This window comes from Castor canadensis, chromosome 2, assembly GCF_047511655.1.
Source record: "Castor canadensis chromosome 2, mCasCan1.hap1v2, whole genome shotgun sequence".
Lineage (NCBI taxonomy): Eukaryota > Metazoa > Chordata > Mammalia > Rodentia > Castoridae > Castor > Castor canadensis.
Window position 1 is genome coordinate 30,381,335 of NC_133387.1, and position 144,179 is coordinate 30,525,513.

A 144,179-nucleotide genomic window follows, 5' to 3' on the forward strand; every position below is an offset into this window, starting at 1 on the left:
TGAACCCAGAACCTCACATTTGCTAGGCAGGCATTCTATATGACATGAGCCACAGCTCCAATTTGTTTTGCTTTTGTGTTATTTTTTTCAGATAGGGTCTTGGTTTTTGCCTGGGCTGGCCTCTGAGGGCAATCCTACCCATCTTCCTACCTATGGCCTCTCAGTTTAGAGAGATGACAGGCAACGCCGCCACGCCTGACTCGGTAGGCTCTCTCTAACTTTTGCGTGGGTTGGCCTCTACCTCCTTTCCCACACGCTGGTTGTTGGTATTAGAGCCGTTAGCCACCGCGCAGATGGAATGTGCCCTTTCAAAAGTGTAGAAAGGTCTCTTGGAGAGAGAGCTCAGCAACGGGTCACTTTGGGATCCAGTTTACAACCCTGGCCTCTGGTTCCTCCTTGGAGCAGCGGACAGGTGCCTGGCGGGAGGAGGTGGAGCCAGGCCCGTTGCTAGGATACGGTCAACAACAGTGCAACCATCAAGAACCGATGCTGCTTGCAAGAACTGAAGAAACAGCTCGGTCCGGAGTAGCTGCTTTTTTAGGTAGGAGGATAGGTTCTGGCTGCCCTCTCCTGGCCGCCAGGAATGCGCCTCCTTGATTTTAAACACCTTGTAAAACATCTCATCCTTCCTGGCTTCTTTTCTAGCTCCTCCTCTCTGATTTGGGATTCGGAAGTTACCGCTGTCAAGCTAGGAGGTGTGTATCACCTCAGTCGCCCTGGCTTATCCCTGTAACGCCATAGAAGAGACGTGCTTGTACCCAGATCTGTAGTCAGCAAACGAATCCTTCTGTGGCGACCATTTTCAATCTTTAGTAAACTCAGGGCCTCCAGACTTTTTTCTCCAGGCAGGCTCTTGCCCTCCCCTCATGGTCTTCCGCCTCTTCACAAACTTAAAAAAATTCAACAGGCCTGTTTGGTAGAAGGCAAAAATGAAGCTCTGTTTATAACTTACTCTAGTCTTTTGATGTTTCAAGTTTTAAACGGTAAAAAAGGAAAACATGCATAATATATGAAAACGGGGAGTTTTTTTGGTATGTAATCATAACAGGGACTGCTTTTTTATTTTTAAACAATAAGATTAAAACATTTGAAAGGATAATACATTAATCATTTAAAGTTCGAACGATGAAAAAGAACAAACTATGAAAATCTTTCTTCTACCCAATCCCCTCCCCACCACCAGCTCACCTTTCAGAGGTGTCCTATGCATATACAAATATGAGGTTGTACCTGTGATATTGTACATACTGCTCTTTGCTTTGATTTTATAGTTAACACTGTATATCTTTTTTTTTTTTTAGAATGGACAGTTTTAATAATTTAGTCATTACTGAAGTTTCCTTATAGCACAGGCTCATACATCAAAGGCAACCTTCCTCTTGTTATTTTGCTCTGGCTTGGCACATCTGGACAGTAGAGGGGTTGTAATTTCTTTTTTTTCCTTTTTCTTTTATTATTCATATGTGCATACAAGGCTTGGATCATTTCTCCCCCCTGCCCCCACCCCCTCCCTTACCACCCACTCTGCCCCCTCCCTCTCCATCCCCCTCAATACCCAGCAGAAACTATTTTGCCCTTATTTCTAATTTTGTTGTAGAGAGAGTATAAGCAATAATAGGAAGGAACAAGGGTTTTTGCTGGTTGAGATAAGGATAGCTATACAGGGCATTGACTCACATTGATTTCCTGTGCGTGGGTGTTACCTTCTAGGTTAATTCTTTTTGATCTCACCTTTTCTCTAGTACCTGTTCCCCTTTTCCTATTGGCCTCAGTTGCTTTTAAGGTATCTGCTTTAGTTTCTCTGCGTTAAGGGCAACAAATGCTAGCTAGTTTTTTAGGTGTCTTACCTATCCTCACCCCTCCCTTGTGTGCTCTCGCTTTTATCATGTGCTCATAGTCCAATCCCCTTGTTGTGTTTGCCCTTGATCTAATGTCCACATATGAGGGAGAACATACGATTTTTGGTCTTTTGAGCCAGGCTAACCTCACTCAGAATGATGTTCTCCAATTCCATCCATTTACCAGCGAATGATAACATTTCGTTCTTCTTCATGGCTGCATAAAATTCCATTGTGTATAGATACCACATTTTCTTAATCCATTCATCAACACTGTATATCTTGGGATCATTTTCTATCCATATTTGTAAACCTGCCTCATTTTTTTATGTATTTATGTTTCATTGTGACAAAGAGTTTCTAAGCATATCATGAAATTTGGAAACTCACAAGCGTAGATAAATTTTGCTATCTACTAATGTAAAACTTCAATATAATGAAGGACAATATAATATCAAATGCATAATGGCAAATGTAATTGCAGCACACAATAGAAGGATGTTTAATTAAGACTCATAATACAATATAAGGATATAAGAAAATGTCCTGGGTTTGTAACATGGTGCTGCTGTTTTAGAAAGCAATTGATGGAATTTATCAGAATTAAGATCTGAATGCCATTTGATTTATTCTTTCTAATTATAGGAACAAAGTAGACTCATATGTGTAGACAGAGGTGTATGTACAGCACATTCGTTTACTATTTTTAATAATAAGAAGCTGAAGACAGCTTAAATGTCTATCAATGAGGCAACAGCTGAATATAATGTATATTAACCCGGTGATGAAATTAGAATTAATCTGTTGAGAAAATGAGGTAGAATCATGTTTTATATAGAAATAAATGTTAAGGAATGTTAGGGTGTATTAAGTAAAAAAAAGTTGTTAAAGTTTAAGGCATTAAAGTTCAAATATACTCAGAAATATCATGGATAGGTAACCCAAAGATATGTGATGCAAGCATAAAGAAACAGACACAAACATTATCTAACTTCATTCTAGATAATTTCTGGAAAGATAAAACTGTTAACATTGCTTAATTTTAAGAAATAAAATCAGGGTCTGAAACCAATAAGAGGATATTTTTACTTTTTATTTTATCCTTTTTTGTTATATTAGGTTTATTATTTTTTCTTATAAGCACATATTGTTCTCTTAACATGATATAATAAGCAATAAAATTTTTACACATTAATTTTAAAAAGCTTTAAAATTGTTATAGTTAAGATGATGTTGCTACCTGTTAAGGCTAGAATTTTACAATATTTTACATTGTAATATATACTTTGTCATTTATATTTAATATCTGCTGCAGTGAGCATTTATATATATTTATGTATACAAGTGGAGTGTTAATATAGGTAAGGAGTATCAGGAACCAGTATAATTAGCTGCTTATCCTAGATAAGTAAGAAAAAAATCCCGTTGAATATTTTCTGCTTAATTTTAAATCATTTTCATGTTTCTCACTTAAAATCCAACAATCTCTGATTGTAAAATTATCATTTAATTTCTGTTACTGACCATCACTAAGGTACCATGAGGCATCCTTAAAACTTAGTTTGCTTGTCTAGGGGATGATTAGTAGTTCCTAGTTCTTTCCTTAATCACTAGCACCCCTTTTCTGTTTTTCCTTGGTCCCCAAGGACTCCCATGCTGAAATGCAGTACATTGTAGGGCTTAACTGCATGAATCCAGGTTTCCTGCATTTGTATCCCAGTCATACTGACCAAATTACTTCATCTCTCTGTGCTAATTTCTTTATCTGTAAAATGAACACAATAACACAACAACTATGTATGAAGTTCAAACAATTCAGTACAATGTTATATTGCTAATATGCTTTATTTTGAAAGTATTTTTTCTACTGAGAAAAATGATAATTATCTAATACCTCTGAGGCAGCATTAGTAATTATCACTAGCCATTTTGGAAATTTTAGAAATCGTTTATTAGTAGTTAGCTAGAGTTTATTAAGTGCTCATAGTGTGTCAGGAACTGTTTGCTAAGTACCTTATATACATTTCATTTAATTCTTAAAAAACCCTTAGTGTTAAAACTATTAATTTCCTATTTCACAAGGAAGGCAAATGAGGTTTAGAGAGGTTAAGACACCTCTGTATTTCAAAGTCGCATAGTAAGTATCAGGAATTATGAGGAGTTTGGTATTTTGATCTATTTGCAAGTGAAAGTTTTCCTGTCACCATTTCTTCAGTGCTGGATCAAAGACAAAAGACTTGTGGCAAAAGAAGTAGCCAGTGATTCACGTTTGTACCAATTTCCTGTGTCCCCGCAATCCTGCCAAGGTCACATGGTGAATAGTGAATATGTTAGTCTGTTTTCTATTACTATAATGAAATACCTGCTGTTGAGTAACTTAGAAAGAAGAGGTTTATTTAGCTCACAGTTTTGAAGACTGAAAGACCAAACAGCAGGGTGCCAGTCTTTCAAGGGCACTTCTGGCTGTGTCACCTCATGTCAGGGGCATCTATAATGGCAGGAGCATGTGAAGGTAGGGACAATCACTTCATCAGACCAGGCCAGAGCATGGGAAGGACTCTTTTCTAATAACTGACTGCCTCTGAGAACTAGTGCAGAGTCCCTTAGAGAGCTATTTTAATACCTGCTAAGGATAACACCTCACTGACCTCCCACTAGGCTCCACTTCTTAAAGGTCTCAGCATTGCCACACTGAGGACCAAGCTCCCAATGCTGGCCCCTTGGGGGACACACTCAGACCACATTCAGACCACAGCAGTGAGCCTACATAGAGACAACTCATGTGATTTTACCACTTTTATAATAAACCAAAAGAAACCTAATTGTTTAGGGAAGATACTATCTCAACATTCATAGGTTCATGTTGCAAATACAGCCCCAGAAATGAGCTGTGTAAACAATGGTCATGCTCTTGCATCTTTGTCATATCCAGCAAGAACATGTTGGGACACTCGTGGCCCATGACAGATCACTTCTCTTAATGGGAAGAAGTTGCTAAGCTGGGATTCAAACACAGGCAGCCTGGCTCCAGAGCAAAGCCCACTTTAGGAAAGCAAAACTGAGATCACTCTACTGGATGTATCCATGTTCTTCCCATTTTCTGACTCATAAAATCATGAGTTTCTTAATTTTTGGTTGAATAGTTCTTATTACTGCTAATTATTATAAAACAATTGCTAGCTACCCTCTCTAAAAACAACAAACAGCTCAAATACTTAATGTAATATTTAGATCACTTATCCATATCATTAATTAAGGACCTCTGTGAACCTTAGGCACCACCATACATCAAAAAACAACACATGTTACTAAGACTTGTGATCAGTACCGTATTCCTTAAGAGTAGATATCTTGCATGGAAAGTAACAATCTTTAAATAACAATATTTAAGTAACAATCTTTTAAATCTTTTCATTTAAAAGCTCACCTAGGGGAGAGGTGAATATCAGCATCACAAACCACAGCAACTAAGAAATAGAGGCAGTTGCATTGACAAAAGGAGGTGGAGGGGTGTTGATTTATCCAGTAGCCATCAAAGGAACTGCCTTGCGTTTTGTGGGTGTTATTTGCATTGATGTGACATGTCTCATGGGTTTATACTTCATCTGTGTGTAGACTTCTGACTATTCTGTTTCCATTTCCAGGCCAGATTCTTCTCAGAACGCTAAACTACAACCCCTACATTGACTTTCCACAGGCATCTCACGTTCAGTGTGATCTAACTTCCACCAATACCCTAAACCTGCTTTATTTGAAGTCTTCATTTCTGTAAATGGAACTCTATCCTTCCAGTTGCTCAGTCTAAAAATATTAGCTGCATCCTTGATTCCTCCTTTTATCTCATATTCTATAGCAAGTTCATTACCAAAAGTCTCTTCATTTCTATTTTGCAAATGTATCCTGAATCTGATCACTTCTTGTCATCATCTCTCCACTATCTCTCTGGTCCATTTTGCCTCATGTCTGGGTTGCTATAACAGATTCTAACAGACTCCTAATTATCTGTCAGATTTTGCTCCCCATAATCTCCTTTGCTTCCCCTAATCTTTTTGACAACCCAGCAGACTGAGAGAGTCTGCTTAACTGTCGGTAAATCATTGTTTCCTCCCTCAAAACCTTCTAGAGTTCCTCAGAGTCAAAGCCAGTCTTCAAAGTGGTCTTCCAGGCCCTGTGTAGTCCAGTGCTCATCCTCCTCTCTGACTTCAAGTTCTACTATTCTTCTCCCAGCTCACTTCTCTCCAGCCACACAAGATGAATTAACTATTGCTTACTATTTTCTTTTAATTTTTTCCCACTTGTCCTCATGCCTTGCTTTTCTTTTTTTTCTCAGTTTAGCCTCTTGTTCAAATTTCATCTTTCCATTGAGGCATTCTTTCTCCATCACATTTGCTTAAGTAAAACCCCTGCAGTCTGCTCTGACATACCCTTCCTAGACGTGTGATATCTTTTAGCCACTTTCTTTACTTTATTATTTTCCTAGCATTTATCTGTATCTGACCCAGCATATGGGTTTTATTGATTTAGTGGTTTCTTCCTTTCTAGAATGTAAGTTTGATCACTGCAGGGATTTTTTTTTAAATCTGTTTGTTTACTTTTGTGTCCCTAGACACAGTAATGAATAGGTGTCCAACAAAAATTTGTTGAAAAAAAATGAATGAATTCAGCTTGTGGCCAAAGTTTTTTTTTTTTTTTTTTTTTTTTTAAGGTGGTAGCACTGGTGGAGAGAGTGGGCCAATACATCCTATTTTTTAATTTCTGAGTTTTTCTTTAATAGTGGAAATTCATATCAATTTTGATATTTCAACTTGAAAAGGAAGTATATAAATGATAAAATTTTGTCACTGTCTTTAAATATTCATAACTCATTTCCTTCACCTTTAAATGGTCTTCAATAACAATTATAACAAGCACTTTCCTTTTGTTCCTAATATTAATGAGACTACTTCTAGTGTTTAATTAAATATGATATTTTTGTAAGTTTACACCCTTAGTCAAAAAAAGGAACTTTGGTTTTTAGCTCATTTAAAAAAATCAGGAATATGCATTGATTATTGGCATATGTGTGGACAGTGTTTTCCTCCTCTTACTCAATTAATTAATTGTTTGCTACATTTACCTATTCATATATCAAAGTTAGGAGTTTTTGAGTACATACTAAGTATCAGGCCTGTTTCTGGATATAGAAGAGCAGCATTGGTAAGGCAGAAAATATTTCTCCTCTCATGAAACCATTATTCTACTAGGGAATGATGTGCATGAATAAGCTTTGACTTTCAATAAAAAAGATCTATAAAAGGAACAATTTGGGAGTGAGTAGGGTGTGATTAGCCAGTCTCCCAAGAGAAGTTGCATTTGAACAGAGACATGGAAGTTTAGAAGGAGTTAGTTATACAGATTTGTAGCGATCTTTTGACACTGAAAATAGAAAAGACAAAATCCCTAAGGTGGAAATCAACTTACACATAGTAAGACCGGGGATGGCTACAGATAAAGTCAGAAAGGTAGGCAGAGGCAAGGTCCTAAATGACCTTGAAGACCATGTGAAGTAGTCTAGCTTTGATTCTGGAAAGCATTTCATTCTAAAGGTATTTAAGTGTGAGGGGGCATGCTCTGATATACTTAAAAAAATATTTCCATGGTGCCTGGGATGTAGCTCAGTGGTAAAACTCATGAGAGGCTCTGGGTTTAATTCCTAGCACTGTAAAAAATGGCAATGGATTTTTGTTTGGGGTAGGAGTTTCATGAATAGAATGAAAGCGACCAACTAAGAGGCAGTTGTAGTAGTATTGCTGAAATACGAGAGGATGATGGAGACAAGCAGACTAAGATGAAGTTTTCCAAGTCAGTAATGACTGGGCTTTTTGATTGACTGAGTAATGGGTGAGAGAAAGGAAAGAATTAAGGATGACTTCATAGTAAACCTTACTTGGTTGGACATAAATTATTCATGAAATTTATTGTCTCAAGCATAGTGAGATCTACTGTGCAGCCTTGGTTCAATTGCTTTCCCCTTAAGTTAGATAAAGAGATAACTTCCTCTTCAGGTGACTAGTCAGGGAGTGCTTTTAAGTGTTGAAAGACATTCAGTGAGAACTTACCTGCACTGGGTAGAATGGAACATGAAAAATATCCAGAGCATATAGGAACAAGCATGGCTCCTGCTGACTGTGTGAGAGGCACTGAAGTTGCTCCTCTGAAACTGATATCTTTATTGGATAACAATGAGAATAACCACAAGATGCTGGCTGACATTCTTCTTCGATGACAATTCTTCATGGTTTCTTGCATTTCTGCTTGAGAGGTACTGACAGGTTTGTTCTAGACGGTCTTTGCAAGGGTTTTTGTATGGTGAATTGCCTTGGAAGATAGAGGTAGTGTCTTCTTCTACAAAAGAGATCAAATTTTTCTATTCTACTACAATAACCACAATATCTTCCTCTGGGGCAAAGCTTGGTCAAATTTCTTTTTTCTTTTTTTACTTGTGGTGCTGGTGGTTATACTTAGGGCCTTGAACATACTAGGCAAGTGCAGAAATTTTCACTTTCCTTTTCCTATGTGGATGTCTTTTATTTCTTTTTCTTGTGTAATTGCTTTCATCTGAACTTCCAAGACTGTGTTGGATGGAAGAGTGGGCATCTTTGACTTGCTCCTGATCCTAGTGGAAAAGCTTTCCGATTTTCAGTGTTGAGTATCTTAGCTACGGGTTTTTCATATATGGCCTTTATTGTGTTGAGATACATTCCTGCTATACCTAATATTCTTCACAGAATATTGCTCTCATAATTCTTGTTTTGAGGTTCTTGTTTATATTATTTTTAATTTCTGTGTTTTCTAATTAAAAATTCATCAATGTGTTTAACTTGATGCCTGTTATTCGTAAGATAATCAACATCTAAGAAAATAACGAGCAACATTATATTACCAGAGGAATGGGTTCCCTCAGATTTTGTTTACAGGCAAAAATCACAGGTATTTGAGATCCACAAGCACAGAAAACATTTCAAGGTATTTAACAGCAAGGAGTCTTACAGGTGAAAGTTTTAGCAAGGATTTATTTTAGTATAAAAGTATAAAGTAGGTAGAAGTCATGGAGGGAGAAACATTTTCTGCTTCCCAGGCAGGCAATGGGAGTAAAGACTAAAAATGATGATTCTTATCTATAATCTTTGTACTTTCTGAGCTGGGGAATACACATTTTCATGTTGTCTAGTAGTTCCTAAACTGTGGATCTGGACGCCCAAGATGGGTGCTGTTTATTATTTTAAAACATGGAGATGGGATTTAGGCAACCTAAAACACAGGGATGACAGATATTTTAGGACTTCCTTTTGCTAGGCTGGCCTTTCATCTTTCTGTTGTTCCTCAATATATTCAAGGAAACTTGCGGCTTCTTAATTTTTCAGAGGGAGGCAGATGCAAATAGTACCTTTATGTCTTCCTGTTCTTGTAACTTAACGTCTAAAAGGAGATGTGAGGGGGGCTAGCTCTCTGGCTTTTCAGTTTTTACTCCTCATTTCAATGTCTGAGTGTGGTCCTTTCAGTAGTTATTAAAAATAATATAATTTTCCTTTCTCTTTATCTATCCTGCCTCAGTTGTATACTATGAAAATCACTTTATATCAACAACAAAGTTGATACTTGGGGCAGAAACTCTCGTATATATAGTAAATGCATTCATTTTTCTTAATTAAGGAAAATGTCTGATCAAGATGACCAGTTTGACTCATCAGAAGAAAGTGATGATGCTTATAACACCGTCAATGTTCCAGCTCCTTCAGAACAAGAGTCAGATACAATAACCGATGAGCATGAATCTGAGCTAGATCAGTTCAGTGAGAGCCATGAAACACTTGAGCAAAGTGAGTGCAGCACATCAAGATCAGAATCAAATGATGAAGAACAACTCACAGAAGAAGTTGTGTTCCCTGAAGAAGCTGAAGAAGTCTTACAGACTCTGGAACATGGTAAAATGCAGCATGCAGGGAAGCCAGAGGAGCACATTCCAAGTGATGGCAATCTGGTATTTCTGGATAAAATTAAGTCTATAAAGGAGTCTTTGCAAACATCAACAAGAGAGAGTTTGGCAACAGGTATTACCTAGAGAAGATAGGGTATTTCATTTCCTTGTGACAAAGAATAGTTGCTTTTTCTTGTTTGTATAGTGAAGATTTATTTTAAATATCTGATACTTTCTCTTATCAACCAAACTGCCATAGTTATACCCCTTGAATCTCTTTACTTGGTGTGAGAGCTTTCCTTCTGCAATATCTATTCTTCCTCAATAAATGAACGTCGTTACATTTGAAATTCATATTTGTTTATATTTTCAAATAAAGTAGGTTTTAAAAGTATTTAGGCACCTTGGAAAATGGTGGACAAATTCTTGAGTATAATTGGAATTCTTTCACCTGCCGATTTAGAATTAATTGTTGTACATAGCTAGTGAGAGGTGGGATAGGAACTTGAATCCAGAGTTCCTAGTTTCATATTCAGTGTTCATTTCACCTGTCACATTGTTTTTACATATTTCTATAGTCTGCTTAATGTTAAACATATTTATCCTTGGGAAAAAATCATTATTGTCTTTCATTATTGGTGAGTTTTAAAGATATGCACAGAACAATGTTGATGGCACATAGGAGTTACAATTAAATTCTTGATGTCAGGAGGGACAGCAATTAAGGTGGTTACATAGAAAACCATTAACTCACTGCTTTTTTTTTGTACTTGCCCATGAGTTTTGAAAGTTTCCATTTATAGGGTGAAGAACATATGCCATAAAGGGGAATGCTATAGGGGGTGAATTTATGTATGATATATTTGGTACATGGTAAGAACCAGTGTAAATGACACAATGTACTCCCACCTAGCACAACAATAAAGGAAAAAAATTTAAAAATCATTTAACAATAATAATAACAGTAGCTTAATTTGTAGCATTTCAAGTAGTTTACTATGTGTGTGGTATGCCCACACAAATAAAGAATGGAAAGGAAGAAGGAGAGAAAAGCTATTATATCTGACAGAACCAAGTGCTGCTCAATTTCATAATTCAATGCAAATTTGGGTTCCATGTTTGGATATTTTTCTAATTCCCTAATATTGTAACTTATAATGAACACATGGTAATTTTTAAAAAATGTTGTTTTGTTCCTGTACATTCTGAACTTCACAAATCTCTTAGCCTACCCCCCGTTTCTCAAAACCTACAAAGTCAGTATTATGAAAGTTTTTAAATAGACTAATCACATCTTTTTGTACCCATGAAACAATTAAAATAGCTTATTGATGATTTACTGTCTAACATCTGAATTTATTCCTTTTGTATATATAGACTCATAAAAACTTTTAACAAGCTTAAAGAACCTTAATATTACTAATGCAAAATTAAAATTTGTCATGGGATTAATCATAAATGTCTCATATGGCTTTATGAAAATGTCATGTCCAGCATCTAGAAATATACAAAAATTTTTGGTTTATAATATGTATCCTTTACTCCATCTTTATTAGTATATGCTCTCTTTAATATTTACGGTCTATAAATGTAAAAGAGAAAAATTTACTCCATATTAATTAGTTTTAAATGCTATATTTCCTTCCTATAATTTTGAACAGACAATCATTTGATGGTGCTAGTTTTTATAATTAACATGTAAACATCACATTTTGGTTTCTTATTTTGTAGAGCAGAGTCAGCTACACAATGTGAAAAGTATTTAATAGTGGGGAGTTAGTCATATCATGCCCATTTTTCTGAAAATTATTTATAGTGCATTTCTGAGTTCTGAGGTACCCTTTCTATCTCAAAGTCGCCCTTTCCTGTATTTATTACACAAAAATGCTTGGTTTTCTGAAATGTTTCTATTCTTACATCTGAATAAATATATGCCAGACATTAAATGTTAATAAACAAATTATGAAAATATGAATTAACTTTCAAGACAAGGGTTTGTGACTCACTGTTGATTAGTTCTCTTTCTATGTCACTGGGGTGCGGTGGAGTGTATACTCCATATGATTAAAAGTTGGCTCATAATTCTGCATCTTTTTGTGGAGTGTACATCGCTGACCTTTGTATTTGACTATGATTTTATTTCTTTTCTGTTTTTTATTAACAGTGAAAGTTGTACTTATTCCTGTGGGCCAGGAAATTATCATTTCTTTTAAAGTTGATACCATGTTTAGACACCTCAAGGATCATTTTTCAAGCTTATTAGGTATCCCATCTCATGCACTGCAAATGATACATGCAGGTAAGTTTGAAGGCTAATAAATTTAATGAGACTTCTTTAGTTTTAGCAATTAAGTAATCTAGATTTTTGATTTCTTAAACTAAATATCTTGATATTTACCATTTCAGCATAATATTGTGTTTATGCAGTCATTCATTTAACATATTTTTATTGAAGACCTATTTTGTTCTAGATTGCTAAAAGTAAAGATACAAAGAAACATGAAACAAGATTCCTATTCTCAAGTTGTTTATAGACTAGTAAGGAAGAATCATATGCAATAGTTACCACATTGGTATGCAAATACTTTAGTGGAAATATGTACAAAAAAGAGTGAGGAGATTCTAGAAAGTTTCAGTTAATAAAAATATTTACATGTGCTAAGTCCAAAGAGGAGGGAAACCTGGAACTTTTTGGAAGTTATAAGAAGTTTCAAATGGTTAGAAGAAGATGAGAGTTAAAAACTAGATGGTGAAGGAGAATGTGTAGAACAAGAAGACTGGCCAGCACTGGCAGCTCACACCTGTAGTTCCAGCTATTAGATCGTGGATGAAGACTAGACAAGAAAAAAAAAGTGCGAGACCCTATCTAAGTGCTGGGGGCTGAGCACTGGGCACTGTAATGCAGAGGATCATGGTTGTAAGCCAGTCCACTCAAAAAATTCATAAGACCTCATCTCAAGCAATACCCCGAGGCCTGTCATCCCTGTGAGAGCAGGAAGTGTAAAGTAGAATGATTGTGGTCTAGGCCAGCTCAGGAGAAAAATAAGATGCTATCTCTAGAATAATCAGAACAAAAAGTGCTTTAGGTGTGGCTCAAGTGGTAGAGCACTGCCCAAATAAGTGTGAGGCCCTGAGTTCAAACCCCAGTACCAAAAATCATAGACTGAAAATGGTTTTTGAGTGTTCTATACATTAAGTTTATTTATGTTTTGAAGAGCCTCACTGATATTATATAGCTTTTTGTCATGATCAAATAAAGTCTCTGCACCTGTGATAGTCAGCCAGGCTAACATAGATGTACATGTGTGTGTATAGAAATCCTAATACTTTAAAGTTTTGGAAGTGACTTATAAAGATGTTACATAAGTTTCCAGAGAAAAGCAATTCAGTTTCAAAATGACTTTTAAAAAATCAATGATAATAAATGTACTAATTACTGATTAAAGCTTGATAGGGAAAACAAGACAAAAATGTAAATAATGATTAGTAATATAATTATAATGATCATGATGGTTAATTTATTGAGTCTTTTCTATGTGTTAGTACTTCTACAAAATATTTTTGTTCATCTAATCATTTAATCCATACAACAATCCTCTGAGGTAGGTGTTATTGTTATAATTATTATTATCTCTTTTTTTTTGAAAGAAGGAATCTAAAACTCTGGGAATTTCTGTAAATTCACATGTCTGATTGGAGTCTGCAATGAGGGAATGACTGTATGACTCTAAAGAGGGAATTTGAAACTGTTGGACATTAACTCAAAGGTGCAGTTCAAAATTGGAGAAGAGAGAGCACTTTTAGCCTGGGATAACTGCCCAGTGGTACTTCAGATCTCTCTCTCCTTTGTACTTCTTGACCTTTCTTCTTTACAAGTAGTAGGTATAACACTGGGTAACGTGTTCATGTCAGCAGTAATAACAGAAGAGCAGATTCTACACCAATGTCTTGCAAGACTGGTGCTTTCTTCCAGTACTGCAATTGAAGTTCATGTTTGGTTGGGACTATGCCTACTCTAGAAATAAATAGAGGAATGAAAAGAGCTCTGTTAACCTGTATTTGTTTTCTGTGGATGCTGTAAAATTAATTGCAAACTTAGTGACTTAAAACAGCACGTATATTTTTCTTAGCGTCTGGAGGCCAACATCCTAAATCAGTTTTACTGGGGTGAAGCTTAAGTATCAGTAGGGCTGTTCTCCCTTTACAGCCTCTAGGGAAATAGACTTCCTTGCCTTTCCAGTGTCTAGAATTGTATTCCTAGCATTCATTGGTTACTTGACTCTCTTCCCATCCTCAAGCCACTAAGTACGTGATCAAACTTGTTTTGTCATATTACTTTTCCCTCTGGATCAAATCTCCTCCTTTCTTCCTCTAATAGGGATATATGGTTACATGTAGGGCCCAGCCAGAGAGTCCAGGGTGATCTCTCCATTTAAAAATCCTTAATCAAATTGCAGTCACTTTTGCTGTGTAAGGTTAAGATTATACTCATACTGGCAGATTAGGATGTAGAACTATTTGGGGGCCATTATTCAACCCATTGCAAAGCCTATATGACATTCATGTTAATTTTTCTAATTTAAGAATTTAGGTTGTGAAATTGAAACTCAAAGATCTTAGGATGTGCTTTCTTGTGCATAGTCAAAATAGATTAGTTGTGTCTAATATATTTCTAAGAACAAGTATGGCTTTTGCTGTGTACAAATTCCTAATTGTAATTGAGGAAGATCATACATTTGAAGACTGATATATATTCCATCAATAAAGTAGCCAGTATCATTATTGCCTTTTCATATTTCTTAAAATAGAGAAAAAAGTAATTTGTTAAATATACCAATGGGTGGGTGAAGCAGTGAAAGGAGAGTAGAAATTAAAGTTATACTACAAAATAATAAAGTGATATATAGTTACCTCCACTTGGCATTCATTACTTAAATGAGTTTCTGAGTATGGAAAGAGAGAGAAAAGAGGAGCTTTGGAATTCTGAGCCTGTGCTTTTCTACACTGGAGAATATAATGGGTATTAAAATAATCATGCTTCACCTGATACGCATATGTCCTGTGTTACATACAATACATTGTGGGTTTTTTACACTTTAGTTTTGATTTTAGAGACAGGGTCTCACTATTAACCCTGGCTGGTGTTGAACTCACAAGGCTACATATACCTTCCTGCCTGCACATTGTGTGTGTGTGTTTTAAATAGAGTGAATATTTAGTATATTATTCTGCTCATACTGCAGAATGGTTTTATTTTTTAATTATTTATAGTTTTATGATTATTATGTATTTATATTTCTGTAGAATCAAGAGTTGTACCTGTATAATGCCACTATGACTCTATTGTGGAATTTTTGTTTTTTTAGTGATACCTATTTATGGGATACAGTGTGATAATTTGATAAATGAATGCACTGTATGATGACTGAATCAGGTAGTTAGCATTCTATATACTTAAACATTGAAAACTTGATTAATATGTAATCATTGCACAAATTTATAAGGTACAAAGTGATATTTCAGCACAGTATGTAATGTGTACTAATCAAATCAGGGTAATTAATATGTCCATCTTCTTATCATTACTTTGTGTTTGGAAACTTTGAACTGCTCTTTGCTAGTTATCCATAAAATATATAGTAAGTTATTGTGAACTATAGCCACTCTGCTATGGAATTTTCTGTACTAACTTTACAGCAAGAGGTACAAAGCACTAATATTATATGCAGTAATTTAACAATATGTGTTCCTATAACACCTTCAATATTTCCCATCCCCTCAAAATGAGTATTCTTCTAGAGACTATGGTTCATTGTGGGGACTGTAGTTAATAACAGTATGTTGTATGTTTGTTCTCCTCATAAGAAGTATGTGAGGTAATGTATATGTTAATTATTTTGATGTAGCTGCTTCACGTGCACATATGCCAAAATACCACATGTGCAACCTAAATATGTACAATTTTATTTCTTAAATAAAAACAACAACAAAAAATAGTCATTTCTTTGTCATAAAACACCTTAAAAATTTCATTTTTAGGAACAATTCTTAAAAATAATGAGACTCTAATACAGCATGGAGTTATGCCTCAGGGAGTTGTACAAGTGGAACTGTTTTCTGCATATCCAGATCTACATCCAATCAAAAGAATAGATGGATTAAGTGATGCCCCTCAAGTCATAAATGTCACCATACAAACTGGTGCGTTATTTTAGTCTTTTAGCTAAAGTATTTTAGTGTCCTTTTGTAGTTGAACTTTGGTTCAGTCTTGGTTTTTATCTCCTTAGGCATCAATAAGTACCAGGATGTTGCTGTTGAGATTATAAAATCTGACTTTCACAAGCCATTTCTTGGTGGATTTAGACATAAAATAACTGGAACAGAATATCACAATGCTGGAACACAAACTGTACCTAAAAAGATTCCTGAAAAATCCAATGCATTTTGTAGGGATACACAGGTAATGTTTGAATTTTTCCATTTCGGTTTTGAAGTTATATAATAAAAATTGTTGTTTTACTTATGACTCTTTCAAATTAGATTCTTCCAACTAATTATATAGAAAATAGGATAATAAAAGAATATGCTCTTCACTTACAGAATTGTGCATATAGTGAGTGCTTATTTTAATTTTTTATATTTTTATTTTAGACAGTTTTACAGAGGAAAAAATTCCAACAGACTTCAAATACAACATCCACACAAATGACTAAAATTGGTGTGTATGTATCAAACATGACTGATAAACTGATAGAACCAGGAATATATTTTACAGCAGAAGAATACCATGCTCAAAGATTAAAGGCGGTAAGATAGCTTTTATTGGGAATACATGATAAGAATTAAACATATAACTAAATTGTTCTCTGTGTGTCTGTGTTTTCCTAAGGTGTTCTAGCTTGAGAAAGAACCTGTTGAGTGTGAGTGACCTTTCATTGGTATTGAACACAGTCTTTACTTCCAATATCACTCTACCTAAGAAATCAGAATCCTAAATGCTCTAACCCTTCTCTTTTCTGACTCATGTGTTGTGTTTGCCCTTTCCCCTTCTCAAAATAGAATAATGTAGGTAACTTTCCAGACTAATCAAAATCAAACAGGACATTAAAGTCTATTTTCTTTGATACTATTATAACCACTCTACCTCTTTATTTTATTGTTTGCATGAGTATCTTTGTCATCCTGTTACTTTCAACTCATTTGATCTCTTATAGACTGCATCTTTTCGCTATGAGTAAAAGTGACCTGAAAATAGTGACTTAAATAAAATGTTTTCTCTTTCAAGTGCAACAGGGAATTTAGTTAGGCTGTTGTTGTACCCAAATCTGCCCAAGACTTTGAGAGATGAGCTTGGAATACAAAAAATGTTAAGTCTATTGATTCCTTACCCTGAATTCAGGAGACTGCACACCAAGATAATCTTGGAACCAAATTTAAGCCTGGCTTTATCAGTGACAGTTATTCTGGTTTGATGAATTTTTACATTTTTAGTCTAAACTAATTTTCACCAAACAAGTGGAAAGATGGAGTTATTAAAGAATTGTGGGGAAAAGTGAAGCTCAGGTGAAATTTAAGTGAAGTAGTCTCTTAGAAGTCTCAATGCACAACAGGCTGTGTGTAAATGGCCCAACATCAAGTCCTGGACTGTGAAGTGTACCAGGCTCCTATTCCTTTGGGAACAAAGTTGAGAAGGTTGCAGAATGTCGTCTCTTTTTCTGAAGCTCTCTGAAGTTGGACACCTTGATTGTAAATCAAGGCTACTTCTCTCTGTCAAAGTAACTTGGATCCTCTAGGCAAGAATGGGATGTTTCATTTTCACTGATCTAATTTCAAACAGTGAAGTTTCTGACAGTTTGTGATTTTAGAGAGCAAAGTTTTTCAGTGAATAAGAAAATAGCAATCCCTCCAAAAAAGAGATTGCTATGATATTTTATAGCTTCAGAGAATCTATGGGAGAAATATTGTTTCTTGTTAACTTTGTGCCTGGCTTGATTAGAGCCAGTTATCCCAGACTGATTTTTTTTCAGTTTCTTAGTCCAAGCTAATTTTTTCTTTCTTACTATACTTGGTTTGGATGGTGGTTCTATGATATAATTGTACCTTTCCACTTTATTAATTTCATCATGAGCTTGTTACTGTATGATGATAAAACAGTTGACTAACATGCATCATGTTTGCATTCTGAGAAGGAAGAAGGGAAAAGTCAAGGGAGCATGCAACATTCAAAGGTTTTCCTTGAAAACCTTGCCCAATGACTTCCATTTATATCTTATTGGCCTGAACTGTATCATATATTCCTACAAGAGCATGTGATAAGTGCATTTTTAAAGAAGAACGTTGTTCCTCAAGATAGTTGAGAGATTTACTTAGTAAGAGAAAGTACAGGAGATGGAATATTAGGTAGAGAAGTAAAACTCTCTGCACCACTTTCCAAACTCCAATAAAATTATATTAAAGACATAAAAAATTATAAACATACAGTGATAAAGAATATATGAGACAAGAGTAAATGTCAGCCGATGTTTTTGAAGTTGTAAAGCAGATGGAGAAGTGTTAACTTGACTTACTAGAGCAGAGAGAGTGTAAACCTAAATTTCTGCCGTGGAAGATGGCATCAAGATCCACAGAGATTTGCCCCATACAATCTTGGAAAGTGAGTTGGAGGTTCTGCGGGAGGTGGAAATGAGAAGTGAGCTATAAACGGAGTAGTGTGACTACTGATACTTTGAACTCATTCTGGCCATCTCATCTTGTTTTTATTTATTAATCATTCTTGCTGATTGTTTATCTTTTATTAGATTTTCCTTCTTTTTATTGGTTTGATTAAACTTGTCATTTTTTGGTTCTTTCATAGCTTAGAAGTAGGTGGTTTATCTGTATATTACTAATATTTGCTCATGAAACTTTTAAATTCACCTAATTTTCATACTAAATGCATATATAATCAGGATCTTTTCTCTATGAGTAAGTAAAGGACCTTAGTAGACTTTCCTTCATATCCTTCCTTTCCTCCCTCACTCCTTCTATTCAGTGAACATTTGGTCAGGAATTATAATTATATGTAATTTACTATATAATTACAATTTTAGATCATTTTTTTGTATGTTTCAGTTGGTATATATAAAATATATTTAGCTTTATGAATTTTTGCTCACTACTTTAATTTCCCCCTTGAGCTTATTATTCTTGCTGGACCACATTCTCTAAATTATTCTTTCAGATTATGCATAGAAAATGAACCATCAAAATCCTCATTGATAAACTTTATCATGGGTTTTAGTTTGAGTGAGTTTAGAAAGCTAGAGTCAAACTTATTTTCCCTTTATAACTTTGAATCTCTATTTGACTATAAGTTGGATATAAATCTGACCCTCATTGCTTTGTTTCTTCTTTCTAGAAAACTTTAGGGTTTTCACTTTATCTCTGGTGTTTTATAATAGTGTGATACATTTGAGGCTTGGTAATGGATCATTTCTATCTAACAGCTTATGTATGACTTTAGGAAATGTTCTGCTTTGTTTTGAGTAATTTCTGTACTCAACTTTCTTTATTCCATCTGGAACTTGTATGAAACATATTTCAGAAAGTCTGGATTTATCTTTCATGTCCTTCATTTTCCTTCATTCTGTCCAATTTTTATGACCTTTTCTTCTGTATTGTAAAATATTTTACCCACCTACATTTTTGCTTAATAATTCCTTCTTTGGCTCTGTACATTTTGCAGATCATATCAATTATAACAACTAGTTAACTACAACTATTCATTTTCCCCTTCTTCCATTGTTGTAAAGCTTTACCTGGACAGATAATGGCATTGCCTCCTGTGTAAATCAGGTAGGCCGTACAACTAAGATAAAGACAAGGAGATTGAAGGGTTATCATGTGAGGCACTTCCAAGCATTTATCCTAAAGGGTTCTTTGTTCCTTTATTGCTTTTTACAGGCTGGAGGCTAATGAACAGTTGATCAGACAAGCGGGACATACAAATAGGGAGAAATTTGTCAACTATGGCGGGACTCTTCTGCCAGCCCTAACTGCTTGTTAGTCTCTGGATTATTATGTTTGTGTGAGGGGATTTTTGTGTTCTGTGTTCTTTAACTTCTATATTCTTTGGTTTCTTTAATAAATTTAACAAGTTTAATAACACCCAAGCTAATTCATACTCTATGTATTTAAAAAATGAAAAATGAAAAATGTTGACAGTCTTTGGTTGGTTTTTTATATTGATTGTTTTATACTGATAGCCTTTCCTTTTTGCTCTAAAAATGTTAACCACATATAGTCTTGTCTTGTTTTTTGTTTTGTTGTACTTTAGTGAAGTGATTCTAAAACTTTAACCTCAGTACCACCTGAGTTTCTGATTCGGTAGCTTTGGAGTAGGGACTGAGAATTTGCATTACTGGTAATTTTCTAGATGATATTGATATCATATGGTCTGGATGCTACTCTTTGAGACCTACTATTCTAGTTATTTATTCCAAAGAAGTAGAAGTTACTTTTATTAGGTAAGGGACCTTTTATTTTGATGACTCTTCTCAAGTGTTTGGTTATTCTTGGGTGAGTCCTCACAGAAAATTTGAGATTCTTGGTATGGGATGTGCAAACAGCATTGTTTACCTGTCTAATCCCTGTGGCTTTAGGGTAGGCTTGATTCTGGGAAGGAGCTAGTTTTCTGGATAGTGAGCTTCTATTCATCCTGATGTCCCACTAACACTCTTGCCTCAGGACAAACACTTCTGATGCCCCTTTGGCATTTTTCAAGCTGTTACCTGGTTAGTTTCCTGCCTGCTTAGATCATCCCCCTTTTTGGGCTTGCAGCAATCCTAGAGGTATGTCTGTTTTCTTGCTTGCCTCTCCAGTACAGGATTAGGTTACAGATTCCTCTTTCTGCAACTTAGTCCATTTGCTTCTTTTCTTGAAGGGATTTTTCAAAGTTTCTAATGCTTTAGGGGTCCTTTCAGTGTGATCCAGTGTCTTTATCAATTTCTGTTTTACATATTTTTTTTTCTGTAACTCTCTGGTGTTAGGATGAGGGAAAGGAATATGTCAGCATATGTTCTGTCCTCAGTTTCCTTGCAACCTGTCTATATTTTATGTATGAGTTTGGTAAAATAAAAATTTCAACCTTTTAGCTATATCATAGAGTTTTTGAGGGTCTACTATTATGATATGCTGGCAACTATGTTTGTATTTCATGTATTTGAATGCTTAAGTTTTCCTTTTATCTACCCTGCCTTTGGTGGTCTTCACACATAACTACCTACTATGTGTTTAAGAAATGTGATTTTATTTCAAATATCTGCTTAAGCTAGTGGCAATTAATATAAATTGGAGATAACTAAGAGTCTGAACACTTGCAATAATTATTGACTTGCACCAGGCTTCAATGGAGCACTTTCTATGCATACTATTATTGTCACTATTTGTACAGAGAAGGAGGCTAAAGTACAAAGATGGAGGTAAATTAACCCAAATCAGACAACTAGTCAGAGGGAAGATTCAAACTAAGTTTTACTCCAGAGTCCATGCTTTTAAGCAGAGTCCTGACAGCCTCCTATGGAAGTGTATTTGCTAGATTTCAAAATCGAAGAGCAGTGACACACATCATCTATATTTCTTATGTGTAAGAATATCTGGCACAGAACTAAAGCTAGACTCAGTATTGTTTTGTTGTTGTTGAATCGGGATTGAAATAGTGATTGTTTTCTTTATTGACTGATCAACAAGCTGATATGCTTTTTATTTCCTTTCCATTTAATCATAGACAATAGTAATACAGACTTACTATAGACAATGGCATGCTAAAGTCTACGTAGAGAGTTTAAGAAGACAGAAAAAGTTGAGGTTGGAGTGGGAAGCAGAGGAAGAAAGAAGGAAGATCAGAGAAAAAGAAGAATGGATACAATTGGACTATTATCGGAGGCATAATCCTAAAACAAATGAAGACTTTGAACTTCTTTACAATGCACTAGAACGTAAGTTTAACATAGGCTTTGAATAAGATAATAATTTAAAAAATTTTTGTTAATAAGAAAAAGTTTCACTGAAGACAAAGGTAAGACTTTATTATTTTAAGATGTCTTAGGAATCTGAGTTAGAAAATTTACAAAGATGAATAATATCTTACATTTAAGATGGAAATTAAGGCCGGAGTGAAATTAGGCATACTTTATACTAACAATTAATAAGTGTGCACATGGCTGTGTGAATTATTCAGCTTTAATGTATTTGATCCTTATCCATGTGAGATATAGAGAAAAGTTCTGTCTCATCTGTCTCTCTGATGCTTTTGACAATTTATAAACACAGAGTGGAGTTATTTAATCTCTCAATCTGGCATCTTGTCTGATTATGCTCTTTAGAGGAGTGTCATGTAATACCTTTTTAATCCCCCTCTAATAATAATAATATATAATTTATACCTTATTTCTTCTGGAGTATGTCACTGAGATTAAAACTTTCATTTACTTGAACAAGCCAAGAACTCTTCTTTATTCAGGACAATGGAAATGGCATCTGCCTCTTAGAACTCTTTCCTTGTTTCTCATCTCCAATCTCAGGATGAATGTCACCTACTCAAAGGCTTTTTTAATGAGTGATGATAAAATTTGTATAGCCTGTTTTCATCCAATGGTCCTAACTGCACCCAAGCTTTTCCCTTATATCTTCATGATTTGCAGTAATACATCTTTTGTTTAGCATGTATTTTCACCATTGGATTGCAAGCTCCATGAGGGAATAAGTAACTTACTTTTTGACAACCCCTCTTTTCCTGTGCTTAGTCACATACCCAATCAGTACTGATAAAATAAATGAATGAAGGAAGGAAGGAAGGAAAGAAGGAAGGAAGGAAACCTAGGAAAGCAGTAATGCAACTGTTTCTAGCTTCTGCCTTTTCAGCAGTACCTGTTGAAGTGCAAATGCCTGAACAGAGGAGTTATTTAATATCTTAGATGTCTGAGAGTAGAGAAATTGGGCTCTTGTTAAGATAGAGAATTTAAAAAATTAAAAATAGTTTCAATTTTTTCAGTTGAATAGGGTCTTTTTTATCCAAGGAAATAAGTCTCTGACTTCTCTATGATTTACATTAATTTTAAACACTTTTAAGATATAACTTTGTTTCTTTGCATACTACTTTTTGTGGCTGTTATGTGTTCTATTACTCAGGTCATAATTCTCTCTAATCTGATACATTTTTAGGTGTCATATTGTCAGCCCAATTAAATAGCTGTGAGATTAGGTATGCTACTTACTGGCGATTAAGCATTCAGTCTAGCAAACACTGCTAAGAAATTTATCTCTGGGAGCATTCAACACTGAATGGCTGTAGAAATGTTTACAACTTCATGCAGCGGTATTTGAGGTAACTTTAAGCCTTCTTTTATCTATTTACGGTTTCTCCTTCCATCTAGTCATGAACTTCTGGGAATACTGTTTGCTTCACTTTAAACTTCACTTTCATGTCAGATGATAGCAATAGTTAATTCTTAAATCAGTAGTTCAATAGAGAGCATTGTTAGCGAGGTGTCTATGGTAAAAGTTTTGTGGACAAGGATGAAACTAACATCTTTTACAGCAGAACTCTATGAAAATAATATTCCAAATTCATATATAAATTAATTAAGCATTGTCATTGTTATTTTTGTTTGGTTAATAGATGATGGTGCAAAATAATAGAAAGTGTTAAGTGAAGTTCTTCCTTTTCTTCTTAGTTACTTCTAAGCCTCAGTCTCTTCATGGATAAAAAGGACTCAATAATTTCAGGCACATTCAGTTCAGAAGGTTTAATAAAGTGAAAAATCAAAAATATGACATTTATGAAAGCATGACATTTATGAAAATAATATATATATATATATTGCACACACACACATATATATGATTACTATTATATGGTAAATAATTTTATACAGAATTTCTATGTTAAAGGAGAATGCACATATTTTATGTAAATCTGTACATGATTTGTCTGGAGAAAAACAAAAACAAATGAAATTTCTCACCTAAGAAATATCTATTTTTCCAAATACTAAAATTATAAATTAAAACTCTTAGGATAATAATTTTAAGCTCTGTTTTGTTGCAGTCAAAATCTGGTTCATAAGCTCAATGATTTACATTGCTTTTCTGTTTAATATAGCTTTCTTCATTTCACATTGCTAACTCCAGTCCTTGAAATTTCTTCCCTCTTGTGGCAGACAGTGACAATTGCATAATTTAAACAATTAATAATAGGAAACAACTTTGCCTGTCCTTCAGTAGTAACAGCAAAATGCAGTGGGTAGAGTGCTTCATGCCTATAATCCTATCACTCAGGAGGCCAAAGCAGGAGAACTGTTAGTTTGAGGCCAGCCTGGGCTACATAGCAAGACCATGTCTCAAAACAAAACAAAACAAAAAAACCCCCAAAACAAGTCAATTTAAGATATAAATGTAACTGCTTTTGGTATATCAAAGGTAAGACTATTTCCAACCAATGCTTGATTTTATGTCATTTTTTTCCATGACAATATATTCTTTCACTAATCTGAATTATCATGAGGGCCCAGAGTTGAAGAAGACAGGTGCCAAGTGTATAATATTCTAAAGAAAACTTGAAGTAAATGGGATAGTTTAGCTTATTTTAAAACTTTATATAAGTAGAATTATTCAGAATTAATTTTTGTGTCTGACTTTTAAAGTTCCATATTACATCATCAGACTCATCTGTATTATTGTGTGCAGTTCAGTTGTTCATTCTTGTTTGTGTAGAGCATGCCATTCCATAAATGTGCCACAATTTATTTATTTATCCATTTTATTGTGGATTTTTCCATCCCTTCCCAATTTGGTGAATACAATTACATTTATTTTTAGTGTAAATGTGGAAGTAGAATTTCTAGTTCATAGGATATCCATATTTTCTGCCTTCATGGACTGCAGGAAATTATGAAAGTTTTAATTGCCCCATCATCCTGTCCAAAATTGGGCACTTCTGTCTTTTTTTTTGTAGTCTTTCTGGAGGGTTTGTACTAGTAACAGCCTGCCTTATTTTGGACTGTGGGTCCAGTAGGTGATCGGCATTTCAGAGTCAGTGTGAGACAATCTGTGTCACATATAAAGATTTTTTTATGGGAAAAGAGGTGGGAACTATTCCTTGGCCCATAGACTGCTCAGCAAAATTAAAGATATAACAAAGGTAAGGAGGGAGAATTTGAAGGGGTTAGTAGTGTTTTCTTTGGAAGGAGTCATTCCTATGCTTTAGGTCAAAAGGGTTGTACTACTCACTAGCTACGTGCCCAATGAGAGAAGCTTCAAGGCAGCCCTCCTGGGGAGTTTTGAAATATGTTCCTTTTGTTCAAGGAACCTGGAAGACTGGTGCCTAAATATTTCCTAGCGTGGTAGATTAGGGTCTGGCCCTAACCTAGGTAACTGAAGATCTAGAAGAGCGCCTACAGATGTCTTTCACACTGGAGAGTGTTGCTGCGCTAAGATTTACAACAGCAGTCCCAGAATTTTTTGAGCAGAGATATGCATTTGCCTTCCATCAAATCAGGACTGTACTGTATAGAAAACAAGAGAGAGTGAGCAAGCAACAAGGTGAGAGTCTCTTGGATCCTGTTTAATAGGCCCAACTGGAGAAATAATGAGATTTTTTTTTTTTTTGGGAGCAAGCTTAAAGTGAAAGTTGGATTCTCCATAAGCAGCTACTGCAGTGCAGATGTCTCTATCTGGGTGAGGGATTACAGGAGGTAAGGGGTGAGTTTAAAAGCTCCAGGAGAGTCAGCATAAATCACCTGACAGACCTGAGAATGAGACTACTCAGCCAAGTAAGACCATTAAATTTTGGGAGAAACAAACATTCACACACAGAAATCAAAAAATTAGTTGACTGTATTTGTATGGATTTATTTCTTGACTCTGTGTTCTACTCCACTGATACCGCTCTTTCACCAATATCACAGTCTTGATCATGTATCTTTATACTAAATCTTGAAATTAAATAATGTGAGTCTTCACATATTGTATTCTTTTGGCTATTCTAGTTTTTCTGTTTGTTTGTTTTTACATTTACATTTTAGAATCAGCTTTTGATTTTTTTTTTAAACCTTGCTGATTCCATTGAATGGAACTGTGAGGAATGTATAAATTAGGGGGAATTGACCTCTTAACAATATCAAGGCTCCCAACCTATGAACATGCTATACTTTTCCAGTTATTTCAGTCTTGTTTTTTTCTTCCACTGGTGTCTTGTGTTTTCCACCTATAAATTCTGCACACTAAGTGTCTTATTGATTATGGTACTGTTTTAAGTAGTGGTGTTTTTCATTTCAAAACTGAATTGATGCTAGGCATGGTGGTGCATGACTGCTATCCTAGCTACTGAGGAAGCAGAGACAGGAGGGTTGTGGTTTGAAGCCAGCCAAGGAAAAATGTCAGAAGATCCTATCACAAAAACAAGCAGTATGGTGGAATATGCCTGTGGTCACAGCTACTAGATAGGCAAAGGTAGGAGGATCATGGTTCAAGGTTAACCTGGGCAAAGATAGCACAAGACCCTCTCTGAAAAACAAACTGAAAACAAAACGACAGGAACATTGTTCGAATGGTAGAGTGCTTATAAATTTAATTCTCAGGACAGCAAAAAAAAAAAGTTTATTCCAATATATAAGGAATACAATTGACTTCTATATTGATCTTTTACCCATAGACTTTGCTAAACTCTCCTTTACAGTCCAGGAATTAATTTTAGATGCATTGTTATTTTTTATATAGACAATTAGAAATTATGTCATCCATGAGTAAAGACAGTTTTATTTCTTCCTTTCTTATATGTTTGCCTTTTTTTTTAAAAAAAGTTTCCCTTGTTGAACTAACTACCTAGGACTTCCAATATAAAGTTGAGTAGGAAATGGAAAGAAAGCATATGTTTGCCTTGGTTTCAATCTTAGAAGATCCAAGAAACCCCAATAGTTGGTTACGATGGTACATGCCTATCACCACAGCTCTGAAGGAAGCTGTTCTAGGCTAAAATTGTGTTTTCCCCAAAGTTGAAGTAGTAACCCTCTGTACCTCAGAATGTGACTAGATTTGGAGATATGGCTTTTAAAGAGGTAATTAAGAAAACATTAGGCAATATCGGTAGGACTTAATCTAGTAGGGATTCTTGTCCTTTTAAGAAGAGGAGTTAAGTTAGCACACAGATATGTATAGAGGGAGGATCATATGAAAGCACCAGAAGAAGAGAGCCGTAAGAAGACAGGCCTCAGAAGAAACCAACCCTGACAACACTTTGATCAGCTCTGGCCTCCAGAGCTGTAAGGGAATACATTTCTGTTGTTAAAACCACCCAATCTGTGGTGTTTTGTTATGACAGCCTTAGAAAACAAAAACAGCATCTCAATATTTTGTTTGTTTTTATTATTATACCGAGGCAGCATATGTTTTATGAAAGCAAAGATTCTCTTGTTATTCTTACATAACATTTTCTCTGTGTAGTTCTGGGAACTGTCAGATCAGATATAAAATCAGTTTTGCTCAGCTGTTTCTACACTGTGACTTTATATTCCTTATTAGTAGAGGGACATGGTGTTTTCTATTGACATGTCCATCATCTCTTAGTGTAGAATTACTGTCTTCATCTAATGAAGAGTTTTATTTTTAATTAGATTGATCGGGTTTTTCTTTTTAAATGCCATGTTAATAGTCTAATGGAAATGGATATATAGATATAAGTGTATCTGAACACATGCTTTTATATGCATTTCCATATTTGCCCAGGATATAAGTATTTTTTGTAGAAAAGTAGTATATTACTTTTTGAAGTTTCCACAATGGCTTAAATAATAGCTCAGTGGCCTAAATTTATTACAGGTTCCAAAGGTTTCTGTGTAAAACTGGGAAATAAAATAGGCTTACTAATACCATTCAATTTTATTTGCTTTTGTGAACATCTATATAATCCTGTGAGATAAATATTCCCAGCTATTACTTCAACAAGCAAGTGATTTTTTTCTTTATTTGTAAATTGCTTTTTGGTATATGGATTCTGTCACATTTCTTAAAGTTCTTTTGTTTAGTAAAGTTGTTTTTAAATAACAAACTCATCAATCAGATCTTCTGGACTTTCACAAAATAATTTAGCTCTTAAATTACCATCCTTTTGCTAAACATAATTTAGCTTTTAAATTTACAAATCCTCTTGCCGGACAGATCAAGCTGTACAGTGTTTGAATAATACATTTCTAATAAAGGACAGAGTAGATTCTTATAAAGAACATGACTGGTAGATCCTTGACCTGATCAGGATGATTTCAAGTTGAGATTTGAGAGAACAAAGAAATACCTTTATAAAAGTGGGAAATCAGAAATACCATGAAAGTTAAGTGGTTAGAAAAGGAGGGCCAAAATCAACACTATGCGTTTAAATATTTATTTTCCAATTTTTAAGGACCATTTTTAGAGTAAACCTGAAATTTTAATAGAAAACAAGTTAGAAGTTTTCTAACTATATACATTTATATACATGTCATATATTCAGAAATATCCCTGCAACTTGGTGAGAAAGTAATCATGTCTAGAATATAACTGAACAACTGCATGTATTTGAAACAGATCCAATAGAACAAGGGACGTAGTCTCATGTCGCAAGAAGAGACTTATCTAAAGGAAGCCTTTAAACTTAAGAGTGGAAAAGCTTGGGCTTTTGGGTGATGCTAAGTGAAAAGAGAAGCAGCAATTCCATTCTTGTTCTGTCCAGTTAGGGGAGAGGCAAGGTAACATGTTATTTCCTTCAGGAAGGGACTATGTCATTCTCATTTCTGTATGCACCATACAAAAATACAAGGTGTGTTTTGCATGCATCTTATAGAGTTCCTTTCACATAATAATTGCTCACAAATTGTTGAATGTGTTGAGCTGACAAAGCGATAGGGTTTTGGCAGGTATAATACCCATATCAGAGAAACGACTATTTAAAAATGAAAGAAAAATAGGTTTGATTCTATGGTCAGAATAACAGTTCATGAGACTGTAAAACTGACAATATAATAATAAGTTATCTCCATGTTGAGGGAAAGATTTATATGATCAGTTAAGAAAATGTGGCCCTCTACTAGCAAGCCAACTAAGTCTATGCTGTCTATGACCCAAAATGATGGCATAGTTTTTGATTGAAGGGATTGCAGTGGATCAGAGTGTGGACTGCAGAGCTACACTGTCCAATCTTGAATCCTGGCTCCACCACTTACTAGCTGTGTGGCTTCTCTTTTCTCCTTAATTTCCTTTTCTCTATGGTGGGGAACATACATTATTGGCTTAACAGGAGATTAAATGAGTTCATATGCATGAGGCACTTAGAACAGAGTCTGGCACACAGTAAGCAGCATGACATTTGTTGTTATTTTGTTGTATTGAATAATTAGAAAAGAGAAGGTTAGGAATTGGGGAGAAGACAGGAAATATAAGGTGATAGTGCAGTTAAAAAAAGATTTTTTTTCTAGTGTAGTCATAAATAAAGAGGGAGTTAGGCAAATCATACCCTAAAACCATGGTACCTGGGTCTATCAGAAGAGAAGAGAGTGAAACTTTTGTAAAGAGGCCAGAGCATGCAGTATATTCTGATTTGGTATAGTATGATCCTGTTTCTGGAAGGGAGGGTTTTTTGAAAGAAGATAAAGCTGTGTAAACCTCTATGAATGGAAGACAAGCCTGATGCCCGTGGAGAGAAATCTGTGAGAATCCTGCCACAGAAGTGCTAGACCAGAGGATACTCTACAGATTCAACATTAAGGTTGCTGCATGTGAGGGACATAACAGAAAAGGAGAAATGTAACATGTGGCACTATGTATTTTCAGGAATACCTCTGAAAATCCCCAAGCATAGAATTAACTGAAACATGATAAATGTCAAAGACTGAAGTAACTTTTTGGAATATTTGTTCAGAACTAAGAACACTAGGCCACAGTTGCGACCACTGTTTTGCTTTCATGTTTTATGGAGAGCTTGTCAAAATGTGGCATAAATGATGAGTCCAGATGTATATCCCAGGGAACTAGAGTTGTTATCAAAACCACTCCCAGAATCTTTTGACAGCCATGGAGAATGGGAGAGGTGTCGAGAAGACATAACTCTGCAGAAAAGCCTGGTGGTAGACTGTTGAAAACATTGCAGCTTTCCTGAGTCCTACCTCTTCACAGGTGACTGGAATTTGAGGATTATTTATGTGAAATTCCTCCAACTGTACCTTACTGCAATTTTTGTTGCATTTCATTCATTTTGGTCTGTAGTATGTTTTATTCCCACTTGTTTTTGCTTCTTCTTTGATTAAAATGTTATTTTGAGAATATATCTTAGATTTCTAAACAGTCACGAGTATTTTTTGTTGAAATTTTTATTGTTAGTTCAAGTTTAGTGGTATTGTGTTAAAAATGCAGTTATATATATAATTAATTAATTAATTATTTTTTTGGTGGTACTGGGGTTTTGAGCTCAGGGCCTTGCACCTTCAAGTGTTCTACCACTTAAGTTACAGCTCCAGACTTTTTTACTTTTAGGGTACTTTTCAGATAGGAACCTACTTTTTGCGTGGACCAGGCTAGAACAGTGGTCTTCCTACCTACAGCATACTGGGTAACTGGAATGACAGGAGTGTACCAGTTTATTGGTTGAGATGGCATCAAACTTTTTGACCTGGCTGATATTGAACTGTGATCCCCTAATCTCCACATCCTGAGTAACTGGGATTATAGATGTGGCCACTATGTAATATTCAGTTTGCAATGTTTCTGATTTGAGAAATTTGTGTGTTCTTTCATTCCTGCTTCTACAATATGATGAAGTATACAATTGCCTCTTAGACCTTAGAAAAAAGGTTAGGCTGGGCATGGTGGCATACCTTCCCCTGTAATCTTAACACTCAAAAGCTAGAGGCAGGAGAGTCATCAGTTTGGGTCTGGCCAAGTCTGCATAGCAAGTTCCAGGATAACCTGGACAGTGAAACGCTATTTCGAGCTTGATGTATATCAATTAACTTAAGTTTGTTCATATATTGTTTAAATATTTTTATGCTTTCAATATTTTTTACTTGACTCACAGATGAACTCATTTTTAATTTTTTCTCTGTTTCTACATTATAAAATATAATTCCTACATTTGTGTTGTTAGAAGTTCTTTTAATGTAGATTGATGATACGTGACTTCCTATATATACATGGTAGACCAGAAAATTATCATTTCCCTTGAGGAAAGAATTTTGAGTTCTTCCTCTGTGTTTTATATATTAGTGTTACTGCTTCTGTTTTTTGTTTGTTTGTTTGTTTGTTTGCTTTTGTTCATGTTTGCCAGCCTTCTGTGTTTCACCTTTAGTGTCATTTTAAGCGTGTCCCCTGAAAACATTATGTCATTGGATTTTTTTTTTCTTCAGGCTGCTTTTACAATATTTTTTCTTTATCTTTTTTTTCTTTTATTATTCATATGTGCATACAAGGCTTGGGTCATTTCTCCCCCCTGCCCCCACCCCCTCCCTTACCACCCACTCCACCTCCTCCCTCTCCCCCCCACCCCCTCAATACCCAGCAGAAACTATTTTGCCCTTATTTCTAATTTTGTTGTAGAGAGAGTATAAGCAATAATAGGAAGGAACAAGGGTTTTTGCTTGTTGAGATAAGGATAGCTATACAGGGAGTTGACTCACATTAATTTCCTATGCGTGTGTGTTACCTTCTAGGTTAATTCTTTTTGATCTAACCTTTTCTCTAGTACCTGTTCCCCTTTTCCTATTGGCCTCAGTTGCTTTAAGGTATCTGCTTTTAGTTTCTCTGCGTTAAGGGCAACAAATGCTAGCTAATTTTTTAGGTGTCTTACCTATCCTCACCCCTCCCTTGTGTGCTCTCGCTTTTATCATGTGCTCATAGTCCAATCCCCTTGTTGTGTTTGCCCTTGATCTAATGTCCACATATGAGGGAGAACATATGATTTTTGGTCTTTTGGGCCAGGCTAACCTCACTCAGAATGATGTTCTCCAATTCCATCCATTTACCAGCGGATGATAACATTTCGTTCTTCTTCATGGCTGCATAGAATTCCATTGTGTATAGATACCACATTTTCTTAATCCATTCATCAGTGGTGGGGCATCTTGGCTGTTTCCATAACTTGGCTATTGTGAATAGTGCCTCAATAAACATGGGTGTGCAGGTGCCTCTGAAGTAACCTGTGTCACAGTCTTTTGGGTATATCCCCAAGAGTGGTATTGCTGGATCAAATGGTAGATCAATGTCTAGCTTTTTAAGTAGCCTCCAAATTTTTTTCCAGAGTGGTTGTACTAGTTTACATTCCCACCAACAGTGTAAGAGGGTTCCTTTTTCCCGCATCCTCGCCAACACCTGTTGTTGGTGGTGTTGCTAATGATGGCTATTCTAACAGGGGTGAGGTGGAATCTTAGCGTGGTTTTAATTTGCATTTCCTTTATTGCTAGAGATGGTGAGCATTTTTTCATGTGTTTTTTGGCCATTTGAATTTCTTCTTTTGAGAAAGTTCTATTTAGTTCACTTGCCCATTTCTTTATTGGTTCATTAGTTTTGGGAGAATTTAGTTTTTTAAGTTCCCTGTATATTCTGGTTATCAGTCCTTTGTCTGATGTATAGTTGGCAAATATTTTCTCCCACTCTGTGGGTGTTCTCTTCAGTTTAGAGTATGTCATTGGATTTTTACAAAATTTTTTGATTTTATTTTCAACAAAAAACACAATATAATCAATGCATTTTTAAAAGCACAACTATTGTGGGTTACGTTGTTTCCCATCTTGTTTATTCTTTGTTAAAAATATTTTTCTGTACATACCATTATACTTATTACTATTTTCTGCAGTGAGGAATTATCCTTAAAGTTTTTCAAAGATTTTCTATTTTTCTTTTTCTTTCTTTCTCCTTTTTTTTTTGTGGCACTGTTTCTTGAACTCAGGACCTTGTGCTTGCTAGGCAGGTACTCTACCACTTGAGCCATGGACCTAGTCTTCAAAGACTTTCTTGAGGATGGTAATTGGCTTAATAGTCTTCAGTAGTCACTAATTGCCTTAATTAGTCTTTTCTCTAGCTCTCAGTCACTTCAGTTGAGATTTATCATCTTCTGCTACAATGTCCACTTTCTGAGGTGATGATGATTTGGCAGGTAGCATTTGTGCACCTGTTTTACAATGTCTTCCATTTCTTCAGTAGCACAGACTATTTGTCTTTTAGAAATTCCTCAAGGTTTTGACATAGGGTTCAATTCCTTTCTAACTGCTTCAAGTCTTGCTCTTCTCTCTCCTTTCATATTTCTTATACCATTTCAGTCAGGACATTGTAGAAGGAGGGCAGAGGCTGTACAGAAGCCTCTATCTTGACAGAAAGTTGATGTGCTGCATTTTAAGAGTACTGTGAAAAAACCAGAGGAGTTTGACCTAGATGGGGAGGAAAGATGTCAAATGATGTATAATTTAAGAATTGAAAGTGTTTATGTCTGAAGAAGAGAAAACAAACAAGATTTGACATAAGTGAGCTATCTTCACATGCTCAAATGGATACTATGTGGCCCAAGAAATTGACTGTAAGATAGTGCCAAGACCAAGGCAAGCAAGTTGCTGACAACTTCTTTTTTTTTTTTCATTTTTCTTTTATTATTCATATGTGCATACAAGGCTTGGTTCATTTCTCCCCCCTGCCCCCACCCCCTCCCTTACCACCCACTCCACCCCTTCCCGCTCCCCCCACTCAATACCCAGCAGAAACTATTTTGCCCTTATCTCTAATTTTGTTGTAGAGAGAGTATAAGCAATAATAGGAAGGAACAAGGGGTTTTGCTGGTTGAGATAAGGATAGCTATACAGGGCATTGACTCACATTGATTTCCTGTGTGTGTGTGTTACCTTCTAGGTTAATTCTTTTTGATCTCACCTTTTCTCTAGTTCCTGGTCCCCTTTTCCTATTGGCCTCAGCTGCTTTAAGGTATCTGCTTTAGTTTCTCTGCATTAAGGGCAACAAATGCTAGCTAGTTTTTTAGGTGTCTTACCTATCCTCACCCCTCCCTTGTGTGCTCTCGCTTTTATCATGTGCTCATAGTCCAATCCCCTTGTTGTGTTTGCCCTTGATCTAATGTCCACATATGAGGGAGAACATACGATTTTTGGTCTTTTGGGCCAGGCTAACCTCACTCAGAATGATGTTCTCCAATTCCATCCATTTACCAGCAAATGATAACATTTCGTTCTTCTTCATGGCTGCATAGAATTCCATTGTGTATAGATACCACATTTTCTTAATCCATTCGTCAGTGCTGGGGCATCTTGGCTGTTTCCATAACTTGGCTATTGTGAATAGTGCCGCAATAAACATGGATGTGCAGGTGCCTCTGGAGTAACAGTCTTTTGGGTATATCCCCAAGAGTGGTATTGCTGGGTCAAATGGTAGATCGTCCAGCTTTTTAAGTAGCCTCCAAATTTTTTTCCAGAGTGGTTGTACTAGTCTACATTCCCACCAACAGTGTAAGAGGGTTCCTTTTTCCCCGCATCCTCGCCAACACCTGTTGTTGGTGGTGTTGCTGATGATGGCTATTCTAACAGGGGTGAGGTGGAATCTTAGCGTGGTTTTAATTTGCATTTCCTTTATTGCTAGAGATGGTGAGCATTTTTTCATGTGTTTTTTGGCCATTTGAATTTCTTCTTTTGAGAAAGTTCTGTTTAGTTCACATGCCCATTTCTTTATTGGTTCATTAGTTTTGGGAGAATTTAGTTTTTTAAGTTCCCTGTATATTCTGGTTATTAGTCCTTTGTCTGATGTATAATTGGCAAATATTTTCTCCCACTCTGTGGGTGTTCTCTTCAGTTTAGAGACCATTTCTTTTGATGTACAGAAGCTTTTTAGTTTTATGAGGTCCCATTTATCTATGCTATCTCTTAGTTGCTGTGCTGCTGGGGTTTCATTGAGAAAGTTCTTACCTCTACCTACTAACTCCAGAGTATTTCCTACTCTTTCTTGTATCAACTTAAGAGTTTGGGGTCTGATATTAAGATCCTTGATCCATTTTGAGTTAATCTTGGTATAGGGTGATATACATGGATCTAGTTTCAGTTTTTTGCAGACTGCTAACCAGTTTTCCCAGCAGTTTTTGTTGAAGAGGCTGCTATTTCTCCATCGTATATTTTTAGCTCCTTTGTCAAAGATAAGTTGCTCATAGTTGTGTGGCTTCATATCTGGATCCTCTATTCTGTTCCACTGGTCTTCATGTCTGTTTTTGTGCCAGTACCATGCTGTTTTTATTGTTATTGCTTTGTAATATAGTTTGAAGTCAGGTATTGTGATACCTCCTGCATTGTTCTTTTGACTGAGTATTGCCTTGGCTATTCGTGGCCTCTTGTGTTTCCATATAAATTTCACAGTAGATTTTTCAATCTCTTTAATGAATGTCATTGGAATTTTGATGGGAATTGCATTAAATATGTAGATTACTTTGGGGAGTATCGACATTTTTACTATGTTGATTCTACCAATCCATGAGCATGGGAGATCTCTCCACTTTCTATAGTCTTCCTCAATCTCTTTCTTCAGAAGTATATAGTTTTCCTTGTAGAGGTCTTTCACATCTTTTGTTAGGTTTACACCTAGGTATTTGATTTTTTTTGAGGCTATTGTAAATGGAATTGTTTTCATACATTCTTTTTCAGTTTGCTCATTGTTAGTGTATAGAAATGCTAATGATTTTTCTATGTTGATTTTATATCCTGCTACCTTGCTATAGCTATTGATGATGTCTAGAAGCTTCTGAGTAGAGTTTTTTGGGTCTTTAAGGTATAGGATCATGTCGTCTGCAAATAGGGATATTTTGACAGTTTCTTTACCTATTTGTATTCCTTTTATTCCTTCTTCTTGCCTAATTGCTCTGGCTAGGAATTCCAGTACTATGTTGAATAGGAGTGGAGATAGTGGGCATCCTTGTCTGGTTCCTGATTTTAGAGGGAACGGTTTTAATTTTTCTCCGTTAAGTATAATGCTGGCTGTAGGTTTGTCATATATAGCTTTTATAATGTTGAGGAACTTTCCTTCTATTCCTAGTTTTCTTAGAGCTTTTATCATGAAATGATGTTGGATCTTATCAAAGGCTTTTTCTGCATCTATTGAGATGATCAAGTGGTTTTTGTCTTTGCTTCTGTTAATGTGGTTTATTACGTTTATTGATTTTCGTATGTTGAACCACCCCTGCATCCCTGGGATGAAGCCTACCTGGTCGTGGTGAATAATCTTTTTGATGTGTTGCTGAATTCGGTTTGCCATTATTTTGTTGAGGATTTTTGCGTCAATGTTCATTAGGGAGATTGGCCTATAGTTCTCCTTTTTGGAGGTGTCTTTGCCTGGTTTTGGGATAAGTGTAATACTGGCTTCATAAAATGTGTTTGGCAGTTTTCCTTCCCTTTCTATTTCATGGAACAGTTTAAGGAGGGTTGGTATCAGTTCTTCTTTAAAGGTCTGATAGAATTCAGCAGAGAATCCATCAGGTCCTGGACTTTTCTTTTTGGGGAGACTCTTGATTGCTGCTTCAATTTCATTTTGTGTTATAGGTCTATTCAGGTGATTAATTTCCTCTTGGTTCAGTTTTGGATGATCATATGTATCTAGAAATCTGTCCATTTCTTTTAGATTTTCAAATTTATTTGAATATAGGTTCTCAAAGTAGTCTCTGATGATTTCCTGGACTTCCATGGTGTTTGTTGTTATCTCCCCTTTTGCATTCCTGATTCTACTAATTTGGGTTTTTTCTCTCCTCATTTTAGTCAGGTTTGCCAGGGGTCTATCGATCTTGTTTATTTTTTCAAAGAACCAACTTTTTGTTTCCTTAATTCTTTGTATGGTTTTTTTGGTTTCTATTTCGTTGATTTCAGCTCTTATTTTTATTATTTCTCTCCTTCTATTTGTTTTGGGATTTGCTTGTTCTTGTTTTTCTAGGAGTTTGAGATGTATCATTAGGTCATTGATTTGGGATCTTTCAATCTTTTTAATATATGCACTCATGGCTATAAACTTTCCTCTCAAGACTGCCTTAGCTGTGTCCCGTAGGTTCCGGTAGGTTGTGTTTTCATTTTCATTGACTTCTTAGGAACTTTTTAATTTCCTCTTTTATTGCATTGATGATCCATTCTTCATTAAGTAATGAGTTATTTAGTTTTCAGCTGTTTGCATGTTTTTTGTCTTTACTTTTGTTGTTGAGTTCCACTTTTACTGCATTGCGGTCAGATAGTATGCATGGTATTATTTCTATTTTCTTATATTTGCTGAGGCTTGCTTTGTGCCCTAGGATATGATCTATTTTGGAGAAGGTTCCATGGGCTGCTGAGAAGAATGTATATTGTGTAGAGGTTGGATGAAATGTTCTGTAGACATCTACTAGGTCCACTTGATCTATTGCATATTTTAGATCTTGGATTTCTTTATTGAGTTTTTGTTTGGATGACCTATCTATTGATGATAATGGAGTGTTAAAGTCTCCCACAACCACTGTGTTGGCGTTTATATATGCTTTTAGGTCTTTCAGGGTATGTTTGATGAAATTGGGTGCATTGACATTGGGTGTGTACAGATTGATGATTATTATTTCCTTTTGGTCTATTTCCCCTTTTATTAGTATGGAATGTCCTTCTTTATCTCGTTTGATCAATGTAGGTTTGAAGTCTACTTTGTCAGAGATAAGTATTGCTACTCCTGCTTGTTTTCGGGGGCCATTGGCTTGGTAAATCTTCTTCCAGCCTTTCATCCTAAGCATATGCTTATTTCTGTCGGTGAGATGAGTCTCCTGTAAGCAACAAATTGTTGGATCTTCTTTTTTAATCCATTTTGTCAAACGGTGTCTTTTGATGGGTGAATTAAGTCCATTAACATTAAGCGTTAGTACTGATAGGTATGTGGTGATTCCTGCCATTTAGTTATCTTAGTTGTTTGAAGGTTTGATTGTGTGTACCTAACTTGATGTTACTCTCTACTGTCTTGCTTTTTCTTATCCTGTGGTTTGGTGCTGCCTGCCTTTTCATGGTTAAGTTGGGTGTCACTTTCTGTGTGCAGGATCCCTTGCAGAATCTTTTGTAATGGTGGCTTTGTGGTCACATATTGTTTTAGTTTCTGCTTATCCTGGAAGACTTTTATTGCTCCATCTATTTTGAATGATAGCTTTGCTGGGTAGAGTATCCTGGGGTTGAAGTTATTTTCATTCAGTGCCCGGAAGATCTCACCCCACGCTCTTCTTGCTTTTAATGTTTCTGTTGAGAAGTCTGCTGTGATTTTGATGGGTTTACCTTTGTATGTTACTTGTTTTTTCTCTCTTATAGCCTTCAATATTCTTTCCTTAGTTTCTGAACTTGTTGTTTTAATGATGATATGTCGTGGAGTAGTTCTATTTTGATCTGGTCTGTTTGGTGTCCTGGAGGCCTCTTGCATTTGTATGGGAATATCTTTCTCTAGATTTGGGAAATTTTCCATTATTATTTTGTTGAATATATTACACATTCACTTCGCTTGCACCTCTTCTCCTTCTTCGATGCCCATGATTCTCAAGTTTGGTCTTTTGATGGAGTCAGTGAGTTCTTGCATTTTCTTTTCACAGGTCTTGAGTTGTTTAATTAATAGTTCTTCAGTTTTTCCTTTAATTACCATTTCATCTTCAAGTTCTGAGATTCTGTCTTCTGTTTGTTCTATTCTGCTGGATTGGCCTTCCGTTTTGTTTTGCAGTTCTGTTTCGTTCTTTTTTCTGAGGTTTTCCATATCCTGGCTGTTTTCTTCTTTATTGTTGTCTATTTTTGTCCTGAGTTCATTTATCCATTTATTCATTGTGTTCTCTCTTTCACTTTGGTGTTTATACAGTGCTTCTATGGTTTCCTTTATTTCTTCTTTTGCTTTTTCAAATTCTCTATTTTTATTGTCTTGGAATTTCTTGAGTGTCTCCTGTACATTTTGGTTGACCCTATCCAGTATCATCTCTATAAAATTCTCATTGAGTACTTGTAGTATATCTTCTTTTAAATTATTCTTGTGGGCTTCATTGGGTCCTTTGGCATAGTTTATCTTCATTTTGTTGGAGTCTGGATCTGAGTTTCTGTTCTCTTCATTCCCCTCTGGTTCCTGTACTAATTTTTTGCTGTGGGGAAACTGGTTTCCTTGTTTTTTCTGTCTTCCTGTCATTGTCCTTGGTGTTGTTACTGTCCCTGTACTGTGTGTAATTAAGTATTTTCTAGCTTGTAATAATAACAATGGTAATATTGAGAATGGAAGAGTGAGCTGAGATGGAAAGCAAGAAGTTAAAGAAAAGGGGAAAACAAATATACAGACAAGAGGGAGAAAGCAGAACAAGGTATCAGACAAGAGAATTTCAAAGGTATAAACAGGGAGTGTTAGTGTACTAATCGACAATAAGCTGAACAGACAATAGAGAGACAGAGAGAGGATTGAAAATCAAAGATAAAAAAATAAAAAATAAGTATATGAAAGTAATATCTATATATAAAAATGAATTAAAATAAAATGGAAAATAGAAAATTAAAAAAAAAAAAAACCAAAAAACTTCCAAGTTTATATGCAATGCAATTTCAGTCTTAATAATTTGGATGTCCGTCTCAATCTCCAGTCCTGGAGTTGGTGCCTCAGATGTTGTTCTGTAGTTGTCTCGTCAAAGGGGATGCATAAAGTAGAACAAAACTACACTCACACACACACAGAAGAAGAAGAAGAAAAAAAAAAGCCCCACCAAGTGTCCCCAGTTAAAATGCAATACAGTTTCAGTAAGTTTTTCGGCTTGCAGGTGTAATTCGGTTGTTCTCTCATTAAAGGTAGGGAGAAAAAGAAAAAAAAGCATCTGGAGGCAGTTCTGAGAATGGTATCTGCAACTGTGGCTTGCCTGCCTGCTGCTCTCAGCCTGTAGCTGGCGGCGTTATTTATGCAGATCTCTGGGGTGAGCTAGCACTCACCTGGTCCCACAGGCTTTGTTTGCTCAGAGTTCTCCTGTGCAGGAGCCTCTGCTACAGGCTTTCCCCTTTCCAAGCACTGGGAAAGGTGACACTGCCCCGCGTTGTCAGGCCTGCTTGTTTATTTACAGTTCACGTGGGAAGTGGGTCTTCCCTCCTCTCACAAGTGCCCCCGCTCCTGGTTGCTGGGTGCGCCCCGCTCTCGCCAGAGCCTCTCCGGCCGCCCGGCTCGTTTATTTACAGTCCCGGGAAGGATTCCCTTCCCCCAATCTTCAGCGCTTAGGGCGCCCCACCCTCTTTCCAGCGTGTCTTAACTGTTCTTATTGCTTAGTACTCAGCTTCTCTTTTTTTCCCGGGTGGAGGTCAGTCTGTCCAGGGGGCTATGCTGCTCTGGCCCAGGCTTGTACCTGGTACCGCGAAGCTCACCTGGTCCGCGTCTTCCCAAGCCTTATGGGTGCCGGCCACTGGCGGCCCTGGGGGCCCTCCTCGGTTCTCCGTTTAAAGTGAAGTGGAGATTCTCTGCGCCGGCTGGAGATGTGGAGGAGTCAAAGTTATGCCTTTTCTCGGTGATTATGCCTGCAAAGTGTGTCTCCAGCGTCTCTCCAAGATTTCACTATAGGAGGATCGCTTTCTGCTTCCTACCTCTAGCCGCCATCTTGGAATTCTCTGCTGACAACTTCTTAAATGTAGGTCTGAGCAATTTAATATCCAAGGTTATTTCCCAAGTTATGCTTATGTTAATGTACACAAGGTTGACAGTTTTCAAATATGAGATGAAAATTTTTTCTTTCTCGAATTTAGTATGTCTAAGAATTGAATGGAACTCATTAAAATGAATATATCTGGGATCAGAAATTTTGATTCATTTAAGTTTGATTTAGGACCTAGTAATCCATATTTTATGACATTGGTAAATTTTTGAGAATATGGTATTATTACTCTTTAGATAGAATGAATTTATTAAAATATTGTTCTTTGATGTTTTATGATTTGGTCTTGGGATATAAGACCTTGGGATCAGGTGGCACCATCTTTATCAATTGTAACCAATGCTTTAAATTATCATAAATATTATAATGGAGCATATTATTTGAATACAGAATAAAGTCAATTATATTATAACATAATTTAGAGTTTTGTGAAGAAATGGAAAGTGTTATGTGGGTGAATGAGGGTAACAATTGAGGTCAACAATTGTACATAAAACTCTCCTCAGGGAAGCAGACACTAAGATGGAGTAAGAAGTGAAAGACAAAGGAGTGAAGAGGTGGAGGAAGATGGCAAGGAAAACCTCTAAATTGGGATGAGGTTTGACACTTGAAGAAGTTTAGAGAGTGAAGAAAGAAGGATGGGGTATGGAGGATCACAAGCTGATACAGCTCTAGGGAAATCTAAGCCAGCCCAACAGTCAGTTCTGAATTGACTGACCATAGAAAAGTGTATTGTTGGGCAGACACAGTCAGACCCTGAGTCCCTCATGGTTCCCAGTCACTGTGAGTGTTGTGAGTAGCAGGTAGCCTCTGCCCTAGCATAGCAGCAGATCCAAAGTACTGGATCTGTCAACTACCTCTCCTTTAAGACAGGTACTGTCTCCTGAAAGGAGATCTGAGCAGTACACATTCATGGCTGCCACAAAACCCAAGTCATATTATTTCAGCGATGGGGAGTGCATATGCATATTTGAAGGAACAATTTGACATTATCTGTGATTTCCTTTTGCTTCTGTTTGACTCTGCCTTTGTTACTTTAAGTCTCTCAGATTCCATTTAGTTCTATTTTCCCTGCTCCACACATCAGGAATACAGCATGATTGATTCTATTCATGTATAATTTTGTTTAAATTGATTCAAAAATAAAATACCTATTGTCAGGATGCAATGGTAAAAAATGCTCTGTAAAGATGTGGGATTTAAAAAACTCAAGAATCTTTCATCTTGTTCCTTTAGTCTGGAGGCAAGAAGAACTTGAACGCATTAACCAATGTTTTACTGGAGCTGAAAGGAAAGCTGCTTTGTGTGAACTTTTGGAAAAAGAGACACAGTTAATCGCTTCCATTGGGAGACATAGATACATTGCTCATATGGAGCATCAGGAAACAGCAATACAAGCTTTTCTGGATAAGGTTAGTGAAGTAACTATTATTTAAATATGAATGTATCCTGAGTTTAAAAATGCAGAATAATGAATAGAAGGGAGTTGGGGAAAAGGGTAAGGAAGAATGACAGAGGGATTAGATGATTAAAGTACAATATATTCATTGCTGAAACATCTTGGTGAAACCCCTTTGAACAACGAATATACATTTAAATAATGAATGAGAGGAATGTAAAACAAGCCCTGTTAGGGGGAGGGTGATGGTGAATGGAGAGGGAAAAGAAGAGTGAATATGGTTGATATACTTTATATATGTATATGATGGTAGAGCTTTGAAACTTTTCAAAAATCATTTTAAATAAGAATTAGGGGGATGAGGGAGCATGATGGTGAGGATGAACCTAACCAAGGTACATTGTAAGCATATATGGAAATGTTACAATGAAACCCAGTATACAACTAATATATGCTAATAAAAATGTTTTAAAAAATAAAGGCTCATAAATGCTACAATGTACCCCCACCCGGCACAACAATAAACAGATAATGTATAAGAGGGAAAAAAATACTCTCAGATTTAAAAAATATACTGTAAGAATTTGCATAAATTTTCTTTAGCATTTTGTAAATATATTTCTTTAAATTCTATATAATTATTCTTCTGATGTAGCAGTAGATTTCAGTTGCACTTAGAGTATGGCTTGACAGGAAACATGAAATTAACATGTTTTAACTAAAGGAATTTAGCCATGAGGGAAAAGATGGTGACAGGTGCCTTATGACTTTCTTGTGGCTGTATCAATTAGATGAACTTCATAATCTGGTAAAACTTAGAGTATTAAAGTCATAGACTGTCTGGGTAGAGGTCAAAAACCTGAGGAAACAGCTGGAGACCAGTGCTGTTGCTTTGACTCACCAGAGCCCTAGCTGATTGAAAATTTCAGACTGAGAGGATATATGATTATTGAAAAGCATGGAAACATGCAATTAAGGGGAAAACTAAAGTAATTACCCTTTTGTGGTCAAACTGCCTGTTTGATATTGAATATCCAGTTTCCATGGTAACAAATTTCCTTTTATAAACTTGATCTTTCCAAACAATTAAAAGACAATCTATCCAGAAAAAGAAAAGGATGCAGTTCTCCAGGATGTTTAGCCTATACTGATTCTAGTTCTGTGACTCTTCTTTGTTCTAAAAAACATATTTTCATGAGACTTTCAAGGCTCTCGTCTCATTTTACTGGCACATTTTCCTATTTGATCTCTGTTTACCATTGGCTTTAACTACAGCTTGTTCCAGTTCCAGGCCAGAGCCTCGGGAGCTTCCAAACCACATACCCAGTTTCCACTGTGATTGCTCTTTGGATATCCTAAGAATATACGGTAACCCTGTCATGTCATCTCACTATCTTTTGCCCCTCTCACCTCTAAACGGTTCCTAATCTATAGCATATGACCTATCTTTGTGAATGTTTTAGCATTTACAAAGTTGCTCCAGATAGAAATCTGGGTGTTATCCTTAACTTTCTCATCTTCCAATTTTTTTTAATTACTTTAATATTGCCTTAATTTTTTTACATATTCCTTTCCAATACCACTGTCATTGACTATGGGGAAATGGCTGTGCTATGTATGACATGCTGATGACTTTGTTTGTATCAAATAGATCAGGCAGGCCAAGACTTGAACCACAGCTAATCTTGTCAGTCCTGTCAAAATGCCTTGGGATCATCCTGGAGCCGAAAAGGATGGGAGGCTTCTGAGGAATGCAATGTGACTGTTCTTCTGTCCAACCTCCCTGTCTCCATAGGAGACTGCCATGAGACAGGACTTGTTTTTCTTACCTTGCATGTCTGAGATTGACACTCACTTAATTGAATCTGGATTTCTTTTTCATCTGGATTACTTTGTTTCCAAATTGGAAAAGTCTTACTTTTCCATTCTCTTCATCATCCATACCATTACCATAAAGACCTCATTAAGCATACCTTTGATCCTGTCTCTCTGTACATAAAAACAGTGGTTTTTATGGTCTATTCTTGTTGCACTATTGTTTCACTGTCTTATTTCCTTGCATCCTGCATCCACACTACTACAGTCATTCTAAATTACTTGCATTTTCCCAGAAAGACCATGTACTCTTGAGGCTTCTGCATCTGGGGTTGCCCCTACATAGAATATCTTTTTCCATCTTCTTTAGTAGCTGGGTACTCACCCTGAAAAACAAGCTCAGATGCCACCTTCCTGAGAGAAACTGCTGATCTTCCTACTTTAGCCCGCATACTTGCTCTCATGAAACTCCGTCTTACCGGTGCCTTTGTACACAGTACTTTTTCTTATCATCTCTACTTCATGCCTGAATATTTCCTAGATTCTGAACTTTGTAAGGCAAGAGATGTCATTCATATCTATACCCTCATGTTTTAGCATATTCCTTATCATGTAGTATCAATAAATGCTTGTGAAGAAAGATGAAGGAAAAACAAGGGATTGAAATAATGCCATATGATTTTATGTTATATTCCAGATATCATCAACAAATTATGTAGACCCTGTCATTTTAAATTCTTGAGTATCTTAATTCTGGGAAAGATGAATTTACTGTAGGGAAACCATGATATATTTCTGTAGCCAGATATCAAACTAAATTTGTCCCTTTAGCAAGTTGTTTTATCTTGCCTCCAAGCTTCATCACTGGAAGCTGTTTTTTTCTCGTGTCTGTTAACTTCACCAAAAAGGACAGCATTGGTCCAGGGCAAAAATAAATGTTTCAAAGAGTTGGAGGCTTCTGAGGTTCAATGGCAGGGAAAAATGGGTAGTATCCATGTCTACCTCTCCTTAATTGAAGCTGGGCCTTCTTTAGGACTTCCTATTTGTGCTACCATTGCTACTTTCTATTTCCTATAAGATATTTGAAATTCTATTCGTGTAAATATTTATATGCTACCTATTCTTCTTTACACCCCAAACACCTCACCATTCCAGGCCCCATTTCTAGCATTGTTTCTAAACTTCTGTTTTTTTTTTTTAAGTATATAAAGGATTCATCAGAAGATCAAGGCCCAATGTTTAAAAATGACTCCAGAGTCAGATCAAGGCCCAATGTTTAAAAATGACTCCAGAGTCAGTGTGTTGCTCTTTTTCATGAAGTACAGCATACTAAGGTCTTTATACAAATCTCATCCAAAAAATGAGATGCACAAATTTTGTTCATGGGAATTCTTATGAGGAAGGAAGATCAGTTTTGTTTTTTTCCTAAGAATTTTGAAAAATAGTTGGAGTAGAGTCTGAGGCATTGAAGGATCCTGAGTACGGGAAGAATTGCTCTGCATCAGGAAATTGGTGGAGTGGGAGAGTGTTGAGTGTCACACCAGAGAGAAAGAAAGTAGAGTATGGAGACAGCTGGGAGGCAGTGGGGCACAATGTGACTTTTTGTGACAGTCAAAAGTTAAAATTATGCTGTTAAATAGAGGAAATATTAAGTGCAGGATTCTTTTTTCTGAAGGGAAGAGAGACCTGAGGCAATGAGCTCACTTTGAGTTCAGGCTGATGCAGAGTAGCACACATAGAAGAAAGAGAAAAATGTCAATGTTAGCCACAAGAACAAGAAGAAATCAAATGAAGGCTTTTTGTGGGTTAATGATTTTAGAATTGAAGTTTTAAACGTAATAGATACTGCAGCTGATAAACCAGTCCACCTCATTGATCTCTAGGTTAAATTCAGAGGCAATGGATAGTTTACCTGACACAGGGAATTTTTACCTTAGTTTTTACCAAAGTATTATATTGGTGTAAGAAAAACACACCACACAATGGAACAAGTACACTTGAGAACAATCCCTAGTGTTTTACATAGCCAAATGAGTCTAGTCTTTGAACAACAGTGACTTTCAGCTTACTTCTAACCTGTTATGACAAATTTAAAAAATTGTTGCTTCTCTAGTACCAAATCATTTTTAATTACCATTTTGTATATGTTGTTATACTAAACACCTAGAAAATAAGATAAATTGTATATTTATTTTTTGTAATAAATACCTGTACAAAGTCTATTCTTCTTCATGCCTATTCACTTCCTCCACCCCATACCGGGTATTATCTCTAATAATCAGGAGGAGTCAGTGTTGATTTTATAAGTGTTGATTGAAATAACTTATAGTTAAAAATAGTAACTTATAGCTAAAAATAGCTTATAATTAATCCCTACAGCTAGATAAGGTCATAGCTCTTTTTGATGTGAAAAATAACAAACAAATCCATAGTACAAATTTTAAGATCTATATTTAGAACCATAACAGATAGGTATTTCAAAAGAAATATTTACTTTCCTATAATTTGGAAATAACTTCAGAGAATACGATTTTATGTTCAAATTCACTGAGTCCAAATACTATGTGGTCTATTGAACCATTATTTAATTTTTAAAATCTTATTATGAAAGTAAAGTTTCTCTGTCTAATGAGTGATATGATTTTTAATTAGTCCAATCAAGGAATAAGCTAAGTTCTTATTCTTAATAAAAAGTCTTTTTAAAGTGTTTTGAAGCATTAAATAGTTTATAATTTTAACACATTAAACTGACTTCCACAGGTTACCAAATATTAAAAATTTACAGGATGATAGAGGTAAAGAAATTCAGGTCAAGAAAAATTTGGATGAAAAATCATCAGCTTGTTTCTAATATATCTTGGGTAGTTTTAGCCAAACTATGTAAAGAGATCATTTGAATTTCTGTAAGAGCTTTCCCCTAGAGTCAAGGCCATTTATTTCTTTGATTCATATACTGCTTCTCACAATCACAAGATTTAGAAATTGCAATTCATATTGCCTGTGTCATCTAAATGCCTTTCCTCCATACTCAGGTAGCCAACAGCTAATGGGATAGAAAAAAAAAATGTATCCACCTCTCTCTGCGCAGTGGTATTGCTATAGATGAACAAAATCCTTTGCCGTATAAAAGAAAAGTCGTTCTCCATACAGTGGCTTTTGGAGGGTGAAGGTTGGCCTCATTTGTGCCCTTGGGGACTTTTGAATTAATTTAGGAGGGAGAAAAAAACCTGCTCTCACAATAACATCATTTCTTCCCTTTTGTGGAGGCCTACTGTTCTCAAGGTTTTTGTTATCTTTCTACCTGCCCTTCCCTGAAACGTGTCTTCCTGCTGTTCTTCTGTTTCTCTGTTCCAGAGTCTGTGCTGTCTCATTTGCTGGCAGCTAAATGGAATTTATTACATTCCTGTTTTCTGAAGCAATTTAAGTACATGATTATTGTATATCTCTTGTTATAGCCAAAGCATTCAAAGAAGAAAAGAAATAGGAGAGAGAAATAAGCAAAGTTGACATTTTTCTGCATCAGAGTAAAAAAGTATCCTAAGGCCTGAAATCAAAGAAGCCTATACATGAAGACCAAGTTATCAGTGTTGGCAGAAATACATCCAAGTATAAAAACTGCTTTACCAAGCAGATTTTTTTTTTATATCTTATCCATGTCATCTCAAGGGAACTAGAACTTCAAATTTAGGATTCTTTGATTTTTATCACTTAGTTCTCTTTAATCTGGACAACTCCTGGTTACTGTTCAGGTTTCATCTCAGATACTGTTTTCTTTCCATGAGTGAAGTTCTTTATAGCAACCCAGAGTTACTTATTTACCTGCAACTGCTAACCACACTCATTCTTTATTTTAATTACTTATTTTCTTACCTTTGCATCAAGATTTGAAAGTTTTTCAAACGAGGAGAGTATTTTATCTACTCAGTGCTTAGTATTCTCCCTAATGTGTAGTAGACACATTAAATATTTGTTGAATGAATGAATGAATGAATGAGAAATATTGGCCCCATGAAACATCCAGAATTACATGAGAAATTTATTTTTTGTAATCGTTGGGAGAAATAGATTTAACAAGCATGAAATAATTATAGAACTATTTGGATCCAAATTTCATTGCCTGAGTTACTGAAGTGAAGGCACTGCATACTTACATGTATTTATGTGTATGGGTGTGTGTGTTTTAAAAGTTTAATAGGATTTTGGGTAGAAGTAATGTTATTGCTTCAAACCATAGTGTTAGAGGCATCTTTACAGAAAGGTAGGGTGTGAATTCAAAATTGAAGGTTGGGAAGGATTTGGATGTAGAAAATATTTGGAAAAGCCCAAGATATTGTTGCATTACACTGTATTCAATAGGGCTAAAATCTTGAAAAGAATGCAGAGTCATTGCATCAACTGAAAAAAAAATACAATAAATCTGATAAAGTAGACATTTTATTAAAAGGTTATTATAAGGATTATTGCAGATGAAATAAGTTACCAGCCTGCAGAGCAAAAGGTATTGTCTACATTTCTATTATAAAGGAAATTATATTTAATGGAGCCACCCTGAGAAAAACTGCATGCAAAGGTTGATACTAGTTAGACTTCAGAATATTACAATAGGAAACTTAGCCTGAGATTGCTTATTCCTTAAAACATTTTAAAAAGAACTTTGAAACAAGTATTATACTTCTTTAACACTCTGAGGCCTACCTGATTTAAGGCTGTATTCATTTTAAAATGGTTGTTTCTAAGGAAAAATAATTAAATAATAAAATATTTTATTATTGCTCTGCTGCCTTTTTACAATCTTCAATCAATTTTTCTTAAGTCTATCAGTCAACTAATTAACAATACATTATTTACATATTCATGAAGGTTGGGAAGGATTTGAATGTAGAAAATATTTGGAAAAGCCCATTTATATACTAATATAAATTAGTCATAAGCTATAGCTTCTCATTTATTGGGTTAAATCTAGAAGTGAGAATCTAAAGTTTCTAATGAGAGTTCCTGGCTCTAAGCAACATTTATTTTGGCTTTGACTAGAATATGTTACCATTATTTTGAAAATGTATCAAATGTAAGAGGTGGCTTTGTGGTTCTCAATGTTATTTGGCTAAGATACAAAGTAAAAATTAAGGTAAACTGATGGATAACTTAGACTTATTCATTAACACTGTTATTCTAAATATAGCCTTATGTGCCCATTTGGTCATTATACATTCCTAATGATTTGTTCCTAAACATAGAGCTTCCATTTAAATTTTAAATTAAATCACACGTTAAGATTTAATTGGTTGCAAGTATGGCATAAACTGTGTTACAAAAATCCCAAACGAACCAACAATTAGCCTACAAAACATCTAGCATTCGAACAGGTAACAATTGTGATCAACACAGTCTTGTCTCTGAAGGATTATACTCAGGGAAAGAAACTGAGCAGCTTTTTACCTTGAAGTAGAAGAACAGATAGTAAATTTTCACTGTGAGTGCATCTTCTTAGTAGGCAGAAACAGAAGCAGTGGCAAACACAGTGGTGCCACCATTAAAGATTATCCTGTGGTCCTAGTGTGTAGAAGACTCATTCCCTCTCCAATCTCTTGTCTATGAATTCTTATCCTGGGAATCCTTGGATGAGCTTCAGGGCAAGTGAACTCCATTTTTACTCCTCAGTTTAGGTGGTGACTAGGCTGGGTGGGGTGGGTTCCAAGTCAGAAGTGAGAATTTTAGCCAGAATCAAGATGGCAGGGACTGTAGTGTTGCTAAGATAGATAAATATAGTTGTTCCTCATATTTGTGAGGGATTGGTTCCAGAACACCCAAGGATACCAAAATTTATAGTTATAGGTTAAGTCCCTTCTATAAAATGGAATAGTACTTGCATCTAACCTATGTACATTCTCCCCTATACTTTAAATTATCTCAGATTACTTGAAAAACATGATGTAATATAAATACTGTGTAGTGTTTTTTTAAAACCATATTTATTTAGGGAATAATGACAAGAAAAAAGAGATAAGGTGTGTATATGTTCAGTATAGATACATTATTTAAAAAATATTTTTCAATCTTTGGTTGGTTGAATCTGAGGGTGCAGAGCTTACTGGTACAGAATGCCAACTGTATAACTTTAGCCAAGGACACCTGTTTAGTGAAGAATTTTGAGCTTGTTATAGACTTATTTTTATTTAAGACCTCCAAACCATAACTTACATAGTCTATTTCTTTAGGTCTAAACACATGGAGATGGTCACAACTGCTCCATTAAAGTTGTCTTCAATTGGCAAGGCATGATCAAGACACATTTACACACACTCAGTATAATTGAGCCATGCAGATAATTCTTTTAAACCTATTAAATGCATGTTTTCTCCCCATGGGGCTAATGAGTAATTCCTTATACCCATCAAACCATTCAACAAACCAATTAGGATGAAATAGTCACAAATTCTGCATCCTTCACAAGTATTTTTCACTTCTATGGACTGAACAGCTTGTTTTCCTTTCTAAAATGTTTTATTTTTTTTTGATCTACAAATTCTTCAGTTAAAATTGTCTAAAGTTTTAGTGAAACTTTTAGTTATAAATGATATTAAACTTTCCACAGAATAAAATTGTTATTTTTAAACTTTAATTAACTATAATTATAAACTATTATTTTCAAGTGTTCATCTCCGAAGATATGGAGAAGACCTGATGGCAAATCAATTGAGATGGATACACAGTTCACCATCAGAGCTAGAGAGCTGAAAAACATCTATAAGTGCATTATGCTGAAAAACATCTCTCAGGATGAAAGGCTGGATATACTCTTGACGCTTAAACACACTGTGAAAGTATGTTAAGTTTCTCTTAGTTTGGAGGTCAAGTTCACTATCAATAATAAGACTATCAAACAAGCAAAATATTTTGCATTAGTTAATTATAAATGTTATTAATATAAATCTGTATCTATATTAATTTTTTAGCAACAGCTGTATTGTCTTGGTAAAATTTGAGAAGGATATGGCTTATGAATTAACATGTACCTAAAAGCTCCTCAAAATATACATTAAGTTGGTTAGTATTTACAAGACCATGTTCTCTAGCACTGCAATAAATGTGTATGCATATATAAGTGTGTGTGTATGATATATAATAAAATGTAAACATGGAATAATTAATATTTAAAGTTTAAAATATATCTTTATGCAATGCATGTGAATATATAGTGTGAGATTAATAATTAACTTGGCTCAATTAAACAGCAATTGTCTATAATTTTGGACAGTTTCCAATGAAAAACTGTTCTTAGCAATTTTAAAGCAGTGCATTTTTATTTTTTTCTCATCCACTATTAATTTTCAGTGTTTTAAACTTAGCTTGTAATGAAAACAAAGTTAGTAGATGTTACAGACCAAGTTTCCTCCAAAACAGCCTGGAGGTAGGGGATTGTGCTCAGGTCACTGGGGAGGACTCTAGGGTCACCACCAGGAGACAGCAGAGGAAGCAGGACTGGAGAAATCCTGCTGCAGTGGGGCCTCAGCAATGGCTTTAGACAGTGTCACCGGGAATCCTGAAGCTGCATAGACCTTTCCGAGTTGTCCTGAAGTGAAGCAAGAGGCAGTATTTTTTACTGGAATACTGCCCTGGAAAAGTCCTGCCACTTTTCCTCAGAGAGCAATTCTCATTCAGGGAGTCAGTTGAGAGCTGTCATTCCAGGATTTCCCAGCAGGGGGAGAGTGAGAGCTTCTGGTCTGGAGTCAGCATTCTCTATACACAGGGCTGCTTGGATCCACTTGCTTCCTTCTTGTCACTTTTGGGAGCTGTTCTGATTTGAATGGGCCCCTTTTTTTTCCTGGAGAAAATTATAAAAGTGAGACTAATGAGAAAAACTACAATCTGTGTTGTAGCCATTGGTTTTAAGGCCACATTGTGTACTTGTTTTTTCCCTCTGCTATCCATTTTAGATTTTTTTTTCACATTGAACTAGTACCTTGATTGATCTGCATGTTCCTTCATTTGGCTTGACTCACATCTTCAGAGCTCTAGAATACAGGTCACTATGCTCATCTGAGGCTACTAGACTTCCATTTGTTGTCAAAATCAGGCACAGATACCCTAAGAAATGCTCAGTACCTGACTGTCAAACATTCTTACCTGTCTCCATTAAGTAGTAACAGCCCCATTGCATTTTGAAGACCAGGGCCAATTACCACGATAAGCACAGTGAGACTTTCCTTGCCCCCAAGTCTCTTGCCAGAGGAGCTAGACCATAGTTATAGCTCAAAGGTTAATAGGACTTTTGCTGTGTCTTCTACTAGAAGCATTTTTCTTTAGGAATTAGGTCCTGCAAAATTGAAGTGCCCAGTATTTCAGGGTGAGGAGACAGAAAATCCCCAAGTAGTAAATGGAGCCTTTTCTACTTCTACCCACTTTGTTCCCAGGGAAGATCAGTTTCAGAGGCTTCCACATTGTTTCCTCATCATATTAGCTCTCACCCTACAGGTCAAGAAATCAAGAGCAAATAAGGCTGTGGCAACTGCCAAGTATTCTATTCCAATGATGTACTCAAGGGCCAAGGAAAGGAATGCTGGATATCTCTATGAACCCAGTCCTGGACCTGGGCCAGGACTCCATTTATTTTTTATTCCTGTGTACCCCTGATTCTCATAAGGTCCTAGGTCTTTATTCCTCCTCCATTGAGTAGTCATTTGATTCAGGATGTCCCTGAGAAGAAAGCATGACCTTGGGTAAGGCAGAAGTAGTTTTTTTTTTTTACCAGATGGTTGCTATTTTCAGCCAAGATAGCTGCTTCAGGGAGGTGCAAGTCTAGAGAGCTCTCACTTATTATAACATGCAGCAAGTAGACAGTGTCAGTCCTGTATGGGTGTGGAGGAATCTGAGCAGCATATCACAGTTCGCTGTAAGAAATTCCTAAAGGGGAAAATTCCGGTATCATCAGAACCAGTAGGGTTCTTACATTTTGTGGCTCAAGTTGAAAATGAATTGAAAATAATATTGGGTATGTATCATTGTCAATATGAGTAAATTAAGTGGACTCTGAATTCTTGAAGAGAAGACACTTGATATCTTCTTTCTTCAGTTTATGACACAGATATCAATTGATTTTGAATTATCATCTCTTTTTAATTCACTAAAGTTTATACATAAGTCAGCTTTGGTCATCGGTATAACCAAATTGCCAGACCATGTAGGTGTAGATATCTTAATGATAATCAGTGGTTCACTGTAACAACTGAAAAAATATCAGTCATATTTAGGTCCATACAAAGTGAGTCACAATATTACAAACATGAGAATTTCACAAGCATAACTCATAAATGCTTCATATGGGTTCTTTTCCCTCTAACTACAAAGGACTCTCATTCTGTTGAGAAGAAACAGGACCAAGACACAAAGCTCTCAAGACACATTAGATGGAGTAAATGGATCTTATGCGAGACAAGTTTCCATAGGTATCTTGCATCTCTGCCTGTCTCAAAAGCCAAACATTGACTGCTTTTGTTCTGGACTGCCTTTTCAAAGATGTTTGTGTTGTAAACAACCCTGACAGATAAACTTAGTTAGATAGAGAGGAAAAAGCAATAGCTCCAGAGGGCAATAAATAGACCAGATTGGCTAAAAGGAGAGTGCAGGTAAGGAATGCAGCAAAAATCTTCCTGCTTGACATAAATAGAACAAGTACCTATTAATTAAAAAGGCTAAAGTTTAATTCAAAAGACAATTTATACACATTAATGTGTTTAAGCTAAAAAATTCATGTGTACTTTCACTTAATATTTTGATAGAAGATTAGGTATTTAAACATGACTCAAATCTGACTCCATTTATGATGACACAATTTTAAATAAGCTTTTTAATAATTTCTAAAAATCAACTTTATCATTTGTAAAATTAATTACTTTGAGAATATGTGTTTGTATATACATATCTGTATGTATATCCATATATATATACATATAATCTATCAGTGCCTCACAAATAGGGGCCCCGAATAATAGGCATTATTTTGATGATTGTTTTGATGACAATTACTAATACAGACCAGTGAATCTTAAGCCTGAATACACATAGAATCATCTAGTGAGCTTGAGAGAAAGAGAGATATCATAAATGAATATACAAAAATAAATGAGAATAAGGTCTAGGCTCCATTTCAGAACAGTTAAATTAGACCCTTGAGTGTGAGGGGAATATTAAGATCTCCCCCAGGTCCTTGTAAAATGCATCCAGGGTGAAGGACCTCAATCAATACAGACTCTTGTACTAGCATTACCAAATATGTATTAAGAGGTATGAAAAAGCATTATTTTACAGTCACTGACTTTACCTTCATTCAAACTGCATTATCTAGGTCTTCCCTGAGCAGTTGGAGGAACTTGACTTCTGTTTTACTACTTATAAATATAGCCTTAATACCTTAACTCCTACCTGCACTTTCTCATTCAACCACATTCATCACTTTACTAAAAATTATTGGCAACTATAACAAACATGCAGAAAAATACTTAAGTATATAGGTTAGCAAATGTTAAATAGGGCATTGCCAACATATCCTGTGTGCCCCTTCCTCATCTCTGTCCCCCTTTTTTCTCTTGGAAATAACCACCATACTGACTTCCATGGCAGTCATTTACTTGATTTTTCTTCATAGTTTTAACACCTCTGTGTAACTTTATAAATGATATTCTTATTTTTGAATTTTATTTAATGAAACTGTACTGTATTATTTTCTTCCTTGCTTATTTTGTCTAAAATTACTTTGGAAGATTTAAGCATGTTACAGTATATTACTACAGCTGATTAGTTCCATAAATTGTATAATAGTCCAATGAAGAATAAGCTATCATTTATTTATGTAGTCAATTTATTTATGGATATTTGGGTGTTTCTAATTTTTGGCTACTGTAAACAATAGCTCTACATGCACATTTCTCTAAAGCACATAGGAGTGAAGTTGCTAGTTCATAGGAGTTATGCATTATCAACTCTATTATTAGGCAGTGCTAAATTTTCTCCAAATTAATTGTACCAATTTATACTCCTATCAGCATCATTTCATTTCTCTTGGAATGTAGCTTCTGGTTGGTTTGGGTAGAAAATTTGAAAACAGATAGTGATTTTTTAAATTCTGTGTTAAGAGCTGGGCAGAGTTGCACATGTCTGTAATCCCAGAATTTGGGAGTTTGAGGCAGGAGGATCTTGAGTTTAAGGCCAGTCGGAGCTACCTGGTGAGACCCTGTCTCATAAAGTCAAACAAGAAAAACAACAAACTTGTATGCTGAGTACTTTTTTGTTTTATATAGGAACATGAATGTAAACTGACCCAGGAAATCTTAGAATTGATCGACAGAGAAGTTGACCTTCTGATGAGAGGAGTCAAACCTGAAAACCTTGAAGGACTCAGAAAAAGAATTGCAACTCTCTTTTTTCATTACATCAAAACACCTCTGTTTAATCCTGAAGTTGCGAGACACCTCAAGGTACTCTTTGTTTTTTTTCTATTTGATTTTCAGAATACTAAGGTGTGATACATTAAATTGAAGGGTATTCAAATTTTGCTTTAACATTCTGCTTGGAGTTTATGTGGAAGACCATCTTACTGGCAAAATCTCCTTTGAATGATTACTGTGTTCACAAACTAAACTTACTCTTTAACCTCTTCTGTGTTTCTGTTTCCAATCTTGAATTCATTCCAACTAACTGAACCTATGTTCCAGCTATATACTGCATTGTGTTGACTGCATTGTGATCTCTCATAGCTCATGCTTGGCACATACTGTTTTTTCCACCTAGAATTCTATCCTCTATTTCACTCAGCCAATTCCCATTTATTTTGAAAGACTCAACCCTCATGTCCTCTCCTTTATGAGGCCTCAGAAAGAGTAAAGCTTTTCATTTTTGAGATTGTATATCATACATTATCAATCTTCCTTATAATATTTACTATATAGTCACAATTATTAGTGAGAAGATCCACATAGATATCTTGAGAGAACTCCAAATGGAACTTGTATTTGAATTAAACCACTTTCTCCATCTCCAACATGTTTAGACTGCTCCCCAGCGGTCTCTAAGCTTTTGCTCTCTAAAACTAAGTCAAGTGCTTCATCGGTTTCCTACCATGTAAAGCTACTTAAAATGCATTTACGAAATTGGGAGGGAGTTGCTAAAGAATTAGAAATAGAGGGGTATTTTTGTGGCACTGGGGAATGAACTCAGCGTCTTGTACTTGCTAAGCAAGTGCTCTACCATTTGAGCCACTCACCTCAGTCCTAAATAATCTTTTAATAATTATTTTTAGAGTTATAATTTTAGAAACTGACTAAACTTATTTAGCCTTTTTGATAACATAAAGCATCAATATATAGAGAATAAGATAAATGGCTTAATTTTAGTTATTTTTAATTGATTTTAAAAACCTAATTGTATTGCTAAAATGATATTAAATTATAACAAAAGTCCAAGATAAAAGTTGCCCATCTATTGTTTCAATGTTTCATTTGTCCAAGCAAACTTCTAGCCATTCTCTATAGACTTATTCAATTTATACATATTTGTTGCAGTATAATAGAGATATATTCTATACCTTTATATAATATTGTAATAGTTACTGAATTCAAAGTGTTCTCCAAAGGCTCATGTTTTGAAGGCTTGGTCCCCATATGGTGGTGTTAGTGAGAGTTGACTGGATCATGAGGATGGGCTGGTTGGAGGAAGTAGGTCACCTGTGCTTGTCTTTGAGGGCTTTATTTAGCCCTGGCCCCTTACTGTCTGTCTCTCTGCTTCCTGACTGCCATGAAGTAAGCAGCTTTGCTCCACCATGTGTACTCTGCCATGATGTTTGGTCTTGCCTCAGGGTTAAAGCAATGGGATCAGGTAACCGCAGACTGCTTTCTCTGAAATAGTGAGCCAAAATAAGTTCTTCCTCCCTTTAGTGATTTTCTTAGGTACTTTGTCATAGTGACAAAACAAAACTAACACAATTATTTAATTTTTTATTCATTTTTGGAATTTCCCTTGATAAATTTCACTTTTTGATGAATTTTACCAAATGCTTAGTCATATAATTAACAACACAATCATGATAAAAGTCAGTCCTATCACTCCGTAGAATTCCCTCAAGCTTCTACTTTACAGCTTTTCTGTGACACCCAACTTTTGGCAAACACTGATTTTTGTTTTATTTCTGTAGTTTTATTTATTCTGAATGTCATAAATGGAATAGTAGTATCATGGAATTATATGTAGTCTTTTGAATCTTACTTCTTTCAATTAGCATATTGAATTTGAGATTCATTCATGTTTTGAGTGTGTCCTGTAGTTTGTTGTTACAGCTGAGCAAACTTATTGCTGGAATATACAAGAGTTTTATTGTCACTATTTAACAATAGTCATAGGAAGTTTGAGTTATTTAGAGTTTGGCGATTTTATAAATGAAGTCATGATAAACACTTGATTATGAGTTTTGGAGTAAATTGATTGGTTGTGGCTAAATACCAAAGAAATGTCATTGTCGAACCACATGGTAGATATATATTTACTTTATAAGAGACTGCTAAACTTTTATCCAAATTAGTACCAGGTTGCATATACAATATAAGGGAGTTCCTTTGTACCCTTGTTGGCATGTGGTATTATCAGTTTTTAATTTAGGAAATTCTAGCAAGGCGTGTAGTGGTGTAACATAATATTTCAATGTTTATTTTCCTAATAACGAATACTATTGAGCATCTTTCCATATACTTTTAGGTCATACATGTATCTTTTTGGTGAAGTGTCAGCAAATACCTTTTGCCACTTGCTCTTTTTATTGGTTGGGTTCTTTATTTTCTCATTATTACATTTTGAGAATTTTGTATGTAGTCTACACATGAATTCTTTGTCAGAAATGTGATATGAAAATATTTTCTCTCACTCTGTGGTTTTTCTTCATTCTCTTAATCATATCTTTAACAGAGCAGAAGATTTTGATTTTGACACAGTCCAATTTATCTGTCTTTAAAATACCTCATGCTTTTAGTTTTGCATTTAAGAATTCTTTGCCTAACTTGAAGGCCCAAGAATTTTCTTTTGTGTTTCATCCTAGACTTTTGTCATTTTAATTTTTAAAACTAGGCCTATGACCATTCTGAGTTATTTTTATAAGATACAAATGATTATTCAGGGCTATTTTCTTGTTTGGTTTTAGAAATTGTTTCAATATGTCTTTTTAAAAGATAATTATTCACTGAATTGTCTTGGCACCTTTGTCAAATAAAATTGATTACTTTCTTCTACTTCTGGCCAAGATGGACTACTTGGAGTTATGCACCTGCCTGAAGTAAAAAAATTAGAAACAATGGTGTTGAAAACAGCAGACATCAGGTAATGGAAACAAATGAAATAAGCCTACAGTTGTCCCATCTCGCTGCCTTGAAAGAGTGCCTGTGCTATACTGCAAGGAGAGAGAACAGGAAAAGTCCAGAGGATTTCTTGAGCTGAAGACATAAAGAAAGACTCTTATTCTGTGGGGCCTACACAGCTGAAGTTTGTAGGATGTAGGGTTGGGAATGAGTGAATTATGCAGAAAACAACTCTGGAGATTAGCAGTATCCCTTTTACATGTTCATATGAGTTCTGATCAGTACATGAATGTGAAGAAACTGGCCAAGGCCAGAAAAAGAACCACCTTAAAGAATAAATGATAACAAGATGTAAAGTGCCTGTTCTCCAGACAGACTGAAAAACAAGTTTTCCTGCGAGAAACTTGAGGTTATTCTTGTCTATGTGTTTTCCTTCCCTGGGTACCTTTAAACTTTTCTGTCATTACTGGGTTAGAATGATGTGATTATGATGTGCCTTGATATTGTTTTCTTTATGATTTTGTGCTTGTAATCTCACTGAGTTTCTTGGATTTATAGGGTTATTTGCTCTCAGCAAATTTGGAATAACGTTGACCATTATTTACACAAAAATGTTTTCTGTACCTTTTCACTCTTCTCTATTTTGACACTGACTAGGCATATATTGAGCTGCTTGAACTTGCACCACTGCTTAATGGTGCTCTTTTCTATTTTCTAAATTTTTCTTTCTTAATGTGCTTCATCTTGGATAGTTTCTATTGCCTTCTAGTTCAGTGATCTTTTCTTCTGGAGTGCTTCTAATCTTCTGTTAATTCAACCCAATATGTTTTTTATCTTACATTTTTCTTCTCTAGAAGTTAAATAAAAATCTCCATGCTTTAACTTAACATTTGAACATATGGAATAGTCTTTTTTTTTTGTGGTAGTACTGGGGTTTGAACTCAGGGCTTTATGCTTGCTGCCACTTGAGCCATTCCACAAGCCCTGGAATAGTTTTAATAACTGATTAAAGGTCCTCATCTGCTACCTCTAGCTCCTCTGTCAGTTTTAGGCCAATTTCAAATCATAATTTAGCTACTTATTTTGTAAACATTTTGTTTACATGTCTGATTTTTTTGACTGGATGCTAGATATTATGAATTTTGATTTGTTGATGTGAATATTTTTATTCTTATAAATACTGCTGAACTTTCTTTCTGAGAGATAGTCAAGTTGCTTATAACTTACAACGATGCCTCCCTAATACTTTGGGAACTTTACACAAGTTTAAGGCCAGCCTGGATACATAGCGAGACCCAGCAACATTCATTTAACACATACCAACTCTGTTATTTGATCTCTCCTCTCATTGAGGCCAAGAGTACTGATACATTGTAAATATGGAAAGAGTGTGGTATTTGTTGACAGTATTCTTTAGTCATTCATTCATTATTTTAGGGAGAATTACTTTGTGCCCACTGCTTTAGATATAGACCTTCAGATTTTGAAAATTAATCACTAATTCAAATTTGTTTTTTAAGTAAATGAAATAAAAAGAACAACTGGTTTCATGGCTTTTATTTATATGTGAAACTAGCTAGTGCCTATAGAAATAATTAATGTAAAATAGAATAAAAAATAAAAACTTAAAAAAATAAGTGTTAAAAGAGTCCACCCCCTCTTTTATTTTTTTTTCCTTTATTGTTGTGCTGGGTGGGGGTACATTGTAGCATTTACAAAGGTTCTTATAGTGTATCAAATATATCCTACTTGAATTCACCCCCCTCTACCACTCTCCTTCTTCTCCCCTCCCTTGATTCCTAGAAAAGTTTCAGCAGGTATCATTTTTGCATTTACATACATGTGTACACATTATTTGCCCACATTGAAACTCCTATCCCTTTCCCTACCACCTCCTCCCTTCCACTGGTGCTACCTCCCTTTGGTCTCTCCCCACCAAATCTGTTCTGTTCTCCTGATCACTGATTTTATAGAAGAAAAGCCATAAATGATAAAAAGAGAAACATGACGTTTTGCTAGTTTGAGATGAAGATAGTTACACAGGGAGATTCATTGTGTTGTTTCCATGTATATATGTATTACAACCCCAATTGGTTCATCTCTTCAAGTCTGCTTCACTCCTCCCTAGTCCCCTTTCCATGGTGGCCCCAGCCAGTTTAAGATTTCGGTATTCATTTCTCTACAGTGAGCATATCAACTACATTCAAGTTTTCAGTTTTCTTCCCTTGCCCTATCGCTCCCTTGCACAGCCTCCCCTTTGTGTGACCCATGTCCCATAATATTGCTGCATTTGTTTTAGGTCTATAATCCACATAAGAGGGAGAACATGTGGCTTTTGGCATTCTGAGCCTGGCTAACTTCACTTAAGATGATGTTCTCCAGTTCCATCCATTTACCTGCAAATGACAAAATTTCATTCTTCTTTGTGGTTGAGTAAAATTCCATTGTGTATAAATACCACATTTTCTTAGTTCATTTGTCAGTAGTGGGGCATCTTGACTGTTTCCATAGCTTAGCTATTGTGAACAATGCTGCAATAAACATGAGTGTGCAGGTGCCCTTGTTGTAACCTGACTCACATTCCTTTGGGTATATCCCCAGGAGTAGTATTGGTGGATCGTATGGCAGATCTATTTTTATCTTTTTAAGGAGCTTCCATAATGTCTTCCATAGTGGTTTTACTAGCTTACATTCCTACCAGCAGTGTATGAGGGTTCCTTTCCCCACCCCCTGCATCCTAGACATCATTTGATGTTAGTGGTGTTCTTGATGGTAGCTGTTCTAACAGGAGTGAGGTGGAATCTTAGTATGGTTTTGATTTGCATTTCTTTTATGACCAGGGTTGGTGAGCAGTTTTTCATGTGCTTTTTAGCCATTCGGACTTCTTTCTTTGAAGACCTCTGTTCAGTTCATTTGCCTATTTCTTCCTTGGGTCACTAATTTTTGGGGGAGTATAGTTTTTTGAACTCCCTGTATATTCTGGTTATCAGTCCCTTGTCTGATGTATAGCTGGCAAATATTTTCTCCCATTCTGTGGGTGGCCTCTTCAATTTATAGGGCATTTCTTTTGTTGTGCAGAAAATTTTAATTTCATGTACTCCCATTTGTTAATCCTTTCTCTTAGTTGCTGAGCCACTTGAGTTCTATTGAGGAAGTCCTTGCCTATGCCTATTGCTTCCAGTGTATTCCCTGATCTTTCCTGTACTATCTTCAAGATTTCAGGTCTGATATTAAGGTCCTTAATCCACTTTGAATTCATACTTTTATAGGGTGACAAACATGGATCTAGTTTCAGATTTATGTAGGCAGATATCCAGTTTTCCCAGCAACATTTGTTGAAAAGACTGTCTTTTTGTTCATCATAATGGTTTTTGGTAACTTTGTTAAAAATTAGGTGGGCATAGCTGTGTGGATTTGTATCCAGGTCTTTTATTCTGTTCCACTGGTCTTCATATCTGTGTTTTGTGCCAATACCATGCTGTTTTTATTGCCATGGCTCTGTAGCATAGTTTGAAGATCAGGTATTGTGATACCCCCAGCATTGCTCTTTTTGCTCAGTGTTGCCTTGGCTATTCGCAGTCTTTTGTGTTTCCAAATGAACTTTAGGGTAGATTTTTTCAGTCTCTGTGATGAATGTCATTGAGATTTTGATGGGAATTGTGTTGAACATGTAGATTGCTTTTGTAGTATAGACATTTTTACTATGTTGATTTTGTCAATCCATAACATGGGAGATCTTTCCGTCTTCTGAAGTCTTCTCCGATTTCTTTCCTCAGTGGTGTGTAGTTTTCTTGTAGAGGTCATTCATAGCCTTTGTTATGTTTATTGAATAATTTGTTTTTGAGGCTATTGTAAATGAAATTGTTTTCCTATATTCTTTCTCAATCTATTCATTGTTGTTGTATAGAGAAGCTATTGATTTTTCTAAATTGATTTTGTATCCTGCTATTTTGCTGAAGCTGTTTATAGTGTCTAGGAATTTTCTGGATCTTTTAGGTATAAAATCATGTCATCTGCAAATAGGGATAGTTTAACTTCTTTCATACCAATTTGTTTTCCTTTTGTTTCTTCTTCTGTCTTATTGCTCTAGCTAGGAATTCCAAGACTGTGTTGAATAGGAGTGGGGAGAGCGGGCACCCTTGTTTCGTTCCTGTCCTTAAGGGAAGTAGTTTCAGTTTTTCCCCATTAAGTAAGATGTTGGCTATGGGTTTGTTATATACAGCCTTTATTATGTTGAGGTACATTCCTTCTATTCCTAGTTTCATCAGAGCTTTTATCATGAAAGGATGTTGAATTTTATAGAAGGCTTTGTCTGCATCTATGGAGATGATCAAGTGGTTTTAGTCTTTGCTTCTGTTAATGTGCTGTATTACATTCAATGATTTTTGTGTATGCTGAGCCATCCCTGCATCCTTGGTATGAAGATGACAGTCACTTAATTTTCGAACTGATTTACTTCATATGTTTAGAGGTTGAAGAATAATACAGATTTTTAATGTTTTGGCAGATTATATGAATATAGCTTGGAATTTAAACTTAATATATAATAGTAAGTTAAGGGAAAATAAAACTTTTTAAATGAACCAATTTTTAAACACTTATTTTAGTCCTCAATGATGTTTATATTTGCTTGACTTTTTTATACTTTTTTTTTTTTTACTATTTAGGTTCCTCAAGACCCACTGAAGTTTTATAATAAGATTTACTTCTGCCATGGTTGCTACTTATATTTGCCTTCTACAGAATTTTCTATATCAACCACCTCACAACGAGTATACCGCTGTCGTCAATGCACTAATCTTGAGAATGAGATTCAAAAGCGAGAATCATTTTTGAAGTACAAGTGTTTACTTCAAAGGCTCTACTATTCAGAAGCTAATTATGAAGATGACTCTCAAATTGCTTTCTTGATGCAGGTATGACCAATAATTGTACAAATTATGTTAGAAATATATCTGCCTGCTGAAGGGCTATAGTGACATGAAGTGCAGTTAGTTGAGCATATTCTCATATGGGAACCACTCCCTTGACTTTCTAAGGTGGAGAAGGATTCCAGCCTTTATTGAGGTTTAAACATGTTCTTTGTATTTATCCTGTGCTATGGAAATAGGCTGGTGAAGGAGACCTTACATCCTAGAAGAGCAGATATTAAAGATATTACAAATTTCTATAAAAACAAATAATAGTATGATAAGGAGAAACATTGAGACATATGTAGGCATTAAAAAGGGATCTGAATGTAATTTACAGGCCAGAAAAGGCTTCCTTGCAGATGTGACCTATAAGAAGAGAAAAAATAACTAGGAACAGTTATTCTGATGGCCATATTGAGGAAAGGATCACAGGCCATAGGAGCAGCAAACATGAAGACCACAGTCAGATATGGCACTGTTCTGTTGCCGCAGAAATAGTATACAGTGTGGACACTTTGAGTTGTAGGTTGAGATGAAGACATGGGGGCAGGGTGTTGGAGGCAGCATAACAAATTTTTCGTTTTGACATTCAGCAGCTGTCTTTGGGCATGTTATTGAACTTGTATGTACCCCAGTCTACTTGCCTGTAAAATAAGGGTATTAATAGTACTTACTCATAGAGAAATTGTGAGGACTAAATGAACTAAGTTACAGGATAGGGAAGTACTTATATATAATTATTTAAATAAAATGAACAAATGATAGAAGAGCTTATAATGTAAACATGACTGTAGATTGGTCTTTTCTTATGACCGAGGTCACCTCCTGTACTGAAATAAAGGAGGAAATAATTGTGTCATATGCTATCGGCTTCCATCTCAAGGCCTGTTTCATTTGTTGAGAGAGATTAGGGAGGAGAGAGTTAAGAAATATAGGAATGTACAGAATATTTGGTAGTGAAATTGCAATCATTGCAGAAGGCGGAAAGTACTGCAAAAAAACAAAAGCAAAAAGAGATTAAGGTACATGTCAGGTACTTTTAATGACCCAGTTAAGACTAGTGACCATGACTTTATATTTACCTTCCTTCCTAATTATGAGATTTTCTTTGACTGTGTTCACAACCCAGATATATATATATACACACACAAACAAAGAATGGATAGAGAAAAGAAATTTAGGGCAACAATAAGATTGCAATTGAAAAGGTGGAATGTGTAACATGTACATTAAAAAGGAAAATGAAATCAGAAACCTGTTAATGGATATGAACAAAATAAAAGGTGGCAATGAGCTGACAGTTCCTATGGGGCCATGGAACTTCTATAGCAAAGATGACAGAACACATAAGCTAGAAGAGATTGAAAGCTATATTCAGAGTGTGAGATATCTGAATATTAGATTTCAGGTGTGGGGAAAGTGAAAGATGACAGTTTGGGCTGTGATACTGAGAAAAGGTAACTGACATAATAGAAGGGAGGGTTACTGACAATGAAATAATCAAGGATTGACATTGATGATGGTCAATGAAAAATCTTTCTGGAAGGCACAGTGAAAGAGCTGGAGAGAGGAAGGAAGTTGAGGGTGCTGATTAGATGATTAGGTGAGTGGGAACCTGGTGCTACAAAGATCAGTGAGGAATAACAAATGGTCCCTTTGCCTGAATCAGAAGTTCCAGGAAACAGAGACATGGCAGATATAAGTAGTTAACAATATTTTCAAGATAACATCATGATTGGAATAAAGATGAGATCAGAGATGGTCCCACTCTGTGTTAGTTAGCTTTCTGTTGCTGTGACATAATTCCTGAGAAAACAAGTTTAAAAAGGAAAGATTTAATTTCATTCTTGGTTTCAGAGATTTCAGTTCATGGTCGTCTGGTTCCATTCCTTTTATAGGTCTGTGGAAAGGTAGAGGAAAGCAGCTTACTTCATAATTACCAGGGGAGAGGGACGGAAAGAAGAGGGAGAGGGAGAGAGAGTAGATCATCCAGTAATATACCTCCTCCAGGCTCCACTTCCTAGTTTTCACCTCCTCCCAATAATGCCATCAAATTATGAACCTATCAATGGATTAATTCACTGATGAAGTCAGAGCCCTCATGATAAATAACTTCTCAAAAGTCCAATCAGCTTGGAACTAAGCCTTCAAAATATGAACCTTTGGGGAACATTTGGGGCTATTTTGTATCCAAACCATAGCATCCTCCCAACCTCTTTTTGCTGGGCCTTTCTTAGCTCCTGTAAATGATGATGGTATATGCATTTCAACACAAAGATTCTCTTTGTAGTTTCTTTTGAAATATATTCTATGGCACTAAATTATATATTATTTCCATTTTTTTGCCCTGAACTGATGAGGTTTCTCTTCAGTTTTAAAATATATAAGAAGTTTGGATTTTTCCAAGAAAAAAGGAATGGGCCAAAAGTAGTGCCCTGGTAATTTCCTTGAAGAGGGAAATTTTAAGAAGAGGCCAGTATCTCTTTTCATTACTCTCCCTAGAGCAGAAACTATGGCCAATGACATCCAGTTGCAAATTTTCCTTCATTCAAAGCAAGATAAAGAGTAGGATTTTTAAAAATATTTTTCAATAGAAACATTAAAATAGGGGCAGCAGCAACAACAACAAAAACCTGTACACATGTATTTCTTACAGGAATCTTGCAGGGAACTATTTTCCTGTGCTACTGCATATATTATCATTTGGGATAGGTGTTCATAGTCTCCCAGTATGATTTATTCTATTTTCCTTCAAAGGGAAAGAAAAATTATATGTGCAATACACTGAAGCCCCTGACAGATATGATTCCCAAAGCTCTTCCAGAAAAGTGGGTTTGTGGATCTTCTTATCAGGAATTTCTGGTGCTAGAGGATGGATGAGAGAGCCACCAATTCTGGTAGCAGTTTGCAGATACCTGTGTGGAAGTGGGGTGTGCGATGTGTAGCTCAGTAAGAGTCTGGAGCACACTATTGTGGAGGTCCTGAGTGTAGTGTTCAGACACAATCACAACATGGGACTGTTACTCATTTTTAAAGGGGCAGATATTATGTTAATCAATGGAGAGAGGGATATCATTGAGGAAAAATATATAAGCAAGATACTTCTGAATCCAAAGATGTTGACTATGTCACAAGGTGTATTTAAAGTTTTAAAGAGATTTTAAAATAAAGATTTATTTCATTAGTTTTTTTGAAGTAGGGTCTTATTTTGTAGCCCTGACTGGCCTTGGAAACATGACCCTTCTGCCTCTACCTTTCAAGTGCTGGGATTACAAGTGTTTACCAACATACCTAACCTAAAATAAAGAATTTCTGAATATTGTAATTTTAAAAAGAAATCAGGCAGCTTTCATTGTAGACACTGACTTTCCCAAATCTGTATTTTTCTATTTTCATTTCTCAATTTCCAGTTCATATGAATACCAAAACAGAGTAATTTTGTTGACATGGCAATAATAATTGACTAGAAAATGAAAGAAGAAGAGTCATAAAGGGTTTGTTCATGAGAGTCCAAAAATTTTTTTCTAGATTTTTGAAATTCTCATAAAATTTTTGAATATCAAAGCTACTAATTTTTGAGAACTCAAGTAAATGACTGTATGAGTGTAAAACAACTACTGTAATAATAATATGTACATAAAATTCTCTTATAGACATTTAAAATTTTTATTTCATGACTTTCTACTATATACTTTGTTTTCCTTAAGGATGACTTTCACTCATTCCTCTATTTAACAGAATTATTGAACACTGGCTTTGGTGCCCAGGCCATCTTTTAAGAGGTGAAGATACCACTAAGAAAAAAAGACAAGAGCCTTACTATTGTAGAACTGATGTTATACACAGGTGGGGGAGGAGAGGGAAGGGAGAAGACATAAATAAGTTAATAAACAAGAAACTGTCTTGTTTGAAATTTATAATGAAATAAAGCTTATGGGCAATGATAAATATTAGCATATACTAAATTTGAACATGCTGGCATGTAAAGTACTAAGATGAAAACTAAAACAGACACATAGTAAAATTTCTATGTAGAGAAGAGAGCTGAGTGTTTAGTAATCTTCTAGTTGATCTTTAATCCATACTTATACCACCTAATACAGTAAGGAATAGTATTGCAACAGTTTCAAGTACAACTGCTCAAAAGCAACTCTCAGAGGTTGCCAACTGTACTCATCATGTGCATAGGTGACATTTACATAAACAAGTACTTCATTCTCTTAGATACAATTCTGAAATTCTTAACACAATTGATGCAACTAAAAACAAAAATTTGAAAAGCCATAGGTCACTTTGAATATAAGTAAAAACATTCAAGACATTAAATTTTAAAGTCCTATAGATTTCTTTTCATAGCAGTTACTTTGCATTAGCAGAATATAGTATATTGAGTTATCCGTTTATGAAACATTTTAGTAGCTTATTGTGACAAGCTCTTTTTTTTTTTTAAAAAAACACTTTGTAAATTGTTTTGTTTTTATCTTTTGGCTATACATAAAAGATTCCTGCTTCCCCACACATTTTTTTAAAAATAATGGTTGTTTTTTCAATGTTTATACTTTGTGAAGCTCACACCTAGCAATTCTAAATTTATATATGCAGACCTCATGATAAAAAGTCATTCAAGAGTTGTAGTTAATGCAATTTAATTTATAAAAATGTTTAAAACGGTTATTTCATTTCCCCATCTTTTCTCATTAAAACAATAACTTAATTAGCACTAAGTGAATTATTTTATCTTTATAAATCTCAGCTTAATCAATTATAAGTAAAAACCCTTAAAAGGACCCTACCATGGCTCTGAGGAGAAAATAATAGTTACTAATGAATTTTTAAAGATATTTAATGTCATATAATTGTTAAGGTGATATTAAGGCATTATTAAAGTTATATAGCTTAAAATTAGCATCCTGGAAGAAATACATACAGTTTATCCTGGGTTAAAGATGGATTTATGAGTTGAGATAATAATGTAGTTTAGGCAAAATGAACATAAGCTTGGTAAAACAAAGCAAGGGTCTTTGTGCTACTGAAACCTCATAAGTAATGTTCCCCCTTAAAAATGTACTCAACATTGTTTAATTATTTTCTCAAGTAATATAATCTTTAAAACATTTATTTAGAAGAAAACAAAATTATTTTTTCAAACTTACTTTGGCATGCAGCTCCATGATATTCAGTATCTGATAGACAACATCTGGTCATCCCAGTCAGTCCTCAGTGCCTGCGAAGACCTCAATGAGCTGGTCATGGTCAGATGGGATAAGTCTATGGAGTGGTCCCCCTGGAACTGCATTCTTCTCACCAGAGATGAAGCACAAGCTCATCTCAAGCTAACAAATATTGAAAAGGTAAGTAGACGAGCTTTATTTAGAAAAGTAATTTAGTCATTGGAATTAGAAGTAAACTGCCTGCCTTTTATATATTCATGAATGACTTAAATGTTTCCACTAAATAAAGAAATGGAATTTAAAGATTAACAGTAACAAATATGTGGATGGTATGTGTTGTAGAGATCAATATTAAAATGAAGTTAAGACATTTCATAGGTAAAGATGAGATTTGGACACATAAGTACTCAAATACGATACCAAAATCATGATACATGATACCCAAACACTATCTTCTAATAACAAGTTCAAGCACATTAATTCCATGGAAGGCATGGAAGGTCTCATTTATTGCATCTATAGCTCTAATAACTACAGTAATGTCTGTCACAGACTAGGAGGTTAATAAATATTTATTGAATAAATAAATGAATATTACCATGACATGGGTATTGTGGAACCCCAAATCTCTTCTTTGATTAGTTATCATGAATCTGCCGAAGAGCACACTCACTGTCAAATGAATTTTGTTCTTAATTTTGAGCTTTAAATGGCAATCATACAGCAGAGGCTCCATTTCTGATTCACTTACAAGTGATCAGGCCTGGAGAAAGCACTGCAAAAATTAAATACCCTTTAATTTCTGTAACTTATAAGATGCAATCTGTAAAACATTTTGATGAACAAAACTAAAGGGCCCCTGAAGAGTTCCTAGAGATCTCCATTTACACTAAGCAAGCCCAGGATCCCAAGAACTGATATTGATTCTCTGCTTTCAGTTGATTAAAATGGTCTACCTTTCATCCCACACAAGATGTCAGCTAAAAGAAAATAAAGAAATGACATCAAATATAATAGTCATTTTGAATATTCATTGCTTATTTTTTTGAAGGAGGGATGGAGAAATGGTGTAAAGAAAAGAAACTAGTTATATTTTTACCTTTTTGTCAATAGCTATTCAAGTTTTAAGAAACCAGGCTAAGAAATATTTTACTTTAGGGATTGGCAGAAAGGGCAGTAAGACACTAAAGCTGTGTTAAATATTGTATTTTGTAAACTAAGGGGGATCATAAATATTTAAATATGTTGGAAGCATAGCCAACACTAGCAATATCAGTTCATCTAGGACCTATAATGAGATTGATGTTCATTCCCAAAGCTGATACGCCAGTGCTTCTTCAATTAATCCACACAACTCCCCCTGTGTGTTCAATCAAATGACTGCAGTATCAAATTAAATGTTCTATTCACATGCATCTCTAATTTCAGGACACCAATCTTTCTGACTTTCCATAAATGGAGCAAAGGTTCTCAACCAGACAAACTCAAAAATCATTTGTCGTTTTTATGGTTTTCAGCTTTGTAATCATTTATTAATATTTAGTCTAGTTAAAGAATAATTTATGTTTTGCAGAAAGTTAAAGCATTTCCAGAATTTCCTTAATTCACAGAGATATTTGCTTTCCCAGGAAGTAGAAAATATTTGAAATTTAAAGTAACCTTTACTCCTTGCAATTTCACACGTGATGGAAAAGGCTTCTGTGGACTCTCAGTGAAGCAGATCCATCTCTCATAGAGTGCACACTGGCCAAAGTAGGAAAGTATGAAAAAAAATCAGCAGTCATGACCCAGTTCTATCCTGTCATTGTCACCAGCAGTTTGAAGAACATTGGCTTGCATCTTTGCATCATAAATTTTTAGAAACTAGCTAAAAATGTGGGATTGATGAGAACCATGAAAGCAACCCTGACTTTGAATTATGGCCCTACCCCTTATGGATTAGGATTGGGCAAGGTTGTTAACATCTCAATACCTCAGTTTTCTCATTTATGAAAAGGAGATAATGATATTGTATCACAGGGAAATGTTGAGAACTAAATAGACCACTATTTAAAGATCTCAACTTACTTTGTATTTGGTATGAAGCAATCTGGGTAGTATCTGTATTTGAAAGGAGTTGTAATTGTAATAAAAACAATGCATTATTGGTTTGAAAAATATGAGCTCAATAAAGGAGTTGGACCTACAAAATAAAAGTTTTCTGACATCTAGCTGTCCCTAGTATGCACATGCAAATAACTAGCAACTAATAATAACTAATAAATAGTAACTAATTTTATTATATGCAATTTACTGAACTCCTTCAAGAAGTTTCTATGTGATATCTATTTCTAGACCTCTCTTCAACTGAATCACAAATACTAACTGTACTTCTTCCTAAAATTTATTTTCTGAGAGTAAGGTATTCGTCTGTGAAAGATTTTCTCATAGGGCCAAATCTAAGACAAAAGAAAGCCCTGGGTGGGGGGAGCAGGGAAGAAAACAAAAGATTTTATATTCTTACAGAATAATTATTGAAAGTAGATCAGAGTCCCAACTACCTAAACAAACAGCTGAAGCCCAGCATTGATTCTTTTGAAAATGAGTAAAAGCCTAATTAATATGAGAACATCTTCATCAAAGATATCTTTTTTGGTACAGTTGGTGCCAAGTATTGTACTGACATTAAAGCTAAATGACAAAAGCTTCTTGCCTATAAGTAACAAGGACTTTGATCATTCTAATATATCTGCTTTAAGTACAAAGATTACATGGCATATTAAATATTGCATGATACTCAGGATTCAGACATACAATCTCTGTGATAGTTCTAGAAATGGAATGAAATCAATGATAAAGGAATAAAAGCAAGTTAATGAAACTGTGTGGTAACATGCCTGTTTTCTCTATTCTAAATCCTTAAGACTATTCTTAGGTGTAGATTATCATCTATTCAAAATGTGACCTCTTGGACAATGAAGTTTTCAGATTCATTTTATATTCCTATTAGCACTTAGTTCCAGTTTTAAAGATGATATTAGACATATATCTTTAAAAAAATCCCTTTGCTTTTTAAAAAAATTTTTATTGTTTTATTATTCATATGTGCATACAATGCTTGGGTCATTTCTCCCCCCTGCCCCCACCCCCTCCCTTACCACCCATTCTGCCCCCTCTCTCTACCCCCCACCCCCTCAATACCTGGCAGAAACTATTTTGCCCTTATCTCTAATTTTGTTGAAGAGAGAGTATAAGCAATAATAGGAAGGAACAAGGGTTTTTGCTAGTTGAGATAAGGATAGCTATACAGGGAGTTGACTCATGTTAATTTCCTGTGCATGTGTGTTACCTTCTAGGTTAATTCTTTTTGATATAATCTTTTCTCTAGTTCCTGGTCCCCTTCTCCTGCTGGCCTCAGTTGCTTTTAAGGTATCTGCTTTAGTTTCTCTGTGTTGAGGGCAACAAATGCTAGCTAATTTTTTAGGTGTCTTACCTGTCCTCACCCCTCCTTGTGTGCTCTCACTTTTATCATGTGTTCAAAGTCCAATCCCCTTGTTGTGTTTGCCCTTGATCTAATGTCCACATATGAGGGAGAACATACGATTTTTGGTCTTTTGGGCCAGGCTAACCTCACTCAGAATGATGTTCTCCAATTCCATCCACTTATCAGTGAATGATAACATTTCGTTCTTCTTCATGGCTGCATAAAATTCCATTGTGTATAGATACCACATTTTCTTAATCCATTTGTCAGTGGTGGGGCACCTTGACTGTTTCCATAACTTGGCTATTCTGAATAGTGCTGCAATAAACATGGGTGTGCAGGTGCCTCTGGAGTAACCTGTGTCACATTCTTTTGGGTATATCCCCAAGAGTGGTATTGCTGGATCAAATGGTAGATTAATGTTTAGCTTTTTAAGTAGCCTCCAAATTTTTTCAGTTTTTCACCATTAAGTATAATGCTGGCTGTAGGTTTGTCATATAGCTTTTATAATGTTGAGGTATTTTCCTTCTATTCCTAGTTTTCTTAGAGCTTTTATCATGAAATGGTGTTGGATCTTATCAAAGGCTTTTTCTGCATCTATTGAGATGATCAAGTGGTTTTTGTCTTTGCTTCTGTTAATGTGGTTATTACGTTTATTGATTTTTGTATGTTGAACCACCCCTGCATTCCTGGGATGAAGCCTACTTGGTTGTGAATGATCTTTTTGATGTGTTATTGAATTTGGTTTGCCATTATTTTGTTGAGGATTTTTGCGTCAATGTTCATTAAGGAGATTGGCCTATAGTTCTCCTTTTTGGAGGTGTCTTTGCCTGGTTTTGGGATAAGTGTAACACTGGCTTCATAAAATGTGTTAGGCAATTTTCCTTCCCTTTCTATTTCATGGAACAGTTTAAGGAGGGTTGGTATCAGTTCTTCTTTAAAGGTCTGATAGAATTCAGCAGAGAATCCATAAGGTCCTGGACTTTTCTTTTTTGGGAAACTCTTGATTGGTGCTTCAATTTCATTTTGTGTTATAGATCTATTCAGGTGATTAATGTCCTCTTGGTTCAGTTTTGGATGATCATATGTGTCTAGAAATCTGTCCATTTCTTTAAGATTTTCAAATTTATTTGAATATAGGTTCGAGAAGTAGTCTCTGATGATTTCCTGGACTTCCATGGTGTTTGTTGTTATCTCCCCTTTTGCATTCCTGATTCTACTAATGGGTTTTTTCTCTCATTTTAGTCAGATTTGCCAGGGGTCTGTCGATCTTGTTTATTTTTTCAAAGAAACAAGTTTTTGTTTCATTAATTCTTTGCATGGTGTTTTGGTTTCTATTTCATTGTTTTCAGCACTTATTTTAATTATTTTGCTCCTATTTGTTTTGGGATTTGCTTATTCTTGCTTTTCTAGGAGTTTGAGATGTATCATTAGGTCATTGATTTGGGATCTTTCAGTCTTTTTAATATATGCACTCATGGCTATAAACTTTATAAACTTTCCTCTCAGGACAACCTTTGTTGTGTCCCATAGGTTCTGGTAGGTTGTGTTTTCATTTTCATTCACTTCCAGGAACTTTTTAATTTCCTCTTTTATTTCATCAATGACCCATTGTTCATTAAGTAATGAGTTTTTTACTTTCCAGCTGTTTGCATGTTTTTTGTCTTCTTTTGTTGTTGAGTTCTAGTTTTATTGCATTGTGATCAGATAATATGCACGGTATAATTGCTATTTTCTTATATTTGATGAGGCTTGCTTTGTGCCCTAGGATATGATCTATTTTGGAGAAGGTTGCATGGGCTCCTGAGAAGAATGTATATTGTGTTGAAGTTGGATGAAATGTTCTGTAGACATCAAGTAGGTCCATTTGATCTATTGTATATTTTAGATCTTGGATTTCTTTATTGATTTTTTTGTTTGGATGACCTATCTATTAATGATAATGAGGTGTTAAAGTCTCCCACAACCACTGTGTTGTAGTTAATATATGCTTTTAGGTCTTTCAGGGTATGTTTGATGAAATTGGGTGCATTGACATTGGGTGCGCATATAGGTTGATAATTATTATTTCCTTTTGGTCTATTTCTCCTTTTATTAGTATGGGATGTCCTTCTTTATCTCGTTTGATCAATGTAGGTTTGAAGTCTGCTTTGTCAGAGATAAGTATTGCTACTCCTGCCTGTTTTGGGGGGCCACTGGCTTGGTAAATCTTCTTCCAGCCTTTCATCCTAAGCCTATGCTTATTTCTGTCAGTGAGATGGGTCTCCTGTAAGCAACAAATTGTTGGATCTTCCTTTTTAATCCATTTCATCAAGCGGTGCCTTTTGATGGGTGAATTAAGTCCGTTAACATTAAGTGTTAGCACTGATAGGTATGTGGTGATTCCTGTCATTTAGTTGTCTTAATTGTTTGAAGGTTTGATTGTGTGTACCTAAGTTGAGGTTACTGTCTACTTTCTTGCTTTTTCTTTTCCTGTGGTTTGGTGCTGCCTGTCCTTTCATGGTTATGTTGGGTTTCACTTTCTGTGTGCAGAATCCCTTGAAGAATCTTTTGTAGTGGTGGCTTTGTTGTCACATATTGTTTTAGTTTCTGCTTATCATGGAAGACTTTTTTTGCTCCATCTATTTTGAATGATAGTTTTGCTGGGTAGAGTGTCCTGGGGTTGAAGTTATTTTCATTCAGTGCCCGGAAGATCTCACCCCACGCTCTTCTTGCTTTTAATGTTTCTGTTGAAAAGTCTGCTGTGATTTTGATGGGTTTATTTTTGTGTGTTATTTGTTTTTTCTCTCTTACAGCCTTCAATATTCTTTCCCTAGTTTCTGAACTTGTTGTTTTAATGATGATATGTCGTGGGGTAGTTTTATTTTGATCTGGTCTGTTTGGTGTTCTGGAGGCCTCTTGCATCTGTATGGGAATATCTTTCTCTAGATTTGGGAAATTTTCCGTTATTATTTTGTTGAATAGATTACGCATTCCCTTTGCTTGCACCTCTTCTCCTTCTTCGATGCCCATGATTCTCAAGTTTGGTCTTTTGATGGAGTCGGTGAGTTCTTGCATTTCTTCTCACAGCTCTTGAGTTGTTTAATTAATAGTTCTTCGGTTTTTCCATTAATTACCATTTCATCTTTGAGTTCTGAGATTCTGTCTTCTGTTTGTTCTATTCTGCTGGATTGGCCATCTGCTTTGTTTTGCAATTCTGCTTCATTCTTTTTTCTGAGGTTTTCCATATCCTAGGTCGTTTCCTCTTTAATGTTGTCTATTTTTGTCCTGAGTTCATTTATCTTTTTATTTATTGTGTTCTCTGTTTCACTCTGGTGTTTATACAGTGCTTCTATGGCTTCCTTTATTTCTTCTTTTGCGTTTTCATATTCCCTATTTTTGTCATTTTGGAATTTCTTGAGTGTCTCCTGTACATTTTGGTTGACCATATCCAGTATCATCTCTATAAAATTCTCATTGAGTACCTGTAGTATGTCTTCTTTTAAATTATTCTTGTGGGCTTCATTGGGTTCTTTGGCATAGTTTATCTTCATTTTGTTGGAGTCTGGATCTGAGTATCTGTTTTCTTCATTTCCCTCTGGTTCCTGTACTAATTTTTTGCTGTGGAGAAACTGGTTTCCCTGTTTTTTCTGTCTTCCTGTCATTGCCCTTGGTGTTGTTATTGTCCCTGTACTGTGTTCAATTAAGTATTTTCTGGCTGTAATAATAACACTAGTGATATTTAGAATGGAAGGGTGAGAAGGGATGGAAAGCAAAGATGTTAAAGGAAAGGGAAAAACAAATAATCAAGTAGAAAGAAAACAAAACAAAGAAACAAACAAAAAAGTTTCAAAGATATAAACAGGGAGAGACAGTGTACTAATCAACTGTAAGCTGAAAAGTCATTAGAGAGGCAGAGAGAGGATTGAAAATAAAAAATAAAAAGAATAAAGATAAGAATAAAAATAAAAAGTAAGTAAATGAAAGAAAAAATATATCTATATAAATAAAATAATATAAAACAAAAAAAAAACCCTCCAAGTTCAAATGCAATGAAGTTTCAGTCTTAATAATTTTGGTGTTCGTCCCTCAGCCACCAATCCTGGAGATGGTGTCTCAGATGTTGTTCTGTAGTTGTCTCATCAAAGGGGAAACATAAAGTAGAACAAAACTGCACACACACACACAAAACCCCACAAAGTGTCCCAAGTTCAAATGCAATACAGTTTCAGTAAGTTTTTCGGCATGTGGGTGCACTTTGGTTGTTTTCTCATCAAAGGTAGGGAGAGAGAAAAAAAAAGTCTGGAGACAGGTCTGTGAATCGTATCTGTGGCTGTGGCTTGCCTGCCCACTGCTGTCAGCCTGCTGTTGCTGGAGGTGTTATTTATGCAGATCTCTGTGGTGACGTTAACACTCCCCTGGCCCCCACAGACTTTGTTTACTTAGAGTTCTCCTCTGCACGAGCCTCTGCTACAAGCTTTCACCTTTCCAAGCACATGGGGGGGGGACGGGGTGGGTCTTCCCCCCTCTCTTGTGGAGTTTTCCTCCCACTGCCACTTTGACAAGCTTTCCCACTCCTGATTGCTAGGCGTGTGCTGCTGCTCCTGCCAGCTGGTGTTTGTTTACAGCTCACGTGGGAGGTGGGTCTTCCCCCCTCTCCTGTGTAGTTTTCCTCCCTCCGCCACTCTCACAAGCTTTACCGCTCCTGGTTGCTGGGCGCACGCCCCACTCCCGCCCTCTTCAGCCAGGCCCAGCTTGTTTATTTACAGTTCCGGGAGGGATTTCCCCTTCCCCCCTTTGGCACTCAGGGTGCCCCACCCTCTTTGCTACGTGTCTTTATTGCTCTTATTGCTTATTACTCAGTTTCTCTTTTTTCCCCGGGTTGGGGTCAGTCTGTCCAGGGGGCTATGCTGATCTGGCCCAGGGATTCTGTGGAAGTACTGCATACCGCTTAGCTCACCTTGTCTGTGTCTTCCCAAGCCATCTGGGCACAGGCAACTTGTGCCCTGGGGGCCCTCCTGGTTTCTCCGTTTAACATGAAGTGGAGATGCTCTGAGCAGGCTGGAGGTGTGGAGGGGTCAAAGTTTTGCCTCTTCTCGGTGGCCTTGCTTGCAAGGTGTGTCTCCAGCATTTCTCCAAGATTTCACTGTAGGAGGCTCGCTTTCTGTTTCCTCCCTCTATCCACCATCTTGGAATCCAGCCCCTTTGCTTTTTTGATGTTTTCACAATAAAGGAAAAAGAAAAGTGTCAGTAAAAGTGTCATAAAATGTAAAGTAAAAAATAAACCTAGAAAGTAGAAACAAACAAACTACACCTGCAAGGACAAATGGAAGAGAGAATGAATATTGGATTGGTACCTTACAGTGGTTTGGACTTAGAAAAGCTCAGAGGGAGACTCAGAGAAGGCTGCCAGGTTGAAGCATCATGGGAACTGAGCCCTGAAAGATAATATGCAAAATTTATTCTTTGCTGAATGAACTGATGAGCTGAGACATTGAGGCATGACAGTGTTTTTACCTGGCAAAATTTATCTGTGATTTTTAATGGAATTTATTATTCTTTTCTTTACAGGAATATGGATGCTTTTTTCTTCACAAGATCAAACACAAACATATCCTGGCTAAGAACTACTTTTCTCAGGTTCCAGTGCTTGCTTCATTTATACATGATGATGGTGAATTAGAAGAGATCAGAAGTAAATACCGCATAGACACAACACCTAAAATTATTGAAGCCAAGGGGACTTCTCCCACCTAGAGAATCCGGGAATGTTTGTTTGTTGATAAGCATTTTTGCCCACTGCTAGTAGAGTAATACAGAGGTCACACACTAAGGAAATGGAATTTTATTTTTTTATTGATTTGAATAATTTTTTGTTTTCCCTGGTATTTTCATACTATTATGAAAAATATTAAATGAAAAGAGAATATCCCTATATAAATGTTTCATTGTTTGTTAATTAGTGTTGAAGTGAACTGCAATAGTATTTCTGAAATTAATAGTTTAAATAGAACATTTAAGACATATTTTCACATTACATCTTAAAAAGAAATTTAAATGATTTATAGTTGAAACACAACAGCCAAACAAAAACTAGGCCTAACTTTCCATGCAAGTAATTTGTTTAAGATAGCATAAATTGTAGGAGAGTTGTCAGCATATGGATGGGAATTTGCTCTCTTGAAAAATCTTTGTAAGCAGGATTTCAATATAAGGATTTGAATCTTTGCCTTTTATTGTCTATTTTCTCTTCTGTCCTCATAATCCCAGTGAAAGACCTGAAACCATAAACAAACAAGATAAAAAGAACTATTATGCTATGGGGAAAATAAAACCCTCCTGTGGGACAATGGTAGAACTATGTAGGAAGAATAAACTTGAACAAAACAACTAACAACTCCCTTTTCCAATAAACCAAAGGAAAACCTTGACTGCATATCTGTCAGGGATGTATGATAGTAAGGGATGTGTATCAGTCAGGCTTAACGGGAAAGAGTTGGCACACTTAAACTAGCATTTTTCAAGACCAGTTTTATTTTTTTAAAGGACCATTATAAAATATGGGCAGTGTGTAGGGAAATTAAAAGAATTGTACAGGAAACCATGGCCAGTATCAGACTCTCTGCATCTTCTCCTAGACTCAAATGAACTTGGGGAGGGAGAAGCCTGGGAACTCATGTTAATGAGATAACCAAGAGAATCTGTGACTAGCTGCAAACCCTAGGTGGTCTCATGAATCAGAAAAATAAATACCAGTTTCACATTTTTCCCTTCCTCCTATCTCCTTCTTGGGTTTCCCATTGGCAGAACCCAAATGGAAAACAGAAGGAGGAGGAAACATAATTCATACAAGCTTCAGGGCAAAGAGCAGGGTAGACTGAGGGTGGAGCATATCAGGAGGTCTAAATAGAAAGTATCTAGATGGAGAAAGAATTAAAAATGAAGATTGTAATTCAAGAATCATTATTTTCCTCTCAAACACAATTGTAGAAAGACATGCAAAATTATTCTCCTAATTCTAATCAACAGTTGAAGCTTTTCTTTTCAGTTTGGGGATCAAGAATTTCAGTCTAAATATTCATCCTATATACGTATTTGACAACTTTTAGCAACACATTTTCTAGGATGTTTACAGTTTTTCTTTACTTAGCAAAAGCATAGCACATGGCAATTGTGTTAAAGGGATGAAGCATCTAGGAGAAAAGTGCTGTTATTTTTATATACAATCCAGACATTCTGAGAACTTTCAAAACAACAAATTACAGATGACCCTGAGACTGTTCTGATCATTTGACAAAGTGGCAACAATTTAACAACAGAAGCATGTAGGTTTACACCAAAAAGCAAGTAATCAGATTTTTACAAGATTTTTTTCAGGAAATTTGACAGCTCTGAGAAAGAAGGGCTAGAAAGGTAGGAGAAAATAGCCAGACAGGACCACAAAAACAATTTTAATCATTTTCCTATTGTCCCATGGGTAAGCAGCTGACTATAGCATTAACTCATAGGGGTGGAAGACTTGTGGAGTAAAATTGAGAAGAGCAAATAGGAAACTGGACACCTGAAAGAAAGCTAGAGGTTGAGATATTTTTTCCACTGGCTTCTCTCATGTTTCTTGGCCTGTTGTTGTTGACTGTGTTTCTCTACCTAAGACCACAGCTCTGGTCAGTGGACATCCCTTCTATACTATAACTCTCCTTGAGTTCTGGGAATCATTCTTTCCTTTTCCCCCTATAGCTTACAAGTTAGGTCTTTCTTTTTTTGTAGAATGGTTTAAAGTGATTTACTTTTTCTTGTTGTTTTCCTTGAATAGTCTCCTATCCTTTGTAAACAATCCTTTATGCTAAATATTTCTTCAACAGTTTGAGTGTGCTAACAGGTTCCTATTGGTCCTGACCACAGCAACAATTGGCTCCAAAAGTGGTCCTTGGAAACTGACCTTAGAATGGAACCCTAGGTTTGGATTGCTCACATATTGAGGAACATATGGATAACATCTTTGCCAGTGGGGAAATGGGACAATTTTTCTTTACTTAGCAAAAGCATAGCACATGGCAATTGTTTTTAAGGAAATAAATATCTAGGAGGAAAGTGCTGTTATTTTTATAGACAATCCAGCCATTCTGGGAACTTTCTAAACAACCTGCAGCATGTGGCAGCATCATGATTACTCAAATTATCACCAGTGGTGGCACATTATGGGGTGCAGATGGAGACTAAAGCACTAGCAGAGCCAGTGATTGAGGCAGTGAGTCACTGTGTTAGCCAGGCTCCCATTGTTGTGACAAAATATCTGAGTAGAACAACTTAAAGGAGGAAATATTTGTTGTCTCATGGCTTCAGAGGTTTTAGTCCATATTCACGTGGCCCATCACTTGGGTCTGTGGTGAGGACATCAGGAGGAAGGGAATGTGTTGTGGAGGAGACTGCTCACCTCATGGCAGCTAGAATGCAGAGCGTGGCAGAGAAGAAGCTAGAGATAAGTTATACTTTTCCTGGGCACACCTCCAGTGACCTACTTCCTTAAACTAGGCACTGCATCCCAACAATGCCATTAAGTTGTGAATCTATCACTGGATTAACCCACTGATGAGGTCAGAGCCCTCATGAACCAATCAGCTCCCAGATGTCCTCAGCTTGCATGAACTTTCAAGGGATATTTCAGATTCAAACCACCACTTTCATGACAAAGGTTGTAGCATAGGATGATTTTTTTCTTATGCAAGAGATGATTCATAAATAAAAAAATAAGCCATATGTCCATCTAAAGGTCCTCATAAAAAATTTAAGTCTTTATGACAACTATAAATAAATTCCTTACATTCTGTTTGTGCAAGGCAGATGTAGCTGAGGATTAATTCTGGGGCCTGATTGTAATATTTGTGGGCTGTATTGTCAATTAAGTGTGCATTCCTCTTGGATATCATATTAAGTAAAGTAAGGATACTGCTGAGGAAGAACAAAGTATGGTCTGGGGTGAATTACCCTGTACTCTTGCAGGGTTGTAATTTCTTGGCAATTTTTATCAGGAATGAGGACAGCACATATAAGAATTATTCTAAGGTTATTAGACTAAAAATAATAAAGTAATAAATTATATAAAGCCAAATTTACATTCTGGAATTCAAGATTTAACATGTTGGTTTGAAGTCTGGAATGTTGCCAGATGTGTTAACTAAAGCCTAGACTCAAAAAGTAGCCTTTACCAATGAGCCTCAAATGCCAGACTCCCCTAGAAAACTCAGGGAGATGGGTGTTTCGAGTGGATCTATCATGTGAAACCTTCTTAGACACTTCCACTTGCAAGAGATGTCTTATTAATGAATGAAGATTAAGGAAAGCCTTGATGAGGTTGGGTATGGTGATACATTCCTAGAATCCTAGCACTCAGGAAGCAGAGACAGGAGCGTCGTGAATTCAAGGCCATCCTGGAGATATCTATCTATCTATCTATCTATCTATCTATATAGATATATATAGATATAGATATATACACAAAGAGAGAGAGTGAGAGGGAGAGAAAGGAGAGAAGAGGGAGAGGGAGAGAGAGAGAGTATGCTAAGTGACTATATAATTCCATTTATATGAGGTGTCTAAAATAGTCAAACTCAAGATAGAATTGTGGTTGCTACAAGCTTTGGAGAAGAAGAAAACTGAAGTTGCTAATTAACAATTCTAGAGGCAATACATGCCACATTCAGGTATGCTGCCCTTATCTATTATCAGAAAAGTTTAAAGTTGCCAGTTTGGAGTGAGGAAAAGGCACTACAGCTATACAAGCTTTCCTTTCACTTGGGCCATATGACTCAACAGATGAAATATCATTGACCATCTCTGCAGGGGAGCTGCTGTGTGGAACCTGTGACAAGCCCCATTTGAGAATGACGAACAGCCTTAGCGGCTGGTATTAGAGTAAGCCTTCGCTCTTTTTTGTTAACAAATGTTCTCCTTCTGCTAGTCATGATTCACTAAGTGACCATTTTTCCACTTATCCCTCAACTAGTAACAATGGCTTCATGGAGATTTTGCCTATTACCACTTAAATGGAATTTTAAAAAATGACTTGTTTTGTAGAAGAATCTGTAGACCAGATCTGGTCTGGTTTAGGGCAGAATCTACACACATGATAGCCACTATGCTATAGCTCCACCTGAGATGGCTGTGGAAGACAGATGAAAAAATGACAATTCTCACAAGGGACAAGTTTTCAAGGCAGTATTATCTGGTTACCTCCATTTTACGGAAATGGCTGAAAAGTTGCCCAACTAGCAAGAGATGTAGAAAGAATAATATTAGAAAATTGGCAAAGAGTCCTGGGGAGGATACGCATGCCCTTGTAAGTATGCTCCAGGGAACATTCACTGCAGAGGAGACTGTTGGTCATAAAAGTCACCTTCTTTATCTAGCCTTCTAAAACTTGCTCTTTAGGCCCATTTATAAAGTGACTGGTAGAGTGGATGGAGCTTGTCTATGAAGTTCATAGCTTCATAGACAAGCTCTCCTCCCCAAGCCTGGCTTTGCTAGTATCCCAGTTGGGTGCCTAATCTACCAATAGCACAAGACAATAATAAACCACAAGATGATACTATTTATCAGGGAAACCAGCGGGCCATCTTTTTCATTATGAAATGGGCATAAATTTGTTCTCATAAAGAGAAATACACATATTGATTTGTCTTCTCTGCTTATAGTATTTCTTTTCATGCAATTACTTGAATCTAGAGAAAGCCTAACTCAATCACATATTACATTGCCTCAACAAAAGAACTCTTTTATAGAGAAGAAGTGAGACAATAGGTTCATGCTCACAGAATTTACTGGTCTTACAATGTTCCTATCACTCAGTAGCATACAGCTTGATAAAATGAAATGAAATGGACTACATAAAGGTAAGTTATTGCACCATCCGGGTGGTAATACCCTTGAGTTGGAGAATGGGGTTGGCCAATATGTGGTGCTGTCTCCTTCACACTCAGAATGCATAGGTTGGGGTCTGGGTAAAGCTGGCTACTTGAGGTTACTGTGAATCCTTTCTTCAGAATGCACAGGACTGAGGATAAAAGAATCAAGCTGAGAGTGGCCTCTTTTACTATTATACCATATAACCTACAAAAATAACTCTACTTCCCATTCCTTCAACCTGGAGTCATTAGCCAGGATAGTCTCCTTCATGTCCAAGGGAGAAATTCTTCTAAGGAACAAATTAATATTTCCACTTATTTGGAACTTAAAACTCATAAAGTAGTTCTTTAGAGATCTCAAATGGTTAAGTAACTATTTTCCTAAATGATCAGGTCGTAATTTCTATGCATGGGTTGACAGCTATCAATATCTGGTTGAAAAAGAACATTTTTCAATTTTTAAATAGATTATTTTATTCTCATAAAATTTCATAAGTCAGAGTTCCTGGAAAATCCAACTGATATCCAGTTAGTGTGCTCTGGTGCCCTGTTAAAAGCAATACACCATGCTGCTTTACTAGATCCAAGATCTGCCTAATGGGGAAGTAATATGACAGTACATAATGGGCATTGTAGAGCATCATTTTACACTCAAAAACTATGACACATACTGTGCAAAAACAGTGATATATATTTAAATATGAAACTTCCTGAAGACATGACAAAGAATTTAGTCAAGGAAATGATACATTATTTTGGCTTGGAGAGAATTCTGGTAATCTTTATATATAATTCACTTAAATATAATTCACCGCAGATTTCTAAAACATTTCTTATATTATGCACATATTACACAAATAAAATAATTAAAACTTTAAAAATGAATGTTAATTTAAGAAAACATATACCTATACTCAATTTTCAGTCTTGATTCAGAAGAAAATATTTTCATAAATGTTACACATTTATACAATCAGCAATGAAAAACACATATTCAACCATAAACCTTTCAAATATGAACAGTTTGTGATAATGACAGAGTCAATGTCTTCCTTTCATAGCATATCATGGACAGCTGTTCCAGGATGTTTGTGAAACATAAACTGAATTTGAATTTCCTCACTGCCACATACAAAGCATAATTAAAATATAGTCTCAACATAAGCTAAGAGAGTGATTGGTCTTAGAGATTAGAGAGTTGATGTATTTATTTCGTGTCAAAACAAATTAAGCACATATCAAAACTGAATTCAGAATTGTTTTAATTGTTGCTGACTTACGTGACTTGGTCTGAATATGAATATGAGGAATGCAGAAAGAAATCAGTCTTGAACGGAGTATGAAAGCTTTGCACAAGTTAGAAGTCCGTATTTTTCTAACTTTGCAACAAAATTGCTTATTGGATTTGGTATTTCATGTCAGTATTGATTTGTAAATTGAAGTAGGTATAAGCCCAAGTCATAAAAGGAAATTGGGGCATTTTTTTCCTACCAGCCCTTCAAAAGATTATTTTCTTTTACAGCCGTAAAACTATCTCTTGTTAATATGCATTTTCATAGGCTGCAAGTTTCCTTAGGTAGTCTTTATTATCTTCACTACCCTGCTCTGTCAATCCAGTTGTATGCATTTTTAAAGGTCAGTCCAACTATACCTCATCCACTTACTTACTCATTTATTCAGAATATAGTTTGTGAGTTTAATATGGACTAGTAATTATGTCTCAGGACTGAAGTGTCTAGTAAAATACTATCCATATGCTCAAGGAACCTAAGTTAACAGGCTGATAAATATTGCAATCTTTCTGTGCCTCTTCATTTGTAATGTGAGGTTGGCAATACTTCAGCAATAGGATTGTCAAAAGTTAGAGTGCATATATAAAATATATAGAACACAGGAAATGTCTTCTATCTGTTTTCTTGTATAAATTATTTTTTTAAGATAGCATAATCTTCATTGCTTTATTATTTTATATTAGCATGTTGGTGGGAGACTCATGTGAAATTAGATTTACCCTCCAACATATGGTCACATCTTTAGTGACGTGTGGTTATTAACTGTAGATAATATCATGGCACTGTGGGAATTTGCCCAACATCCCTTGTATCCTATTTCACCCAAAGGTCATCCTTTGTCTTTACTGTTTCCTTTATATACATGTACATATGCACACACAGACACACACAGTTGTGTGTGTCTTCATATATATATATATATGTGCGTGTATGTATGTGTATATACATACATACATACATATGTATACCATTGAAAAGAGACAGAATTTTGCTTTATCAAGGTGAAGTTTCAAGTGTAAGCACTGCCTGTAGTTTGCAGTTAGGAAATTTACAAGTTTTATAGACATTATCATGAACTTTCTATGATACTTCCTCAGGAAAATTTCAACTCACAAGAGCTTTTTCCGCAAATGGATATTCAGTCTCTCTCCTCCCACTCAGTGTGGCTTCCTGCTAATGCTTCTGTTTGACAGTTTCCAATGGTCTTACCAACCTGTATTTATCTTTCCCAAAATAGAGGCAGCTGGGCAATTTTAGGGAGACAACAACTCACTAATTCTCTCTTTTCTAATTTGCAAAGCCAGTAATTCTCTCAAACTTCAGGAGACTGAATTGACTTCAAAACAAAGAATGTAATATGGTTTTAAACTTTTTGAGCTTTATTATTTTACAACTATTTTATAACAATGTGAAAGTTTTAAAAAATATCAAATATTAGAACAAACATTATGTATTGTGAGAGTTCTATTTTCTGTACCTATTTTTAAGTTGACATAAAGCAAACCAACTGGTGATGTTGGTTTCTCATTATAAGAAACTAATTTCTATTATGTACAGCAAGTAGTTAGGAAAGGACTCATGAGATGAAAAAAAAAACCCATTTTTTAAGTTGCCTTAGAATAAAGAATAAGGAATTCTTATTTGCTAAGCAAAAACCTACTTGTTTTATATTAGCAATACTTTTCATAGTTAATTTCTTTGGAGAAATTTTCTGATATTAACTAATGTCTACCTTCTTTTCAGCTTTTAAATTACATTATTATTTGTCCTAACTCATCTTGATTTGTCTTTTAAACCATCTTTTGAATACTCCTTTTGAATAATTCCTAGGGAAGAACATCCTTATGCAAGCTACAATGTCATATGCTGGTCACTCTCTCTCCATGAGATATGGAAGGTTGGAAAAGGAAAGCAGCCTCAAGTATTTTACATGTATAAGAATACTTGGTTTAAAAAAATGAATCCACTAGTGTAAATGCTATGAATAAAAAAATGATAAAGCTGGTGCGGTGGCACATGCCTGCGGCAATCCCAAAACAAAGCCAGCCTGGGCTATGTAGCAAGACTCTGCTCACCCCCCCGAAAAAAAATAGCAAAAGCAAAAATAGGTCCTGATCAATAGATTTTGAAAAATATTTACATCTGTATAACCTATATGCTCATTAAATAATAGGACACTAACACAGCATTAGGAAGTTCTTTTGTGGCCCCTTACTGTTACTTCCCCCCACTGTCTCTAACCACCATTTCTCCCAACGTTGATCATCAAAGATTAGTGTTGCCAGTTCCTGATTTTTACAGAGGACTTTTTTGTGCCTGGATTCTTTTGCTTAATATAATATTTTTAAAATTCACTGGTGTGAATATGTCAGCCATTAGTAACTTTTGAAAGACACAGTTTTTTTCGGTTTTAGATGTTATAAATAAGACACTATGAATTTACTTTTACCAAGCATTTCCCAGACAATACACCATACTTTAATTCCTATTAGTACCTAGGCATGAAATTATTGATCATGGGATAGGCACCTATCCCATGATAGGATAAAAGTTTTCCAAAATAGTATTATTTCACTCATACCAGTAATGTATAATAATTTTATTTTCTCTTTATCCTTACCAGCAACTGGTGGCATAGACTCTTTTAGCTTTAGTTGTTTTAGAGGATGCAAAGTGGCATCTCATTACATTTTTCATTTGCGTTTTCCTGATGACTAATGATGTGGACAATTCTTCTTGTTAATGTTGACCACTCCTATGCCTTCTGTTGGAACTTATTTTCAAGACTTTTGTCTATTTGCTAGCTGGGTTGTTTGATTTACTGAGGTGTCACTGATCTTCATATGTGCTGAATATAAGGCCCTTGGTCAGATACCTGTATTATGTATACTTTCTCCCAGTTTATGGTATTCTCCTTAACTTTATATTTGTGATGATTTTTCACTATTAGCACTGTTTTGTTCAATTCCACTTGATCAATTTCTCTTGTAGTCAATGCTTTTTGTTTCCTCTTTAAGAAAATGTTGCCAAGTGTGGTGGCTCATGTCTATAATCTTAACTACTTGGGAGGCAGAGATAGGGAAGATGGTGATTCCAGACCAGTCAGGGAAAAGAATTTAAAAGACCCCATACCAAACAATGGTTGGGTATGGTGGCATGTGCCTGTCATCCCAGTTCCACAGGAAGCATAAATAGGAAGATTATGATTCAGGCCTTCCCAGGCACAAATTTGAGACCCTATTTGAAAAATAACTTTAACAGAAAGGACTGGGACCTTGCTTGAGTGGCAGAGCACCTACCTAGCAAGTACAAGACTCTGAATTAAAATCTCAATACTGCCAAAAAAGGAACAAAAAGAAAAAAGAAAATGTTGCCTTATCCAAAGTTGAAATGTTTATTTGATCTACCTTTTACTTGTTTTGTACATTTTCCTTTACATTTAGGTCATTAATCCATTTTGAAATAATTTATCTTTTTTATAATGATCAGAATCCTAGATTTAAATAATTTCTCTTTATTATATGAGATATAAATTATAGTTTCTATTTTATATATGACTAGCCATTTGTTCTAGCATCATTTGTTATAGATTTTCCTTTCCCCTTTGCGTTGTCCCAACGCCTTTATTAAAAAATCAATTGACCATATATGTGAAGGCTACTTTCACAATTGCCTTGGTTAGTGTAGCTTTATATTAGGCTTTAAAATCCGATAGTATGAGATCTCTGACTTTATTTTTCCTTTTCAGGGTTGTTCTTAGGATTCTTGGTTTTTTTGATCAAGAATCATTTTAGAAATGATTAATCAGTTACTACCAAAATACCCTGCTAGGGTTTGGATTGGGGTTACATTGAATCTGTAGGTCAGTGGAGAGTACTGACACATTCTCCAAGCTGGGTTTCCAGTCACAGACCTTGCTAAAGTTTTTATCAGCCAGGGTTTAGAGATGTACCCAGTGATAGAATGTCCCAGCTCCTCAGCCCAGGTTTTTTTGTTGTTGTTGTTAGCTATTTTGCATAGTTTTCTACAAATTAGAAAAGAAACTGTTTCTTTTATAAATATCAAGCCATTCAGATTTTCTTTTTTTATATCAGTTTTAGTAATTGTGTGTTTTAAGAAATTCCTGTTTCAAGCTAGTTGAATTTATTGGCAAAAGATGTTCATGATACTTTGTTTTAATCCTCTTAGTATACATACTATATATATATAGATCATATACATATTTATAATGTATATATACATATATGTAATTTATAATGATATAACTTTTTTATTTCTGATATCAATAATTGTGGGTTTTTTTGTTGATCAGGGAGTTTATCTTGGTCAGGGATTTGACAATTTTTTTTACTTCAAAAACACAAACTTCTGGTTTAGTTGATTTTTTCCTATTATTTCTTGCCTATTTCATTGATTTATCCTTTTAATTTTATTAATTCTTTGCCTTCACTTTTTATGGATTAATTTGCTTATCTTTCCTACTTTCTTTCAGTAGAAATTTCATATAATTTGAAATCTTTTTTCTTTTCTCCAACCATTTCATGCTATAAGTTTCTAAGCAGTGATTTTAGCTATATTCAATGAATGTTATATGTTGTATTTAAATATAATTTTATTTTGCAAAAAATGTAAAGTAATTGCTATTATTTTAATTAAAAGCTGTATTTTTCAAAAATTAATTTACATGTCTTTTATTTACTTGACTCTGACCGCATTTTTGCTAGTTGAGATAAGGATAGCTATACAGGGAGATTCCTAGCATTGTGAAGCAGGTTTTTATTCATAAGCAATTATATGTGCAATGCATAATTTAATTTTTGGCATAAAAATGACTTCCTCTAAAATAATTTATGAAGGTATCACATTGACTGAATGTTTTGGATTTTAAAAACTATTCAGTCAAAGAAATAAGAGTGTTCATTCAAAGCAAATTTATTTGAGAGGTTTCCTCATCTATAAAATCTGGATGAGGAATATTTTTATAATTTAATATCAAAACACCCTAAGGCTGCTGTATTTTCCCCCACTACAGTCCAGTCTCTCCAGTTCTCCGAACTGTTCTGATACTGCATATGGAAGAGGCTAAATGTGCCTTGGAAAAGTGCACGCCTATTGGAAAATTTCAGTCATAACCCTGGGATGCAGTTCTGGTCAGATACAAATGATAACCCCTGTGCAGTGGTCTGTGTTTTCATTTTCCAGCATTACTCAGGAAAGCAAATGCAGCCACACTTCACCTATGCAGAGGAGTGGCAATTATCATTTCTGATCTGATCATTTATTACTTTCCATATGAATATGAACTCATGGATATTCATCATTATTTTCGTCCAGATTGTTCTAGTTTTGATTATTGGGAGACCCTATCCTTTTGATATGCTATCTCTCTCTCTCTCCACCTCTCTCTTTATCTATCATCTATCCATCACCTATCTAATCAACTATCTTTATTTCTTTCTCCTCCGTCTTCCACCTTTCTCTATATATCCTTATTTTCTGTCATCATAAAAACATCTGATATTTTCTCTGCCACAGGCATAGAATGGGCCAATTTTCTAAGAAGCCTTGGTTCCTTTTATTGAATAATGATATTTATAAACCAAGATCTGGATGCTAGGTCTGTTTTCTGCTGAAATATCACTGCTCCTCGGCCCTCATGAAAACAGATTTAGAAAATGTACATATGCACATCAAACCGTTTATACACTTCTACACTTCTGAATATGTCACTGTGAATATTAACATAAATCCGAGGTCTTAATGATGATACCTTAGATTCCAGTCCAGCATCTCTGTGTTTATTCTCGCACTTCTCACTTACTTGCTTGTAACTACTTTCTCTGATAACACATCTGGGTTCCATTGTCTGCAAAATACTCATTTGTTCCAACTTAATATACCTGAGAAATAGATTAAGGATTGCTAACACACACCTCTATGAGAAATAAAGTCATCAATTAGAGTACGTTGTATGCAGTTTTGATTTGTCTTTAGCTTTACAAAATCTAATGAAAACACATTTTTGAAAACTTAGTTCAGCTACTTGCTTCCTCAATATCTTACAAATTAATGGTTATGTCATTAATTTGTAATACAGTTAGGTTCACTTGTCATAGCTTAGCTTGTGTTCCCTCTTGGGTTTCCCTAATCTCCTGACTGATCTTTAAACTTTTCACAGAGTAATACTTACTCTGTAGTGTATAGTTTTGTTTTATTTTGTTCTGAGATGGGATTTCTCTATGTAGTGCAGGTTGGCCTTCAGCTTTCAATTCTTCTGCCTCATCCTACTGAGTGCAGAAATTACAGATGTGCACCACCACACCCACTAGGGTACAGTTTTGACAAATGCCTGGAGTCAACTACCACCAGAGTGTGTTTCTGGATTTGATGACTGAGTAAATAGGACTGCCTTCCCTAATGTGGGTGGGCACCATCCCATCAGTTCCAGGCCTGCATAGAACAAAAAGTTGGATTCCTCTTGCCTTAAGTTGGGATTTCAGATCTTTCCTGCTATCACACTCCAATGGAATAATTGGCCCTTTCTGTGTCTTAAGCGTGAGGATAGTTGGACTAGAATGATGCCATCAGCTCTCATGGTTCTCCAGCTTGCTAGCAGCAGGTCTTGGGACTTGTTGGATTCCATAATTTCATAATTGTGTGAGCCAGTTCCCCATAATAACACACATACATACACACAGTTTCTCATCAATATCTTTCATATAACTATGCTTTTGTTTTGTTTCTCTGAATAAACCTTGAGTACACAGATTTTGGTACCTGGAGCTATTGTAAGAAATACTTAAAGCTGTAGGAGTAGCTTTGAAATTGGCTGATGGATAAAGGCTGGAAGAGTTTTGATATTCACACAAAAAAGACTAATACACTCTATAAGCTAAGACTGCCATAAAGAGGCTGGTTTTTGTTGTTGTTGTTGCTTGTTTTGTTTAAAGAAATTTTTGGATTCAGAACCTTGCACTTTCTAGTCAAGTGCTTTACCTTTTGAGCCACACAACCCAGCCCTGAACCGACTATTAATAGCAATATGGACATTAAAAACAGGACCATCACCTCAGTATGTCTGGAAAATGGGGCATTGAAGCAAAAGGGCTATTTTCTAGTCCTGAGATTGAATGGAATTTGCCATGCTAGTTTTTGTACTTTCTTGGGACCTACCACCTATTCTTCCTTTCCTCTTTATCTTTGAGAATTTTTTTCTGTGCCTATCCCATTGTGGTATTATTATTATTGCTGTACTAGGGTTTGAACTGAGGGCCTATACTTAAGTCACCTGACAGCCCTTTTTTTGTGATGAGTTCTTTCATGTTTTTTTTTTTTTTTTTTGAGATTGGTTCTTACATACTATTTGTCTGAGCTGGCTTTGAACCATGATCCTCCTGATATCTCCCTCCTGAGTAGCTAGGATTACAGATGTGAGCCATTGGTTCCTGGCCATTGTGGTACTTTTGAAGTGCATAACTTGTCTGGCATCACAGGTTCATAGCCAAAGGGGAATTTTGCCTTGGATGTATCATACTTGTTTTACTCACCTGATTTAGATGAAAATGAATGAGTTAAGACTAGAGGTATGAAATATGTTAAGGGCATGAATTGGGAAGGAGGGGGCAGGAGTGGAATGTTATGGACAGAATTGTCTTCCCCAACCTAATTTTTATGTAGAATCCCTAACCCCAATGTGACTGTATTTGGAGACAGGTCCTGTAAGACGTTTTTAAAGTTAAATGAGGTCATAGGTGGAGACTTAATTCAATAGTGCTGATTCCCTTAAAAGAAAAGGAAAATCAAAGCTCTCTCCTTGATCATGGACTTTTTCTGGACTCCAGAATTGGTAGAAACAGAATTCTCTTCTTAAAACCATTTAGTCTATGGTATTCTGTCTGTTATAACAGTCATAACATATATATATATATATATATATATATATATATATATATATACACACACACATGCATACATATATATATACATACAGTAAAGTTAGATATATTACACCTAAGTTTTATTTTTTAAAAATCCTGTGTTTTCTGAGGTTGTTGAATTTGTGGGTTTGTTTCTGTCATTCATTCTGGAAAGTTATCACTATTTTAAATATGTTTTTACCTACTTTTCTTCTCTTTTGGATAGTATAATTATGTCCATAATAGACCATGATATGACTCCACAGTTCTTGAGTGCTTGATTCTGCATTTTTTCCCACATTTTTTCTCTTTTCATTTCTGGTTAGGTTATTTCAGTTGACCTGTCTTCAAAATCACTAATTACTTCCCCAGCTATGTCGTGTCTGTTGATGATCCAGTTGAAGGCATTCTTTATCTCTGTTATGGTATTTTACAATTCTAGAATTTCCATTTGATTCTTTCTTAAAGCATCCATTTCTTTTCTGAAATTATCTGTCTGACCTTTCATATTATCTACCTTTTCAATTAAAGCCTTGTGATTTTAAATCATCATTATTTTAAATTCCTTTTTATGTTTTTTATGCGGATTGCCTCTTCTCTTGAGAGTGTGTTTTGTTCACCTTTTCCCTTGCCAATTAATTTTGTTGAACACTACACTTTGTTTAGGAGGATAAATACTGAAGAAAATATTATTAAATGAAGAAATGAGGATGTCTTTCTGCTAGACTTTTAGCTTGGAGGACTTTTTTAGTCTAATCAGGAATTGGGTTGTGTCTGAGACTTGTTAGGGTTATTCTCAGTGTACCACAGGCTTAAAACTCCTTTGGTGACTAGAGTGTGAGCTACTTTCCTAGAGTTATTTTCTGAGTATCTTTACTGCTAACTGAACCCCAGAGAAAATCTATCACAGTTATTCTAGCTATATTCAATTGTTACTTTTACTTGACACTTGGTAACCTGGTGGAGGCAGGTGGTAAGGGTGTGTTCTGATTAAACATCAGTCTCTAGTATACAGTGCTACCTTGGGTTTCAGAAATGAGACTTTCAAAGGTGTTCCTTCCCCACCTCTAGCTCAGTGCTGACTGTAGCAAGTATTCCCTAGTCACAAAGATGTCCTACCACAAAGATGCAACTTCCTCCCTATCTTCCATTCCTCCAGCCACGACGAGTTTTCGTAAGTGTGCCAAATCAAAGGGAGAAAGGTCTGGGTGGAGTTTCAGCAGTGACTGCCGATCCCCTCTGCCATGCAGCACCACTATACAGTTTTCTCAGGAAAAAGCCATCAGGACATTAGAAAACCCCACATATCTGTGGGTCTCAGGAACACATACTCATCCTTGTAATTCACTAAAAACCTTGAGCTGACTCTTTTTAGTGGCCCATGTTGTCTTACAGCATCTGATCCAGGTAAGCAAATGCTTCTTCCTGTGGACACCTGGCTTTCCCAAAATTTCAGGTCAGTTGTTTACCCTTTGTTGGCAAATGTCTGAATGGTTAAAGAAAACTAGCTAATTGGCTGTTTTATTTTGTTGCTGTTGTTAGATTTTTCTTCTCTATAAGAACAGGATTGATGTTTTTCCAGTTCTCTAAATCTCTAACATGAAACTGATACAGTGGTGATTTGATATTCTTCATCCACTTAAACAAACACATTTTCAACTGTGTAATGTACACATTTATACATTTTCTCAGTTCTACTTCCCTTACAAAATTTTATCCTGATGTATGATATGTTCATATATCTGGAATTCTTTTATTGATCATACACCATATTTTTTCCACATTCATATAAATGAGCACTTCAAGACTTTGGCTATGTCCCTCAATTCCCCAAACTCTTCAACTATAAGCCAAAAATCATATAGTGTTCTATCTTCAAAAATTATTTTAACTTACATGTCAGCTGGCAATCTAACTAAGTTCTTCTTTAATTTTGTTCCAGGCAAAGAACTGAAAACCAGCTCTCACAAACAGATCTGTTACTCACTCATTATAATTTGTTTTCCTAATTCTGAGAATTAATGACTTATCAAATGACTACTAAGAAACTATTAGTTTTTCACCTAGAGACACAGTATACCCAGAGAAGCTTGTGAACATTAAAATAATGTTCACTTTAGGACTTTTGCCAGTACAATATTTTGGGTAAGAATGTTTTTATCCCTTTAGGTGCTATTGGCTTATGCCAGTAATCTAACTACTTGGGGTGCTGAGATTGGAAGGATTATGGCTTGAGGCCAGACAGGGCGAAAAGTTTGTGAGACCCCATCTCAGTCAATGGATGCAATGCTCAAGGCTCAAACCTGTCATCCCAAGATATGGAGGAGGTTGAGATCAGGAAGCTTATGGCTCCAGATCAGCCCAGGAAAACAAATTTGTGAAACCTCATTTCAATGGAAAACTGCTGGGCATGGTGGTGCATGCCTGTCATCCCAGCTACTGTGGGAAATCTAAATAGGTGGCCAGCCTGGGCAAAAATGTGAGTCCCTCTCTCCAAAATAACCAGAGCAAAAAGGGCTAGAGGCGTGGCTCAAGTAGTAGAGCACCTGCCTAGCAAGCATAAAGCAAACTCTGTCACTGTCAAGAAAAAAAAATTGTTTTTATCCTATTGTATATTTTAGAGGTTTTCTTTTAAAAACTGAAACTACAGATTACAGATTTAACTTACCCGATTTGCAACTGCCATGGAACACACCACTAGGTCTAACTGTGGGGAGCACAGTTGGCTGATAGTCCCAGTTGCTGCTCCTTGGATCCAACACTTGCTTGACACTGAGGCTGCCCTTTGGGTTCCTCCCAACCCATGGGCTTGGTAATGCTGGCCCAATTCTGTGGGTACGAAGCTCCTTTAATAGTCCACATTAGCTCAAGGTTCTCCATTGCTCTAGCCAAAACTTTGTCAGAATTCAATTGCTGTTTGAGACTCTTCCTACCTTGTGTTTCTTACACATGTGTCAGAGCTACACTGTAGTCTAAATGCTGTTCCGGCATCTCCTGATCCTTCCTCTTTACTCTCCACGGAGCTTTCCTCCCCATGGTTTCTTGCACATCCAATTCTGTCTTACCTTTGCTTCTTGGAGGACCTAAACTAACACAAATTTATACATAATGTAGGCCAGATAATGTGATTTTAAAAAGCCAATCTCATAGTCAACACAATCAACCAAATTAGACTTTATTTCTGTTAGAAAACTCTGGCTCCCTTTTTCAATTTACATAAACATGCTAATATGACTTTTTAGAATATAAAAAAAATGCCCAAGATAAATTATGGACTACATCTCATAACAGATTACTGAAAATAGTAAATGCAAGTTTACAATGATATAGGAACTAATGTGATCACTACTAATGTACCTAGTGTAATTTATGTTTTGGGGGAGATTATAAAAACAATAATAAATGTGCATGCTATTATTCATTACCTTATTATTAATGATGCATCATATGATAAAAGTGTAATTTATTTGTAAGACAAAGAGCATGCTAAAAGGCATATTTCTTGAGTAAATCAGTGTATATACATATATTAGACTATGAAGTTAGCTTTGAAGAATAATTAAAAAATAATTATGTAAGAAAACAAGAAATAATTCCATTGACTTCACTAGATGTTATGATTAAACTTCCTATGTAGTAACAAATAAAAGAAGTATACACTCTAAAAGACTGATTCAACAGCTACCAGTATTTTTAGGTTTTGTTAATAGAACATCCTAAGTAATAAACATTTTGCAAGATGAAATAAGAATGGATTTAATTGTAATAAAGACTTCACAATATATACAACATATATATTAAATGTATGTGACATACATATCATTGTTTAAATTTATACAATAGAAGCATAATTGTATATTACTTTCTATGCAAATTAAGTGATTTCACACTAAACTTACATCTATAGGTTTTATTATTGTATTTAGAAAGACGAGCAATTCTCATTCTTCAGCGGTTGTTCCACTTTCTCTGGAGAGGAATACTAAGAAAAGTGAAAAAGATATGCTCAATATTACTTTTAAAAATTCATTTCAGCCTCTATTTTTTTTTATCTATTTGCTTTTCTTGTACTTTCCTGAGCAATTAATTACTTATTGGTAGTTTAAAGACACAGGAATTAATGTTAAGAAAGGAAAATCATCACTCATGTTTACCATGACCTACAAAGTATCTGATTTTTAATTATCCTAACAAGCTCCAAAATACCTACTTTCTTCATTCTTGGTTCACATTGACATAAGATAAAAGAAGCTAAATAGTTTTATTTAAGATGGGGTTAAACTGTTTCTATTACTCTTTAATGTTGCTTCCCCAATAAAAGTATTTTGTCATTTTCCCTTAATTTTTTTTTACCTTGAAAGTTGTTATTCCCTGAAGAAATGTTCTGCAGTGAGATTTGTAATGGCTTCCTGTGTTATTTATGTTGGGACAAAGGCTGCTGTAATAAGGACAAGAAATGGAATCCACTTAATGCTAGGAAAGAATGGCAAGGTGTAATCTTTGAGCACATGATAAAAGCGAGAGCACACAAGAGAGGGGTGAGGATAGGTAAGACACCTAAAAAATTAGCTAGCATTTGTTGCCCTTAATGCAGAGAAACTAAAGCAGATACCTTAAAAGCAACTGAGGCCAATAGGAAAAGGGGACCAGGAACTAGAGAAAAGGTTAGATCAAAAAGAATTAACCTAGAAGGTAACACACACGCACAGGAAATCAATGTGAGTCAATGCCCTGTATAGCTATCCTTATCTCAACCAGCAAAAACCCTTGTTCCTTCCTATTATAGCTTATACTCTCTCTACAACAAAATTAGAAATAAGGGCAAAATAGTTTCTGCTGGGTATTGAGGGGGTGGGGGGGAGAAGGAGGGGGCGGAGTGGGTGGTAAGGGAGGGGGTGGGGGCAGGGGGGAGAAATGACCCAAGCCTTGTATGCACATATGAATAATAAAAGAAAAAAAAAGAATGGCAAAAGTATGTTGGGAGTATGGGAGTATGAGAAGTTGATTTCTTTTAAACTGCTGGTGCTGGCATCCTTGCATCTCTTGTAAATCTTCCTGTGCTCTCCTTGCCTCTAGACTATGAATACCTCAGGTTGAAGATTGCTTATTTTGCTGTCCTTTTCTGTACTGTTGCTGGCTGTTAGCAACTCTTGTATAAACATTCTAACTTACAAATACATTTGAGCTTGTAAGTCCAGAGTAGAGTCCGAGGAGACACACACACACACACACACACACACACACACACACACACACACACACAGATTTAAAAAGGGAGAAAAAGAAAAAAGATGCAAATATCATTCTACACATCCTATTGTAAGAAAGAAAGAATGATCCAAACGTAGAACAAAATAAGGTTGAAGATGAATCAACAATAAGAAAATAAATTTAGTTTTATAAGATGCTTGGTTAAGAGAACTTCTAAAAAAATTTGATAGGAATATTAGAGTGAATTACAACATCCTTTTAAAGTGTCCATTGATCTAGTTATTCCCAAGTAGGAGGTCCATTAGAATAACCAAAAGGACTTAAAAAAATTTCTAGACATACTGATTAAAATATCTGAGGGTAGAATCCTGGACTATCCAGAATTGCTTGAATACCTCATGTGCTGATATGTATTACTGCACTCTCATGAGAAACTTCAAGGTTCAAGAAACTGGAAGCACAATTCAGGGACACTGTGGGAGGATGACAGAGAGAGGGGGAAATCAGAAATTCCTTGGAGTTAAAACTGAAAAAATAATGAATGATAGAACTTAGCTTAGTAGGCATATTTAAGATGGAGAACCAAGAAGAGATCCACACAAATGTAGCTCTCCTTCAGTCTGTGAGCTTTGAGGGACAAAGAGGAGAGAGGCTTAAACAAGTATGCAAGGAGTTTGGGGGTTGGCTGGCCAGGGAACAGAGCACAGGGACTCTGGAAACACAGCAGCCAAAGAGAGGAAACTGAAAGTCACACGGTGTTGCTAGCACACTGTAATTCTGACTCATCTCTTCTGAGCTTCATCCAGGAAGAGTAGTGCACTCAGGTACAGCCTTCCCTTGGCCCCACCTAAACTGCTACTCTACTGTCTTTCTCTCCCTGTCCACTGCTATTGCCTCACAGCTTTCCTTCCCATTTCAAGTTTCTGTTCAAATATATTCACCCACCATGTTGGCTTACCTTTCTATTTTCATGATGAGTTGATGGAGCTTGCTCTTCTTACGTGTCCTTTGAGGAATAAGGTAGCTATTGGGATGAACATTGCAAATAGGCACTGGACTGGTGACCAAGTGTATTTTCCTATTTCTCACTTTAAAAAAAGAGAAGAAACTGTTCTATCAATGAATATGGACTCCAAATTCTTTCACAAGTAGAACCCTCAAATTTTCACTTGTTAACCTTTCCACTGCTTCCCCGCCAGGAAATCTCTAACATGTCTCTCATATTACAGACAAGGTCTATGCCCTTCTGCTTCATTCTCAATGAAGAAAAAGAAAGCCATTTTTATCCTTTTGTGTACACTAACCTCTCATTTAATATGTAGAAATTTCATGGTTAACCTTTTCATCTGGCTTTCTCCTCATTTTTACAGATGTTATTATGGGGTTTGAACTCAAGAGCCTTGCACTTGTTAGCCAGGTGTTTTGTCACTTCAGCCATGCCCCCAGCCCTATTTTGAAATTTCTTATAGGGATACACCACAGAAATCTTGTTCCACCCTACTCCCTTTAACTCTAGATTTATTTTATGGAACATATCACAAGACAATTTTCCCTAAGGTCATGCTTAATCTCAGGTGGCAAAACACAGGCTGCTGGCAGGAGGTATACTGACTTATGCTTCCTATTCTTTCTGAGTACCAAGTCACAATTAGCTGCTCTGTAAATTTCCCTCTCTGAAGCTAACTGTTCAGAAAGAATGTCCAAACTGATGTGAGGCAAAGTTTCTTTTAGCACAATAATTTCTCAGACCTCCATTCCACTATTCTTCATTCTAGCTACTAAAATTCATAGCCGTAAACTCTGTGGACATTGGATCTATGCAGGTTGGAGGTAAATATAGTCTTTAATGGAGGATGTCACTCACAAGGCAAGATAATTTAAGGATGGTCTCTTTGCATTTGAATTTTAAAGCACTACAGCAGGAAGAAAGAAATGTTGCCAGTGTAAATTTATGTATGGATGTGGCTTTTGAAAAATATCTTTAGAATCAACATATGGGTCACAGAGCTCCTATAATAAGCTTGGATAATGAAAGATTGCTTATTTTTATTTTAGCTTATTTTTAAAGATGAAGTTACAAATTTTAATACCCAAAGAAAGACATGGATGATAATCTAAAAACTTGAAGTTGATTATCTGCTACCAAACAGGACAATCTCATTTGACCTTCTGGGAAAACAATATTAAGTAGATAAAGTTTAAATGGTGGCAAAACTAATTGTTTTGTTCTAGTTGCATACTTTCTCTTAGGATGACAATAATACTACAAAGTTAAATTTGGCATGTACAGGCATAGAAAAATCTATTAATAAATGTAGAAAGATTATTTATTTCTGAATTATATGACCAAAGATTATTTTTCTCTCTTTCTGTGTATTTTCAGGATTCTTTCTCATTCATAACCCCCTTCTTAATGAGCATGTATTCAGTTGAATTTGAAGGAATTTTCAATAACTTACCATTTTGGACATACTAAGTGAAAATACCATATTATTCAAATTAATATTAGTTGAAACACAACTGGTATGATAATTATATTTAGATTCAAGTGTGATTACCAAATTCAGAAATAACAGAATAAAATATATTGTCTTCAATAAGATAGAAACTGGCTTTCCTTTATCTAAAAGTTCAGAGTTCAGGGATATGCAGTCTAAGATTAGAATGGTAGTTTAACTCTAAGAAATCTTTTGCACATGGGCTCTGTCTGTACTGTGTGTCCCAATGGCCCAAGATGGCAACTAGAGAGCCAAAGAGCATGTCCCAGTTTCAACTGAGCCAAAAGAAAGAAGAAAGGGGCAAAAGGCATGTAGCAGAAACCTTGAAAGTACATACATCACCACTTAAAATCTGTACTTTTGCTCTGTTGACCAGAGCATAGCTATAGGGACAAACTTGGATATAAGGGAGCCTTAAAAGCATAAGCTTTATACTGAATGATGGAGTGTCCCACTAAAATTGGGGATTCTAGGTAGTGGGAGAGGGGACAAATAGATTTTGGAGGACAACTGGTACTGTTTGCCATAAGGTTATATATCATTTTTATTGCTTTGTTGTCCAATTTTTATTTATTTAAATTTTTTTAAAATTTATTCATATGACCATATATTGCTTGGGCCATTTCTACCCCCTGCTTCCTGTCCTCAACCCCCTTTCTCCCCCCCACCTCCCTTGATTCCTGCTTTCCAAGTATCTCTGTGAAAGAAGAGCACATATTAAGAGTCATTGGTATAAAGGGGAAGCAGGAGGGAATTTGGGAGATTATGAAACTGTTCTGCCTTGGAGGGATGGCAGTAGTATTGAATATATGACAGTGAGAAATTTCATAGAGCTTTATAACACAAAGACAGAATTTTGTTCTATGTTAATAAAAGAAAATCAGGATATGAAGAGAACCCAAGATGAAAGTCAGGCTAACATTATGCTAGAACTTGTATCATTTCAACTGTTCAAACAGATGGCAAAAATAGATTTCAACATAAAAATGAACAAGTAGTGCAAAGGTTTCAAAATTCCTTAGGAGGTGTTGTAGCCAAAATATTTGCATTCTGTTGATTTAGGTGACTTCTTGTAGTAGTTTTGGCTCACTAAAGTCCACTATTTCTATTTGGTGAATGCAATTATAAACCACATCATGGCTCCACTGTTGAACTGGGCAGATTACATGAATGAGTGAATCCCACCAAGAATAAAAACAGCAACAGTGCAAGAGCATTAATCAATGCTCCTGAGTACAGTAGATATTTTTAATATTTGGGTAATAATTTTATATGCTCCTTTTTCTTAAAGTCAAAAATAATAAGCTGGGTGCCAGATGTTCATGTCACTGATCCTAGCTACTTGGGAGGCTGAGATCAACAGGATAGCATTTTGAGGTCAGCCTGGGGAAATAATTCTCAAGATCCATCTCCGAAATAATCAGAACAAATTGTACTGGAGATGTGGTTCAAGAGGTAGAGTGCCTGCTTTATAAGCATGAAGCCCCACGTTAAAAAAAACACAATTTTACCAACCAGTAAATAAATAAAACCAAGAAAATTTGGTCGAATTTTACTGGAAAATAATCTTCTAATAATTTCACACATTTATTAAGATTACCATTTTTTTAAAGATAATAAATTATTTTTTGCATGTATCATTATCATTTAATTATCAAAAAATTCTATGAAGTATGCATGATTGCTAATTGATCCAATAGACAAAGAAACTGAGGCTTAAGATGATGTTAAATTATTTATTAAGGTTGTAGACTTGTCATTCTCTAGAGCCATGTTCTTTTTTTTTTTTCTCATTGTACATGCTTATGGCAAAGGTTTTGTTTATTGGTATCAAGCCTATGCTAATGAAACAAACAAAACAAGAATTTCTTATCACTTTGGGAAGCTTAGGCAGAAAAAGATTGCTTGACAAACATTGTCTGCACATATGAATAAAAGAAATAAAAATAAATAAATAAATAAATAAACAAATAAACCATTGCACAACAACAAAAAAAAAAAAAAAAGAAAAAGATTGCTTGAGCCCAGGAACTCAAGGCCAGCCTGCGCAACATAGAGACCTCATCTCAAAGATAAAAAAAAAGAAGATATTTTCAGTACCATTCAGTTTTCATTCTGGAACAGCAATTAGCAATAACTAATGTATCTCTTTTAGGATGTTGTGAATATAAATGAGGTAAAGTATGTAAAGTTTGACACAATGTTTGGCATATAGTAAGTTCTGAATAAATATTAGCTGCAGTTATTATTTTAAGAAATAGAATAGAGGAGAGGGTTCTGAGAAGCAATGTTCTATCTTAGAAAAATTATAAAGTCTAGAGCCATGTTCTTAACATAATATTAAATCAGATAAGAGGCTACAGGATAGAGGAGCCAATGAAAAAGTACAGAATGTCCAGTTGTGTTTGAATATTTACTTGCTGTGTTTTTATTTTTCTAATCTGGCAACTCTACTATATGTCTTTATGTGCCCCAGCTCATTTGGCAAAGGTGGAAAATAGAAGAGAAGTTGCACTAGACTAGAATCAGAAAAATTATTCATCTTATGCATACATTTTAATAAGCTTCCTTCACCCTCTTCCCTGTGCCTTTCACTCTCAAAAGCTTTAGAGTACAGCAGAACAAAACTTAACAGAACATGGTGAAATTCATTAACAATGTTTTAATTTTCCTTTTGTCTCTGCTTATCTATATTAATAATTTATGTTATTATCATGACTGGGACAAGGCAAGCTGTTTGTATTATGCTCCAGCCAACTTACAAAGGCCTGCTAGGGCAGCAGCAGAAAGAATTCCTCATTTAGAGTCTCTAATGGACTTTGCTAAGTGTGTTACATTTTTTAACAAGTTTAGGAAATCTATATGCTGGTCCTGTTAACTAAGCAGCCAGGAAAGCCAACTCTTCAGACAGCCTCAATGACAAGGAGGAGCTTCAGGGATCTGTTTTGAATTTATGTGGAATTTGCATCTTGTTCTTGGCAAGGCACCAAGGAAAACAACCTGGACTCCAAGGTCAGAGAGGCAGAGGGAGGAACTGACAGAGTGCACTGGCTGAGGATGGGGAGGAGAGAAAAAGCACAGATGGTTATCTGGAAGTTCTTTGGGAAGGAAAGAGGCAGCACCTGCCTTCTCCAATACTCTGACCATGTGCTGTGCCAGGAGCAGCTGTTGTTGCTTGCGCTGGTCGGGCACACTTGCATGCCCAGCCCTTCTCTCTTTCTGATGTTAATTTTACTTGCCATGTCACCATTCTTATTTTTATCTCTACCCACCCTTTTTTCTTCCCCTGTAGAATGATTGCCTGTTCACTACATGTGTCTCCAGAAGATTTCCTGGCAGTTACCGTGGGTGACAGTAATTGGGAAGGGAGGAGGGGCAGGGGATTTCACAAGTTAGTCACCCAGCCAAAGTTCTGGGATATTTTTTATCTTTAGCATACTTTATTCTGGCTACAGTATTTGGATGCAAATGTCTGTCTATATTTTTTTAAAGGCTCAGATTTAGTTGAGCTGATGTAGAGCAAGTCTCATAGGTATACCAAAATCATTTCCTGATGGAAAAACCAGTTTCCAGACAGCCAGTTCTAGACAAAATTCAGAACCCTTTCACCTTCTCTTTATATTCACCCCATTTTGCTGGTAATTCTGTGACTCCCCAAATACTAGAGGCTAATATTCCAATAGGACATTCTGTTTTCCCACCAGGGCAGTAGATCCATGTCTTCAACATTTTCTCTTACCTGTGTATTCACTTTTTCATTCATTTATTTATTAGTTTGTTTAGCAAGTACTTATTGAGTGTCTACTGTGAGCCAGGCTGCTCTGGGGGCTGAGATTCAGCAATGAATGAAGAAATGTCCTTGCCCCCATGGGCATAGGAGATGGGAGACAAATAATGTATAAGTGTGTAATGTCTGGATGAATAGATAGTGTATAAGTACATCAAATATATAATGGCAGTTAGAATCAATGTCATTAAGAATAGTCAACCAAGGTAAGTAGAGAGAGGCACTGTTTGGTGAGGTTATTTTCAGCATCCACCTAACTGAAATGGAGTGACCCTACAAAGGGCCCAGGAAAGAAAACCCCTCCATGTGGAGGTGGAAGGTTCTGCACATGTAAGACAGAAAAAGCAAAGATCTTGATGTTGAAATGGCAAGAAAGTCAGTGTGAAAGGATATATGGCAGATATGCTTGGCCTTGCAAGGACTTTGGGATTCCTTTTGGTGTGAAGGGAGGTCAGGGAAGGATTTTGGATACAAGAAAGTAAGAAGTTAATACTGTGAAGCACTGTTCAATAGTGTTTTCCATAGATAAGGGACTAGGGAGAGGGGACCTTCTGAGGCAGGAATTTGGAAGACGTTGTTCAAATGGTACAAAGTTCATTTATGCAAGATGAATAAACTCTGACCATCTATTGATCTATCATGCAGCATGGTGACACTATAGTTAATAATTCCTAAGATGGAAATCTTAATTATTCTCATTACAAGCAAAAAACATGTGATCTAATTGGAAATGTTAAGTAGCTTGATTTAATTATTTCAATAGTTGTGAAGCCACAGATGCATGAAAAAAATTTTTTGGTGAACTTAGGAAGTATTATTTTTTTTTCAGGAAAAGTTCTGGAGTTATTGGTATTTTTGTTTTCTTTTTATAAAATGTCTTTGAGATTTCAATGCAAATACTTGGAAAGGAAATTATTTTCAATATCATTTCTTTTTAAGTTATATATACTTATAGTACACATGGTGGTGTTTTGATTATATAAAATATATGTATATATACATTTGCATCATTATCTGGAGGGTGTGGACAGTGTAGTTTGCACAGGAGAGGCACCATTGGATTTGATGAAACAAGTGGTCAACATTGAAACTTTTCTTTATATCTTTTACTAGCTATTTATAGGATATTAGAAGAAGTGAAAGGGACTAGAGGCTCAGAATGGGAGCAGGACAGTACAGCTGAGATAGAGGGGTCTATATAAAAGATATTATGAGGAGAGTCAGAAAAGAGCAGTTGATCTACATGAAGGGGAGGAGTCAAAAAAGAACCTAAAGATTTGAACCTAGGAGCCTGGCTTTCTTACAGGAGGTGAAATTTATAGAGCTCAAAGGGGATAGAAGGAGAATTGGGACTAACTGCTTTGAATGCCTTGTTGTTTCACAAGTTTCTAAGGAAGTTTAATGTTTCTCTTCTGTAATAATGGAATGATCTGCTACTGGATTCATTAGTCATGAGTTTTTGTGCTTTATTCAAGCTTGTCAATCTTCCTTCACTCTTAGAAGTCTACAGTAGTGTTTCAAGGAAGTTTTTTCACCTGCAAAAACTCAAAGCAAGGACAATAGATTTTATGAAATTTAGAAAAGCATAATAAAGGTTTACTTCAAAATAATAGAAAAGTCTGCAGAAATGCCCAGGGATTTTCTCCTACTGTGAGAATTCTCTATACTGCTAATTTCCAGGTTTAGCAATTCTAACCATAATAAGTTATAGCTCTGAGTAGGACAACAACAGTAGGCTTGTATTAGAATGGAAGATTTTGTTTCTTTAAGATGAAGGTATTACTGGTAATGACAAGATGAGCTTTGAAACATTTAAGCATGTATCTTGAAGTTGATGTGGAAAACTGTTTGAAATTCCAACAACCACATTATGATTGATTGCTATATTTTTCTGTTGACAAAGAAGAATGTAGATCTTCATCCTATATAGATCCAATTATGGCATATGTGTGGGAATAGGTGGTTCACTCCTATCACCTTTGGTTGCAGTTGCTTCAATGTTCTTATTTGGTCAAGATCATGGAAGGATTCTATTTGAATTGAATTTCTTTATCTCGTGAGAACTCCTTTGGAGAACTCTGACCAATGACTATCTCAAACATACCTTGGATACTTTTGGATTAATTCAAGGCTTTGTTTACATCACAGGAAAGTGGTTATTCAAACCTATGATTTACTTTGAGCAGTAGTAGAATTTGTAAAATATAAATAATAGGGATTGACTTTCTGAGGTGAAGAGGGAAAGAAAAAGAGAAGTTCATTCTGAAATAATGAGTCCTAACTGTAGAATATGTTCTATGAAATGTAGTCATTGTTTTTTCAATTCTAAGTATTTAAAAGAGAGTTTCCTTGTCAATTTCACTAATTGGCAATGATATGAATTTTTTTTTTACTATCATTTCTGTGGCAATTACATGCCAGGGATGCTTATTTGTAAATCATAGAGGCTAATATGCTTGAAAGAGTTTGTTCTCTTAGGTGAATTGTTAATTTATTACATTGTTAATGTATTGATTTTCAATACTGATCAGCTTTTGGAAAAGCATTCCATGTATCTGGAAATCATGAAGGAAGCACAAAGATAAGTTTTCATCGTTCTCCTCACCTCACCATTCTATCTATCATCTATCTATCTATCTATCAATCTATCTACATATGTATATATTTGCAGTATGAGAGGTAGGGTTAGAACTCAGGGCCTCAAGCTTGCTAGGCAAGTGTTCTACAACTTGAGCCAAGCCCCCCATCTTTCTTGGTTTTGTTCAGATAGGGCCGAGTGCTTTTTGCTGGGCCTGCCTTTGACTGCCTACTAGGTCTCCCATGTAGCACATAGCTTTATGTGGTATGGAGCACCATACCTGGCTTGTTATTTGAGGTAAGTTCATGCTAAATTTTTTGTCTGGGATGGCCTTAAAGTATAATCATCCTATTTCTGCCTCCCAAATATTTGAGATTACAAGTGTGAGCCACTGTGCTGACTCTTATCTGGGGTTTTGATTCAACTTTCCACATGATCAGAGTTCCTGGTTTTGTGTTTGTTATAACCTTATTATGTTTCATTAAACAAAAAGCTTACAGAGGAAGACTCACATATGTCCTCAGAGAAATTGCTAGCTTCAGGACATGCATAACTTTCTAACATTCTAGATTTGTGGGGTTTTTGTGTTTGTAAAAGTGCATTTGTAAGCCAGCCATAGTGGCACAAGCCTGTAATACCAGTACTTGGAAGTTAGAGAAAGGAAGATCACAAGTTCACTGCCAGTCTGAGCAACATAGAGAAAGCCTGTCTTGAAAAAAAATAGTATTTGTTATTTTTCCTAACACTTTTCATTGTTTTGAACTACAGAGTCCTCCCCCTACCACATTTATTCAGTCTTCTTTTTTATGGGGACTAGAAGGAAATGTCTAAATTTTGAGTGAATTTGGACTATGTCATTATCTCTGAAAATAAAGTGTTAAAGGAAAGACATTCTAAAAGATGCTGATAGATATTTGGAAAAATATTGACACCGATGCCATTTCTTTTGTTGGAGAATCTGTGGATGATTGGTTGTTCCAAAGGACACTGAAGGATAAAAGTTTTGGCCTTGATCCAAGAGGATAATTATGCAAATGAAGTTCTGAGAAAAAAATAAGGATGTTCTTAGTGGAAAAAAAAAGAAATACTCTGGGCTGAGTGAAACTTCAGGGGCTTCACCCTACCGTTTGTGCCGTCATTACACTGATACTGGCAAGTTAAGGAAGGTAAATTACAGATTAGGAGACAGCAGATTCATACAAGAAATCATTCTTTTGGATGACAAGTCTGTACCTCAGACAGGTTTGGTGACTGGCACATGATCACCAATGGTTGTGGTGCTGTTTTGTGGCTGTTTTGCTGTGATGAGAAAACCTGGGAATAAGACAGTTTAAATTAAACCAGTTCTCCTATCTCAATGTTTAAAAAAAAAAAAAGTAGGCCCAGTGGATTTGAAATAGAACTTACTAACATGAAAGTGTAATGATAAAGACATACAAATCAGATGTTGTGCTTAGAGTAGAAATGCAAGCATGGCTAAAGTTATGAGTGCTTTATTTTGTATGTGCTGTGCTGATTTATATTATCTTTAAGCACAAACATGGCAGCAGTTGGACAGTCTGCTTCAAGAGTTTGATGTTGTAAGAACAGCTAAAAGTTTATGTTTTGCAAATATACTTGCTCCTACAATTCCATCCTGGATGAACTCTGGGTTAACTGATGAGAACTGATCTTGGCTCTGCTCTTTTTTCCCTTTTCCCAATGATATTCTGCTCTTCACTTCTCTTCCCATATGTCTCAGCAAATGCTGTAAAAGGGTTGATGGGCGATATGTGTGTGATATCTTGCTGAAAATGAAAGTCTAAAATATATTCCAAGAAAAGCAACAGTAACCGCTCTTTGGGCATAAGCAAAGATGACAGATGTTGTTAGGAGGAGGACCATATTTTTCATGACTGCAGAGCACCTTTCTCTGGGGCCAACATTATGTTACTTCCCGACACACCATGTGTCAATGACTCCAAATTCTCCTCTGTGATAGAATAACAGAAGCACTGATCCTTGAGGCTGCAATCACTCTGGCTGTAATTGCTCTTGTTATAGTACATGCAGTTCCATCTACAATGTTTTCTTTCCTGGGGGGCAAGAGTTTTCATGGTCATGTAGAGGTTCTGCTTTGTGCTGCTTCCAGAGTCTGGTGTTTACATGCCAAGTCCCTAATCTCCCATTCGAAGATGGCTGGATTGAATAGGGAACAGGACTGTGAGATGTCAGTACTGACTTGGCCCTGACACAAAACTCTCTGAATTGGACAATGTCCATTATTGGTGCTTTTCCTCTAAGGAGGAGAGGACATTGCTGATTATTTCTGAATTTTTTTTTTTACCCTCTCTGATTTTCATGAAAGGATTTACATTCCTTCATGTTTTTTGTGTTCATTCCCCATATACTTTTATTTTTAACTAGATGTGATCTGTACTATATTTGAGGCTTCATCCATCTGGCCATGATCATTCTTTGCAATGTAACCTGGAGGTATTTACCTTGTAGTCAAGGCTTGCTGCCCTTGAGATCTGTTCCCACCTTCTGTCCTTTCAGCAGACCAGGAGCTGAACCACCAAGTAAAGGAGAGTCCTCCAGACCTCCTGAGAACTGCATTGAGTAGCGAGTTTAAGGAATTATATACTAGATCCATTCTAGCAAACGTGATGCAGTGAGTCTTTTCTACCTTTCCATACTCTGCCAGTGAAGTTCTAGGATTGCTATTCTCTTAATAAGAGCTAACACTTTTCCACATTTCTACGTGGTTTCCCAACAGGGCATCGGGTTCTTTCCAGGTCATGTGATTCACAGGAGAGTGTTCTGTAGAGATAAACTCTGCTCCATCCAGCTCTGTGCTCTGGCATTCTTGTTCCAGTACTATAGCACCTTTTTAAGCACAGTCAGTACAGCTGGGGCTACATCTGCAGGCCAATTTCGCTCAGGTTATTTTGGAGAAAGAGGTCTCACAAACTATTTGCCCAGGCTGGTCTTAAACTGCGATCTTCTTAATCAGTCTTCCAAGTAGCTGGATTACAGGCATGAGCCACCAGCACTCAGCTTCTTTTATCTTTTGTAAAGAAAAACATTTTTTTTGGTGCAAATCTGAATCTCCATATGTTGTGTTTGCATAGTGGCAGTGTATGTCAGTAAAGAATTGGAATCAGATGGTTATATATGCGTATAACCTCAGGAAACTCAAAAGTGTGTGCTATGTACCTGAGAGAGAGTCAATGACAATACACTTGAGGAAAACTATGGTTGTGTTCTAGAGAAAATCCTTGAAGCGGGATTAATTACCATAAATGTGGAGATAAAGTTTACTTAAGTAAACTTTAGAGATACTTAGAGAGAAACTAGATGCATCTAGTGAATTTTCCTCTCTACATCGGCTATAAAGAAACATCTGCCACCAAATAATAGCAGTAGAGTGTAAAACAAACACTGAAAACAATGCTATGGTAAGAAAAATACCAAAAGCGGGAAGAAGCCTTCTCAGTTGTAAAGGCAGATGGAATAACAAATGCATTAAAATAATTGTTGGTAATTTAAATCTTGTTTAATGTGGGAAGCAAAAACTTTCGGGTTTTTTTTTTTGCAGTTGATTCCTATTTCAATCTGGTTTAAATTTAGTCTTCAGACAGTTTTCCTAGTTCTGATGCATAATCTGTCCACCTTTGAGACCGAGACACTGCGGTACAGAGTGAGTAGGTAATTTCCCAAAAAACCTGAAGAGAGTGGCTGTCATCAGGTTCCAAAGCTTTAAAGGAGCATCTATTCTTTGTGTGCTACCCCAAACTGTCTCCTTGATAGGACACTATAATGTGAGGTAATTATCCAGTCATCTTTGAGTCTTGAGCAAATTGGTTTGGAATTGAATCTTTTCTTTCAGCATGGGAAAGAAAAGAAAGGTCTTCTCTGTGCTAAGAAGAGTACACTTAATAGTTATGAATAAACACTCATCGAATGTACAAATAAAAATGCTTCCTGCTTTTATGATGATATTAACTTCATACATGGCTACCACACTGATAAATATTTTCTCTTACTTTGTTATTTAAATTTCTAATTTCATAGGTAAATATTAGTACATGAGGATTATTAAAGATCAGAATAGAATTGCTCAAAGATACTTTGATTTAGCTGTGCCCATTTAAAAAGATTGTGAAGGCACACGAAGATTTTTTTTTTCAGGGAAGATTAAGATAGCAGTCTCCGTTAATAAGGATTGAGAAAACAAAAAGAAATTAAATTTTAAAGAGATCACATTTTCTCATATTTAGGTTTTCAACTAAAGCTAGGTATATCTAAATCTGCTATAATCTGAGACCACTCAGGTTAATTCCATGACACCTATCTCTGCAGTTCCACAAACACTAGATGTCTCCCTTTGGAGGGCTCTACTTTCCCCAGTTATCTACATCTTTCTTTCTTTTTGTGGTTCTTTGGTTTTGAACTGAGGATCTTGTGGTGGTTAGGTACCTAGCCACACCCCTAGCCCTTTTTATTTTAGTTATTTTTGAGGTAGGGTTTCACATTTTTGCCTGGGAAGGCCTGGACTGTGATACTCTTATTTATGCTTCCTGGGTACCTGGAATGACAGGCATGCACCACCAGGCCTAGCAATCTGTTGAGAAGGGGTCTTGTGAACATTTTCTTGGTCTTGAACCATGATCCTCTTGAGTACTCTGAGAGGTCCTGAGTGACTATGACTACATGTGTGAGCCAGCATTTCCAGATTCCCAGTTGGCCACATTGAATTATAGGACTTAACCAAACTTATGCTGAAAAATTGGAGTGAACAAACCATATACAAGTTAGTCAAATTTCCTGTCTTTTTTCTTTTTAAATCATAACATAATCATTTTTAATACCTCCCTGTCATTACTTCCATTTTATAAGGAGGCATGTTCTTTCAGCTTCTATTGTTACCTGTAGGTTAGTAATTACCTTGTAAATATAAGGTGTCGCAAAACATTTACAAGCACATTTATTAGAAATAAATCTTTCTCAATATCTTGGTATGTTTAGTGTTACTACCTCAATTTATAGACAATAAAAATGGGGTTTAATGAAGTTCAAAAGTGGCAAACGTACAACTGAAATCTTTGATTTTACTCTGAAATAATGTTCTTTATATCATACTGTGTTTTAGATCCTAAATGATCAGTTTATGGTTGTTTGATAGTACATCGTACTTCCACCTTTTAGTTTCAGAACAGTATTTATTGTTGTCTCTTTAGTTTGGTTCCTGGGAAAAGTTTCTTTCCCAGATGACTCCTAAGTTTACCCACTTAACTCTTATGCTTGTTCTCCTTAATTGAAAAATTATAGCTGATGATTCTACCACCTTTCAAAAGCAAATATTTTGGAGTAGGTCAACTTTGAGTTTCAAATGCTTAGCTGCAATTCCCTTCTACTCTCACAGGGAATTTTAGTTTGTAAGCCATTTGAACATCTAATTTTGAACTCAAATATTAGACAGACCTACTGGAACTTTTTCTAGCAGCACTGGAAAGGAGCAGATGTCTTCTCCTCCCAACACAGGTATGGGATACTATATACTTTATAGCATGGAAGACAGAAGAGAACTTGTATCCTCTTAAAGAAGAAAAAGGGGCATAGTCAAGCCAATTCATGACATAAGGTTAGAGTGAGTTAAGGCACAGAGAGGGTCCTATAGTTTGGATTCTTTTCTTATCAGGAACATTCATAACTCAGAAGTTCTAGGGACACCCTGCCACAAAGTCTAGGTGGGAGATGGCCATGAGAGGTGGTCATGGAGAGGGGGAGGATATGATATAGGCCCCCTTAGAAGTTTAAATAGAAGGAACTTGTTCCCTGGCAAGGAACAAACCCCATAACCTGAGGATCATTGTAAAAACAGAGCACTGGGCCTATGGCTGATGGAGTGTGATGAAGTGTGATGGAGTGCTTGGCCTGCTGCCTGCTGGTTGTGGGTGTTTACTGCCAGGTGGCACTGAAAGCTCTGAGCATAGATGTGGAGAACCACACAGTTTCCCTAGAACCCTTACTACCACAGGGTTGGGAACTGCTGGGGGGATGAGACTGGCCTCTGGGTGCTGCCTGTGCACTGTGAGTGTTTGTGCCAAGTCAGTCTAAGAGAAATAAATGCAGGTTCTGGAAACCATAAGTTCTCCCAGTCTCTTCCAGTCCACAGGATGGTGAACTGGTGATTGGGATCTGAAATCACTGACACTGGCAAGCAGAGTGCCTGAGTCCTTCAGCTCTCCACTACCAGTGCAGACCTCAATGCTCCATTTGCTCCCTCCACTCTGACACATTCAGGGCACATCCTTAGTCTTGAATGTTTTCTTCCCCTGGGGACACAAATTGGAGGGCCTATGGAACAAGTGGGAAATTTCCTGGTGCACAGACTGCAAAGCCCCTTGCACCTAGAAGCAGCTCTTAGTTTCTAAAGTAAAAGTAGAATAGAAGCAGACAGTTGACCCTTGGCCAGCCCTGGCATCAAACCACATATAACACGAATTTATACTCTAGGACTTATAAGAGACCCCAGATAATTTTCCTCTATCTGAGTGATACTGAGATCAGGCATAGTAATTTGAGCATATGGGAGAATGTTTGGCTACTGTTATGTTCCCAGTCTACTGGTGAGAAACTGCACGTAAACCATGCCACTAAATAGTTCTACCTAAATGGTGGGGATACTTGAACTAAAAGAGTTTAAGTGATTAAAACTCTAAACCAATGACTTGATCCCAAAGGCAGAAACACCAACACAGAAACACAAAAAATATGAAAAAACAAGTCAACCTGACTCTTGTAGAAAGCAAATAAACAGCTGAATGAATTAATGCAAGATATGAGAAAGGAATTTAAAAAATATATAGGGATTCTGAAAAGAAATCAAGTTGAAATTCTGTACAGGGAAAGCTCAGTAAGTTTAATTTAAGAAAACTCAGTTGAAAGCTTTGCCAATAGACTGGATCAAGTTGAAAATAAAATCTGGGATGGAAGACAAGATAGATGAATTAAAACACTCATGTTAAGGTAAAGAAAAAAAAAGACTGTATGAACAAAACATGCAAAATCTCTCGGACAGAAGTTAAAAAACCAAACCTATGAGTCACGAGTATAGAAAAAGCAGAGGAGATGCAGGCTAAAGGCATAGAAAACATATTCAGTAAAATAATAGCAGAAAACTTCTCAAATCTGGAGAAAGAGAAAGAGGTACTCATTCAGGTATAAAAGGATTTTAGAACATCAAACAAAAAAAGACCAGAAAGGAACCTCCTCACATCACATCACGCTTAAAACATTCAATATACAGTACAAGGAAAGAATATTTAGAGCTCCAAGAAAGAATCACCAAGTCACATTTATAGGTAAACCCATCAGAATAACAGTAGATTTTGCAACAAAATCTCTAAAATCAAAGAGGACATGAAATGATGTATTTTGAGCACTGAAAGAAAAAAACTGCCAATATAGATTGCTGAATCCTGCAAGGTTATCCTTCCTAATTGAAGATGATATAAAAACCTATGGGAAACAAAGCTATATGAATTCATGACCACTAGGCCAATACTACAAAAGATGCTTAAAGGATTTCTAAACAGACAAGAGGAAGATAAAATGCAACCATGACATATGGTAAAGAATACATCTCCCTATATGAGAAGATAAACATGTGAGGATAAGAAAAGAATCAAACACTTAAAAAACAACAAAATGATGGAAATTGCCTCATACTTTTCAATAATAATGCTGAATGTTGATAGTCTTGATTTTCTAGTAAAAATACATAGATTGGCAGTTTAGGTTAATGAACCAGACTCAATCATTTGTGGCCTACAATATAAGCACCTCACTGGCAAAGGCAAACATAGGCTTAAACGAAAAGGAAGGAAAAGAGCTTCAAAGCAAATGGAACCTGAATAAAAAGGAGGAATAGCTATTCTCATACCTGACAAAGCAAACTTCAAACTGAAATTAGAAGAAACAATGAAGGTCACTTCATATCAATAAAGGGAACAACAATTCACTAAGAGAATATAATACTTATAATCATATATGGACTAAATTTCAGCTCATACAATTTTCTAAAACAAACATTACATGACATAAAAACACAGACAGCTCCCAACACAATAATAGTGTGTGACTTCAGTACTCCACTCTCACAAGTAGATAGGTCATGCAGACAAAAAAAAAATCAATAAAGAAATTTCAGAACTAAATTACACTATAAATCAAATAGATCTAATAGACATCTACAGAATATTATACCTATGAATAGAACTTTATTTAAAATTGATCACATTTTAGGTCATAAAACAAGTCTTAACAAATTTAAGAAAATTATAACTTCCTGTATTTTATCAGACCACAGTGGAATAAAACTCAAAAACAAAAGATACAGAAAGTATTCTAACATATTGAGAATATGTTAGAAATATACTTTTGAATGATCAGTGGATCACTTAAGAAATAAAGGGAGAAATTAAAAATCCTAGAATCAAACAAAAATGAAATCATATCTTACTGGAACCTTTGGGGGCACAGCAAAAGCAGTGCTAAGAAGAAGCCTATATCTATGATCACCTACATTAAAAAAAATAAGAGATATCAAATAAATAACTTAGTGGTACACCTCAGGTTCTTAGAAAAGCAAGAATAAATTTTACCCAAAAAGCAAGATGGAAAGAAATAATAAAGATCAAAGCAGAAATAAACAAAATGGAGACTAAAACAACAATTAAAAGAATCAGAGAGCTGGTTCTTTGAAAAGATAAACAAAATTGATAAACTCTTAGCCAAATTAGCCATAAGAAAAAGAAAGAAGACACAAATTAATAAAAAATTAGATGAAAAATGTGTATATCTCAATGAGTACCAATGAAATTCTGAGGATCATTAGGGAATGTTGCAAAAACTTCTATTCAAATAAACTGGGAGCTTTAGAAAAAGTAGGTAAATTTCTCAATACATACACCTACCAAAATTAAACCAAGAGAATATAAACAAATTTAACAGATCTATAATGTGCAACAAGATTGAAGTATTAATAGTCTCCCAACAAAGAAAACTCTAGGAACTGATGGATTTTGATTCACTGTTGAATTCTACTAGACCCTTTTAAGAACAAATGGCACCTAAAACTATTCCATAAAATAGAAAAGTATATGACCGTTGTAATGATGCATTCCTGTAACCCCAGCTACTCTGGAGGTAGAAATTGGAGAATCATGGATGGAGGCCAGCCCAGGCAAAATTAGCAAGATCTTATCTGAAAAACAATTTGGACATAGTAGTATATGCCTGCAATGCTAACTACTTGTGAGGTAGATGTAAGAGAATTGTGGTCTGAGGTGGCCCAGGCAAAGTGGAAGACTATACACATATATATATATATATATGTATAGTCTTCCACTTTACTTAGCAAGTGGAGGGCCTGAGTTCCATACCCAATAGCAGCAAAAAGAAAAAGAAAAAGAACACTACCAGACTCATTCTATAAATCCAGTATTACCCTGATAGCTAAACTGGATAAGGACACAATAAAAAAAAACTACAGATCAATTTCCTTGATGAACATATATGCAAAATGTCTCAATAAAATGTTTGCAAATGGAGCCATATTTCAGGGGCTCACAGCTGCAATCCTAGTTATTTTGGAGATTGAGAATAGGAGGATCTTGGTTCAAGGCCAGTCTGGGCAAAAACTTTGTAAGACCCCATCTCAACAGAAAAAATCGGGCTCGGTGGTGTGTGACTGTCATTCCAGTGATGGTGGGAAGCCTAAAACAGGAGTATCATGGTCTAGGCTGGTTTGGGCAGAAAACAAGACCTTATCTCCAAAATAATCAGAACAAAAAGGACCAGACATGGATCAAGTAGTATAGTGCCTGTTTAGCAAGTGTGAAGCCTTGAGTTCAAACACCAGTATCATCAAAAAAAAATTGCAAATGGAATTCAACAATACATTATAAAGATCATACACCATGATCAAATTGTTTCTTTCCAGGGATGAATGGATGGTTCAAAATAGACAAATCAGTAAGTATGATAAAGCACATAAATAGAATTCGGGAGAAAAATGACATGATCAGGTCAATAGATACCGAAAAGCCTGTGACAAAATCCAACATTCTTTCATGAATAAACTAGAACAGAAGGAACATTCCTCAGCATAATAAAAGCTATAAATACAAACCTGAAGCCAACATTAGATTAAATGGGGAAAAACTGAAATGATTTCCTCTAAAGTCAGGAAGGAGACAAGGGTGTCCACTCTCACAGTGTTTGAATTCTTAGCCCGAACAATAAAGCAAGAGAAAGCAATAAAAGGGCTACAAATAGGAAAGGAAGAGGTCAAATTATACCAATTTTCAAATGGTATGGTCCTGTACTAAAAAGACTCTACTGGAAAACTCTTATATTTCAAACACTTTGGACAAAGTAACAGGATACAAAATCAATATATAAAAATCAATAGTATTCCATATGCCAATAGCAAAAGGCAAAGAAAGAAAAGAGGAAGCCAATCTCAAAAAAAATCTAGGAATAAACTTAACTAAGGAGGTAAAACACCTCTGTTGGGAACAAAAAGCCACAGTCTGACAAGGTTGCTGTGGCTTAGCAGCATTCCGACAAGGTCGGAATCTGCGGGTGCACCATGCCTTTATCGCAGTGGGAAGGAAGAGTAAATGTTTTCCCTTGACTGAAAAGAAGTTTATACTTAGTCAGGGACACTGGCAGTAAAAATACAAGATGGCAAAACCAGAAAGGTTGTAACTACGTCAGAGTGTTTTGATGTGTAAGTCTCTTCCTCTTTTGTATAAAATTTTGCCAGTTGGTCATCAGCCATCTGGCCCTCTTGATATGGGTTTTGTCGTTCCTTTCCTGAGTGAGTGAGTCCTTTCGTATGTCCTGTATTGTTCATTCCTTTCTTGAGCCCTTTCAGGTCAAGGACCTCTGCAATCCAGGCACAACTCTACAATGAAAACTATAAGACAATGAAGAAAGATATTGAAGCAAATACTAGAAGATGGAAAGCCCTGTGTTTATGGATCAGCAGAATTAATATCGCAAAAATGGCTATATTACTGAAATTGATCTGCAGATTCAATGTAATTCCTATAAAAAATTTAATTAAGATACATTGCAAGCACATATGTAAATGTTACAGTGAAACCCCTCTGTACAACTAATAAATGATAATAAGGGCATAAAAAAAGAATATGGAGAGCATAAAAAATTTCAATGTCATTCTTCACAGAAATAGAAAAATCAGTCCTAAAATTGCACAAAAGACCCTGTGCAGCCAAAGCAATCCTGAGCAAAAACACGAACGCTGGAGGTATCAATATCTGACTTCAAAATGTAGTACAGAGCTATAGTAACAAAAAACAGTGTGGTACCAGCACAAAAACAAATACGTAAGCCAATGGAACAGAATAGAAGATGAAGAAATAAACCCACATAGCTACAGCCATCTGATTTTTGAAAAGGTAGCCTCTTCAACAAATGGGGTTGGGAAAACACTATTTTTCAGCGGAGGACAGAAACTAGACCGTTATCTCTCACAAAAGAGATAAATTCACAAAAATAAATTCAAAATGGATTACAGATATTAATGTAAGTACTGACGCTTTGAAACTACTACCAAAAGTCATTGAGAAAACACATGAAAATGTAGTAATAAGCCACAACTTTCTGGATAGGACTTCACTAGCTCAGAAGATAAGAACAATAATTGACAAATGAGATTACATCAAATTAAAAACCTTCTGTAGACAAAAGAAAACAATCACCAGAATGAAGAGACAGCCTTCAGAATGGGAGACAATATTTGCCAGCTATTCATCTGACAAGTTATTCTGATATACAAAATACATTAATAGCTCAAAAAATTAAATACCAAAAGAACAAATATTCCAGTAAATAACTGGGCAAATGAATTGAACAGACAGCTCTCAAAAGAAGTACAAAAGGCCAATAAATACATGAATAAATGTTCAACCTCCTTAAGCAAATCAAAATGACATTGCAGTTCCATACATTCCAGTCAGAATACTCTCATCAAGAAAATATGCAACAACAAATGCTGGTGAGGATGTGGAGGAAAAAGGAACTCTTCTGTTTTTTTTTTTTTTTTTGGCAGTACTGATCTTTGCACTTGGCAAAGGAGGCCCTCTGCTGCTTGAGCCACAACTCTAATTCATTTTGCTCTGGTTATTTGTGGAGATGGGATCTCTCAAACTATTTGCCCGGGGTTGGCCTCAAACTTGATCTTCCCAATCATCTGGGAATACAGTCATGAGCCACTGGCACCTGGTGAAAAAGGAATATAAATTAGTGAATCCACCATAGAGTTTAGTATGGAGGTTCCTCAGAAAACTAAAGTAGAACTGCCATGTGACCCTGCTATATCATTCCTGGCCATATATCCAAAGCAATGTAAGTCAGCACACAATAGCCCTACCTGCACATCCATGTTTATTGCAGCACTATTCACAATAGCCAAGTTATGGAATCAGTTTAGGTGTCCATCAACAGGTGAATAGATCAAGAAAATGTGTATGTATACACTATGGAGTATTATTCAGCTATAAAGAAGAATGCAATTACATCATTTACAGGAAAATGGATGGACCTGGAGATCATGTTGTTAAACAAATAAGTTAGACTTGGGCAACAAATACCACCTGTTTTCTCTCATATACAGAAGCTAGATTTAAAGGAAAAAGTGGACTTGAACATAAACAGGGCCTATTGTGGAGTGGGAAACCCAGTATGAGGTGGGAGAGGGGAAATGAGAAGGTTGGGGGGGTAAGAGAATATGATTAAAATGCATTGTATGCATGTATGAAAAGTTCATAATAACCTCCCAAAATTTATACTATATTTATACATGTATAATTAACTACTCTTTGGTTTAAATGGATTTATAGGGCAAGCCTGGGAAATGTTATCGATTTTTTCTATTTTCGGCCAGGAATATATTTTCCAATGTAGGTATCAAACAACTCAATGGACTTCTAGGTTACAATTCATTTTTTATGTTAGAGCAATTCATGTAGTGGTTTCTCAGTAGTTGTACATAAAATTTTTACAGTAAAATGAGTAATGGAAAAATACTGCTTTATGCTATGTAATAAAGTACTTATATGATTAGTACTTTATATAATTAGTAATATATATTTAGTACTTTAAAAATGCAAGAAAGATTAAAAAATAGTGGGAAGGGGACACAGGAAAGAGTAATAGTAACATGATCAAACTTTGTTATATACATACGTGGAAACATCACAACAAACCCCCCACATGGTAGAATTAATATGTGCTAACAAAACATGAGAAAAATGTTCATTTATTTTCCTCTCACATAATCATTTCTGTGATAGCAGGGTTAGATTTCTAAACCTCCAGAACTGTGAAACAGTAAATTTGTGCTCATTATAAATTGTGTTTGGTAGGGCAAAAGACAGAAAATTGGTATCAAGAGAAGGGGAGTATTATCATAATGAAGCCTTGAAAATGTAGAATTGGCTTTAGAATTGGATAGTGGTTAAAGGCTGGAACAATTTTTAAGTGAGTGCTCTAAAAAGTTCCTATCTCCATGAATGAAACATGAAGGGAAGTTTATATGAGGGTTCAGAAGAAGAGGAGTGTGATATACAGAAAGTTTAAAACTTCTTCTAGACCACTTAAGTGGTTGTGATTAGAATATTGGCAGAAATGTGGATGGTAAAAACCATTCTGATGAGACATCAGACAGAAATGAGGAACAAAGTATTGGAAACTGGAGTAAAGGCCAGCCTTTCTATAAAGTGTGAAGAACTTGACTGAACTGTGTCCATGCCCAGGGGTTTTGTGGAAGGGCAATCTAAAGAACAATAAACTGTGATACCTGGTGGGAGAAATGTCTAACAACCTTAAGGATGCTGTGTGGTTTCTTTGAATTGCATACAGTAAAATGAGAGAAGAGAGAGTGGATTTAAAGCTGGAACAAATAATTAACAGGGAAGCAGAACATGATGATTTGAAAAATTTGAAGCCTGGCAATGTAAAGAATGAACAAGTGTTCAAGGGTGAAGCTGAGTGACCATTTGATAGAGGTCTTCGTGTTGGTAGAAGAAAGCCAGATGCTGTCATCACGACAATGGGAAATAACCCGGAAGGCATCTTGGGGATCCTCAAGGCTGCTCTTCCTGTCACAAGCTGCAAAACTTTAGGAGGGCTGAAAGTTTCAGCAAATGGACGCTAGGCACGATCACTGGCTGCCTTGGGACTCTGCTGCCTGCATTCACAGACAGTGCTCTCTGGGCCTACATGCCCCTCAGGAGGGGAAGATGAAGCCTTGGTAGTGTCTCCATGTGCGAACTGCATACATCAGTCTGCACAAGGCTGAGGGACCATGGTGGTCTCTATTTCACTTTCAAAGATTGCGTCTGGGAGCCCCAGAGCCTAGGCAGAAAATTACTGCAGGAGTGAAGAAATTATAGGGTAATACCTAAATTAGTCACCCAATGCCTAAAACTCAGCGCTGGTATTGTATAATCCTAGTCGGGGAGAGCTGAAGTCATGAGATTCTAGTTCATAGGAGTTGCTCATGAACTAAGCCTAGCAAAATCTCCCAGGGCCCAAACTCTACACCATGGTTCAGGAGGCAGGACATAGAGTCATTATAGATCCTTAAAATTTAATGTTCACTTTGCTTACTTGGGACAAATTACTCCTCACTTTTTTGCCTATTCTTCATTTTGGAATGGTAATGTTTATCCAATCTGCATCACATTTGTACTTTGGAAGTAGATAACTTGTTTCAATTTCAAAGACTTAAAGTTACAGGGGAATTTTCCTCAGGAATCATCTGATTTGTACTGTATAAAATCTGATTTAGATGAAACTGGACATTGGACTTTTGAGTTGATTCTGAAATAAGTTAAGATTTTTGGTGCTGTTGGAATAGATAGAATATTTTGCATGTATGGATGTGTGAAATGCTATGATTTGAATGATTTACCTCTCTCTAATTTTATTCTGATGGTACTGGGAATTAAGACCTTCAAAGGGTATTTGGGTCATGAGGGTTTTACTCTCTCCGTCTCTCTCTCTCTGTCTCTCTCTCTCTCTCTCCCTCCCTCCCTCCTTCCTTTCTTCCTTCCTCCCTCCCTCCCTCCCTCCCTTTTTCCTTCCTTCCTTCCTTCTTTCCTTCCTTCCTTCCTTCCTGACAGTACTGGGGCTTGAACTCAGGGCTTTGTGTTTGAGAGACAGGTGCTCTACCAGTTGATTCATGTTTCCAACCTTTTTTGCTCTGGTTACTTTGCATTTTTCCCAGGCCAGCCTGGTCTGTGATCCTTCTATTTTATACTTCTTACCGTTACTGGCATGACAGGTGTGCACCACCACATCCTGTTTTTTTTCTGTTAAGATGGGATCTCACAAACTTTTTTGCCCAGGCTGACCTGGAACCATGATCTTCCTGATCTCAGGTTCCCAAGTAGCTAGGACTGTAGTTGTGAGTCACTGATGCTCCACTCTGTATTTTATTTATTCATTCATTTGTCATGTACAGGTTCGTAGGTTGGCTTTACATCTTAGTTACTATGCACAGTCCCACAATAAATATGGGCACGTAGGTATTTCTTTTTGTGTGCTGACTTCATTTCCTTTGGATATGTAGTAAGGAGTGGCATGGCTGGATTTTTTGGTAGTTCTATTTAGATTTGGAAGAAGCTATGTACTGTTTTCCTTATTGGCCATACTTTTACATTACCACCAACAGCATATATGCATTCCTTTCTTGCCACATCCTTGCCAACACTTGCTTTGTTAAAAATAACTAATATAGCTCATTGTAATTTTCATCTGCATTTCACTTATGGTGAAAGATGGTGCGCATTTTTTCATATATTTTAATGGCCAATAAATATATTATTCATATATTTATTGGTCATTTATATTTCTTCTTTTGAAAGGTGTCTATTCAGATCATTTTCTCATTTTTAATCAGATTGCTTGTATTTTTGCTGTTATGCTTTTTGAGCTTTTTTTTTAATTTAGCAAAGATTTATTTCAGTATAGCAGGATAAAGTAAGAAGAAAAGGGAGAAACATGTCATCCTCCCCATTCAAGAAATAGGAATAAAGACTCCTTAAGTTCTTTATGTATTCTAGGCATTAATCCTGTCTGATGAATAGTAGAGGCTTTTCATTTGTTACTATTTTCTTTTGTCTTCTGTGCTTTTTGAATCTTATCTAGGAAATTGTTGCTTTTGCTAATATTTTAAAGTGTTTCTGCTATGTTTTCTTATAACAGTTTTAGGTCTTACATTAAAGTCCTTGATCCATTTTTGAGTTGATTTTTATACAGAGTGCTAGACAGGGGTTGAGTGTCAATCTTCTGCATGTAGATATCCAGTTTTCCCAACACCATTTAAAATCTATTCTGTGAAGCCTGAGTTATAAATAAAAGCAGCCATTTTAAAATGATACTTCCCACTAAGGTTTGAGCAAGTAAAAAACTGTAGTCATGCCATTTCCGAACACATCTAAGAAAGTTTTAAGGAAATACTCACTCAACTTGACTTTCAGGCACAAAGGCATACCAAGCATACTAAGGAGATTTGAAATCTTCATGGTTTTGTGAGAGAAATTTTTGAGAAGGATGGCAATTTCTTGATTCAAAGACATTTCCCGTCAGATAACTTTGGGGTTGCCATACCAAGTGTATCTGTATACCTTAAAAGCTTGGGACCACCTTGCGATGGCAGCAGAAAGTCTTGACTAGCTTCTTTAAATTATAGTCCAGTTGTCATTAATACTAATTATCTATTTTTCTGCTATTGTTGATACAAATGGAAACACTGTGGTGACAGGAAAGTTTTATATCTTTGTTAAAGATTTTTTATAGAAATTTTAAGTAAATATAAATACTTTGGTTTCAATGCTAAATCTAATCTCTTGTTTCTTTCCTATCAACATTTTGAAAACTGTAGGTATATGTATTTATATATGCATACATATATCAATATATAGTTTTAATAAATCTAATAATGTATTCCTGATCTGCAACAATATTCAGTGCAAACTAAACTTACTAATAAGTCAAATAGAAAGAGGAGCATTTTTAGCCTAATTTATTTTGGTTTTGGTCATGTTCAGTTAGCAGAAACAATTTTAAAACTTGCTTATTTAGATGAATTAAAAGCATGCTTAAGGTAAAGACAACTGTCAAATGCAATTATTTATTCACTTCATGGCTACTAAGGTAAAATTGAAGAAAATTTCCCTTCTTTAAAAAGTAAGTAGTTTGAATAAGGTTTACTTTTCTAAAAAATCTGACATCATGAATGTTTGCTTCTCAGTCTCTTAGTAAACACTATTCATTTGAAAATGTTTACGTATAAAGACAATTCACACATGCCTACTGATTTTCAGAAAGTCACAGTGAGCAAGTGAAATAGAAACTGGATGCTAATGATTATGACACAACATAATTAAAGTTATAGGAAAGCAGACACAAAGTGCTATAGAAGCACGGAGATAACACTTCATGATGCACGGGAATATATGGGAGGCTACAAAGAAGTGGTGTCATTTTAGAGAATAAGAAAACTTTCGGGTAAAGGTAGAAAGCATTACAGACCAAGGAAATGTGAACAGGGACTTTAATGTGTAGCAGTATCTGGTTTGGGGGCAACAGCATGGCTAGGATAGCTGCCTTTGGCAGTGCAGAGGAAAGATGCGGCTGTAGGGAGAAGGTAAATTGGAACCAAGTTGTGAAGAGTCTTGTGACCTTTGCACTGTTATTTAGCTCTCTTGCTATGGGTAGTAGGAAGTTGTGGAAGGTTCTATGGATAAAAGAGGCCTGAATAGTTCAGTTCTTTATTTAATGTGCCTATTATTTGGAAAATTCATTACAGAACAAGAAATTATAAATCATTTAGGATTCTATGGTAATGGTGGTAAGAAGAGATGTTAAGCACTCAAGCCAGGATAGGTATGAAGATATGAAAAATGACACAATACCCCAGGGAAACAATGTATCAGATTTTGTGATCAATTGTTCATAGAACTGCGATATTTGGGTAGAGAAAAGAGAATCCTGATGCCTTAAATTTGGGAGACCTGTTGGATGAAGATGGCATTGATCAAGAAAGATATCATCCTGGAGGAGGGAATTGGGTTTAAATAGAGATAATAAATTTTGTCTGGATTTGTTTAGGTCATGGTGCCTGTGACATATGCAATGGAGAAATACAGGAAGCAACTAAGAGTCAGTGAGTGGAACTCAGGAGAGGGATGAAACACGGGCTGCCAAAAAGAAGAGAAGAGGGCGAATTGCGTCACCTCAGAAATATAAAAAAATGTTTGAAGGCAGGACAGAATCTAAAACAAAGATGAAATCTGAAATCTAGCCACTGTCTTGATCTTTTTTATTAATATTAGAATAATAATGTCAACTATTCCACTCTAATGAAAGCTTTGCATTTGTATTACCATTTGGAAAAATGTTATTTTTTTCAGATCACAATAGGTATCTGCAAATATTATTTGTGACTTAAGTTGTTTTCACATCTATAATAAGAATCAGCATATCAGAGTTCTTAAAGTATTAAGAGGCTATAATGTAGTTAGTGGTTAATAGCCTATTTAGGCTCCAAGGCAGAACTCAGGTTCCAAACTCCAGTTTTGCTATTTATCTAACTGGGTACTGGGGAAAGTTACTGAAGTTTTTCACATTTTTTTTTTTAACTTTAAAATGGAGCTGTCAAAATACTATGTAAAGTACTTGATAGAGCTGGCAGAGTGGCTCAAGCGGTAAGTGTGCCTGCCTACCAAGCATAAGGCCTTAGGTTCAAACCCAAAAAACAAAAAAAAAGACACTTGACATTGTGTCTGATACCTTGAAAACCTTCAGACAGTCATGATGTTATTATTCCTATTACAGAGAAACAGTTATGATTTTCAGAATAAGCCTTTGCTTTCTTCCACTTTCTAAATAGAATTTCCATGAAGGTAATTTAGTTTTAAATTTGGTCTCCATCATTTAGAAAATGATGACCAATGCAGTGTGAAAATCTTCTTTTCGATTTGCTTAATGACATTTAAAAATCATTCTCTCCATGAGCACATTTCTGCAGGTAATTTTAAAGGAAGAATTTTCTGCAAAAGTTTTCTCTAAAAGTTCAAAGAATATTGCATAAAAAGGAGACATTAGAAGTAAATTGAAATATATTTTGAGATGATAAACACTCCAATCTAGTACTTTTTTTTTTAAACTGGATGTTTTCATAAAAGTGGTTTTGGCTAATTATGATGTCTCTATAGATAAATTCTTTTCTGAAAGCCATGGTATAATATTAACTATTAGTATTTCATTATCTATCACACCAAATTCTCAACTTTGCAAATAACTAAATGAGCAAATTGCTAGTTTATTTGCAGCTCATTGCAGAAACATTATTCTTCATTTCACAAAGGCATGCAACAAAGCTCAAGGTGGAACATATCTCTGTTACCTGCTTGTAGCAGAATTCCAATACATTCTTAGTTGTTTTTCACTGTTTTATAGGTAGGAGGACTATTCTATTTAATGATGAGAACTGGCCTTCTGTTGTATTTTTCTTGAAAATTATTGGCAGCTCATGCAGCAAAGCTAAAGAGATTTGATAAGGCGTTTTGCAACATTTTAATCAGTTATTTCTCTTCAGCATGTTATATTCTGGTGGTTTTTTTAAAAAAATAATTTAATAGTTGAATTGTAAAAATTATATTTGACCAGCAAATAAAATCTCACTAAATGAGCTTGTAGTTGATGGAGGATAGCTATTAGAATTTCATTCTGAGACAATTTTTCTTTGTGCTTTTTATCCAAATTCATCTTCTGGGACAAGTTTATTAGGTTACACAACACAAAGTATAAAAAATGATATAATGAATCTTCCCAAAAGACTCATTATCCCAAATATTCATTCACTATAATTTTTATGCACTTTGTTCAACAAAAGCTTGATTCTATTCTGACAGCTTGCAAAAAATAGGACTAGTGTTACTTCTAAGTAAATGAAGATGACTGAAGGACAAAGCATTCTAAAAGTTTAAAAATTTATTAAAACTTAATATAAGAAACTCTTGTATAGTTTATGCCTTGACATAGACCCGACAGATCACATACTCAGACTATCCATACTAAGGAAACCTGATTTTGGCCCACAAGTTTTGATTCAAGATCATTGACACACTAATTGGTATTTAAAGGAACCACCTAGAGCTAAATTTCTTCCTTTGTGTTGGTTTGTGGTTAAAGTAAAGCATTTGGTGTGGCACCTTTAGGCTTGTTGGATGAACTGGCAAATCCCTGTGCCTTTTGGTTCTTTCGTCAACAAGCACCTTGGTCTCGACAAGGAGGATACTCATCTGGCTGTGGACTTCCCCCTCCCCCAGGCCTATCTGGTGGTAAGCAGTCATGAAGGCTGCAACTATTTCATATCACTGGCAGTCTTCCTTACTCACACCAAGATTTCTCTAGGCCACTCTCAGAGCATGAATGCAGAGGTCTGAATTCCTCTCATTGCTTGTTGGAAATTAGAAGCTAAATATCGAACAGACTGGGTAGCTGAGACAACAGCTCTTATTTATGAAGGGCCTATCACCTTATTATTGGAGCTTTAGCTGTTTAAGTGCTGTGAGAATAAAACAGATGAGGATGTCATGAGGTGGGTGTATGAACAAACTTGTAGAAGAAAAACTCAGAAGGAAGGTTTAAACTTTTTCTCCCTTTCCACATCATATATATATATATATAAGGATATATAATATATATATAATATATATATAATATATATATATATTAGGATAAAAACCTATATATATATATATACGCATATATATAAAATAATAATATATTATATTATATATATATTTATAAAATTTGTTGATTTTCTTCCTAGTATGCGCTGGTTACTTTCACTGTTTTATTTCCCCATCGCAAATATATGAAGAAGGTAGCAAAATGTCTTGTATGGTAGATAAAGAAGCTAGGATTTAGGAGCCAAGGTGAAGGGCTAGTAAGTAATGAGTCCATATTGGCTCTTGTCCATTTGCTACAGAGTTTGGCTCTGAAGGATGCTGCAAACATAGATTAGACTATGGGAAGGGCACCCTGGGGCCAAGCAAATGGCAAACCTTTCCCTCTGCTCTCGGCAGAGGGAAATGTGCACTTAAACTTATAGCTCATTATGGTCTCTATTGAATGCTTTTGGACTATTAGTAGTCTCTTTTTTTCATGCTTTAAAGCCCTTGAAGGAAGGCAGTATTGGGAAAAGGAAGATGATTTCACACTTCTGTGCTCCAGTTTAAAGGAGTCACTTTATTGCAAGCCTGGTTTTCATACTGCAATGCTAGATTGATTCATATTCTTTCCTACAATGAGAAGAAAGAAAGAAAGAAAACATTTATTTTAAAAGGAAAGATTCTTAAAGTCAGTGGAAAATGAACAGGATTTTAAAAAAGGTTAAACTTTTTCTCCTTTGACATTTTCTGCTGTGCTGATATTTTCTGTGGTGTTTGGTTGGGGATGAGACCTTTTCTCTTTTGCCTGTTTTTGTTTATCTTAAACAAATCAAGTCCTTTGTTTTAGACTATTTCTATTTTTCTTTTACATTTTGCAGGAGCATGTCTTCCCAAGAAAATAGTAAATCACTTATATTGGTTCAAGGTTAAAATATATTTGCTGAAATTATTTGTGTAATCTTCTTTGTCTTAAAAAATTATATTTGAAGTATATGTGTCTCAGGAGAGAAATGCAGGTTTCACTCTTTTAAAGGAATTTAAGTACTTGTGAAAAAATACAGTTTTGTGATCACTGATCACCGAAGCTACTTTTATACAATACAAACAATTTAGTTAAACCCTATTTTCATAAGCATGACAGTTCAGGACAAAACTTTCCTTTGGTATAAAGAAATATCAATAGAATATTCTACCAAGGAGTGCAACTGAAAGATTCCTGGCTCAGATTCCAAGCTTTCTGCATTCCAGTGGATTCCGGTATCAGTAGTTACCAGGAAGCAATTTGTGTAGATGATTGCCTGGCTACAAAGATTTCCGGGTTTCAGAGCCACATAATTACAGAATTTTGAGAATCAAAGGGATATTAGCTGGTTTTAGTGTTCATATGAAATAAAACATGCCTATTTGGGGGTTTTTTGTTCACTCTTTAAAACAATTACATTTTCATTTACAAATAGAAACTATCTCTTGTGATCTTACCCTTGTAGACATGCCCCACTGGCACCTTTTCTAAGTGTGCTAGACACATCATAACTAAGTGCCACAAATAGGGTGGCTTCAAAATACAGAAAGTACTCCCTCACAGTTTAGAGGCCAGAAGTCCCAAATCAGTGTCAGCTGAGCTGGTTTCTTTTGAAGGGCCTGATTAAAAGTTTATCCCATTCGTCAGTGCTGGAGCATCTTGGCTGTTTCCATAACTTGGCTATTGTGAATAGTGCAACAATAAACATGGATGTGCAGGTGCCTCTGGAGTAACAGTCTTTTGGGTATATCCCGAAGAGTGGTATTGCTGGATCAAATGGTAGATCGATGTCCAGCTTTTTAAGTAGCCTCCAAATTTTTTTCCAGAGTGGTTGTACTAGTCTACATTCCCACCAACAGTGTAAGAGGGTTCCTTTTTCCCCGCATCCTCGCCAACACCTGTTGTTGGTGGTGTTGCTGATGATGGCTATTCTAACAGGGGTGAGGTGGAATCTTAGCGTGGTTTTAATTTGCATTTCCTTTATTGCTAGAGATGGTGAGCATTTTTTCATGTGTTTTCTGGCCATTTGAATTTCTTCTTTTGAGAAAGTTCTGTTTAGTTCACGTGCTCATTTCTTTATTGGTTCATTAGTTTTGAGAGAATTTAGTTTTTTAAGTTCCCTGTATATTCTGGTTATCAGTCTTTTGTCTGATGTATAGTTGGCAAATATTTTCTCCCACTCTGTGGGTGTTCTCTTCAGTTTAGAGACCATTTCTTTTGATGAACAGAAGCTTTTTAGTTTTATGAGGTCCCATTTATCTATGCTATCTCTTAGTTGCTGTGCTGCTGGGGTTTCATTGAGAAAGTTCTTACCTATACCTACTAACTCCAGAGTATTTCCTACTCTTTCCTGTATCAATTTAAGAGTTTGGGGTCTGATATTAAGATCCTTGATCCATTTTGAGTTAATCTTGGTATAGGGTGATATACATGGATCTAGTTTCAGTTTTTTGCAGACTGCTAACCAGTTTTCCTAGCAGTTTTTGTTGAAGAGGCTGCTATTTCTCCATCGTATATTTTTAGCTCCTTTGTCAAAGATAAGTTGGTTATAGTTGTGTGGCTTCATATCTGGGTCCTCTATTCTGTTCCACTGGTCTTCATGTCTGTTTTTGTGTCATTACCATGCTGTTTTTGTTGTTATTGCTTTGTAATATAGTTTGAAGTCAGGTATTGTGATACCTCCTGCATTATTCTTTTGACTGAGTATTGCCTTGGCTATTCGTGGCCTCTTGTGTTTCCATATAAATTTCACAGTAGATTTTTCAATCTCTTTAATGAATGTCATTGGAATTTTGATGGGAATTGCATTAAATATGTAGATTACTTTTAGGAGTATCGACATTTTTACTATGTTGATTCTACCAATCCATGAGCATGGGAGATCTCTCCACTTTCTGTAGTCTTCCTCAATCTCTTTCTTCAGAAGTGTATAGTTTTCCTTGTAGAGGTCTTTCACATCTTTTGTTAGGTTTACACCTAGGTATTTGATTTTTGAGGCTATTGTAAATGGAATTGTTTTCATACATTCTTTTTCCGTTTGCTCATTGTTTGTGTATAGAAATGCTAGTGATTTTTCTATGTTGATTTTATATCCTGCTACCTTGCTATAGCTATTGATGATGTCTAGAAGCTTCTGAGTAGAGTTTTTTGGGTCTTTAAGGTATAGGATCATGTCATCTGCAAATAGGGATATTTTGACAGTTTCTTTACCTATTTGTATTCCTTTTATTCCTTCTTCTTGCCTAATTGCTCTGGCTAGGAATTCCAGTACTATGTTGAATAGGAGTGGAGATAGTGGGCATCCTTGTCTGGTTCCTGATTTTAGAGGGAACGGTTTCAGTTTTTCTCCGTTAAGTATAATGCTGGCTGTAGGTTTGTCATATATAGCTTTTATAAGGTTGAGGAACTTTCCTTCTATTCCTAGTTTTCTTAGAGCTTTTATCATGAAATGATGTTGGATCTTATCAAAGGCTTTTTCTGCACTATTGAGATGATCAAGTGGTTTTTGTCTTTGCTTCTGTTAATGTGGTTTCTTACGTTTATTGATTTTCGTATGTTGAACCACCCTTGCATCCCTGGGATGAAGCCTACTTGGTCGTGGTGAATAATCTTTTTGATGTGTTGCTGAATTCGGTTTGCCATTATTTTGTTGAGGATTTTTGCATCAATGTTCATTAAGGAGATTAGCGTATAGTTCTCCTTTTTGGAGGTGTCTTTGCCTGGTTTTGGGATAAGTGTAATACTGGCTTCATAAAATGTGTTTGGCAGTTTTCCTTCCCTTTCTATTTCATGGAACAGTTTAAGGAGGGTTGGTATCAGTTCTTCTTTAAAGGTCTGATAGAATTCAGCAGAGAATCCATCAGGTCCTGGACTTTTCTTTTTGGGGAGACTCTTGATTGCTGCTTCAATTTCATTTTGTGTTATAGGTCTATTCAGGTGATTAATTTCCTCTTGGTTCAGTTTTGGATGATCATATGTATCTAGAAATCTGTCCATTTCTTTTAGATTTTCAAATTTATTTGAATATATGTTCTCAAAGTAGTGTCTGATGATTTCCTGGACTTCCATGGTGTTTGTTGTTATCTCCCCTTTTGCATTCCTAATTCTACTAATTTGGGTTTTTTCTCTCCTCATTTTAGTCAGGTTTGCCAGGGGTCTAATGATCTTGTTTATTTTTTCAAAGAACCAACTTTTTGTTTCATTAATTTTTTGTATGGTTTTTTTGGTTTCTATTTCGTTGATTTCAGCTCTTATTTTTATTATTTCTCTCCTTCTATTTGTTTTGGGATTTGCTTGTTCTTGTTTTTCTAGGAGTTTGAGATGTATCATTAGATCATTGATTTGGGATCTTTCAATCTTTTTAATATATGCACTCATGGCTATAAACTTTCCTCTCAAGACTGCCTTAGCTGTGTCCCATAGGTTCCGGTAGGTTGTGTTTTCATTTTCATTGACTTCCAGGAACTTTTTAATTTCCTCTTTTATTGCATCGATGGAGGTCCTTGACTTTCAACTGATGTTCAAGGGCTTCAAGATGGAAAGAAAAACAGCTTCTAATTTATAAGAATGCAATTAACCAATACCTCCACCTTCTCCTATTTTTCTAACATAATCTTTTTCTAATCTTCATTGAGTTAAGTGAACACAGGGAAATTTATTTCTGCCTGGAATTTTGTTCCATGTGGATTTCTACTCTCCCTAGCCCCCTTCCACCAATCCTCATCTTCATGGGTCTCTTCTCAGACTTAAAACCTTAAATTTCATCTCTTCAACTTTATCATCTAAAGTAGATTCTCTTCTTCCTAATGATTCTCCTCTCTGTTCTCTACTTGTTTCCTTCAAAGCAAGTTATCAAAATATGTATAACTTACTTTTAATCCATCTATAAAAGCACAAGAGTCTTGCCTGTTTTATTTCCTTTCAAATTCCAAGTATCCACCACAGTGCCCACATTGAAGGTATTCATAGGAAATATGTTTGAGTGTAAAATCCATGGAGAAACACTCTAACATTTGCTAGATTTATAGAATCATAATCTTAAGAGCCATTTCTAGATCTCCGATTTTTCAGCAGTATTAATGATTGTTTGTGTTGATGAAATCAGTGACTGTACCCATAATTAGAGCTTAATTTACCTTTGCAAAAGAGATTCTTAAAGTTCCATTAAAAAAATCCAGACATTAGCAATCAGTTATGCAAACTCTAAATTGAAATGAAAATTTGAGAAAATTTCCTTCAACCTAATATAACTCACAAAAAATAAAGAAATCCAAAACATTTCTTGATACAAATGTCCACATTTGCAGGTATTTAAAACAGAGTGTTCTATAATTCCCTTATATAACAGTACATTCACAACAAGATCAGGAGAGACTGACCCTGTGCTGATTCATGGATAGGATTCAATAGCTAAGCCTTGCTGCATCTGCTTTCTGAAAGAGGTGTACACATAGTGACATTCAATAAACTGACTTTTGATATATTCACATTTCCACATTCAGTCAGATAGCATATGTGAATCTGTATCTTTGTTCTTATGTAACTTCAGCTTTCTTCTTCTTTAGCAGTCCTTGTCAGGAGAATGTTAACAGTGGACTTGACTGCTTGTTGGAGCAATTCTTAAGCTCAGGAGAGTAGTCACTGAGGTAGTGTCATTTCAATGTAAGCAGGAGAAAGCATGCTTTCTACTGACTATTACCCCTTCACGTAAAATATATTGTAAATGCATCAGAAAAGACTAGGTTGAAGCCTGATTAACCAAGGAGTATTTTACAAATGCTTTTTTTCCAGCCCATTACTATGGGCTGGGAAATGTCTGAGTTTTTCAGTTAAATGAGGCCTCAACTAATTGAACAATTTGCTTAGATTATAGCTATACCTGTGGACTTCTGGACTCAATAAAATATTTTAGGAGTAAGTTTTATATTTATTTGTTCATGACCTAATTTTCTACAGACAATACCGTTATTTAAAATAAGATTTAAAAATGTTTTTGTTTAAAAAGCATTTGAAAATTAAAAATAATACTCTATGACAAAGTAATATAAAATAGCTATAAAATATTAAATACGTTCATAAGAAAACCCCAAAATGAGAGAATGCTCTAATAGGACTGTTATGAACAATTTTCTGGTAAAATACTTTTATTTGTTTACATTTTTTAATAGATGAGAAAAATTGTAAGTATTTATGATATACAATCTGATGTTTTGATATATGTATACATTGTAGATTGACTAAATTAAGTTATCTAACAAAAGCATTTCCTCACATACTATTTAGTCTATTTTCCATTGCTATAACAGAATACCTGAGTCTGGGTAATGTACCAAAAAAAGGTTTACTTAGCTCATGGTTTTGGAGGTTCAGGAGCATGGTGCCAACATCTGCTCAGCTCTGGTAAGGCACCCTTGTCTGCATCACATGGTGAATGGCATCATGGCAGGTGCAAATGAGGAAAAGATCTCATTGTGAGACAGGAAGCCAGAGAGTGGGGCAGTATCAGATTCTTTTTGAATAACTCACTCTTGGGGGAAGTAACTGGTGTCCCCTGAGAACTTTGGGGCTCTTCCAAGGGTAGTATCCCAGTGACCTAATCATCTCCCACTGAGATCCACCTTTTAAAGGTTTGACCACCTCAGCATCTATTTCTACACTGAGGACAAAGTCGCCAACACACATACCAGTGGGTACAAATCACATTCAAACCACCATACTGTGTGTGTGTGTGTGTGTGTGTGTGTGTGTGTGTGTGTGTGTGTAGAATGAAAATCTACTCTCTTAGCAATTTTAAAAGCAAGCTGTTATTAACTATAGTCACCATAAGATATAACAGATCTCTTGAGATTATCATTCCTGTCTGAAATCTTGTGTTCTTTGACCAATACCTCCCAATCCACCTACCCTTTAGCCTCTAGTAACCACCATTTCACCCTGCGTTTATATGAGCTGAATTATTTCTTTGGAACAAATTCCCAGTGTGTACAAAATTTCAAGTACATCATACATGCTAAAAACTACATATCAATACTTGCTTATTATGAATAAATCTAATTTAGTTTTTCTCTAGTAAGCAGCCTAAACTTTAAGTTAAAGAATAAAGTCAAACCAACTGAAAAAAATGAAATGGATACTTATTCCAGAAAATATTAATCAGGAAAAAATACTCAGTTATTTAGATCATTTTAATGTAATTACAATTATGGTCAAATTCCATGCTGGCAAAGATTTTTTAGTTTTAATCACTACTTAATTCCCTGTGCCCAAAGCAAAGTCTGCTATGTAATCATACTAAACAATCATTTGTTGAATAGTAGATGAATGAATTATTCAAACTAATGTAATAGAATTATAGTTTGCATGCATTTTATAGCTCTTTTCAAAAGTATAAATCTAAATAATCAAAACTAATTTATTTAGTATCTTTTGGGTTTGGTGCTCATAGATATTTTACATGTGAGGAAACCAGGGCTCAGATGAATTGATCTCTGTTTTGCCTTGCTCAGTTAGTTCAGCAAAATTAAGAACAGAAGTGAGCTACACAAATGAAAGATGAGTCTCAAATAAGCTATGATATTTATTAACTAAAGATATCTAAAATTGAGATCTACATTTCATACATAATTTACTTGAAGCAGAAAGTGATTTTACAAGTTTAAAGAAACTCATTGAAAGGCTTTATGTGTAACATTGTACCTGGACCGACTGGCATACACTCTGAGTTATTTGCTAGTTTAACTGCATTCTCAGTTTTCCTATCTTGTAGCCTCTAGGCTTGTTTATGTTTTCTGTTTAGGTTGGATGAAGATAATTTAAAACAATTTTTCCCCTGTGCTCAACTTAAAATGAAAGTTAACCACTCGGAAAGTGCCATTTTGAAATATGTTGAACCAAAAGCTAGTTTAACTACTTAGTTAAGTGTTGATTTTAATTTTTTTCTCTCATGCAGAAAGACCCTGGTCACTGTAAGCACCATAAGACATTCCTCTTATTTATTGTTCCTCCAGCAAGTGTTGGCAAAGCAAAACAAACAAAAATAAGCCAGTGACTGACAAGGGCTTCCACATACTCACTAATAGCTGCTCAGAGTGAACCTTTCCAGCTTCATGCAGAAAACTCCAACTTTGCTGTGAATATTATGGAAGACCTTAGAGTTTATTTATCATTATTCTTCAGTCCAACAAAACTTATTTACAAAATAAGGAAGACTAATCATAGTAGTAAATTGCCAAATGAGTTAAGTGTTGCATTAAAATCTTGATCTTTATTATGGAGTTTTTTGGTGCTCCTTAAATTTTGCACAATTAGACATGTGCCTCCCTCACCTCTAGTCCTGGACTTCTCTTCTCTCCTGTCCAGAGAATGGAGAGTGTATGTCTTCTGAGATTTCTGATAAACTGGTGTTCTACTATTAACCAAATGCACCTTGCCTCTGTTCTTAACTCCTTATTTGCTTTCTTTTTTTTAATGTTTTTTTTGCATAAACACACATATCATAAAAACTAATAAGCAAAATGAAACGACTGCCACTACTTCTTGCTTTTTCCAAACTCCAAGAATCCTGTAAGCTAAATTATATCTTGACTATTTAAGAGTCTCAATTTCAACATTGAGAAGTTGAAATTTTACCTTCTGTCTAAGAAGAATATGATAGCTGATGTCAGTCCTCAGGGTAAGAGATCTGTCCACATATCCACCTTATCTTCAAACTTCACATTGGTCTTACTTGAAAGATTTGTGATCTTATTAGAGAGATGCAGCTTAAAACTGAGTTCAGAGCAAACTCTGGGTGAATTAGACCTTAGGGAAGCATTGTCTTAACTAGGATTCTGATTTTTCATGTCTGTGGATTGACAAAGAAGTCTATACAATAAAAGACTCTTTATACAAGTGGTGTCTGTTGGGTGCTCACTTATTCCTTAAATCTGACCACTGAAACATACCTCAAAAGGGAACATGCATAGGGAATAGTATGTTCATTATTAAAGTGTTCTATAGACTCAAATCAAAAGGTCACTTCTTACAGTTTGTAAGCATTTTTAAAACATGATAGTGCAATAATATTTTGTATCTATTCTGGGGCTACTGTAGAAGTAATATAGATTAGTAGTCAGAGTTTATTATTAGCTGTATTTCTCAACTAGCAATGTTACTGACACAGCAAATTTAACTTCTCTTGGCTTCGGATTCCTCATTTCTACTCCATTTTGATTGAAAGAAAAGTTACTTATCAAATGCCTTCTATCAGAAACTGGCAATGATGGTATATCTGTATGATGTTCAAAGAGAAAACAAAATAGAGAAACATGGGCTATTTCCTTTCCCACATATTATGGGAGCATAATTCTCAAGGATATTATGGCTAGCAATAACTTCAAATGTAGCTGGAGAACTCTTTATTAGAATGTAAAGTGGTATTGTAGTGGAGTTGTAATATGAAAACAGCTTTCTGCAATCAGTTACAGTTTAATAATTTTCAAATAGACATTGTACCTAACGTTAAATATACTCTATCCTCTTCCCTCATTCCCTCCCAAAAAAACTAATAGAAGAAAGAGGAAGTCATTCCTCAAGTTCATGAATCCTAATGCCATACTTTCTGCTATCCTATCTGTGAACTTACAGTGAATTGTGCATCTAAATTAAATTTTGTGGAATTTTCTTTTCATTCAAGGTAAATTGAATGATTGGTCCCAATTCTCCATTACCCTGGATTAATGCCATACATCCATAACCTTGTCATGACATTGGGTTGAGTGGAGTCTTGTCTTTGAGCTTGGCCACCTAACTTTTCCTGGCTAATGGGGTGTTAGCTGATGTTACTGGAGTGAGATCCTAAAATTTGCCTGCACACTGGAGATTGTCCTCTAGCATTCTTGCCTGTCTCCACCAGAAGAACATGCTCCCCATAGCTGCTGTCCCTGAGAGGCTGAGAAACATGTGAGGGAGACTTGGAAAAAAGCAGTGTTAGAAAACTTGCTTCTAAATGCAGTCTAGAGCCCCCAAACTTCAGCAAACCCCTACACACAGAGAAAAGAAATGAATGAATGGTACAATTTTCTACTCAGGTTTTGTGATATACAATTGATTATGCTGATATGTCTTGTCTTTTACTTTTCAGATTCAATGGTCTTTCTACCATACAGGATTTCTCCCTCTTTGTGGCAAGCAATATGTGCAACCATTCATTTGATGATGATGATGAATCATTGTCCTAATCCGACTGTATGCCCTTAGTCATCTCCTGTTTTGACCAGTGTGTGTGTGTGAGTGTGTGTGTGTGAGTGTGAGTATGTGTGAGTGTGTGTGAGTGTGTATGTGAATGTGTGTGTGTGTGTGTGAGTGTGTGTGTGTGGTATTGGTGTTTGAATTCAGGGCTTCATGCTTGCTGGGCAGGTACTGTACATCTTGAGCCAAATGCCTCCAGCCCTAACTCAGGCTGTCTAATGCTGATTTCTAAATGACTTGGTACCGTTTACAGTAAGTATCTGTCTTGGGATCTATCTAGTTCATATTTCTCTTGTCTGTTGATCCATTTGAAGGTTGAACCCAATCTACTCAATTGAGAATCAAGTGTTTGAGAGCACCAGTTTTTAGGTCAGGAAGATTTTGGTCCAGATTATAGGACTGACATTTATTCAAGTTTTACTTAATATTAAGTGAAATTTATTTTGGCTTTGATCTTAGTCCTGGAACATGACCATTATTCTAAGGTGTGGTCCTTACTCATTAGATTGACTTTTTGGCATTCAGCTGAATGCCTGAGATTATTATCAAGGTATTTCCATTCAGGCTGGTCAAAATTTTACCATGTCCTATCCGTTTTGCCTCTGGCTTCATTATTCAGTTCTCATCCTTGTAGCAGACAATCTACTTAGCTTTCTAAAGTTTCATCCTGCATATATGCAGTCAAACCTAATAACCCATACTCTATTTCTGAGCAGATTTCTTCCTATCTGCTACCAATGTATCTCTGACAGCTTCTATCTAAATTCCAACCTATCGTCAGCCTCAATTCTGCTCTCCATTCCTTAACTCCTGGATCTCCTTGTGGAGTGGTCTCCCTGAACCACAGTAGAGAAGTACCTCTACACAGAGATCCAGGGCAAGCATGAGGCTCACTCCGTGTGTTTTTCTTTGGAGAATCATAGTCTTGCATTGCCTCTCGTTTAATACCTGAAAATAGATACCTCATTGTACTTTACCAGGTGTGTAGTTTTTTTCTTTAGCATGAGTAGCCAGTATATTTATATCACTTGCTCTGTCACATCTATAAACAGAAGTCTTATTTACCTTTTGTTATACTACCTTCACCATTTTCTTTTCTTGTACTGGCTTTTGTTTGATCGAATAAATTTATTTCATATTCTTCTTTTGGTGGTTTAAATATCTGCACTCTATTCCTATTATTAAACTATTGGTCATTTTCCCAAAATAAATATATCCAACTGGTATTTGAACCTGTATTTCTCTAACAATATCAATAGATACAGAGTATCTGAGTTACTATAGTTTACAGTGCTATTATTTATACCTAGAAAACATTTATTTTAGAAATCCTTCATAAATATTCCTTTTAGGAAATATAAAAGAACAAGAAAAAAAAAACAACTGAAATTCTCTATATCTAATAAGGTAATTCAATAATTTGGCCACAGAAACAAGAGCCTGTCTATAAACTGAAACTTTTATGGGCTCCTAGTAGAGATTGAACAGCAGCCCTAGGCACACTTTTTCAGGTCCCCTGAACCTTTCTGGCTAAGGCATGAGTGACCATTGAGGTTCTCTAAAGAGAGAATGAGTAGCCTGAAGTTAGGGTTGTGATCCAGGCATCCCAAATAGATGAACGAAGGAACCAAAGCTGCTGTACACAATAACATAACAGGCTATCATCTTTGTGAGTTATGGATTTGTACTTTTTTAAAATGAAAATACTGTCTTCAATATTACATTGCCTCTTTTATTTTTCTTTTACCTTTGGAGGTGTGTGTGTGTGTGTGTGTGTGCATGCTCACGTGGGTCTAAAAAATTGTTTCTTGTCAGCTATCTTGGAAGAATGAGAAAGATCTTCAAACACTTGTAAGAAATCTTGGAAAACACTAGCCTTGGAGTGATAAAGCCCAACCTAGATCGGTTGGCTGTCTGGGTGCATCACTACGAGCTATTTGTCCTGGTGTAATTCTAAATCCAATACTTCAGTCTTTGGAAAAAGTGTCATAATGCATTACATCCTATGGCTCATGTAAGAAAGAGAAAGGAGGAGGATACTTGGAAGAGATAGCTTCTGGGGACAGGGATGGGTCCTTTTTCTCTAAAGGGTGGTGGACACTGGCCCTGTGGGAATGTGGAAGAAAGGCAGCTGTCAATCAGTAAAGGAAGAGAGCTTGTTATTCTAAAGGGATGATCTGTGGAGAAGACTTTTTCTATGGACTACTGCATCTTTTATTTCCTATGTGATTTAAATTTTTTCCCAATGTACTAATTGTTTGGTTAGCCTTCTTCTGGCACACTTCTGTGCCTTGTGAGTCAGTACTGTAGACTGTTAAGTAGCAGGAATTAAGTTAGGGATGTGCGGTCTTGCTGAAGTTGTTGCCTGCAGGTTGTGTTCAGGACAGTAGTCTTTGTGGAACACGAGAAGCCCAAAGGCACACAAAAAACAGTGCAAAAAAGAAAGCTTAGGTGAGTAAGTAAGACAGTGCCCTTCTCTCCCTCCTAATTTGTCAAATGCACCAGAGAAAGCAACTCCTAAAGCAGGAAAGTCTAACATTAACCATTTTTAATAGTTCACAAACGTTTTGTTTAATTTAATTTTAACTTTTGATGCTATGATGTTATAATTGGTATGTAACACCACCACCAATGACAGCTAGCACTTTTTTCAGTGTTTGCTATTTCTACTCTACTTTAATTACCTCGTCTAATCCTCAAAACTAAACTATGCAGAAGATACTGATATTGTTCCCTTTTTATAGGTAGGGAAATAGAATTTTGGAGAATTCTATAACTTAAATAGAATTCTGTAACTTGATTTCCTTCCTTTTTAAAAATATGTAACAAGTCAAGGCCATCAACGAGAATAACATCCTGGACATGCGAGGTCTAGAAAATAAAAACCTGTTATACAAGGATAAAGACCATTTACAGGTTTTATCACAAACAGCTCAAAGGGGGGATATCATTAAAATATGTTTTTGAAGCAAAAAATGTTTTATGAATAAAAAGATGATAATGAATGTTGCATATTAAAATGTTTGTGACAGGTGCATTTAAGTTTTTTTTTCCTAACTTCCTGCCCTTAACTGTGTTCACATGACAAATTCCTTGAATAAATATCTAGTTTGGAGACTATTCTGGAAAGTAGAGGTCCTGATATACTTGGTAACTATAGTTACAGTTGCCTCTTCTTTTCCTGGAATATAAAATTCATCTCAGAAGTCATTTTGAAAGCTTTAATGAGATAAACACTCATTTTTTTCCAGGCAATATTCCTATTGTTGAATGCTAGTCATAATTTCCTCTTGTTAATAACAAAAGTGATGTCTAGCTATAAGGGAGAGGCAAGATGTGAATACAAATGTCTTACAACGTGAAGAAGGAATCTATTAATTTAAAATATATTTCCTTTGAAAATATTTTTCTTCTCTCCATTAAAATAAAATAACTAATTTATTTAATTAATGATTATTTCAAAAGCCACTTCTAGAGAATGATTATATTGAGCTTTAATTGGATAATTTATATAAATTTGGGAAAACAAAAGTATAAAACTGATTTTTAAAAATGGTCATCATTCCTTCCAACTCAGAGAACAACTAAGAAATCCACTGATTTGGTAATATAAATCACGTCCTTGCTATAATGCTGTCCCTGTGGCAAGGGGCTCTTCCAGTGGTTTAGAAGAAAAAAAGGTTAAAACTTTTCTACCTCCCTAGTTCTTATTTGCAGGAAAGGGTTTATGAGATTAAAATTAGTACTACTTCAATTGTACTAGAATCATCTTTAGTGACATAAAAACATTTCATTAATTATGGTTTTAAAATATGTTTTGTTGATCTTTGCTATTTTGTCCCAAGTATGCTATTTTCTTCCAAGTAAATACAGTAGGTGATAATGCCAAGCAGAACTCTTCTTCAATTTGTTTTCCATACTAATTGCTGGGATCTTGACAAGACCTCAATTTAGGCTGAGGAGCAGATTTGTGTAGGTCTCTAATGGAAGCCTTGATTCAGTTGAGAACACACGTCAGAGGATACATGAAAAATTTGAGTGCAACACTGAGAAAGAAAATATGAAAACAATTCCATTTACAATAGCCTCAAAAAAAAAATCAAATACCTAGGAGTAAACTTAACAAAGGATGTGAATGACCACTCTACAAGGAGAACTACAAACCCCTGAAGAAAGAGATTGAGGAAGACTACAGAAGATGGAAAGATCTCCCATGCTCATGGATTGGTAGAATCAACATAGTAAAAATGTCGATACTACCAAAAGCAGTCTACATGTTTAATGCAATTCCCATCAAAATCCCAATGACATTCATCAAAGATATTGAAAAATCTACCCTAAAATTCATTTGGAAACACAAGAGACCATGAATAGCCAAGGCAATACTCAGCAAAAAGAGCAATGCTGGAGGTATCACAACACCCAACTTCAAACTATATTACAAAGCCATAGCAATAAAAACAGTATGGTACAGGCACAAAAACAGACATGAAGACCAGTGGAACAGAATAGAGGACCATGATGTGAATCCCCATAACTATACCCACCTTATTTTTGACAAAGGCACTAAAAATATACATTGGAGAAAAGACAGCCTCTTCAACAAAAACTGCTGGGAAAACTGGTTAGTAGTCTGCAAAAAACTGAAACTAGATCCAAGTTTATCACCCTGTACTAGTAGCAACTCAAAATGGATCAAGGACCTTAATATCAGACCCCAAACTCTAAAGTTGGTACAGGAAAGAGTAGGAAACACTTTGGAAGTAATAGGTATAGGCAAGGACTTCCTCAATAGAACCCCCAGCAGCCCAGCAACTAAGAGAACATATAGACAAATGGGGCATCATAAAACTAAAAAGCTTCTGCACAACAAAAGAAATGTTCTCTAAACTGAAGAGACCACCCACAAAGTGGGAGAAAATATTTGCCAGCTACACATCAGACAAAGGACTGATAACCAGAATATATAGGGAACTCAAAAAACTAAACTCTCCCAAAGTTAATGAACCAACAAAGAAATGGGCAAGTGAACTAAATGGAACTTTCTCAAAAGAAGAAATTCAAATGACCAAAAGAGAAATGAAAAAATATTCACCATCCCTAGCCATAAAGGAAATGCAAATCAAAACCACACTAAGATTCCACCTCACCCCTGTTAGAATAGCCATGATTAGAAACACTACCAACAACAAGTGTTGGCAAGGGTTTGGGGAAAAAGGAACCCTTGTACACTGCTGGTGAAAATGCAAACTAGTACAACCACTCTGGAAAAAAATTTGGAGGCTTCTTAAAAATCTAAACATAGATATGCCATATGATCTAGCAATCCCATTCTTGGGGATATAATCAAAGGTATGTGACACAGGCTACTCCAGAGGCAGCTGCACACCCATGTTTATTGCAGCACTATTCACAATAGCCAAGTTATGGAAATAGCCAAGATGCCCCACTACTGACAAATGGATTAAGAAAATGTGGTATTTATACACAATGGAATTTTATGCAGCCATGAAGAAGAATGAAATCTTATCATTTGCTAGTAAATGGAACTGGAGAATATCATCCTGAGTGAGGTTAGCCGGCATCAGAAGACCAATAATCACATGTTTTCCCTCATATATGAACTTTAGATCTAGGGCAAATACAGCAAGGTGATTGGACTTTGGTCACATGATGAGGAGAGAGCACACAAGGGAGGTATGAGGATAGGTAAGAAACCCAAAAAACATGATAATATTTGATGTCCTTAATGCAAAGGGACTAATGCAGAAACTCTAAGCAACAGAGGGAATAGGAGAAGGGGATCAGAAACTAGAGAAAAGGTCAGTTTGAGAAGAATCAACTTAGAATGTAACTCATATGTACATTGAAGCAATGCTAAGAATCTCCCTGTATAGCTATCCTTATCTCAACTAGCAAAAACGCCTTGTCATTATTATTGTTTATACTCTCTCTTCAACAAAATTAGAGGTAAGAGCAGAACAGTTTCTGCCTGGAAGTGAGGGGATCAGGGGGAGAAGGAGTGGATTAGGGAAAAGGGAGGGAGTGGGGGTAGGGGAAGAAATGACCCAAACATTGTACACACATATGAATAAACAAAAAAAGTTAAGTGCAAATTTTGACTTTTTAACAATTTTTAAAATTTTTACTCATTTGTGTATCCACTTAAGAGTGGACTTCTTAATGAATTCTGAGACTTCTCATCATTTTGTGTATGTCCCCCCACTCTGAAGACTAGAACAATTGCTCAAGTTCAGTAATGCTTTTGGAAAAAATACATTTTTGATTATTTGAAAAATTATCCCTTAAAATTTCCTTCCTTATTTACAAAATATTCTTTCCCATCCTTAGCTTGACTATTTTTAAATATATTTGCTTTTAATTCCTTAAACTGATATAAGTGGATTATGGTAGGTAGAATTGACTTGGAACTGTATGACAAAACAAAAGTTCTGAACTATGTCAGGACTAATACCCCCTTTACTAAAAATACTTTGCAACATCTCTTTTGGTATCCTTAAGTAATTTTCTAATAGCAAGTTTAAAATGAAACAAAACCATACTTTTGAAACTCAATCAATGAAATATAAGTGAGAAGTAAAGCAAAAGTGATTGATAATAAATAGTATCTATTGCAATATGAACAATCAGGGAGAACTATATTAAAAGACACAATACACAAGTAATACAGGTTGAGCATCTCTAATCTGAAAACCTGAAATCCAATATGCTCTAAAATCTGAAATATTGGCTGCCCAAACGACACAAGTGGAAAATTACACACCTGACCTCATGTGATGGGCTGCAGTCAAAATATTATATAAAATGACCTTCAGGTTATGTAGATAGAGTGTATATGAAACATAATGAATTTTGTTTAAACTTCAGCCCTAACCCTAGAATATGTACTTATACAAATACAGATATTCCAAAAGTTGAAAAAATCTGAACTCAAAAACACTTCTATTCCCAGGAATTTCTGGTAAGGGACACTCAACCTGTATAGTTGCAATTATGTAGCATCATTACAAAAACTATAGCTATCATTACTGATTGGTATACAGGTTGTAGTATTGATTCAACACCACAATGGCATTCTTGTCCATAACCAGTTCATGTGAAATGGTGAAAACACTCTAAAATTCTACATACAACAAAGTAAAATTATTCAGTTAATTTGCATTGTAGCATTCTTAGAAAATTTGGCATGAATAAAATTGTTTTTGATGTAAGGAGGTTGGCTATAGGATTAATTATAAATGATATTTTCACCTATGTCAATGTCAGGCACAACATGTAAAAGTTGAGTTTAATGTGAAACCATTCTTTATTTTTCTTGGCTGTCTAGTGAATTGATCGGGAGCACATATACTAGAGAACTTGGACAAATTTAATAGTTTTAAATTAATTGGTTAATTTGAATAAATTAATAAGTTAATAGTTC

General features: G+C 35.7%; 1 protein-coding gene across 1 annotated transcript; it reads left to right on the forward strand.

Moving 5' to 3' along the window:
* Nucleotides 1-313: 313 nt before the first annotated feature.
* Nucleotides 314-77,454, forward strand: Iqub (IQ motif and ubiquitin domain containing). Its single transcript, XM_074055393.1, has 13 exons — nucleotides 314-541; nucleotides 9,531-9,928; nucleotides 11,960-12,094; nucleotides 15,835-15,996; nucleotides 16,083-16,255; nucleotides 16,447-16,602; nucleotides 21,560-21,770; nucleotides 41,699-41,874; nucleotides 50,327-50,497; nucleotides 54,971-55,147; nucleotides 62,677-62,925; nucleotides 68,088-68,273; nucleotides 77,107-77,454. The coding sequence occupies exons 2-13, from the start codon at nucleotides 9,535-9,537 to the stop codon at nucleotides 77,290-77,292; spliced, it is 2,376 nt and encodes a 791-aa protein (XP_073911494.1). The 5' UTR covers nucleotides 314-541; nucleotides 9,531-9,534; the 3' UTR covers nucleotides 77,293-77,454.
* The last annotated feature ends 66,725 nt before the right edge of the window (nucleotides 77,455-144,179 follow it).

Excerpts from the sequence above, each read along its gene's own strand:
- Iqub (XM_074055393.1), top strand. The coding sequence starts at position 9,535 with ATGTCTGATCAAGATGACCAGTTTGACTCATCAGAAGAAAGTGATGAT. Across the intron at positions 9,929-11,959 it reads AAGAGAGAGTTTGGCAACAG|TGAAAGTTGTACTTATTCCT; the intron begins GTATTACCTAGA and ends TTTTATTAACAG. Across the intron at positions 68,274-77,106 it reads AGCTAACAAATATTGAAAAG|GAATATGGATGCTTTTTTCT; the intron begins GTAAGTAGACGA and ends TTTTCTTTACAG.